Source organism: Aphelocoma coerulescens, chromosome 4 (assembly GCF_041296385.1).
Source record: "Aphelocoma coerulescens isolate FSJ_1873_10779 chromosome 4, UR_Acoe_1.0, whole genome shotgun sequence".
NCBI lineage: Eukaryota > Metazoa > Chordata > Aves > Passeriformes > Corvidae > Aphelocoma > Aphelocoma coerulescens.
Window position 1 is genome coordinate 74,070,362 of NC_091017.1, and position 138,934 is coordinate 74,209,295.

The 138,934-nt window shown below is 45.1% G+C and overlaps 4 protein-coding genes and 1 long non-coding RNA gene across 6 annotated transcripts in view; 4 read left to right on the forward strand and 1 right to left on the reverse strand.

The window, feature by feature from the left end:
• LOC138109181 (uncharacterized) overlaps positions 1–1,298 on the forward strand; it is a 4,726-nt gene extending 3,428 nt beyond the window's left edge. The window contains exon 3 of the long non-coding RNA XR_011150332.1: positions 83–1,298. This is a non-coding gene — a long non-coding RNA (uncharacterized lncRNA). The remainder of the gene's footprint in view (positions 1–82) is intronic.
• Positions 1,299–16,127: 14,829 nt separating this feature from the next.
• Positions 16,128–29,626, forward strand: LOC138109182 (histamine H2 receptor-like). 2 transcript variants are annotated; one of them, XM_069012264.1, is made up of 5 exons: positions 16,128–16,241; positions 16,932–17,194; positions 22,842–23,115; positions 26,285–26,461; positions 27,656–29,626. In XM_069012264.1, exons 3-5 carry the CDS (start codon positions 22,859–22,861, stop codon positions 28,326–28,328), a joined length of 1,107 nt encoding a protein of 368 aa, XP_068868365.1. In that variant the 5' UTR covers positions 16,128–16,241; positions 16,932–17,194; positions 22,842–22,858; the 3' UTR covers positions 28,329–29,626. The 2 variants fall into 2 exon arrangements, with proteins under 2 accessions (XP_068868365.1, XP_068868364.1); XM_069012263.1 differs by lacking the exons at positions 16,128–16,241; positions 16,932–17,194 and adding an exon at positions 22,672–22,725.
• A 1,869-nt stretch (positions 29,627–31,495) lies between these two features.
• EIF2AK3 (eukaryotic translation initiation factor 2 alpha kinase 3) lies at positions 31,496–73,303 on the reverse strand. Its single transcript, XM_069014744.1, has 17 exons — positions 72,928–73,303; positions 66,062–66,191; positions 51,388–51,582; positions 49,605–49,735; positions 47,668–47,902; positions 47,252–47,414; positions 46,237–46,374; positions 45,619–45,741; positions 44,843–45,063; positions 44,400–44,512; positions 43,291–43,413; positions 41,914–42,063; positions 40,124–40,892; positions 36,001–36,168; positions 35,370–35,471; positions 33,106–33,168; positions 31,496–32,030 (listed from the first exon to the last, which is right to left on the reverse strand). The coding sequence occupies exons 1-17, from the start codon at positions 73,188–73,190 to the stop codon at positions 31,854–31,856; spliced, it is 3,264 nt and encodes a 1,087-aa protein (XP_068870845.1). The 5' UTR covers positions 73,191–73,303; the 3' UTR covers positions 31,496–31,853.
• Positions 73,304–79,983: 6,680 nt separating this feature from the next.
• Positions 79,984–98,055, forward strand: RPIA (ribose 5-phosphate isomerase A). Its single transcript, XM_069014745.1, has 9 exons — positions 79,984–80,251; positions 86,319–86,379; positions 88,476–88,531; positions 92,334–92,393; positions 93,263–93,327; positions 93,660–93,728; positions 94,228–94,369; positions 94,863–94,962; positions 96,866–98,055. The coding sequence occupies exons 1-9, from the start codon at positions 80,069–80,071 to the stop codon at positions 96,961–96,963; spliced, it is 834 nt and encodes a 277-aa protein (XP_068870846.1). The 5' UTR covers positions 79,984–80,068; the 3' UTR covers positions 96,964–98,055.
• Positions 98,056–116,655: 18,600 nt separating this feature from the next.
• SUCLG1 (succinate-CoA ligase GDP/ADP-forming subunit alpha) lies at positions 116,656–132,997 on the forward strand. Its single transcript, XM_069014747.1, has 9 exons — positions 116,656–116,763; positions 125,227–125,330; positions 126,174–126,290; positions 126,799–127,011; positions 127,100–127,157; positions 129,450–129,533; positions 130,139–130,290; positions 130,802–130,990; positions 131,944–132,997. The coding sequence occupies exons 1-9, from the start codon at positions 116,712–116,714 to the stop codon at positions 131,968–131,970; spliced, it is 996 nt and encodes a 331-aa protein (XP_068870848.1). The 5' UTR covers positions 116,656–116,711; the 3' UTR covers positions 131,971–132,997.
• Positions 132,998–138,934: the final 5,937 nt, after the last annotated feature.

A 138,934-nucleotide genomic window follows, 5' to 3' on the forward strand; every position in this document is an offset into this window, starting at 1 on the left:
TGTTTTTTGGGGGGTTGATTTGTTTTGTGTTGTTTTTTGCTCGGTTTTTTTTTTTTTTAATTATCTTTATTTATTCGTTTAGTTGTTTCCACATTTAACCAGACTGTGGAGAAGGGGTTTAAAAGGAATCCTGAAGGCACTTCTGTGATGCTGAATGAGAGGGCCAAGGAAATCAGCTGAAGCACTGGAGCAGGGTGGCCCATGTAGCTCAATTCGTGGCTTAGCCCGTGACTCACTAAGACAAAGCTGCTGTAGAGGATTAGTGACAATTCGTGTGGATGAGAGCCAGATCTGGTTCCCAGCCTTGTGGCCAGCATTTGGCTTTGAGCATTTTTTAATTTAGCACTCTGTGGATGTACCTCTGTGTGTGTGTGTACACACCTGTGCATCTCAGCCTGATTACAGGCACAACTCTGTGCTTGCAGGAAAAACATCCTGTGCATCCCACATTCCAGAAACCCAGCATCCCAAGTGTCCAAGTGACAGCTCCTCCTAATCAATCCCTTCTGCATCATACCAGACCTCCTGCACCCAGTCACCATCTGCCATTCTTCTATGACAAATCATTCATCAATACAAGTTTTTTATCCCCTTGCTTAACAGCCAGCTCCTGGATGTGCTCTGCTTTGTGAGTTCAAGTTTTAATAGTTGGGACCTTCTGGCTGCACACCTTGCTCTGTACAGCACCTCTTACTGTGAGCCAAGCTCTGCTCTGCTTGTGATGTTCTCCAGACATTTATTCAGAGATACTCAACAACGATAAATGTTCATCTCCTCCAGCCTGCGTCAGGTGCTGTCATCGTGGAGTTCTTCTGGCAGCAGAGACTGCAGAGAGCTGAAAAGGGATGATCACATGCATGGCACAGCATGGGATGGAGCATATTTAACTGCTGGATTCCCAAATGAGGAGTGGTGATATCCATTAATTCCAGAAGCATCCTGGCAGCTCCTGCATGCCCTTCACCTCCAGGTCAGCAGGAGTTGCTTTGCCAGGCTTGGCCACGCAGCACAGCACATTGACAACAAGCAGCACTTTTCTTGTGAGGAAAGCTCAGAAGTTTAACCAGCTGAACATAAATCTCCACTGGCAACTCATGAAATCTGCATTTTCCCTTCCATTCTGTGTCCCACCAGAGACAGAGCACCCAGGTGCTGTGGAAGCCTCTTATGGGTCACTGGGCACTCTGCAGTTATAAAGCAGTTTCTTCAGCCAGTCCATTTATTGTGCCAAGGGCAAGGTGAAGCTTCAGCTTTCAAAGTTGTGAATAAAATATTAAACTCAGCGGGTTTTGGGTTGTTTTGTGAGGTTGACATATGTTGGTGGTTTCATCTAACACTGAGCTGGGAACTTCAGCTCAGACAACTTTATTCTCATGCTTTTTCTGACCTTCAGGCCAATTTTTTAGTGCAGAAGCACTTGCTCCCAGGTGTGGACCACTGATGGCCACAGGTGTGTTTCACTGCTGGAAGGGTTTTGCCTTCTCAGGATTGTGTTGTACAATTGATAGAATTTGGCACAGCAGCAGCAGGTGACCAACTGGAGTCTCACAGGGCAGAGTGTAAAAGCCAGCAGGGTCAGAGATCTCACTGGGGACTTTGGCTCCTCTCAGGAGTTTCAAGAATATTGTCAGGACAGGTGAGAGATGTGTAGGAAGGTTTAAATCCTTGATGCATCCCTACTCAGACTCATGATTTGTTTCCTCTGGGTATTTCTAAGCTGCAGTGGGTGCCTCAACCATTGCCTCTATAGCTGGAAAAAAAAATTAAAATATGTATATAAAATATATATATTAAAAATACATTTATATAAGGATGTGCCAATTACACAGGCAGACCCTAAATGCCACAGAAGAGAGGGGTCAGAGAGCTGTAGGTCAGTCCTGCTGTGCTGTTACCTGTTGTTTTTATGAACAGCTCTCCCAGTGCCCACAGGAGCCCTGCAGGCTCCAGCAGTTTCCTCCCCTGCCTTTGTTCATCCCTGGCTGACCACGTTTGGCAGGCACTGTCAGAGGCATTCGCTGAAGGATTCATGCAGGCAAAAAAACTCAAACAAACCGAAACTTTATATCTTTTTTTTTTTTTTTTTTTTTTTTTTAAATTGTCATGGAAAATGTGTTTTTTTGGATTAGGATCTCTTCCCAAAGTGTCCCAGTGATTTAGAAGATGATGGCTATGCCATAAAGGGATTTAAGTACACAAGTCCAAATTACAGCTTGGAAGTCCAGGTGTTCCCTGTGGTTTTGGTAGGAGGGGTTTTTAGGGAGTTGATCATCTGACAAAGAGGATTCTGGTTGTTCTTCAGGGCTGAATTAATTCCATCTATAATTCACATTTGGGACTGATGACCTTCCAAATAGGACCTGGCCTTGAACACCTGCTGAGGAGGCAGAGGCTGGGAGCCAGGCTGGGTTGGGGGATGCTCTCCAAACCTTCTGCTCCTCTTCACACTGAGTTCCCACCACAATCCAGGGCTGGTGGGGTCTGGTGGGGCCAGGAGCTTGCAAAGCACTGAAAAATTGCTGAGTGTGTCAGCAAGGTGCCCTTTGGGAAACGTGGCCAGAAATACCTGGAGCATCCATTTTCTAACACCTCTCTCAGGCACTCGTCTGCCTGGACCTGGTGCCCTCAGCCCCACCATAAGGCAAAGGGAGAATTGGGCAGGTTGGAAATGTGATTTAGAAACAGTGGGAAGAGGAAACAGCTGAACATCTCCATGGGGTGATGCTGAGCCCAGCTCTTCTCAAGGAAATCAGGCAGCTCCCCCCATTTTCATAGGCATGAAGAAATTTCTTCTTCTGTTCATGACCTTTCCATGTAGCTCAGCCAGGACTGACACCTGATGCTGGGATCTGGTGGTGAGGGCAATGTCTGGGAGGAGATGACACTTAGAGAGCTGTGGAAGAGCATCTAAAATGTTAACTCAGTTTGTTTGTTCACCCAAACCAAGTTTCTACCTGTTATCAGATTTAAAAAAAAAAAAAAAAATTAAAACATTAGTTTCTCAGTTTAGAAACAAAAATTTCTTTGGGTTTTCTGTTTCCCAGTGTTCTTGGCAACTGGAAAAAGGTACCAATGGGCCCCCATTTAAAGGGATAATGGATGGTGAACAACAGGAAATGAAACATTTTAAAAGCAAATAGGCTTTTTTTGCTTAAACACGGAGCTGGAAGGGCAAATTTAAAACCCCAGCACTAAGCTGAAACAGGCTATTTTTCACGTGTCAAAGTTTGAGATGAAAAATAGAGATTGCCTCTCCTCACAGATTTTTATTCCACATTTATCCCTGGTAGGGATGAGGGTGAATCACGGGAGAAGGATGTCACTTCAGAAGGAACAGCCAAGTGTGGCACTGTCACTGGTAACCTACAAATTATACACGGAGAACTGCTGCTTGTTCAATCCTAGACTCAAAGCCAATCAATACATTTTCTAGTTTGATGGAAGTTCACAGGCCCTCCTGGGCCCCTTGGGGTCATGTTTTGGGTGGGCATTGGCTCTGCTGATAATTCCCCACCTCTGAGGACCCGCTTCTGCCTCTGCAGTAACATATTTTCAGTATTTTGTGTTACACCACCAGCCAGTGAAGAGGTGCTGCCAGGTACATCCATCTGAGGAGTCTGGAAAGTGTTCAAATACAGACATTCTTCTCCTTTGAGAATATATGAGCCCTGAATTTTCCCTTTATTGTTATCCTTTTAGTTTTGGCCTTACAGAAAAGCAATTTCACCTGAGATTAATGGATCTTTATAAAATATTCCTGTCTTTACTTTGGAGAGGGTTGTTTATCACTGTACACAATTTGTTTTCCAACCAAACTAAAAGTATTTTTGTGTTTTAGTGGGATTTTTCATTTTCTATCAAAATACATCAGCACCCCTACATGCAATCAAGTTTACGAAGACTACAAATAAGTTTTTCTATCCCTGATAACAAGCACGATAAACTGGATTTCAGCCTCATCCTGCTAATGGCAATATTTTCTGTATCCTGCTGTCCCAATGGTATGGGATTGTGTGTGTTTTGGGCAAGCACAAAACAACAAGAACACTGAAGATTTGGCGTTTTTAAAATGAACATCATCAGTCACCTCTTCTAGACACCCCATACCTAAGTCCCCTACCACGGCATTGCAGAGAGGAGGCTCTGTAACAGTTTGCTTTATCATATCTTTCTTTACTGGCTCTCTCCAGGCATTTTTTGCTGGGCTCACTGTAGTTTTTCAGCCCAGTTTGTTTAAAACATGGATTTATCATTCAGGTGGCGGCGGGTGCTGGCGCAGATCAATTACTGCAGCCGCTCCTACATTAACAGAACTGCAGATATTGGCCTTGCAACCCACAGAAGCACGATGCCCACAGATGAAACGCTGCTTATTTTTAAAATGACAGCATTTCTGTCAGAGGAACCTGGGGAATATGGTCAATACATAAATCAGCACGTTGGGGAAAAAGAAATGGAGTTGCAAGGTTCTGCTCCGAGAGCTTCAATTTTGTGAGTCATGCAATTCACAAGTGAAGGTTAAAAATGTTCTTGGGCTTCAATTTGTTGTAATGCAGGGGCTGCCAAACTCTACTGATTACTGTGTCTGTTAAAAAAAAAAGAAAAAGGAGAAATTTAATATGCAAGATTCTCCTAATGCATTTTAATTAAAAACTTAATTGGTTTGAGCTAAGTATTTCTGAACTGTGGTAAAGTAAATGAATATTTATAACTCCCTTGGGGCCATCGTGACAAGCACAAGCCAGAAAAACAGGATTTCCTTTTACCAAAAAATAAAAGCTTTTAACAGAACACCAAGTAGCACCAACAGCCCAAAGTCTGAAGTGGGCAGCAGTGAGGAACCTGATATTACATGGGGGTTTTTTTCTCTTGCCAGAAACACTTTTGTTTTCTGTTCCCCAGCAATTGTTTTTTTTGCTTTGTTTGCAGTTTTTTGGGGGTGGGTGGGGTTCTATGTGATGTTTTTTGTTCTATTTAATAGAGTAGCATTTCCCAAGCAGTCACCTCACCGGAAAGCACTAAAATATCTCTAAGCAGAGCAGCCTTTTGGCACAGCGTGGGTGTTCATTAACAAAGGGACAGCAGACAGTACTCTCCATCAACGCTCTGTGCAACATGAACTATATATTAAAAAAAAAGAAAAAAAAGGAAAAAACCAAATTATCAGATAAAACCATCTTCATGTGCATCTTCATCTTCTGCAATAACCTCCATAAAATCTGATGAGTCTACATAAGATCTGATGACCCATCAAAGGGACCTGTTTCCCAGGATGGAGGTTTTTTGTTCAGAGTTGTGGCTGCCCCATCTCTGGAAGTGTCCAAGGCCAGGCTGGATGGGTCTTGGAGCAACCTGGTCTAGTGGAAGGTGTCCCTGCCTTCACACATCACCCATCACCTTGTCTGCCTCTGCAGACTCATCCCCAGGCTGCAGGAAGGTACTCATCCCTCAGAGTTAATGTAGCAGAGAATGTGAAATGCTTTAAATTCAGTCTCACACAAGCAGTGCCCAGATCCTCCCTGGGATGTACTCATCACTGAGAGCATCAGACCTGAAACTGGCTGCACCTGGTTATGCTGCTTGGGAAGTCTTTGCTGGCTGTGATGATGGCTTCAGCTTGGATTATTTTGCTCACTTTATTCCTGGAATAACGTGGCATTCAGTCTTCAGAGCCAAAGAACTCTGCTTCAGCCACAGTTTTAATAGATAAACACTAATTTTTGACTATGAGTTTCTGTAAAATGCAGCCACTTCCAGGTCATAGCCCAAAGACTCCCGGAGATGCTCTGCCAGCTGTGATTTCTTTGGGCTGGATCTCCTGATTTTGGAAGGGGAGAGCTGCACAACCTGAGTGATCTGAAGCAGAGAGTAAAGCTTTGCTCCAGGTGCTGCTCACAGTCAGGCCCAAACATGAAAGTGCCTCCCCACGGGGTCATGGTGAGCCTGAAGGTCACTCTGACCTTCATCTGTTTTTGTGGATGTCCCTGATTTGGGAAATGCCATGGATGGTGTCAGATCTAAAGGGAGTGTGTGGCAACTTCATCATAAAGGTCAGAAAAATACAGTTTTGCAAAGAGAAGAAAATATATGAAAGCAACTTACAACCAGTGTTCTTGTTTATACCTGGTTCCTTTCCTATATTCAGATTTTATTCCTTTACCTTGGTTAAAACTGACTCAGTCAAGCTGCTAACATAAAGAGCCTGGATAGCAATTCTTTGAGTGCAATCTATATTTAGCTGGCATAGGTCATATTTATCTAGCACAAGTCAGTGTCAAATAAACAAACACAGCCAGGCTTGTATGAGGCCAGACATGAAAAACAGAACAATGAAAAATGAGTTTTAGTTTTACAGAGTAGGCAGTGGAAAGCAGACTGATTATTATTGGGAAAGGAGGGTTTTGGGGGTCCTTAGGAGTCAGTCTGACACAGTTGTCAGCAGAAATATACTTTTGGATTTTGTCCTAAGCTATTGGCTAGGGACAGCACCTGGTCCACCTTTTTATGTGAATTCCTGGGAAAGAATTACTGAGCTGGGAGATCAGGGGGAAAGGGGAAAAAAGTAAATATGAGAAAGCAGTGAGATGATACAGAGATCTGCTGGGTGGGCATGGTTGCCTGGCAGAGCAATGTGCACACACTCTCACCCCCCACCCCAATTTCTGTTGTCCTCATCAATGATGAGGATTTTCATTCCCTTCCCCACTTGCTTTATAACAGTTCCTGGAAAAGATCAGGTTTTGGTGAGAAGGATTTTTGTCCTTCCCCTGGAGAGCTGTGTAATCCAGCTCAAAGTAGTTCATCATCTTAGCAGACAAGATGTATTTTCCTCTATTCAGCCTCTTCTATATCATAACCTACCAAATGAGCTTCCCTCTCTCCTGCTCCTTCTGAGACCCAGCAGATGCAATTTTGGGGTGGCAGAAGACACAGCTGGGCATCCCCAGCAGAGCTGCCAGCATGAACACGTGCCCTTAGCAAGCTGACAACATATGCAGTGATTTTTGCTGCCCCCCAAACAGTTCCAGTTATTCATCTGCCTTCCCCTGCCTTCCATTTATATTCCACCCCTTCTCTTGCCATCCAGATTTAATGACCAAGTAACAGCCACACATCATGCAAAAAGAAAAATCCTTGGAGAATAACACCTAATTTCCAACACATGCTTCTTTAATCTCCCTGGGGCTTACTTATCTTTGGAGCAAAGCACCATTTCCAGAGAGTGATTTCCCATCACAGAGGAGCAGCATGTTCCTCATCCTGCTGGTTCAAACACATCCTCGTTTCTACAAACACTTCCATAGACATTCAGATCAGGCGTGTACTCAGCACAACCATGGGCAATTATCCCACCATTCCCGGTGGAACAGCAAGGCTTTGGCTGCTCTGATCAACTTTCCACCCATGGAGTTCTGAGGTATTTTGCAGCTTTAGTTAAGCTTAAAAAGACAAGTGATGGGATGTTTTTTACGTGCAAATGCACATTGCTCATGTTAGTAAAAGTACAGTGGCAGGGGATGTTTTGTTATAGAGCTCTAAAATATTTTGTAACTGTAATCATTATTTTATATGTAAAATTTTTGATTGCTAAACTAATGGGAATGGAGAGGGGAAATCATGTTCTTAAAAAAAACAAAACATCTTCCACTAGACCAGGTTGCACAAAGCCCCATCCAACCTGGCCTTGAGCACTGCCAGGGATGGGGCAGCCACAGTTTGCTGCAAAAAACTTGGGTTTAGTTCAAACTTTAAGGCTTGTAAATAATTTTTGGATCCTCAAGTGAAAATCCATATTAAAACATGAAATATTAACCTTGCCATACAACATTTTATTCTTCAACTAATGAATCACATCAGTAAACAAGTCTCTCCTGGATTCAAGATGAGATGCCTGGGAAAAAGAAAAGATTATTAATTTTCTGCTGCTGTGCTCTTCAGCATAAGGCAGTCTATGTTGTATTTGTATTCATGCCACTCCACTTGCTCTGGGTGAGTAGTGATAAGATTTGAAAGGACACACTTAATTAAAGCTAAAAATAAACCACAGATATATTTGTCAAATGACAAAAACACAACACAGCTTTTTGTGGAGAAGAGCACAATTTTGCAGCACAACGTAGGATGGTCTCAGGTTTAAACAGCCGGAGCCTAGTTCTTTTCCTGTCCAAAATCTCCCTGTCCACACGAGTATTTCTTCATGATTTGTCATTTTCTACTGTGAAACTTCTCCAGAGAGCAGGCAGCACTGTCCTGATATCACCTAGTGAGAGAAAATCTGTGCTCCAGGCACATCTAGCTGGGACATGCACACAGTTCATTTCACACACTTCACACATTTCACACATTTCACATATTTCAAACACTTCACAGCTCAGGAGCCGTCCCTGGCCCAGCCACCCCAGAAAATGCCATGCAGGTGAGTGGGACTGAGTCCTGTGCTTCAGGGATTAAACAGCGAGGGGATGCATTTCCGAACGGGATTGTAAAATTGAAAAGCGACAGACTCTTGTTGGGACAGGTCCTGGCATTGCTGCCATGGAAGTTGAGGAAGAGCGTTTAAGAAACGCCAGTGTTGCAGAAATAGCCTGCCCATCTCACTGTGAAAGGATGAGCTTCTTCAGAGTTCTCCATGTCTGATGTTCTGAGACTGAGACTTACTCTTGTCATCCCACCTTCTGCTCAGCCCAGGGCACTCCTCGGTAGCTCTGGTCATGCTTAGAATCATAGAACCATAAAATGGTTTGGGTTGCAAGGGACCTTAAAGATCAGCCAGTGTCAACCCCCTGCCATGGGCAGGGACATCTTCCACTAAACCAGCTTGCTCAGAGCCCCACCCATCCTGGTCTTGAACACTTCCAGTGTTGGGGCAGCCACAGCTTCTCCAGTAAACCTGTGTCGTGGCCTCACTACCTTCACAATAAAGAATTTCTTCCTGATATCCAGTCTAACCTCGCCCTCTGTCAGTTTCAAGCCATTTCCCCTTGTCCTGTCACTCCGTGTCTTGTCAAAACTCCCTCTCCAGCTCTCTTGTAGCCCTTTAGGTACTGGAAGAGGTTCTAAGGTCTTCCTGGAGCCTTCTCCTCTCCAGGCTGAACATGCCCAGCTCTCCCAGCCTGACTCCATAGCAGAGGTGCTCCAGCCCTCTGAGCATCTTCATGGCCTCCTCTGTACTCGCTCCAACAGGTCCATGCCCTGCTGGATGTCCCAGAGCTGGACACAGCACTGCAGGCGGGGTCTCAAGACCTGGTGTAGCCCCAGGGCAGAGAGGAAGAGGTGCTGTAGTACCCAGAAGGACCCTGGTCTTCCAGTGAGGTTTGTGAGGAAGTAAAATACATTTGCTGTGCACCTTGGTGAAGGTGTCCAGGGTCTCACCATGGTGTAATAGAAACACTCCTCCCACCACCTGGTCCAGGGCTTTCAGGCACCAGCCTTGCTCCTGCACAGGAGGTGGCCATGAAGATGTATTCCAGAGAGGGATCCCCTTTCTTTCTCTAAAGCAGGAGGCCCAAGTGATAAATGAATACAGGGTTTCCCAGCTCTTTATTTAAAATGAAGGCTCTGTTTCTTCATCTCTTCTGGGCTGTACAAATGGTATCACCCTGCCACGGGGATTGCCACTGAAGGCACTGGATTGTCTTTTAGTGGTTTGTCTCCTGCGATGCTTCCAGCACACAACAATCCCAGATGTCCAGTGAAATCTTCCTCCCATCTTCTCTCAGCCTAATCCTTGCCAGCCTGTAATCAAGCCAAGCAGCCTTGTGAGACACTAATGTGTTCTGTGATTGTAGTTTGCTTGCCAGCATTTATGACATTTGGAAAGGCAGTGGTGAGTCATGCGAGACAAATGGTTGGTGCTGTCTATTTTTTTATGTATGTATATAATTAGATTTTGCAGCACAAGAGAAAACAGCCCCTGTCCAGCTTGTCAGGAGAACAATAAAAAGGGAAAAGAAAATTTTCTTTGGCAACTTTTTTCAGCCTGACAAGTGGTTTCAATGATAAGTTTATTTTTTTTTTCCTCAGAGTTATACAATTATTTTAGCGTTGCTAGAAATACACAACAGAGCCAAGGAACAGCATTGTTGGAAGCAATTAAAATATGGCAGCTATTCAAATAGATTCTGTGTCCTGATACAGTGTGTAGGATATCCTGAATTTTTCCTCCAGTGGTTTTGTCTGTGGGTGTTTAGTGCTCTCCTGACTGTCAGGACATTGTTTTGTGTATCATTGGTGTCTTTTCTTCCAAGATCAACAAAAGCCTTTGCAACTCCCCTTGGTGGTCTCTGAAACAGATCTCTGGTGTTTACTCAGTGGGATTTCAGACTTGATTTATAATTTTTTCCACCCCTCACATCCAACACATCTGATAGATAACACACAGAACCAGGGGTTTTGCTTCCGACCACGACGTTGAGTCATTGTGCAGCTTTTGGCAGGCAGTGAAGGATTAGAAAATGTCCACTCATGTCTGGTGACTCAGTTTGAGCGTCTTTGTACCTCTTGGGCTTGAATTTTCTGATGGCCTTTGAGAACTCAAAGCACACACCAAGCTGAGTTGTACAACCCTGCTGCAAACCCAGCCCAATCTGGATGCTTAGGAATGGAGGAGCCCCTAATTAGAGAACTGGGGAATGTTACTCACTGGGTTTCAGTTTAAGGGTAAAAATACCAAGGTTCCTTCTGGACAAAGGGCTTCTGTTTGCACAACACAGCGATCCTCGGGTGAAAGTGCCGCGGTGTAAACACGGGCAAGGAGCGTGCCCATCCTGAAACCCTGACCATCTGATAACTGGGACATGCCCTGTGCAGGGAAAAACATTTTGCTTAGAAGTGCCATAAAATTTCTGGGGAGATCTCCCACACAAATAAAAGTCATCTGCCCAACAGCTACAGGGAGATAAACAAGCCACTTCAGAGATGTGAGCAAGCAATTCCATGAGAACACGTAGCAGATGTGTGCATACTTCAGTGCAAGCTATCCCAAGTTCCCAGAGGGCTCCTGATGTCTAACAGCTGATCCTACTGTAAAAATCATTATTGCTTTCAAGTAAACTCAGGGACAGTTCCCTGCCAGCCTTGGATGCCTCTACCTGAATTACAGGGTTTCTCTCTGTTGGATTATCAGCCAGTGTCAGAGGATGGTGATCTGGCAGCATCAGATCTATTATCCCTCTGTGGGATGAAATGCCCAAGGTCTCCCCAAGCAGCAAGGAAGGTTCAGCTGGAATTGCTCTCTCCTGTCTGGAGTGACACCAGAGCGTGGCTGAAGTGAAGTCACAATGAACAACTCGAACATTCAGGAACCTTCAGGATCTGTTGCCATTGCAAGCCACAGGGTAGAGCTGGGCCATTTGTTTGTCTGAACGTGCTTTTACAGCTTTATGAGCCTCAAACTCTTCTCTAGCTTAAGGGAAAATCCATAAAAGAGAAGAATTTGCACCCAAAACTTCACATACTAATTAACTAATTAAGTTCAGTACCTACAGCCTTGCAATTGAGGGGTTGTGAGCACATTTCTGGGGACAGTGACCAGAGCTCCCTCTGGCAAACACACATGGCTGGTTTGTACCAACAGGAAACTCATGGAGAATGACAGAAAAAAGATTTTGAAACTCATTTCATCATCAAGCAGCTTCAAAGGAGTCACAGACTGTTCCTCAGCAGTGCCCTGCAGACCAGCCCTGTGCATGGCCCTGATCTCTGTCACATCTGGCCAGCCCTGCTCTGTGCCAGAGGTCACATCTGCATCCTGCACACCAGGAAAGTCTGGGCTGAATCCACACTTGGATGGGAGATGCCTACAGCATTTTATGGTTTGGGTTTGGAAGATTTAATGTGTGATTACTCTTCTTCCTCTCCAAGTGGGATTGATCCAATGACCCCAAATTGCCCTTAAGACCAGAACCATTGAGCATATCCATACAAAATTCCTGGTATTTGAAAACACTAGCTCTCATGGCCAGTTTAAAATTTGAGGATTGTTTTTCTTTTATTTTTTCTGTAATTCCATAACTGTATATCCACCTTACTACCTTGAATTAATGGGTGATGTGATAATAAATGTCTAATAAACTATTTCAGGCTCCAGTAATGCCCATGGATTTCACCAAGAATATTTTGGGTCTCTCTAGTTCTCTTGAAAATGGGGAGGATCCTGGTTTTTCAACAGTGACACAGGCTGCAGTTCAGCTGAGGCACACCCAGAGACATGGAGGTATTTGCAGGGTTAAAAGTGTATCAGCAGAAATATTGATGGAAGGTAGTGGGAACACCTGTATTATTTATTTCCAGAATATAAATTGCATACACTTAAGACAGAAAAAATTATCAGTGTACACCCCCTACATATCTGTTGGAAAGAAGGGAGACCACTTTTGGGGTCTGAGGGGCAAGTGAAAGCAGCACAGAACAGCTGAGTACCTGCCACGGGCAGCAGGAGCAATCCTCATTTTAGGAGGGATTATATCTAAGTAGAAAGATTACAAATCCCACCTGAAACAGAAAATATAAACATACAGGGCCTGATGAGGGAAAATTGAGAGAGAAATTATCAGGTAGGATTCATCAAGCACAAGAAATGCCTCAGATGCCCCAGCACATGAGATATTGAAAAAGCACTATCAGGGATCACAGCAGGGATCGTGTGTCACAGGAACTCCACTGCCTGGGCTGGTGACTAAAGCACTTCCACAGGGATCAAGTGCAGCGTGCCAGTGCAGCCTGGCACAGAGCACAGCTCGCAGGCAGCTGCCACGGGGCCGTGGGGCTGCCACAAACGGGGTTAGCAAGCACCTCCAGAGGCTTCTTCTCAGAAACCCTGTCAATCAGCAGGGCTAGTAAAGAGTTGTTTAACAGCCCAGACAGCTGTTTGTACAGTTCCACACCTGGGTAAATCAACACAGACAGGAAAGCAAGTGCTCCTTTCTTCCTTCTACTTCTCATGCTGCTGCCTCAAGAAGGGGCTGGAGAAGAGGCAGTGCTATCAGGACAGGCTCTCTGTCAAGAGGCAAACTCCAAAACAAACCTGCCACTCCTACAGGCCTGTTTGCCCCATGCCATGTGATTTACAGGCCTTTTTTATTCATTTTTCTCTGTGCATTTTGTAAATCTCCGGGTGTGGTGGGGTTATCATTTGCCACAGCAACGTCCCCACTGCTGAACCATGAGGTCTAAAACCCACCAAGTTTCCTTGTATCTTGCACTTGGCAATACAACACATTGGTCTGAGCTCCTTCCCTCCTTCCCAAGGGATTTAACAATGCTTTCCAAGTGGCTGCCAAGTGTAAATGAGGCCTCAAACCATTCCTGAGTATTCCAGCCCCTGCACCATCTTATTTGCCAGTTTAAGGAGCTGTACCTCGGTGTCCACATAAGCAGCTCTACTACATCTCAAATTTTTTAAGATCAAGCTGCTTCTGATATGCAAAAGGCTCTGAAATGTACATTTCCTATTGCTCTCCTTGCCGTAAAGATCAGAAAGCTAAATAAACTCTATTTTCCCTCATTCCTCCCTTTCCAGGTAGCTCTGAAAATTTGAGGTAAAACCAGAACCCCAGCAACCCACGAGACAACATCCCAGGAATTCCTGCTTGAATTTCCAGTAAATTTTAAATTGTGTCATGGTTTTTTGGATGGTTTGTGACTTGCTGACAGGTGGATTGATCACAGATGACATTAATATGAGTGGCTGACACAGCATTTGCAGCACACTGTCCAGACTACTTCTTCTTGCTGTTATCTCTCTCCTTTGTCATTTCTTTGAGATTGGTGCTTTGGAAGAGCTGCAGACCTTTGCTATTATTCTCTACTCCATAAAAACCCAATTACTGGAGTCTGACAGCCTGCCTGGAATCCAGGACAGCAAAGAAGGGCCCAGCAAAAGGAAAGCCAGGACCCAGCTGTGCGACCCTCTGGTACCGCAGACAGTGGCACAGGCCCCTCCCACCCCCCAGGACGGGGCAATTAACGCTAATTAGGTAAAGAGGTAGCTTCCTTTTTACTATTTTTGCACTATGAATTCAAGGGAAATCGAGGAGGAGAAGGGGGTTTGGCAAGGCTGAGTGCTGGTGCTGAACCTGGGTGGGTGCAACCCCATTATCAGCCCGGGCTGGGGGATGAACAGACCGAGAGCAGCCCTGACGAGAAGGATTTGGGGGCCCCTGTCCATGGCAGGGGGATTGGAACTGCATGACCTTGAAAGGTGCCTTCCAACCCAATCCATTCTGTGATTCTAGGAGTCTATGAAGAAGTAAGTTTTAGGAAGGTTCTGCCAAAACAAACAAACAAACAAACCACCATAAACTAGCCATTGTTTAAAATTACAAGGTTTTTCTTGTTTCTGCAATGGAATACATTTATTATGCTTTTAATATATTAACATGTTACTAAATATAATTAATATGGTATATGTAAATTATATATATAATTTAATTCTATTTATTGGTGTTCGTTTGTCAGCAAATGGAGAAAGAAAAGAGCTCGGTACAAGCTTTAAAAAAAAAACTTCTACCCTTTTGTTTATTCTCCCTGGTCAAATGCTCCTGTTTGGTTCTGTGGCATTAATGGAGTGATGAAAGAGATCAGAAGGAGGCTTCAAGAGCTCAGCTAGCAAAGAGGCTGGTGAACCTTTCCTTCAGGTTTGAAAATTGTTCTTTTTGATCAGAAATAAAATATTTTGCTCAAATTTCAAGTTTTATAAAAACTTTAAAATATTAAATGTAAATTAGAAGATAACATTGAAGTTATCAAAGCTGATTTTTTCAGAAACACACAGAAGTTTATGTTGACTAAATTAATGGAACCAATCTGATCCACACATTACTTATTTCTCCAGCTTTATAGAAAACATTTTATTCTTATCAAAGGAAAATACAGAGATGAGGTTGTGTTTGGGTGTGATGTCATTCTCTTTCTCTCTTTCTCTCTTTCTCTCTTTCTCTCTTTCTCTCTTTCTCTCTTTCTCTCTTTCTCTCTTTCTCTCTTTCTCTCTTTCTCTCTTTCTCTCTTTCTCTCTTTCTCTCTTTCTCTCTTTCTCTCTTTCTCTCTTTCTTTCTCTCTTTCTCTCTTTCTCTCTTTCTCTCTCTCCTTCTCTCCTTCTCTCCTTCTCTCCTTCTCTCCTTCTCTCTTTCTTTCTCTCTCCCTTCCTTCCCTGCAGTGAAAATCCATAATTTAAAGTAGATTATATTGTGTTCAAAGGGCAATCTATTTCTGAAGCAACAAATATGATATAAAATGATCCAAACATGATCTTCCATCACAGTTTGGTTGTTAATGTCAAAGACAAACCCGGGGGCCAATGAGCTGGGCTATTCCAGTGAGAGATCAGTAAATTTGGGTTCTTTACTTCCCACCAGCCCTGGTCAAGAGATTTCCTCTACGGACTCACTGAGAAAATTCTCCAGGGTCATTTTTGGAGATGGGTGAATCCACAGTTCAAAACCTCTGCAGCAGCCTTTGGAAAACAAGTGGGAAAGGAGACTGACATGCCGATGAAAGCAATTCAGTGTGAAAAGCTGACGCATTTGAGTGTGATTTGGGGTTTGTTTTAGGACAGGAGCTATGGACGAAGATTACACACGCCCATCTTCGTGTGTGACCGTCACCCAAGCATTCAAAGAACCAGATTTTTATACCTTTTCTTGCCTTGCTCATTTTGTGCCAGCTGAGTCAGCTCCCCGGGGAGCCCGAGAGGTGCCAGGCACCCCCTGAAGCCCGGACCTGCAGCTGGGAAGAGGAGTTGTCCTTTCCAGGCAGCCAATGTAGCCAGGCTTCCCCGGGGACACGCCTAAAGAACCCGCTGCCCAGTTTCCAAAATCCGTCACCCACCATCCCATCCCATCCCATCCCATCCCACCCCATCCCTCCCAGCCCACCCACACTCGGGGACAAGGCAGAGAGGGGCTGGGCAGGTGGCATCCCACCAACCTCATGCCACAGGTTCCTCTTCCAGCCCGGGATTTTTCGGCGTTTCCGTTTAGTTATTGAACAAAACACCCTGTTTGGCAACACGGGAGCCAAACCCACGGCACGCCTCTTATTTTTTATTGTTGTTTTCACGCGTCAGGTCGCCGTGTCCCTGTAGTTGCCGAGGGGGAGTGGGAAGGGCTGGTTCGAAAGCAGAAAAAATAAAGAGCTCCGTTTCCACGGGGAGCCCCGTTTCCCGGAGGGGAGGAAGGTTTCCCGGCTGGAGCGGGGAGGAGCGGGGCGGAGGAGCGAGCCGGGCGGCTCCCCCGCCTGCCTCGGTAAGTGCCCCCAGTGGAATCCCCATCCCCATCCCCATCCCCGGGCAGATCCCGACACCCCTTCCCGGGCAGGGCTCCCCGCGGGCGCGGCTGCCGCTGCTGTTCCCCGCTCCGGGTGGGAGCCCCTCTATCGCAGGCTCCCCCGAGGCACGTCCTGTACCCTCTGCCCAAAGGATACCCCCTTCAAACACTGTCTGCCCCCCGGGAAGGGCTCCCCCCGCTCCTCCCCACCTCCAAGACAGATCCCCTCGGCGGGCAGGACCCCCAGCCCCTCCCCGGGCTGATGCAGGGGCAGATGTGCTCCACTGCATCCTCGGCTTTTTGCCCTGCCTGGGGTGGCGGTTCTGCTGCTCTGGGGGTTGGCGCTTTTGCCCCAAGAGGTCTGGCGGGTTTGACCCCAGGAAGGGTGGATTTGGCACCCCGAGGCTGTGGATTCGCACCCCAGGGCTAGTGTCTTTGTACTCGAGGGTTTGGTGCTTTTGCATCCCAGGAGCTGGGGTTTTTGCTCTCCAGGTTTTTGGGGGTTTTGCTCCCCAGAGGGTGAGGGTTTTGCCTCCCCAGGGTTTGGTTGGCACCCCGGCTCAGCTCCTAATGCCAACGAGCACCCCAGCGCTCGCAGCGCGGGTGTAACTTTGCCTTGAGTTTCACTGCTGGGATGTCTCTCCGCTCTCTCCTCTCTTCCCGGAGCAGGCAGTGGCTGCCAGACACTTGCTCTGGCTGCGGAGGAGCCTCTTCGTCTGCCGAGAGGCGATCCCAAAGCGCTGTGCCCGCTGTGGATGAGGATTGCGTGTCCTGAACCATCAGCTTCACTCAGCCAGGCTGGGAGCAGCTCCGTGGGGAGGGATCCAGGATCCCTGCGAGCTGGCCCGAGTCCCTGGCACCCTGCAGGTGGGAAAGCACCGCGCTCCGGGCTCAGGGACGCTGCTGAGCTGCTTCAGCCGTCACTTTCGAAGGTAAGGATGTTGTGTTTTGCTGTGTTTCCAGCCCCGGGGCTGTCAGAGAGGCTGTAGGAATTCTTCTGTTCTGATTTGGGGGTGGAAAGAAATCGTGCCCTGAGAAATGCTGCCCTTCCAATGGGACAGTTGGATAGAGGAAGAGAGAGAGAGAGAGAAGGATAGTCAGTGCAGGGGCTCACTCGCTGCATGGCCTCCTTGGGTGCCTGCTGTGCCGGTGGGAGCATCCCTAGGGATTCTCCCCCTCCTTTATCACCACCCACAGCCTTGCACGGTTCAACAGATTGCCTGCACTGTTCAACAATTACTGATCTGTTGCAGTTTTCTCATGGGGATGAGGAGGGAAAGGTGTGTGAGGTCCTGGGGCAGGTGTTGTTCTCTGCTGCCATGTGCTGGTTTGTACCTGATTCAGCAGAGGAGCAGAGCCTGGCAGCAAATGTATTCCCAGGAATATATTTCCAGTTTTCATCATTCCTCTAAGATTTTAAAGTGCAGTCAGCCTTGAGATTGCAGAGCTTGTTTTTTCCTCCCTTGCCATCAAAATATGCCTTTTACCGATGAAATTAACCTTTAGCTTGAGATTTGTCTGATGAATAAATTAGGTCAAACTTTCTGGATATTAAAGGGGAACTGAAATGGTGGAGTTGCCTTGCTCAGAGAGCCCCAAAACAGAATCCAACCCATCAGTTTCTTGAAGAGAAGCAAAACTATAATGTCCAAATAAGAACAATGCAAACCTTAAGGCATCTGTGATCCCCAGGAAACTTGGGAAGATCCCACATCATGGTACAATGGGGCATTTTTCCCTTTGATTTTACAGGAAAGACTGAGAGACTGATGCTGTAGAAAGACTCTGAGCTATCCCAGCAGCATAACCACGTGGGCTGCTGTGGGTCACGGGGGAATTTAAAAGCTCCAATATTTTAAGCTGAGGAAGTGCATCCCTGGGAAGGATGGCATAGCCTGCTTTGTCCCAATAATTTCCACAGAGAAGTTAAAATGGCATCATCCCCTTGCTTTTCTGTGTCAGCAATTCTCCAGGTGGTTTGAGAGCAGCACTCCTTAGTTAAGTTAACTTACGTAATTTAGCACACTTAGGGTAAGGATTGGCTTCTCAGCCAAAGGCATAAAGGCATCCAGACATCCACCCTGACCTGCTTGGCTGTGGCAGGGACTGTGGATGAGCTTCCAGGGTCTCTGCCTGGGGATCCTTAAAAGGGATCAAGAGCAGCAGGATCCTGTAGTCTGCACCCTGAATTAGAGTTCAAGGTTCAAACCTGAAGTTTCAAACATCCATCATCCCTTGTTCTTGTTGTTGGAGTAATGGATGTCAAATAAAGACAGCCTTATTTCCAGTCCCTCAGCCTTTGTGTTGATTAAAAAAAACAAAGAGACAAAAGAGTGCTTCTCTAGCGTTTTGTGAGTGTGGGCACATCTGTCTGCTGTTTTTGTGTGCTGCCATACTCCTGGATGTATCCTGCATTAAGGAGCCTGCTGTGAGCTTTTCAGTTGAGACCTTTTAACCCAGGCTGGTAGCTGAGATGGTACTTGAGGAGCACAGACAGCTTGCAAAGAGGAATTCTAATAACCGTGTCCTAATTCTGCTCAAAGTTTGAGTGTGTGTTCACAGAGCAGTGAAAGTAATGATCTGCTTTAATTAGAGTTGTTCTAACACTGACACAAACTTAATGGCTGTGTGGGAACAGTCATTGTTTGCAGGAAGGTGTGACTTCAAAACCTTCTTGTCTCAGTGTTACATCTAAAAAACCAAATAATTAATTCAGAATTTTCCTCTATCATTCTCATCTACCCATGAAAAGAAATTTGACAGTGATTTTTTAAAACCTTAAGACCTGATGTTTTAAACTTTAAAATTTGGTGTTGGGTTTTTTTTTAACCCATCGATTTTTCATCAAACCTGATTTTTTGCTGTTCATGTCTTAGGAGACTTTCCCAATGCTGTGTGCTCTCCCAGGAGAACCTGGGGCTCACTGGGTGATGCTCAAGTGTTTAAACTGGTTAGGGGTCAGCTTGAGGTGTGGATCAGAGAGCAGCTTTCAGATCTTGTAGAGGTGATGCCATGAAGATTTTTGCCTTTTCTTTTATACCCCTGTTATACCTTTTTTACAACTTCTGTATTCCTAGTGCTTTTTCCCTACATTCTTGGACTTGTGTGTTAAGCTGAGAGACTCAACATTTTAGAAGCTTTGTAGCTAGAGATCAGTGTGCCCCAGAGCCCAAGGTCCTCTCCAGAACACATTCTGTAAACCAAGATAGAACCATCCAGGGGAAGGTTCCTTGGGGAGGGGGGCTCACTTGAGCCTCTCATTGGGGAATCTTTGATAGATATGCTAATTAGTAAAACCTATAATGTTATACCCAACGTTGGGAGACTCTTAGATAGACTCGGCGGGGTGCATCTCGATGCATATGACCTGGACGTGTGCACCTAAGGATCCTTAAAATAAATACCAAGGTAAAATCCCTTTTCCCCTTCTAACCGTGTATGACTCTTGATTTTAAGACCAGGAAAAGGCATCAGAGGTACCAGAGGTGTGAGGACACCAGCAGGTGTGGGAGATGAGCTGGGAGATGGCTGTGGAGCCTGGAATGGCCCTTGCAGAGGGGGTTCTGAGCCTGGCTCCCATGTGGCCGTGTGCTGTGTCCATGTGGTTTCCCCAGCCGGCTGTCCCTGAGCGGTCTGTGTGGAATATGCAGGGAGGAGAACAGGCTGAACAATTTTTTTCTGCTAGGAAATGTGGCTGCATTGAAATCCAACTGTTCCACAGGAGCTCATCCAGTCTGATGACATCCTCAGTGGAGCTGTTAGAAAGAATGGCACAGATTATCCTCTTTTCTGACAAGTATGGGAGAGCTGGAGACTGTATTTTTTTATTTTATTTTTATGGGGTGTTACTAGGATTTGGAATGGTGTCCAAGGAATATTTTCATTAGGACTGAGGTACTTAAGACACCCTGCAGACTTTTAGCAGTGCTGGCTTGGGGGCTGCCTGAGATGATGCCCAAAAAACCTGCTTGTTCTCAGTGCTGGAAGAGTAGGAGAGCTTCAGGTCTCAGTCAGTGACTCCCAGCTCCAGTGAGGAAGAGCTTTCCTTCTTTATTTTTTTCCCTAGACAGCTTGAGCTATTTCTTGATTTTGTTTTTCACTTCTAATTTTTAACTTGAAAGAAAGGAAACCACTAAATCCAGCAAATAAACAGAACTCAGGGGACGGAGCTGAGGATCTTGAAGGATGAGTAGGTGCATGAATACACAATTACACCTAAGGACAAGGTCACTACTTCTTTTAGAAAAAAGCAGCTTCAGAGTTGTATTGAAATGCTTGGAAGAAGTCAGCAGGTGGCAAAGAAGCAGCTAGGTGGTGTAGGCTGCTTGGAATTCTGAGAGGTTTTCGTGGTGGGGGCTTTTAAGGAAATGAAGTAGCCCTGAGTTAAGAAGGAAGTTCCTTGTGTGAATAAACACTTGTCTGGAACGTGAAATGCAGGGGGGAAGTGGATGGAGAGTTACAGAGAGGTCAGTGATACCCTTTACAGGGATAGGGGCTGAGATATGAGGGATTCTATCAATCTCCAACTGGAAAAATTGTGAATCATGAAGTGGTGAAATTTGCAGGCGAAAGAAAGTTTAATCAGGGCATGAAGGATAATGTCTGACTTAATGAACTGAAAAAAAAGGTTTTGTGAGGCTTGCTGAGCATTAAAATAGAAGAAAGAATTCAGCTGTGAAGTGATGGAGTTTGGAGATGGAGAGAACTTAATTTCCTAATTTCATCCTATTTTCTCATCTAAAGCATCAGGCTCTGAGCTCTTGTTGCTGCCCAGGAACAAGGCCTTTGGATGGCCACAGCCCAGTGGAAAGGCCAGCTCAGTGCTCAGTGCCACTCAAATCTGCAAACTGTGTCAGGGATGGTTGTGAAAGGGGAGCAGGACAAAAGAGAGATCACGCCCTTAGGTAAATCCACAGAGCTTTTACCTCTAGGAAATTGTTTGGAGGTTTGGTCCTTCTCAGAGGCTCAGAAGAGCAGAAGGGATGGCCAGGAATCCTCCATTGCTTTCCTGTGAGGAATGAGCAGATGAGGAGGGGGCTGGGGGGTGTGAGAGAGGTTAAAGAGCCCACCTGTGGCACTGAGGGAGTGGATGGGGATGGGTTTTGTGACTTCCCTTCCAATGCAAGGACCGGAGGGCAGCGAATGAAGCTGGCTGGTGACAGGAGCAGAACAAGCAAAAAGAGGTGCAGAGCTGAGCTGTGGAAGTTATATAGGAGGTCATGAGTGCTAAAAGTGTTCTGGGCCAGAGGGGGAGCAGGACAACTTCATGATTCACAAGTCATTGAAGCCATCTTTCGATGTAATTGTGGATCATAGGCTGCAGGAAGGACAAAGAGATGTTGGGAACATTTTGCTGCTTTGTTCTTACACTCCTCCTAAGGCAAAGTTTGGTCCCTGTGAGATGAAGCATGTTGGGCTACAGGGCTGTTATCCAGGCCCATCCTCATGCTGCGCTCAGTAGGATGCCCTGGAGATGTGGGATTGACCTGAAGGCACTGTGGAAGCAGATCCTGGTCACAGTAGAAATGCTGATATTTAAATACAACCATTCACATCTGGAAATATTTCTATAATTCTCTTTTCCCCACAAGTTTTGTCTTCGTGTTCCCTCAGCTACACCAGTGAGCTTTGAACTGCTGGAGTTTATCCAGGGCATCATTCTCACCTTCCCAGGTACCTGTGACACCACTTGGCCAAAGTCTGGGAACTGAGCTGGGGACACAAGCACATGGATTTCCTCAACGGAAAAATCCCCCATTACAGAGTTGGGAGCATCGTCTCCCATCTGGGCACAGAGGGAACATGGGTCTGGGGTCACAGCTGCCCATAAGACACCTCAATCTGATGATCTTTAAGGTCCCTTCCAGCCCAAATCTCTCTGTGGTTCCATGGTTCCATGATTCTGCTCCCTGTGTAGCTGCTGGCAGCCCTGCTTGGCCATTCAGACTGGAGGATGGAGCTGCCCACCGTGGTAGTAAAAAAACTCTCGACTTCAGAGCTTGAAAAAGCAGCAGGACAACCCAGGGCAGAGCACGGACTGAGCAGTGGGGTTATGGAAGCAGCCAGCCTGGGCAAGCAGCCTCAGCTGCTCTGGGGGTGGCAAAGACAATAATGAGAATATAGAACCACAGAATGGTTTAGGTTGGAAGGGACCTTAAAGATCATCTACTTCCAGCCCCCACATTTTGTGGACTTGGCATGCTGTTCAGTGGGATTTAGCCCAGCTGCTTTAATTTTTGATTTCAGCTGTTTTCTTGTCCTCTCTCTGCTCTCAGTACATTTCTATTTTTTTTTTTTTTTCTGGTTTCATGCTTCATCTGATGATGCATTTTCATTCACAGGAGGTCTTTTAATTGCTGTGAAGGACTTCAGTCAATGCTGCACATTTATCCTCACCCGCAGGATTTCAGGCACTTCTAATGGGCTGCTAACCCCAGGACAGCGATGGCACAGGCACAGCAGGGTGTGTGGATTTTTCCTGGAATAAATGAAACAAAAAGACTACTTCTGTCCTTCCTTTCACACACCTGCAAGTCGTGCATTAAAGTAATTCTGGTTCTCCCCTTTTGTCTCGTTCAGATTTTAACGGTGGGAAGATGCTGATGGACAGGAATGAAACTTGGCTCTCCAATTTCTCCTCTGCTGCCTCCTCCTTTGCTAGGGGAGGGGTCGGGCTCCAGGAGGCGCTCGTTGGGCTCATCCTCACCCTCATTGACGTGGTCACACTCCTGGGAAACACCACCGTGTTCCTCTGCCCGGTGGTGGAGAGGAGGCTGCGCACTGTCACCTACATGTTCATCATGTCCTTGGCCATGGCAGACTTCCTCGTGGCCTGTCTGGTGATGCCCTTCAGGTGAGGAGCGTCCGTGGGGCAGGAGCAGAGAAGACAAGTGTCCTTTCTCCTGGCTCTGCATCTGCTCTTGGAGCAGGGCTGGGATTCACCTGCTGGGCTCAGGGCTGGGCTGAACCGTGGGTTGGTGGCTGTATGTGCTTCCCTGGCTCTGCTCTGTGTTATGGATCCCCTTATAATGCAAGGAGACACAATTCCCAAGGATATTTTTCCTGTTGGCCACATAGGGCCCCTGGCTACTGATCTGAATTTGATTTCCAGCTTTGCATGTGGGGCTCCAGTTGTTGAGCCCCCTCTTCCAGGACTAGTCCTGAGTATGGAATGTAAGGAATTTATTCAGTATAAGCAGAGTAGTTTAGGCTTCCCCTATATTTCTTGGTGGAAGGGGCGCTGTAGAGGGCAGATATCCTTGCATGAGGTTTATATTTAGGAGAGCTTCACCTGGCTAAAACAGTGAAACAAACACAGAAAGCAGCTGACTTGTTCTGGCTGTCTTGTCTTGCAAAGCAGCCCTAGGTTTGGGTAAATCAGGGAGCTGCACCCTATTTTGAGTTCCTGGGGCAATATGAGGAAGCTGAACTCTTTTCAGGTTCTATGCTTCGGTTCTCATGGGGCTGCCTATTCCTTTGAATTTGGCACTGAAAAATATTGTCCCAACAAGAAATTACAAACTGAGTTAAAAGTTCATGGTATCAGGTAAAAAAAAGCAGCTAATGATACTCTTTAAAAAAATATTACTGCTAATTTCAACATTAATCTCAGTGAATTTTAAATTCAGGTTCTGAAATTATCGTAGAACCATAGACTGGTTTGGGGTGGCAGGGACCTTTAGGGGTTATCTAGTCCAACCTCTGCAGTGAGCAGGGACACAGGCACCTGGGCCAGGTTGTTCAGAGCCCCATCCAACCTGGCTTTGGACACTTCAGGGATGGGGCAGCCACAGCTTCCCTGGGCAACCTCACTTCTCTCACAACCTCAAAAAATTTCTTCCTCCTCTCTATTTTGAATCTGCTTTTAGTGATGTTTTACTTAAACAACAAAAATTATAAAGGGGAGCAAAGATCAGAGCATGGATGGTCCTTTGTGCCCCTCCTGGTGTTGCCTGGTGGGGAGACCTACCAGCTCTTGGTGGGCCATGTGGTGGGGAATGGACCCTGTTGGCTCCATCAGCATTGTCCAGCCCTGCCAACACAGTGGCTGTTGTTTCACACTTTCCCACTGTTCTGGCTTCACATCTCTGCTGCTCTTTTGGATTTCAGTTTGCTACTCACTTGGCAGGTTATTATGTGCCAAAGGGAAAGAAAAGAAATGATCTTAGGAGGCAGTTTGGCTCAAGAAAATGTGACAGAAAGGAATGACAAATTTGTCACTTAGTGTCTTAATTTCATAAGAGTAAGACTTGTGTTTTGTCCCTGGCTTGGCTGGTTTGCAGGAGCGGTTCAGCTGAGCTTAGCTCGTTGTCTGAGTACTCCAGCCAGTCTGTCATTTCCAGGCTGAATAGCTCCAGCTATTCTTTTCCTCTGCTAGCAAAAGAGCATGGCAGAGGTGACTTCATCGTGTGTTTCTTTGGGCTTCTACTATGCCTTCTTATCAGCATCATTGCCAAGCTGCAGAGACCTTTTATCTCAGAGAAGAGGGGTCAGGTGTCTGCTACCCACATCTGCAGGTCAGGTATCTGCATCCCACCAGATATGTGCAGGTGAGAGCTGGGCACCTGCTCAGCTGGCAGCTGTGTGCAAGGGTGTCCTGACAGCAGCATGACTCCTTCTGGGAGACCAGGGCACACCACAGGCTCTGCAGCGTCTCTGGGGATAAGGAGGACTCTGAGGAAAGGCAAAACGGCACCCAAGTCCAGTACTGAAGCTGTGCTTCGATTCTAATGCCTCATTTCCCCTCTGTAAAAGAGCCATGTAACTTTTCCATGTGTGTGCTGTGGGATCCTCCATGCTGCCCGTGTGGAGGCCACCACGGTGGAAGGACAGGCTCTGCTGTAGGTTAATGTTTGCTCGGGTTTTTGCATGGAATCCCACATAACAAAGAGCTGCCAAGGGCTGGGACCCTTCAGCAGCGCTGCACCCACCTACAGCAGTTGCTGTGCTCTGGAACAACCTTCATAAATTGTTTTAATGAATTGGTGCTAATGAGATGTAGATCAGGCATTGCTTTCTGACATCAAGTTGAATCTTTCTGCTCTTGCTGGACACCTGAGCACTGCAGCTCAGCAGCCCTGATCTCACTGTATTTAACCAGCAAGCTGGGCAGTTACAGGATAATTAAAGCTTTGCAGGGCTAGGGAGTTACTCATCAAATTCACTCACAATGGTGATTTCAGCAGCACCCCAGGAGCTGCAGAAAGCTGGTGAAAGGAAGGAGAAGCAAATGGCATCTCATTGAATGCTGTAAAAACATAGAAATATGCATCAGCCTTCCTACAGCTGCCATATGTTCCTTCCTTCACTGCTCACTTCTCACAGGGCCCTCTTGCTTTTGTTAGAAATATTTTTGGTACCATGTCTGCTTTTTGCTGGTGTGTTTACCTTGCTGAAGCATTTATGAGCTACGTAATGTACAAGCTGCATAGGCTTCCTCCTAGGATGTTGTTTTGTTTTTTTTTTTTTTAACCAAGAGTGGAAGTCCTTTCTGGTTTTGAAGCATAAGATCAGATGGGAAGTGAGTTTCTTGGAGATCTCCCATGCCCCAGGAACTGGGGAGAAATCATAAAAGTCTGTGCTGAGTAGGGCACTGGGAAAATGCTGTGATGAACGAAGCTGTGCAGATGTAAATCTGGGGAGCTTTGTGGGGCAAAGCAGCTCTCTCAAGGCATTTAGGCTGCGAGAAGCACAGGTTTACTGTTCTTCAGCCATGCTCCAGCTGTGGAGTGCTCCTTTCTTGGGTTGTGGTTTGAGAATGAATCCCTGCTGTCTGAGCTGTGTGCCCATCTTTAGTACCTGTGTGATAAAATATGGCATTACCTCAGCGCAGTCATAAAGAAATAGTCACAGAATGGTTTGGGTTGGAAGGCACCTTAAAGATCATCTTGTTCTTGAAGGGCAGGAACACCTTCCACTAGACCAGGTTGCTCAGAGCCTCCTCCAGCCTGGCCATAAACACCTCCAGGGACTGCACAAACTCAGCCCTTCCAGCTCTGACTTCCCCCTGTTTTTTCTGGCAGCATCATTTACGAGGTGACGGGGGTGTGGCTGTTTGGGAAGCTGTTCTGCAAAGTCTGGATCTCCTTCGATGTCATGTTCTGCACTGCATCCATTGTCACGCTGTGCTTCATCAGCCTGGACAGGTACTGCTCCGTGGTCACCCCCTACCACTACTCCAGAAGGATGTCCCGTGGCAGGTGAGTGCAGTTGCTCCTCACTTTGGGTCCCTCCAGGTTGTCACTTGGCCGTGGCCTACATTGACCCGGGGTTTAAAGAGCTGTTGACAGGTGCTGCCCAGAAGCAGGGTCATGTTGTGAAAGGAACTTTGCACCATTTAAAACTGCAGAAAATGGTTAAAGTGGTGCAGGAGAGGACAAGGAAGATGTAGCTGAGGGGATGGATGGTACTCCTGGGAGAGTATTTTTTGAGCTACGGATGGGTTGCAAAGGGGGGTAGAAAGCAGTGATACGGGCTGAGTTGGACCTACAGCCTTTTCCCTCTGAAGTCATTTCATGGGCATTTCACAGAATCACAGAAAGGCTTGGGTTGGAAGGGACCTTAAAGATCATCTTGTTTATCCCCCTGCTGTGAGCAGGGACACCTTCCACTAGACCAGGTTGCTCAAGCCCTGGCCTTAACGCTTTCAGGGATGGGGAAGGACTTTGAAGAACTTTTAAGGACTAGGTGAAAGGGGACCCAGAAGGATGCATGTAGCAGTAGTCTTCCCTCTTAAACTCACCATCTTTTCTGAAGTGATATTCAGGGAAAATAGGGAGAGTTTCTAAGCTCCCATGAAGGTTTCATGCGAAAGGCTGAAATGAGGATTGCAGGGTGGGGAAAGTCATGAGGGTGGGCAGAGAGGACAGTGCAGCAGTGGGGTGCTTTAGAGGGTGGGTTCAGGCTCTTCTAGGCACGTTTTTCCCACTGTCACTCTTGCTGTGTCTGATTTGTGGATCACAGGCAAAGTGAGGAGGGGGCTCTGTGGCCCCCCTGGCACAGATTCTGTGATCTGGTGTCCCTCAGCTCCACCATCGCACCCCAGAGGGTGAGAGAATGGACAGCTAGTAAAGCTGAAACCAAAAAATCTAGATGCTGTAGTTTCAAATGCTAACAAACATCTTCTGCAAAACCTTTCCTCATCTTTTCTCACCCAGCTCTGAGCACTCCTTACAGTGACCCCAGTTCTGTCAACTACAAACCAATTACCTAATTGTTAGAGATATTCACATCTGGACTTGCTACACCCCAGCTTTTTCCCTTCTCCAAGCCCTGCTGGACTGCTCAGCAGCAGTATCCCACACAGGTTACCATGGGGATTGAATTGTACTGGATGTTCTCAACTCAAAATTACTCAGACCCTCTCTCCCCTCCGCATCTCTCTCCTTTTGCAGATGCATTGTGATGACCTGCATGGTCTGGGTATATTCTTCCCTCATTTCCTTCCTTCCAGTCATGCAAGGCTGGAATGAAATCCCTGGGGTGGACTTTGATGCGGGCAGAGAATGCATCTTTGTCACCAACTGGGTTTTTGCCATCGTGGCCTCCGCCCTGGCGTTTTTCCTTCCCTTCATGGTCATGTGCAGCATGTATTTCTTCATCTACCGCGCCTCCCGCCTCAAGGCCACCCGCATCATGTCCCAGACGCTGGAGATCCACTACCACCCCAACAGCAAGCGGCAGAACCACCTGCAGCTGGAGAACAAGGCCACGAGGACCATCAGCATCATCATCTCTGTGTTCGTGCTCTGCTGGCTGCCCTACTTCGTGCTGAACGTTTGGCTGGCGGCCAGAGGCACCGACTCCACCAGCACGGTGCTGGTCGGCACCTTCAAGATCATCACCTGGCTGGGGTACTGCAACTCCACCATCAACCCCCTGCTCTATGCCTTCCTCAACAGGGACTTCCAGCGTGCCCTGAAGAAGCTGATCATTTGCAGGCAGAGGTCTCAGGTGGACGTTGGGGAAGACATGGTTTCCATAGCCACGTTTTCCAAGACTGCTCCAGACCTGGAATACAGCGTGACCGTGCCCAATGGTGCCCTGAAGGGCAAACCCAAGTCATAGGGATTCAGGATCAGTCGTTGGAGGTGGTGATACAGAAAGTGCTGGAGCACATCTGAATGGAAAAACAAGGAGTAGGAAAATAGGGGAAGAAGGGGCTGGAATATTACAGCTGGGGACAATACAACAAAGGCGCATTTCTTCACCTTCCACAGTTTCAATAACGAGGAACTTGGAAATTTTAGGGGCAATTTGTTACATTAATGGAGCTACTTCATTCCTGGGTAACTATTTTTCTAACGAGCATTTCCTAAGACAAAGGTTGGATTTGCATTGGTTAAAAAAAAACCAAAACAGCATGACATAACGTGACCTTATCTTCGTGCATATTACTGGTGATCTGTGTCAGGTGGGACAGTGTTTCTTATCAATCAAGCCACTGTAGCTCTCATCTCCCAGCTTCATTACAGATTTGACCAGTTTTGTAACTCCACACGTGTCAGTCTGTGTATGGGAATTAGAGGAGGGATGTGGCCGAAGAGCAGAGCTCACTTCTTAAAGAGGCACCACTCTGCAGCCTGGGCTGTGCTTAGGGTTCAGCTCACTGGCTTCTGCAACATCTAGATATTCAGAGCTTTCCATGGCTTTCTGTGAATTATCTGTGAGTTTCCTTGTTAATTCTGGAAGGGGAATTCCCATGTGGCAGACCCCAGGAGATGAGAAAGACTTGCTGCAACAACAGGAGCACAGAGTGCCCAAGGGTTTCAAAGGGAGCTACAGGTGGCCAACACCATCTAAAGATGGGATGTGAATAGGAATTACTGTGTGTACACTGTGGTATCTACCAGAGAGACATAAAAAAAAAAAAGATAAATGGGAATGATTATTTTTACCAGTCCCAAGTGCTTGTCTGGATTTCCAACAACACTGGCTCCCTGCAGGAAAGACACAAGTGCCTCACTGAAGGGTTACTCTGAAAATGTACCAGGGGACTGTCCTCAGAGGTAGCAAAATGCAGTAGGACCTGCCTAGAGCAGCTCAGCCACTGAAGACACCAGCACAAAGGTCAGGAGTTCTCTCTCAAGAGCCTGGTAGAAAAACCAGCCCTGCCCTGGGGTTCAGCACTGGTTCTCCTGTCAAATGACTCTCCATGGAAAGGGTCAGGTGTCCCAGATCCTACGACTCCAGTAACAACATGGAAGTGGTAAGTACTACACCTTATTCTGGGGGAAGCATCCCATAGGCACAAAGGTGGACAGGGCAGGAATCCTGCTGCTGCCACCCAGGTGATTTTGATAAAACAGGACAAGGAATGGAGTTTCATTCCCAAGAGCTATGGGGAGGAAGGGAGCTGAGGGATAGACAACATCCTGTGCAAGAATGGGGCAGGACCCCAATACTGCACAGCACAGCAGAGCCCCAGGCCAAAGCCCCTTTTGCAGGGCTGTGAGCTCACAGCTATTCCACTTTGGGTGTTTTTCCACAAAACAGCTGGCAGGGAAGCACACACCATTCAGAGGAAAATCTCTCTGCTTAGAGAATGGCCTTTTTCAGTCAAACCTTGGAGGAGGAGCAAGGGGCAAAGACAGGGACAACACACTCCAGTGCTTAGAGAAGCAAAGACTGAACAGGCAGTTCAGAGCTGAACATGGCCAGATACTTCTGCAGCTGGGCAGGGACCTCCCACACAGGGGAGGATTTGTCCACGCCTTTGGGGGCAAGTGTGACATCCCAGAATATGCAGACACACGTGGTGTGAACACATATGCCAGTTTTGGTACTGACATGCTGCAGGGACCTTGGAATAGGTTGCTACCCACATGCAGATATACAGCAAGTTAAAAATACCTTTTTCCTCATTTCCTGTGCTCCACCTGCAATCACTGAGCTGGCAGGGAAGGCAAAGAGGCTCCATGTGTGGCCATTTCACTGTGCACTCGTAGCTGATGCAAACAGGGAAATCCAAGGGAAGAGGGCACACTTAATTCTCCTGCTCTAACCCAGCTAAACACAAATTCTGCTCCTGATCAGATATTCACTGCAGCACTCTGGCTTCACCTGGACAAGCCAGTATCTAGAAGAGTCATCCAAGAGCAAAAGAAAGACAATCATTGTAATCTACTTTTGCCTTATCATAAAGCTGCAGGGTGTCAGCTGGTTTAATTGCTGGTCACATTGTCACACCACAGTGCAGTGATCCCCAGAAGGATTTGAATCCAGTACTCTTTTAGGAAACTGATTTCAGAGACTGTAACAAATTTGAGTCTGTGAAAGAGAAAAATACAATTGTACAAGAACAGTTCTAACAACATAAGAATTATCCCTTCTCCGCTCTCTGGTGAGTGATTGGCCCCATAATCCACCCAGTTTAGAGCTCAATTCCTTTCTTTCTCCAGATCCTATCTCACTTCCAAGCAGCACGTTCAGTTTTGCGTCATCACACACGTGGGGGCCAGTGTGAGACAGGGAAGCTAAGGAAGTTTCAGGAATGCAGAGCCCATCCTGTTCCCACTGCACAGGGCTGCCATCTGCAGCACACACGGATGCAGGCTTCCAACAGAAGCAACTACTATTTTGTCTTATAAATAAAAAAAGTTTATTAAATCATTCAGACTTGAAAGAAGTCACAATAATCAATGCACTCAACAATTACAGCAAGTGCATCCTGTACACCACCAACCCAAATGGATTGATTCTGTATTTTATAAATAAAAATTAACATATTTACAGTGAGAAATAAAAGCATGGCATTAGGCAGTTAAAGTAGCAGATTACACAAATGCCTACCAGTTGATTTTTTTTAAAAAGTACAAATCTACAAGATTACATACGACATGTATGACTTCATTAGGTTTAAATTTTCAGAATCACAACATTTTTGTACATAATTTTGACTATGGCTCTTCCAACCACTGCCTATAAAACCCCCCATTTAATGGCAAAAAGCTCCTTTTCCTTCTCTACAGCTTCATCTGTATAAGATGCATTCCCTAAGATCTACAGTAGTGCAGAAGTATGAAATGATTTTCTCTAATGACAGGCTATGGACAGTGACAATATGTACAACTGTGGTACTTTTTTGCTTTAAAAATAGTGCAGATTCCCAGTTTACCCACCAGGGACAAAAATGGAGTCAAAGTTCATTTCAAAATCATCTTCATTTCACCAAAGAGCAAGTGATCCAGATAGACACTCACTAGGCTTAGAGACTGTAATTTGCTCTATAAAAATACAGTATTTTAATTCTATTTACATGTTACAGATCTCTCACTCACCCAGCAAGCTGACATTTACAAGCTTCAAAAAACCCAAGAAACCCCCCAAAAAAGGATAATGGAGCACAACATTGGCAAGCACAGCAGCTGGACCCGTCCACCTAGGAGAGCAAAGGTAAGAAAATGGAATGTGAAAGGTTTGGTTACTGGGCTTCAAAGTAAACAAAAATCTGTCCAACACGTCTTATACATTAAACATGGCAAAAAAAGCTGAAGTAAACTATTCCCAAGATAAACATTCTGCATCATAGGATCCTTCTGCTGAACAATCCCTGTGAAACCTGCTGAGTAGAAGAAGTGATCCTGAGGATAGTTATTTGCTTGGTTGTCTGGAATGTTTATTTCCTGATAGACTCATTGTCCGTGACCTCTGCCTGAGCACGGGTTTGGGTGGGAGCTCCAAGTCTTCAAAGACAGGATTTTCTATGATTGCTGCAGCCTCTGGTCGTTCAGTGGGACTTGGAGAGAGCATGTCCTTCACCATGGTGTACTGGAAGAAAACACAACGTGTATCACATGAACCAAGCCATCAATTCTTCCTTGTTTAACGTCCTGGCTTCAACTGTGGCTGTGTGAATAAGTGGAAAATACCCCCAGCTGCTTTCTGAGTTATTTGGGTACTAGTGCTTTGGCTCAGTAGGTAGAAGTGCATTAAATATTTTAAAATGTATCACTGTGCATCTGTTAAAGTGTCTTTACTGTCAAGAACTAAAAACAATTTGGCAAACCAACTCTGACTCAAGGTTTAATAGTTAAAAAACTTCACATTATTTGCAATCAAAATTAAATATATGATACATAATTTATAAGTAATTTTTAGCTTCATGCTTAAGCCATCACATATTAAGCCACACTGAATTTTCCTTGTGGCAAATTAGAATTTTTCTTTAAATATACAGGTAGTTTGAATATCTGGTTGAAATTTGATCAGAATTAGTGTCCTGCTCCAGCTGAGCACAGCACAGCCCCTTCTCCCAGGCAACCTTGAGCTGTAGAGCAGGAAAGGCTGGTCTCATTTAGCCACTGGTCTGAAGCTACCTTGAACACCTGAGAGCACCTCAGCTTTTTGCTGGGGAGGTTTTGTACATCACCTCCTCTTTACCTGCAGCCACGTCACTTTACACACCTGACTAATGAGAACACAGCACAATTTGCTCATGTGATTTCCCTCTTGGAGGTCCAGTTCTGGAGGGGATCCCATACAGTCATGGTGCTATCTAGAGCCTCCCCTTTACCTGCCAGGAGCTCTGCACTTTCTCTTTGGGAATATGGGTTTGTTGCAGAAAATCATGACAGGATGTATGTGAAATGGATGACTGCAAGTGATAAAGGGAAGCCAGGCAGAAATGTATTCCTGGAGGAAAACTGACAAAAGTGTCATCGTGCCCATTACTGCAGTGTTACAGCTTTCAAATGTAGAAAAGTATAGGGATAGAGAAATGCATCTTAATAACATGAAAGCAACCTGGTTTCTCCATTTTTACCTGCAAAGCAACTGAAAAACAAAGAAAAAAGCTACAATTATTAATGAAAAGGCTACAAGTAATAGCATCAGATGTACCTACCTCTTGTGCATATTTCTGAGTGAACAATGGTGGAAAGTTCAAATTTCTAACATCACTTAAGGTCTGCAAAAATATGAAGAACAACATGTAACTTTTCCAATTCTTCAGTAATATTACCCTATCCTTCAAAAATATGCAAATTATGCAAACAAATCAGCCTGCTGGAATAAACCCCTTTGTTTTAAAGTGTTGCTTTAGTGGTTAAAAATCACAACAGTTGAACAGGTAAGTTGCTGCTTCCCTAGGAATAGAGCCTGTAACAGGAATTGTGCTACAAGAACTGTGATCTCTGCAGTTTTGTATCAGCCAGATACATAAACTTGTACTTTCTCACTTTAGCTCAACAAAACCAACAAATCTGTGCACCACCCATAACCCCCACGATGGCCTACACCAGTATTAAGACCCATGAAATGCCTGTCTCTGCCTTAACAACGTAAGCACCAGTCTGTGTTTAACATTTAAGGAGGAACGAGCAGATTTATCAGCAGTTTGGAAAGCAGTTGTGTTGGGTATTTCTGTGTTTCTTCCATACAAAGGCCACTGGCTCCATCTAGTGACAGTATTTTTCCCATGTTCAGCCAGAAGCACAATATTTAGCACTTCCATTTCTTTGGAAGGATCTCCTCTTTTACAAAAGTTCGAGCACAAAATACAAGAGTTCTAAAGTTAAATCAAAATTAATTTCACTATTATTCCCCTGAAAGTATAAAGCGACCAGTTAATAATGATGGACAACAGTCAAACTCCTCTTCAAGAGAACTGGATTTGATGACATTAAAATGCTTCAGAAAACTTTTCTCCTTTTCTGCCAGTTCAGTCTGCATTTAGCGATCTGTTTTCCAGCATCTGATTTGGAAATAAATTGCACTGCTACTGACTAACTGCTCACAGCTTGAGACAGGAGCAGCTCTCATGCTCCACCTCTGGGGATTTTTCCAGCCAGTTGTCACAAATTCCTAGAATTTGCTGGGTTACTTGGTCAGCCAGAGCATGTTTTGCTTCAGCAAGCAGTGCTAATGCTTGGCTAATGCCAATGAAAACCTCAGTGTAACAACTCAGAAATAACAACTGAAGTAGCCAAACTCCAGAACTTGGCAATGAAAGGGCAGGGGTTTCTTTTTAGGAAAAAAAGAGTGAAATGCCAGTGAAAATCCTGGAAAGTCAGGGCACTCTTCTAACACTCTTCTGAAGTACAACACTAAAATCAGATGGAATTTAGGTTTCATTCTGATTACTTGCTTTGCTTCTATTCTTAGGAGAGAAACTGGAAGGGCAAAGCCTGTAGTCACTGCTGTGAGAGATCTGAGAATCCAGGATGGCTCTTTCCTGGGTATTTTGTTTCAGTAAATCTCATTCAGGGAAATTGAAATTGGTTTCAGTGCAAGGGGTTCAAATTAAACACTAGTTCCTCCTCTTGACTGCCATTCTGTGCCATTCAAAGCCAAAGTATTTTAATCAACAGAATGCAGCAGGTGAAGCACTTGGTCAGGCTCCTGTTCAAGTTGTTTCTTTGTCTCTGCTAAACCCACTCCATCTTCACCTGATAATATAACCACCCCAAGCACATTTAAATGATAAATACAAGCTTTAACGACTCTCTCTTTCCTGCACAGCTTGCCACAGAGGACAGACCTTTCTGGCTGCAGCCCCTGTTCTCCATGAACTTGTTCCTGAGCAAGATGGATCTCACACATTTTAACATCAAGCAAGAGCTGTAATGCACCATCAAACATCCCAAATTCCCATCTGGTGCAATGAAGGTCATCAGTTATAGGAAGATGGTGCTTGAAGCTGAGCAAGACTCCCAGCTAAGACTCACTATAAGAAAAGGAATGGCTATTTTTCACCAAGTGCTCTGGGTGAAAAAGTACTGCAGATGCAAACAAAGGAAGAAATAATAAAAATGCACAGCATGGTTCTAATTCTTGAATGAAAACCAAGCTGGTAGGCTTAAAGTCACAAGCTACATTTATTGCTTGAGTTCTTGGATATCGTAGTTCAATAGTTTCTCTTACTTGGCTTGGCAACAGAGAAGCTTTGTAAAGAAATTAAAGCCTCAATTCAGCTGCACACATTAGGAAGACTGCAGTTTATTTTCAGTGATTCAGGGGGTCTGTACAACGCTGATAAAGAAGTTGTGCTCCAAGCTGCAAAGCTTTTCTCCAAAGGAAACAGGACAGGAACCTATTGCCAGTGTTCACCAAGCAAATAGCTATTTTAAACGTATACTCAAACTGAGGATAACCCAACACCATACATACCTTGACCCTCTCCATCTGTGTGCTGAAAGGGTACAGCAGCTCAAAGAGAATCAGTCCCAAAGAAAAGATATCCACCTTGTGCGAATAGGTGTTGCCACAGATCTGAGAAGGCAAAATCAGGGTCAGGGCAATCAAGCTACTCACTGGATGCAATGATGTACAAAGTAAACAACCCTTGCAAATCCACCTGTGGAAGTGACCAGCCCTGTGCAGAGCTGAAAGCTACAGCACAGGCACCTTGGCAAATTTCAGTGAGCACCAGGGAGCGAGGTCCTGATCCTCAGCACCTCTGCGCTGCAAAGCAAAATGCTTCACCTTACTTAAATCTCATGCACAACAGTGTGTCCTTCCTCAGTTAAGTGGAATCTTTTACCCTCCTATACTGCATTAAAAGCAAGAAAAATTAATGCATCCAGTCTGAAAAATTAGCCACTTTTTTTTGCTATAACAAACATATATATTTAAATACTCATTTTGGAATTCAATTTAGCTCAAAACTCTATTTTGATGAGAAAGAATTTAAGTAACTTGATTGCAGCAGTTTACTAGGAGTGCCTGATCGTAGAGTTCCCAGGAATTCAGGGCTCTTCCAGGCACTGCCAAATACAGCTTTGGAGAAGAGAGCACAAACCTGTTCCGGGCTCATGTAGAGTTTGGTCCCTACTTGTCCTGTGTGCCTGGCGTAAGCCGGCATTGGGGTCAGTACTGATTCCTCCTCCTCATCTTGGTCCATAGCAGTCACCAGTCCAAAATCCCCAACCTTTACTATGTCATCCATTGTGAAAAATATATTGGAAGGCTGAGAAAACAAAGAGGTGAAAAGAAAAGAAAAAGTAAGTAACAAACAAGTTGTCTGTGTTTAGGCCGTTACAACACTCAGAAGCTGTCAGGGTTAAAAACACTCACTGCACTGCTGAAGGATAACAGTTAAGAATTGTAACTATTCAGAAAAAAGGAATTACTTCTGCATTAACCACTGTGTCTTTCTGAAACTCAGACTGCTCATTTCTTGTCATTCAGAAGAGGTTTACCAGCAGCACACAGGTTTGCTGAGGAACATACACAGAGTCAACACTGCTGGGAACAGCACAGATAAGTTATCCAGCTCCCCATCACATGGCATTTTCACACCACATGCTGCAGTTCCAACTCCTGGGCTTTTTTATTTTAACCTCTAAGTGCTGAAGTAGTTTGCTGTATTATTAACCAGCACATAGTGCATCATCTTAGTGTTAAATTATAGATACGATGGGAACAAGGTCTGCTTTTCGGTGTAACTGCACAGTTTAATGTGGGAACAGCTGTTTGCACAACAGAATTAAAAGTTTATTTTTGATAGAAGCTTAAGAACTTTGCAATTCATAAAGGCAGGGACAGTGATGATATGGCATAACTCTCCTTTAGCTTGTTTGCCACACACCACCATCCTTGCTTAGCCTATTGATAAAAGAGACTGGAACAGAGATGTGCCTTTGCTCATGGTGCACATCCCAGTTAGTTTTTCAAGAAATTTGCTTCCTGGCTGACAGAACAGCACCCACCAAATGGATGATTATTTCTTTGAAATATAACCACTCCAGCTGGGTCACAAATACAGACACAGAGTTTTGGGGGAAGAACAGCCTGATCCTGCAAGGGGAAGGAAGCAGCAGGATGCTGTACAGGGCAAAGCTGTGGTGAAGAGGCAGGTGGTGCTGGGTAAGCTCCTCTCAGAGCTCCTGGACCCCTGAGGCTGGGAGAACATGGTCTATGCTTTGCTGACATAAACCCTGCAACGAGTAGGCAGGCAGATAGAAGGAAATACTTTTCCACAAGATAAAGGACTACAAAGCTGACCTATTTCAAAGTCCATCTGACTTCCTCAGTTAAAGACAAACCCACTGCACCCACAAGAAGCAAGACAGAGAAAAGGCTTCTTTTTTTTTTTATTTTAGGCAATGTCCAGCTCTGAGATAAGCACTACAGAAACAGTTCCACAGTGCCCACATCCTGCCTCTGAAACTGCTTCCTGAGCCAGGTCTTAGCTCCCACTGTATTTCCCTGTAATGAATGTCCAAACCTTTGGAGTCACAGTGCATTCAGGGCACAAAAGCCACTGCCCTGTAAACCCACAGCATCTCCGGGCTCTTGCTGAAGGATTTACAGAGCACCCACCCCCTCAGTGCACACCCACATGTTCAAAAGTCTTGATGTCAGAATTTTAATGTTCAGGGAACAAACATCTCCACTAGGAGTTTGTATCCCATTGCCTTGATCTCCATTCTCCTGCTCCACCAAACATACAAGTCAAGATTTGCATTGCTTCCTGGGGAAAAACTCTTCGTAACAGAAAGTTTATTTCAATTCTTCTCTGGCCAGACACAGACTGTCTCTGAACAGGCTGGCACATAGTTTCTACAAATAAGAGGAATGGACTTTCTGTTATTGCAAAATACCAGCAAAAATAAACCATCAAGATCACATTAGGGAAGAAGCCTAAGGCAGATGCACACAGTTTTGATTTAAATCATCAGAAGAGTACAATCAAATATAACCACCCTCTAGTTTAGTTATCTTGCCACCTGCACAAAGAGATTGCTCTCCATACTCTTCAGTCACAGTAAGAATTCTCATTTTTTCACAGACATGAATAAGCTTCTCACACATATGAAAGACTCTGTTTAATTCAATTAATGCTGTAAAATGTATCCAAGACTGTTCTTGCAGTTCTGTGAAACTGATAATTTCTCTTGAGCTGCCAAGCATGACCGACAGCTTATCCTGGGAATAACAGTAAATTCACTTGACAGACAGACTTTTGTTTCTGCACTTCATTTTCTTCAAAAGAATGTGAACTCTGACCTCTTCACTTGCCCACATAAATTCCTGCCATCTTGTCATTACAGTATCTCTGATTAGCAGGAGCCTAATTAATGCATTTTAATGTGCACTGTTAATTTAAATATTTAGATTACTTCTTGGATCTTTTAATATGCCCACATACAAATTTATTTTGACACAGATCTACCAGCTTTTGTTGGTGCCAGTGGGAGCAAGAACTGGCCTCTGCTGTCACTGAGCTCTGCCTGTAGCTAAGCCAAAGCAGCTTTGCAGGTTTTTCACTTGTTAGTGCTGGCACCAGCTCAGGGCTGCATGACCAATCTCTTGGACAAATTAGAACAATAGATGAGATCTCTTCCTAGGAGCTTCTGAAAAGTATAGAAAATAACTAAATACACTGGCTGTTGTTTTGACCAAATTAACACATAACAGACAAATAAATAAACGTTGGGATCCAAGAATAACATCTATACAAGCATAGAAAGTTTCCTGAAGGAAGAAGTTGTTCATCCAAGGAGAATGTTTCCAAGCTGGTTATACCAAGTAAACAAAATTAAATCTCTTGTTCAAACCGCTGCCAGCATTGAACTTTTAAGATGTTCCAACAAAACACTCCACACCTGCTGATTAAGACTAATACAGTTTTAAGTGAAGATCTACATAAGGTTTACTGAACAGTGAGCTCAGTGAAGACTGCAGAGGGCTACAGCTGACAGTATTCTTAAGAAAGGTTATTAATTAACATGCCTAGCAACATATTAGTACAGGGATTTAATTACTTTTATGGTCAGTTTCTCAGACACTAAAGATTTGTCAGATAACTGGTTCAAGGTAATTGCCAGGGCTGATGGGAAAAGAAAATACTTGGAAGGGTTCATGAGTTTTTCTAACTCTGACATATCCTTTCAGGATTATTGAATTTGAACCTTTTACTGCCACATCTGAGATGACATTTTTTAGCTTTTCCTTCTGCGTATACCAAGTTACCATTACAGTCATTTCAGTAATTACACCACTGAAGGTAGGTATTAATGCCTCCTCAGATCAGCAGATAGAAAAAGAACTGCCTCTCCACATTTGGCAAAAGGGATCCATTTCTCAGAGCTTGGCCTAATAAAACTAACTTCAGTTGGGCTCTTCAATTAAATTTGTGTATTTAGTAACACATACTGACACTTCCAGTGCTTTGAATCACAGCAAAATTAGGCACTATCATAGGAGGATCATGAACAGAATGAAAGAAAAGGTACAAGTTACTCCTGACTTCAGTTACACTAAATACCAGAGGTTCAAACTACCTTTCCCAGTCCTCACTGTGTGGATGCTATCAGACATTAAAAGTACTGTGAATCCTTCAGAAAGCTGCACTGTGATAGCTGGCATTGACTCAGAATTCAGCTCCAGGACACTTTACATTTCAATCCCAGAGCAGTAACACTTAATTTTTACTTTCTCTGACCAAGAGTAACACTGCTCCTTTTAGGCTGTATTGCTTTAGAAAGAATGAAAATACCAGAATTAGAATCACAGAATTATTTAGGTTGGAAAAGACTTTTAAGATCAAGTCCAAGTGCAAGCTCCACACTGCCAATTATCTGCTTCACTTGAAATAGTAGAACAGGATCCAAAATAGCTTTGTCACACAGCTCAGCACTGAATAACCCTGTACAAAGAACATTAATTAAAAATACCATAGAACAAATGCCACTGATCTGTGCCAGGTACAAGAAGTCTTGCTGTAAGAAAGACTTTAATTGCAATAACAAGTGATGAATGTTTATTTCCTGGAGCACTGCATCTCCAGATTATTGTACAGACATTAATTCAGCTTTTCTAACACCCGTGCTTAGGTTACTGAGAGGAGTCAGCTATTTTAGCAGGCTTTGTCTCCAGTGCCACATTCCTCCCACACACAGCAACCTATGGATACAAACCTTGAGATCCCTGTGCATTAATCCTTTGCTATGCAGAAACTCAACAGCTTCAGCAATCTGCAGAAAGATCTGCAGGCACTCTGTCCTTTCCCTCTCCTCTATGGCACATCTTCTGCTCATCCAGTCTTTCAGGTTCTCTTTCCGGCAGAGCTGCATCTGGATGTACAGATACACCTTTGGAGAGGTGGGTTTGACTTTTTCTGCAGTGTTTTTAGAAAGGTCCAGGCTTAAACTTGTTGGCCTTGGAGGAGAAACCGAGAGGGGACTTCCTGAAGCAGATTTCTTGTTATCAGATTCCTTTGTACTCTTCCCTTTATCCTCAGAAGGACTCTCATTATGTGAAGCATCAACTTTATCTTCCTTACTAGAAGCATTTCCACAGCCAGAATCCTCAAACACAATAGAGGAGGAGGTCCCTTCCTTCAGATGTACAACAGGAACAGCTGAAGAACAAATTTCCAAGGAGTGTCCCAGCTCATTACTGTTGATAGTACTGTCTTCTACATCACAGCCTGTAAGGACACTGTCCTGAAGGTTTAACAGTGGATCTTCTGAATGCTGAAAGTCCCTGTTGTCTGTGCCAGAAAATTCCAGAGGAGAAAACTGACTTCCAGATGAATCTGACTGACCACAGGGTATCCCCACAGACCTCACCCTCTCTGATGAAGCTGCAGTAACTTCAATGTGTTCCTCTGTTGAAAATGGCTCTGTTCTGATCTTAAATGATGGGACATCCATCGGGCTGGGAGAACTGAGTGGCCAATCAGTGCTGGAAGACAAAGTTGAGAGATCAGAACTAGAGAAATTGTAGTAAATGCCAATCATTTCACTAGAAATGCACCCAGATTTTAATAACTGCTACCCCTAAAACCTGTGTCATACCACAATAGGGAATGACTATCCAAGTGTGGGAATCACTAATAACCAGCATTTAGCATCTGTGTCTTAGCAAGGATGTTTTCTCATTGAGACAAAAGCGTTGATAAAGGAATATTTAACAAGCTCTACTGCCTGGATTCCCAATGTGCAATCAGGCTCATCTTCAGTTTGAAAAAATGCAGCCCTTTGGAACATGCATTGCAAGGACTATTTAAAGTGCCTTGGAAGAATTACAGCTGTGCAATGTTAATTTGATGCCTGAAATATAAAGGTTGCTGTATTCTAAAAACTGTGAGGCATGTTAAGAGGTTATTATGAAACCACCCAACAGCCTTGTATTAGGCCTCATTCTATAAATGCCAACATACACCCACTTTTCCCTCTCTCTTCACATTCTCTAACTCCTTTACCTAATTTTCCCTTTTTAACCTATTTCTACCAAGCTTCACAAATTGTCACTCTGACTATCCCTCATGCATTTCTGCTGAAATAAATTCATTGAAGCCTTGGAGTACTGTATCAGGTCCATCTAACCCAAGACAAGGAAGAGGAAGAAAGCAGTAGAAAGGAACAAAGAAGGCAGAGATGCCCAAGTTTGAAACTGAATCACAGCAGCAATGCTCCAACTTTCTAACCATGGAAAGATTCACTTACACAAGTTCAACTAAGAACCACGTGATGTTTCCTAAGCTGAAAGAAGGACCTTAAAACAAGAGAGCCCACATAAACTGAGAGACACTGTGCAGAAGGGTGATTTATTTGTACTTTGTTCAATTGAAAATTTGACAGGCCAAGTTAACAACCATCTCTTTCCTACATAGTCTCTCCATCTTCCTGGATTCTCTATCAGTGTTCCAGCTCTCTTAACATACAGTCTCAAATTCAATTGTTAAAAAGACCCCACGAGTTACCTTTCATCTTTTAACCACTGCTCATCCATCTTCTCCTGCCATCTCTCAGGGGGAGCTTCCAGCCATGCGTTGAAATACCGAACAATTCCTGGATGCTCAAGCTTAGCCAAAGCCTTCACTTCCCTCATCACCTTTTCACGAGCCAGCTCTCTATGGTTTGGGGTGAGAACAAGAAACACAGTCACAAAAAGCAACAGCACAACACAAAAATTTCTGCAAAGGAATTTAATCAAAGCTGGCCCAGTATACACCAGGCCAGCAGCATTGCTTTTCACATAAAACCAAAAATATGTCTTAAATTCCCCAGAGTAACTCCTTTATCTCAGAAGTGTGGAGGAGCAGTATGTGCTCATAATGGGTCAATATTTAGTCTTCCCTTTTTCACATAATTATAGGCAGCAAAAACAAGAAGAAAAAGTTCATCTTCCTCTCAACTGTTCTCAAGGATAGAAAAAAAGATTACTAAACAGCAATATTCTACAGGGATGTAGAAGACACTGACACAAAAGACAGACAGCAACACCAGAGTATTTGTTTTTTAATTGCCAATAGGTAAGGAGATTGCATAAGGACTAGTTCTATTCTGTGGACAGGAAAGCAGGCCGCCTCCTGTCTTACTGAAGGAATTTATCTCTCTTTATAAGACTGTAACTGGATCAAATAAAGTCTGAAGGTTTTATTTATGGCTTTGAATATACTTGGAAAAAGAATTTAGGCTACCTTAAATTTCTGAACAAAACTTTTAATCTTAAATAGTCATGCTTATTTAACACATTCAAAAAAACAGTAATTCTAGATTTCATAGCTTTACCCCCTCCCTCTTGCTGTTCTAACTTGAGATTTCCAGAAGCAGTGTCTCCCATCTCCCACTAAAAGGAAGTGCTGCAAGCTCTGGGTAGGGCAATTCAGCAGCATGGCTTGACCACCTATGACTGAGAGAAAAGGTAGGGGTTGTGGGACCAGAAAATTAAACAAAGGGGCAAATGGAGTCAAGAAAGTAGGTGAAGGAGAGAGAAAGGAAAGAGGAGGTGGAGTAGGAAAGGCAAGGAAAGGAAGGAGAGAAGCACATTAACAGCACTACAATAACTGGTCCTGCTAGCAAAGGCTCTAATTCATCAAGGAAATCAAGGGAATCCCCACAGAGCAGCATCCTCACAAGATCTGCTATGCAAGTGTTTTAGCCAAGCAGGTCACCTCTGCTGGGATTGCATATGCCAAATTCTCTGTGCCAAAACTCAGACAGCCCCCCAATTAAAAAGTATGTCATTCATCCTAATGAAATATCTGTGAAATCAGTTCAGGAGCAGATGGTTCCGTGTAGGATGGGATCCCATCATTCATTCATTACTTCTGTGTCCCAGCAAACCCATTCATCACCTGTTGGGCAGTCGGATCCTTTTGATGGCATAGTTGCAGTCATCTACTTTATTTCTGGCTTCAAACACCACTCCAAAACCTCCTCGACCCAGACACTGAATTGGTTCAAAATCTGTCAGATATCTGGGAACAGAGGGATGTAAGGGAGGGATAGAAGAAGGGATGGAGGATGGAGTGGGAAAATGAATTAGTATAGATAGAAAAATAAAGCCATTTATGACCATGACTGAAGTAGTTCTGTGCAGGCAAAACATGCTGAAGGACTTGAAGAATTTCTTATTTTTCCCTCTCACCCACTGTGGCAGTCAGATGGTTCCCTGTCTATGAAATGGCCAGTTGCTGATTCCGTATTTATGCAGAGTCTATCACAGGCCAGCAGGATTCATTCTGCATGCACTGGACAACTGAAGAGGTTTTTCAGAATACCAGGTTGCTTGCCTACTGGATCATGAGGATATAGCCCATGTTTCTATAGCTGAGTACTTCTGAAATCATGATTTGCCTTTAACTGTTTCTGCAACCAATCCTTCTAAACATCCCATCCAAAACATCACTGTTCCTGAATATCATTGCTTTTCTTACTCCTCATTTTACAAATGTACAGGAAATGGTCACATTTACTCTGGAGCATAATGACACACCCCTATTAAGCCTTCTGTCTTAACCAACTCCTCTATAAAACCAATAAAGGTTTTATTTTAAGTATAGATTGCTTATTCTGCAGAGTATATAAAATGTCATCTGTTTCCATCCACAACTGCCTTTTTCTGCCTTACACCATAAACACAGGAACAGATGGAGTAAACACTGATTAAGACCTACAAGGATCAATCTCCCATTTTGCATATCAGCAAGAAGTATGAGAACAATATTTTTGATCACATATAGTCTGTTGACTCTCTGGAATTTCTGAGACTAATCATAACTGCAATGACCCATGAGTAACGGGGTCACAGAGTCCTTTGTGCCAGTTACTGATTATCCTGCAAAGTCAGAGGACTGGGAGTTCCTAGGTAAGAACAGGTGAACACTACTCCTTCTATCTCCAGATACTATTAGTAGCCACACTGATTAAACACCCTGTTTATGTTGTGTTGAACAGACCTCACCTTGACACATATCCAGAGTTCTTGGCATCACTCCAGCTGTTGTCTTTAATGTCTCCACCAGTGGGCTCATACTTACAATCAGTCTGGCACTGTGTTTCAGACTCCTTCCGCAGCTAACAAGGGTTTCCAAAACAAGAACAAAACAAACAAATAAACAAAATCAGCTCCTTGAGTGTCTGAGACTGGTTTGTACCCTAGATATGGCATTAAATAAATATCTCCAGACACGTCAGAAGCAGTCTAATCTGCTTGCTGAAGCAGTTAAGCAAATTGTATGTGGCAGCTGGCAGCCTTCACATACAGATTAAACAATAAATTTAGGCTTTTGATTTTGTGATCTCATTAGTTATTAACTTATTAATATTACTCATTGCAGACTCCAGACTGAAAGAAACAGATAAAATAATGTATTCTGTATTTGGGATTCAGAAAAAAGTACTTACTCTGCTGTAAGGGTGGGGATGGAAGAGCTTGCGTACGATAAAAGTCGTGGCCACGATACAAAATACAATGGTGCCAACAATTTCTTTCCACCAGTGAAGCAGAAGAACAGGATCCTTTTTGCGAATGTTCTTGTAATTTGTGTCATCAAAAAATCGAACCGTGATCTGGTTGCTACGTTTATTTCTCTCCCTCTTGTAGTAGGGTAAGTAATAACCATTATCTGTGTATAAAACACACAAAAAGAACACAGATTTACTTGCAGGTATCTACAAAACAATTCTGGCTTCTCATTAATAGGTCTCCTCAACAGACATGGGCTGTTTTTATTTCCACACCCCATGACTTTAAATGGCACATAAGCAAATTCAGTTAATCAAGGTTGCAAACAGCAACTAGGTCTCCCTAGCTTTAAACGAGAATAGATTCCATATGGAAAACTTTTGATAACCATCCTGAGTCTCCAGCACTGTTAATAAATTCTGAAAAAAGTAATTCCCAAGATTTTTCCACTCCAAACAACTCTCAGTGGCAATGGCAGCACACACAACAGCTCTGCAGTAGCAGTTCCTGGCACTTTGTTGTGCTTTATGTGGCAATAATTGTACCTACATCGCAATCTGGAAATCCTAGTTTGGGCAATAATTTCCCATTTCATTAAATGTTAGAAAACTCCATATATTTAAGGTCAAACAAATGGTCATTTACTGAATTTCACAGGTAATAAATGGGTAAACCTGGCTATTTGAAACACTTCAAAGTTTGGAACTTCACCTACCATATGGGTACTGCAGCACTGACAGTGCTCCATTGCTGTATTCCTCATGAGAATACTTGTCATTGCTGAGACACTTATCAAACTCGTCAGAACCCACCAACACTGGAGTCCTGGAAGGGGAATCTAAGCATAGAAAAGACACAATTTTCCAAGCTCAGTTGTTTGTAAAATTCTGTTCTCATATTAATTTAAAGAGAACTCCAATTGCATAATCTTACAAAATGCCTCTTGGATCAGACCATGAGAAACAAACTTCGTAGAAGGAAACATTAAGAAAGGTACTTTAAGGTAACAGTTACTTAACAATTCCCCCCCTTGACAAGTCAATTCACTCATATTCACATCACTGCAAAAAACTTCCTCCTTTTGTTGAAAAATTTGATTGAGAAGATTCAACATTTCATTATGAAAAAAGACCCTGTCAAATCCATCAGAAAAGAAAACAGGCATTAAACATTTAATTAGAAAAAAAATAAACACTTAATAAAGCACAGAGAGAGTTCCTGAAGTAGTTTACAGCTGGAGACACTAGACTAGTTTGAAACATACTGGAAATCAGAAAGATGTCCTGTCTTTTCTGAGCTAAGGTAATCAATGAAACTCTGAATTGTTACTTACGGATTAAAGGTTTCCATTTGATTTTGGGAAGAGGAATAATTGCATTATCGTTCCTGGATTCCAGAGCCTTTGGGTTGGTTGGGAATTTCTCAGAAATTCTGACTGATGATTGAAGATACAACTGGCCCCTGAACATACCTAAGTAATAAACAAGGAAGCATATTAGTCTTTAGATTTGGTTCTCTTCACCCCTGGAAAAAAACTGCTTAGTCAAAATACATGGTTGAAAGCATTTTTGAAAATATTCCTTCATATTCTGAGAACTTGAGATACTGACTCTGATTGCTAAGCTGGATGAATTCAAGTAATATCTTCCCTCTGTTCTAGGAAAGCAAGTGTTCAGGACATCTCATTTTTACTGCTGGAGTGCTGGTGCTACAGGAAAATGCCAGCAATTTTTAAGAGCTATAAAGCAGTTTGGGATTTGCATAGGTAAGACCTCTTTCAAGCTTCCTACCCTTGTTAATGCTGCACAAAATAGCCATTACCAGGAAGGCTGGAACAATCTGGCTTCTTCCTGATGTTATTCTGTGTTATTCTAACCACTAACTGGAAAGTTACAAGATGCAAAGACTTAGAGAAGAAGGCTAAGGCAAACCAAGTCTTAGAAAACCAAAGCACATTTGCCTCCCAGAGACAGACAGCTGAGGAGAAGGACCTTGAGCCACTCTATTTCAAATTGTCACAAACCACATCCAATGAATTCTGACAGCTGGATGGAAACTAAGCCATGAAAAATCTTATCTGAATTTTCTTCACAGTAAGTTACTGCAATCAGTGTACCAATTAATGGGCAATTAGACTGCCTTGTTAGCTGTAAACCTGTCCTTTACAGTTTCAAGACTTTCAGCCATCTCCACTGTACTGAAACTATAAAGCAGTGAACATTTCAGAACCAAAATGGAAAAGATTTATGGGTTTGAAATCTACCAGTACAAAAAGATCTGCTTTGGTACAACCTCAACAGAGGAATTAATAATGTGTACTGCAGAAAATGCTGCAGTTGGTGTCTCACCCAAATAGACACTGGATTCTGTGGCCCCTCTGGCAGCTTCCACAAGATCTTCTTCATCTTCCAGCACCTCGTTATTTGCTGTGTAACTCGTGTCATCAAACAGACTGATTGGAATTACTTTGCCATCCTTAAGTAGCCATGCAGAAGCAATTGGAGTGCAAAACTGAAGGGAGAGAGGCAATTGGAAAATTAATGTTGCATTAACGAGCTATTAAATGAGAAAAATGAAAAACAATGTGCTTAAATTCCTTGTTTAAATTTTTGTCACAGATGCAGCAGCTCAAAGTCAGAACTTTAGTTTAAAAATTACAAGCAGATGTGTGCTCCTTTACAAAGACAGTGCCTGAAACCAAAGATGAAAGACATCTTCAAAATTTCTACTTTTGTGGTATTTAATATTCTGTCTTTTTCCTTACCTGGTATTCCCATTCCAGATGTCCTCCTCGTCTGTTAAAAGCCATCACCTTCCAATCAGCCACCGAGACCTTTATCACTGTGTCTTTCATCATAGCTTCCTGCTCCTCCACATCTGAAATAATTTTTGTTTCTTCTTTGTTCATAGTTGATTTAAAATTGCTCTCAATGTATCCGGCTCTGGTTTCAATATCTGGGACATAGCGCAGCTCAAAGTGACCAACACTGAAATTCCACCTAAAAGAAAAAGAAAAAACCTTTGCAGAAACAGCTTTTATATTCCAAGGTAGTCCCAAGTCCTCTGTGCAGGAGATTTCTAAAGTGAATTACCTATATTTGGCTCATATTTTCACAGTAAACTCTCAGACTGTCAAATGAACAAAACTGTACCAGGAGGGGAGTGCTAATCCTGAAGACAAACCAAACAAGCTGAGAAATCTTGCCCAACATGATGGGTGAACTGAGAAAAAAGCTGGTGAAGTAGGGCCAATGGCACTAAAGGTTTAGTGTTTGAAGAGGGAAATTGAAATCATCAAGTACTACAGTTGAGTCTGCTTAACAGGAAAACATTCTGTAGCTCATGAAAGCAGTAAGTACAAAGCTTTTAGGAAGCAGCATTCTAAGATATATTTCTCTTCACTAATAAAGTGGATTTAATTGGAAACATGAGATTTTTCAAATTGAGAAAGGGAAAATGCTTCTTTTGTTTAATCCTGCATATAACGTAACACAGATCCCTTGACAGGTACTTCATGAAACCAGGACTGCTCATGTCCCATAGGTTAACACCAATAAAAGACAAGTGTATAATGAAGTGTGTAAGCAGCACAGCTTTCTTGCACAGAAAAAAATTCTTCAATTCTTGTAAACCACCAAAGATACAGACAGGAAAAGCATGGCAAGTTTGTGTATTGGACAGCATGAAAGGGTAAATATTTCTTCAACAGTATATTTGGGTACCCAAAGTTTCTTATCAGTCTGGCAACCACCAGGAGCCCAAACTGGCTCCTTAAAGAATTTACACCCTTATGGTAAAAGTTTGGCATATTTTATATACTCAGTCTATTTATTAAAAATGTTTCTTTCTCTGGATTAAAACCCCAGATGTATCCCATCCAATCCATGTCACCAGGATAGCATCTCTGTTTCTCACCACAAAGACACGAGGATTCTGGTACACAAGACTAAATACTATGGTTTTGACATACCTCTCCTGGCTAATATCTGTCTCCAAGAAACACAGAATCCAACATTTATCCTCTCAGACATCTGATCTGTTAATCTACTGAGTTCTCATTAGATTCTCTCTGATAGGCTACAAATTCACAACCTGTCACATCCTGCTGCAAACAGAAGAGGGAGCAGGGGAACAGGGAATAACTCGTTCTCCATTAAGTCGCTGGGCAGTTACTGTATCTATGTATAGAACCCAGCTTTTTAAGTCTGTATTTTATGAAGTGTGTTTGGGTTTTTTTTTCAAGTAGAATACATGTCTGTAATTTTACAAAAATCTTGATGTATTAAAACTTCAACGTGACAGCATTAGGAAAATCACAGATTGAATCAGTTTCTACAGCTTGGAAAGAACAGACTACCTACATTATGGAATGAACAACATAAATTTAGGAATAATTTAAAATATCAACTTAAAATGAAAGCTTAAGACATCAAGTATAAACCCCCTCTCTCCCAGTGACAGTTATCATTAGTAGGTAAAGAACTTAAAAGTGAGTAGGTTTTAAGAAGACTTTTGAACTATCTCCTCTTGTACAAAAGCAACAGCTCGAACAAACATTATAGTGCCATTTGCCTTGTGCAGTAGAGCAGTGACAAACTCTTGTGAGGTGAGCAAGGACAAGGGAAGCGACTGTCATTTGATTTCTGTCTTTTCTGTCTCACCATCTCTGTGGGACCATTCCTGAACGGTTCTCAGACTCACTTTTCATTGCCACTGCGTGGCCCCACAGCTCGGACAGTTTTCTGTGTCCGATGTAGCAGGAGGGTCTCCTCCTGCTCCGCCTCCTCGTCGTCCCAGCGGCGGCAGCCCACGGCTGAGCAGATGTACTTCACCTGCCGGACAAGGCAGACACTCACATGTGCAACTTCAAAACAAATGTCATCAACAGCAATATTCAAAGCTAACAATCCCCACAGCCTGTTCTTGGCTCAAAGGCAATTCGGAACTAAGTGACTTTAGATGTTTGACTGGAGGGATGTTGAAAAGTCTGGTTTAAGAGATAATGGCTTTTCAGAACTAAAACTTTCAAAGGATTCTAGAAAGTTTACACTCTGTGGTATTTAAACTACCATTTGACTATATTTTGCATGTACTTCTAACAGAAAGAAATCTGAGCTCTCTCTTTTCCCACTATTTCTATGGACATCAAAAGAACATTCCTACAAGACCCACAGCATAATTCTGCTTTCATGTCATATTTGCCTCAGCATAACTCTATCAGCTTCAAATGAAGTACTACTGATTTATATAAAATACCACAAAGCCTTCCCCCCTTTGCCTTGTCAGCTATTAAAAGGAAAAGAAAACCTTAATGAACTCTCACAGTCACACAGACTTGCCAACAGTCCTAGTCTCAAACAGAATTTGCATTATGTGGGCAATGCCAGAGAGATGAAACTGCCCAAACTTTTAAGAAGGAAGACTCAGGCACTACTTCCTCTAGAGGCTGCTTTGCTACTGTGAGTATAAGCCAGGAATCAAAACAGAAATGAAAATTTCCTCTTCTGAGCACTGGAGGAGGAGGAGCCTATTGGTGCACAGAGCCCTCTGCTCCCAGTCAGGAAATCAAAAGGAATTAATGAACTCTGTTTTGCTCTTTGTCATTAGCGATGTCTACACCAGACCACAGAAGTGTTCTGCATTAAAATGTATGGCGAAAATGAAAAAACACCCCACCCTGATTTTGTTGAAAACAAACACTGGGAACTTTAAAAATTTTTAACTGAATCTGTTTCTTAACTTGTTTTAAAATGCAACAACGTTTCTGAACCAGTAAATGTCTGTTCGTCACTACACAAAGTATCTACAAACACTTCAATGATATCTGACATTTAACTGAACTTTTACAAATGACTTTAAAATATAAGAACTTCTTCTGATAGTAACACACTGACAACAACTGAAAGTCTTTAACTTTTGCATATGTTGAACTTTTTCTTTTCTCATTAGTTTTGAAAAATCTGAAATTAGTTGTAAAAAAAGTGTCACCTAAAGCATTAATTGATACACAGTGAGCTGAACTGCAAAGTCTACTTCAAGAAGAGCCAGATAATAAAGCTGAACTCCTCTCCTACAGAAAGGGGTCATCCTTTCTGGTGACATCCTCAGCTCTGGTGACAAACCCCCTGCTGGTTCCTTGTGCTGGCTCTGGCACTCCCCAACCCCTTGCTACAGCTAACCCAGCACAAAACTAATCCAATAAAAAGTGAACAGTGCTCTGCTGGGTTAGCAAATGGTGAGACAAGGGTTAAAGCCAGCACAAGGGACAGAGCAGGAGCTCCTAGGCAGGAGGAGATTGCAGTGAGGGGCTCATCCATGCCACCCACTCCAGCCCACTGCATCTCCAGCCCAAGAAGCTCAGGTTCTGCCCCTTTGTGCCCTGCAGTTACACTTGAGCTGCAGCACAGTTTAAACCTCAGGAGCTACGTGTTTGCAAGACAGAGCTCAAAACACACAGACACAAAGCACCTTTTCAGGTTCTTACCTTCCCTGAATAGGAGCTCAGCCCATAGGTGGTCAAAGACTTTCCCCCAACTAAGACAACGTCCTCGCCGAATTTGTAGGATGACTCAAGAAGAGATTCAACTGTGAAAGGAACGGCTTCCATGCTCTCTCGATCCCGATCCCACTGGAAGAGGTCCCCATCCAAGGAAGGGATAATCATCTTATTTCCAAACACCTAAAATAATTGAATTGAATCATAGCTATGATTTAACCATAATTTTATCAAAACACACAGACCACAAATGGAAACAGAAATGCTGTACAAGCAAGTCCAGTGCATTATGCTCCAGTATCCTAACAGTTCTGTATTCCAGAGTCCTATTTTTCAAAGTTATACTGAAGACAGAAAACTTTCAGGCATTCAAATCAAATCCATATTTCACTATTCTTAGTTAAAAAACAGTTCAGTGTGTGACACTTCTTCAAAACATTTGAAAGCTCGATGAGTTGACAGGTTTCATCCAAAACTGCAGAAAATATGATGTGGGTTGAAGCATTCTTGAAGAGACAGGCACTGGTTAAAGTGCAAAGTTTTGCAGATTATTTGTGATAGTTTCAAGATAGTGGAATTTTAAAAGAACAACTGAGGCTGTTTTCACAATTAATGACTATTCCAGAATATCCAACTTTCTGTAAAGCAGAGGGAGCAATTATCACTGAGATCAGAGCTCACATTTCACCTTTGCCTCTCCAGACAGTTAAATCTGACTTCTCCTCAGAATTTCTTATCTTTAAGCACACTGTTCCTTTAAAAATTGCCTGGCTTTTCCCTAAACACACAAGTAAAAAAAAAAATCTTCACTGGATACAATATTTCATCCATTACACTGAGATTTTCACGGAGATCCTAGTTCAGAAGTATGAGTCATTGTCAACGGGTACTAAGGGACTTATTAAGAAACTCATTATCAGCATGATGGACCATAACTAATGCTGTGGAGCCACAGTGGCTGTGCCCATCAAGAACAGTGAGAAACTGTAATCCACATAATCTTAGCTTCTGAGGATATGGATTAACACGGGAGATTTTAGCGCTTTTTCAGAACCCCTATCCATTTGGGCAGTATCCTACAACATAATTACATTAAATTTGGATACTTGACCCATTAGGAATTAAAGACTGCTTCTGGTACATGTGTATTAGTCACTTTGAAAAAAATATTCCTGCTCAGACTCCAAGGCAAGGCACAGATGTGTATTACAAAGTAATACAAAACATGCAGAAGGTTTCTGGTTGTTTTTATTTCTGAAGCCACTGTGAGGATCTTCTGCATGATTCAAATTCCATATAACATGGGACTTTTTATTCCTCTAACTGGGTCACAGTCGAGCAAACAGCATTAAGCAAAGTTGGGATTCACCTAAACAGGGAGGGAAAGACATGTTGTAGGTGTGTGCATGTCATGACTAATATCTCCTCTTACACTGTTCGACAGACCTCATTCAAACAGAAAATTCAAGTGAGTTACCCAACAATGCTGGTATTTAAGATCCCTAAAGGATCCAATACCAATGCTTTCCAGCTTTGAAAAGCCTCATGATGACAGACAATTAAAATAAAAACTCCTCTCAGGAGCACAATGTGTAATTGAAGAGATGATAAAAATAAACCCCTGAGATTAGCTGTGAAGCTCTTTACAAAGCAAAACTAGGTGTGTTCTTTCCCTCTCAGATATTTACCTTATGGCAATAAAGGCCAAACATCCTGGAAAAGACATTGCATGTGATACACAAATGTTGCATTATGGCCTCCTACTGGGGAGGAAAAATAAACACACACAGAAAAATAAACCAACGAAAAAGAAAATATTCCAGTGTGGGGTGTCATTTGTAGAGATCACCTGATCGGTGGACAAATAAAGCAAATAAATAAGGTTTATATAAACATTCACATTCAAGAGCAACCTTGTGGTCTTGAGAAACAAAAGGCTGGGAAGATTTGGAAAAGAACTTTTTAAAACCAAAATGCCAGTGCCGAAGTTGCAGCTGTAACCATGGTGGAAGTACCTTGTAAAAAATTCAATACAGAGGAGTAATACCACAGAATATTTCTGTAATATATTCTTTCAGAAGCCCGTAATAATTCTGATGACAACTTTTCACCTGTGCAGCTGTTACTTTGCATTAACAAATCCTCTGAATGGATCTGCACATGATCCATATACATGCAAGTAGTCTGAAGGCCCATGCCAGTATGAGATGTTCTGCTACAAGGGTTAGAGACCACCCATGGTTTGTGAAGAAAGAGACACTGGTGTAAACTGCCCAGGAATTGTTGCTGAGCAAGGAAGACTCTCTGTGGGCAACTGCAAGCTCTGGGGACAGCATGACACACATCACCTTAAGTGCCTGCCCTGTCACAAAGCTCTTGCTCCAGGGCCTGAGTAGGAAATTTTCCACCAGCAAAACAACACACACACATTGGCCATTTCTAGGAACCACACCGAAATTTCCAAGATGCATGAAGCTGACTCAGCAACACAGACCTGTATAGTCCCAATATATGGATCAAATCAGGTCATGGCTTCGAAAACTCCCTGACAGTGGGTCACTGCCTGCTGGACTGTTAAAACCTCAGTCCCCATAAGCTGCAGAGGACAGATGCCACTTGGTCAGCTCTGCTGATCACCTGTCCATGCTCCCAACCTTGAGGGCATCCACAGGAACAGCATGTCCTAGGCAACACTGGGAGGAGAAAGCTGAGAAAAGACACAACTGCTGTCCATGAACACATCAGGAAAGGGAGCACAGGCAGCAGGAAGGGCTGTTGCAGTGAAGGACAATGCCAGAGTAGGAGTGCATAAGGTTAAACTGACCCTAAGTGCAAGTGAGACATTTGGGTTACTAACCATCACAAATGAGGTATTTCACTAGAGAAACAGAACAGGAAAAAAAAATCACCTTATTTTAAGATGACTCTATCTATAAGTGAATTACGTGACACGGTGCTGACAAGAGACAGCACCTGATTACCACGAAGGTCTTCTTTTAACAAAAGAGCTTTATTTGAAGAATGGGGCAGGTATGCAAATGTGCCACTTGCAGGTGCCCGCATACATGTGTAACAAAAGGCATTTGTGGCCACTTGTGGTGACATCTGTTTTCAAAAGAGCAGCTCACCCAGAGGCTTAGGAAGGACATTAATAACAACAACTGTCTGAATTATGCAGCTCATTCTCTAGTACATCAGAAGCAGAAAAGGGACTTTCCTTGAAAGTACTAGCAACTAGCATCGGCATGCAGCTCAGGTAAAGGAATGACATCACCCTGTATCTCAAAAGCATTACCTCATCTCCTAATCCAAGGAGTGAGTCACCCAGGCAGTCAGCTGCAAATCTCTTGGCACAGAAAATGTAGGTTACCACGATGCACTTACACATTCCTCTGATCTGTCAACGTAAATAGCTATTTGTTCGGCTTCACTGGTCAGCAATATGGCACATAATTGTTAAGTGGCTCGTCTTTCAGAAGTAACACTTAAAAAAAGCCCCCACATTAACTATGGAGCCCTAAACGAGCCGCTGCTCTTTTGCTCATTAAGAGTTTGCAGCCCAAGTTCTCCATTGGCTCTGCGCGGGGTGCTGCAGCCCTATCAGCGGCGCGGGCTGCGCAATCTCCAGGCCGACGGGTGAGGTAATGCAGTTTCTAAAAAGCCTCCACAAAAAAGCAAAAAGGCAAAAAGGCATAACGATCCGGAATGGCATACGCTTCCAGGGAATTTGCTGTCTAGACTCTTTACTGGAAAGGAGGGCACCGTACGGCAGGTGCCACGGCAGGTGCCACGGCAGGTTGATCGGCGCAGGAAGCGCTGATTTATAGCGGTGGAGAGAAGAGAAAAAGAAAGGGAAAAATTGTGTAAACAGAGATCAAAACAAGCTGAAGTACTAAAGCTTCCAGGAGCTGTTTAACAGCAAGCGTGACATTCTACCCCGTTTCTAACACTCTTTATCATCTGAAGCAAAAATCAAGCCTGCTCACGTGCAGACACATCTGAGCCAAGTCTGGTGCCAAAACAGTCAATATTATTGTTTACAGATGGGCTGGACTATCTACTAACTCCAAGGAAATAACCAAGCACAAGTGAAATATTTTTCTTAAAATAGGATTTTATGTCTTTATGTTTTTCTAACACTTCTGGTTGTAGTTTTCAAACCTTACTGTTACTATAAGATGCAAGAGCTTCATTCCAGTTACTAATTAACTAAGACCAACCTACATGATCTTAAATGATAAGGGTACCAGTTTTTTTCTCTCTATAATTATCCCTACAATAGGATCACTGTAACAAACAGGATCAAAGCCAACATCAAGCATGCTCTTATAAAGCTACTTCTCACTGAGAACTATGTCTTTTAAGCCTCTTTAAAATTAATCTAGGCAACATATTAAAAGTCACATATGGCAGCTTTATTCTGAAGGATAGAAACAAGAGTCTGCACAAAGAAATCTGGGAAAGAGAAAAGCAAGCTGGTATGCTCCACATTAAAAAAAAAACCGAACAAATTAAAAACACAAACCCACAGACAGAGAGTAACACAGGTATCTCCCTACTGTAAATGTTTACAGATTTTTCAGGTGATATAGATATATATATATAGATACATGCACACACAATTTTTGAGATGTCCCTAGTTTGGGCTGGTCTGGAGCTGATTTACTGTCTACTCTTTTTTGCTATGCATGCAGGAAGGTTATCTGCACAGATCCACGGGTTTATGACTACCTTCCAATAGAAGAGGTTATTTCTCCTCTTCACCTTAGATTTCAGGATGCTGATTCATCTGTTTTTCCTCCAGCTACCTGCAGAAATCCTGAAGCACAGGGCACTACAAGGATGACAGTGTACTGTTACTAACAGGCAAACCCTAATCAAACAGCAGCACACTGGGATGAAGGGGCCAACCAGTCTTCGAACTTCTGCAAGGCCTACAACATCCCGACTTCCTTAAGAGAGCAAAGACCCAGACATGAGTACAATCTTTTGAAAAACAAAGGCTGTTGAGCTATTCTACTGCCTAAAGCACTGCTAAAAGAGCAAAGTATTCTTCAAAACATACAGTGCTCTTCAACCAGCCAGGAAAAAGAAAACTGACTGCAAAAGGGGAGTCCATGATTTTCATCAGTAAAACAACCTGAGACATGTTCAAGGGCAATGAGGAAGCTGAGGCAGGAAATACCAACAGACAGGTTGTTGTCTAGAAAATTTTCCTTCCTGTGAGAACCATTACTTCTGATCTCAGCACCACACTTGTTTACAAAGTGCATACCTGTCCTGACCACCTCCTGTGCCTGTCGAGCACTGAACATGCCCAAACCATTTTCAAGACCAGGACCGTGGGAAAGGCTGCACCTGGACATCAATAAATCAGTATTTTATTGTGCTGTTTACAAAAGTGGGATTAGGTGGCCTTCCTCCTCTGCGGAGGTGAGAGCCAGCCTGTGCCAGGGCGGCACATCAGAGAAGCCATGGAAATAGGTTTTATCTCAGCTGGGGTGTGACAGCCTGAAAGAGCACACCAGGTCTGCACAGCAACAGTGAGTGGAGATGTTTCTCAAAGCTCAGGCTGATTTTTACCATCAGGCTGTACAGCTCACCCGGCAACAGTTCACAGCATCTATCAAGTGACCAAACCTGGTCCCTGACTCCTGCCTACATGAAGTACCTTATGACACAAGTTTATATCTGTTACAGTCTTCTCCTTCCACCATCCCCCATACTCCACAAGCTGGTAGTTTCTATTTCATTTTTCATGAATAAATGGAAAAAAGTAATACATTCAACTTCCGTGGGCCTGTATGAGGAGTGTGTGAAGTGATGCTATAACCCTGTGCCTGGATGAGTACTAGAGAACTCATTTCAAAATTCCTTTCTTCTCTCTCTTCAAAGCAACACCTGCAACATCCTCCTGACAACTTTTAATAAAAGACTAGAGCTGGTATCTCTCTCATGATTCTACACTTCAGATCTTAAAATCTGATCAGGTGTAAGTGCCAGGGTCCTAACAAAACTGTCTTTTACATAGTGTAAAAAGCAACAGATGACAGCAGCACAGCAGCTTCAGACTTAGACTCTCCAACATCAGGGGCACAGTACCTTGTTCAGCTTGAGTTTGCCCTTAGAATTATTCCTACTCTGCCCTCCCCTGAAGGGCATACAGGGAATCTGAGGAACTGCAGTGTGTTAACTAGACCACCCCAGCTTCAAAAGAGATCAGGAACCCAACCCAATACTGTTTGCTGTGCAATCAAACAGACCCTTCCTCCCAAGACAAGCAAACTGAAATACCACCATTACTTTAATCATAGTCAAACAAGACTTGGGGTTTTGAGATACAGAGATGCCAGCCTGCTCTGCTGCCATGGTAACAGACTTTTAAAAACTGTTCTCCTTAATAATAATAAAAAACCCCAACTGCACGGTGCTTTAAGAAAGACTTTATTTTGACATTATTCCATCCCCCTCTTTTACATGGTAAGTTTTATTAATAAGACTGCAAGTCTTCTGAAACTTAAGAGCAGTGCTTTCTGAGACAAACTGGTGCTGCTGCTACTGAGCCCATCACTGAGCTCCTTGAAACTAGCAGCACATAAGGGAGTGGATTAGTGGAAAAAAAAATTATCCAAAGCCTTGCCTCTCCAGAAACAGACCCTACACAGAAGCTCATCAGCCACCATGGCAAAATTTGTACTTGTAGAGGAAGAACCCCACACTGAAGCAGGGGAAGAGTGAGAGGAGTCCTCCCCTGAGGAGGAAGAAGTGACAATGTGTGATAAACTTACTGCAGTCCCTGCTCCCCATCCCCCAACGCCACTCTGGGGGTGGAGGGAGAGAAAATCAGGGTGAAGTTCAGCCTGGGAGGAAGGGAGGGGTGGGGGAAGGTGTTCTTCAGATTTGGTTTTATTTCTCCTTATCCTACTCTGGTTTGATTTGTAATAAAACTGGTTTCCCTGATTTGAGTTTGCTTTGCCTGTGATGGTGCCTCTCCCTGCCCTCATCTTGACCCACGAGCCTTTTCAATATATTTTCTCTGCCCTGCCCAGCTGAGGAGGGGAGTCACAGAGTGGCTCTGGTGGGCACCTGGCATCCATGCGTGGGCAGTAGCAGAAGCTCGTGGCACTTCAGGAGGCCAGGATTCCAACTGATCTCTGCTGGACCCTGTGTTTCTTCCCCTGGCCCTGCATGGACAGGATGCTTTTGCGGATAAGGACACAGAGTCCACATGAAAAATTAAAGTTACAGAGCAACTCCTATAGGAAAAGAGCCCAATACAGGAGGAGGACAGAACACAGCAAATCACCGTCTCCTCTTTCAAGGATGCAAAGAAAGAGTGCACAAAACATGCAGCGAGTCTGACAAAGATTAACAGTTACCTCCTTATGGAGCACACAGTCCAGAAGAAATTCGGAAATTAGATGACAGTGGCTGTGCTGCTAGAGGAATGATTTGCTAAACTGTCTAAAATGCTTAACCCTTGAAATGGGCCCTTCTTTATACAGATAAAGAGATAGGCTAGAAGTTAAAAAAGGCTCTAAGGCAGAATAAATTACTTTTTTGTGTATTGGGCAACTGAACTCCAATTACAAGTTATACATTACCTGAAACTGGTATTTGCCTAGGTACTAGAGGTGATCCAATTTAGTATCTGTAAATATCAGAACTGCTAAACAGCCAATACAAAACACGCAGTGGGCCATATGCAATTAGATTACAAGCTCTCTGCCTGCCCTTATCTCAACCCAGGAGGTGTAGGGTCCAGACAAAACCTGCAAGAAATGGCTGAGGGAGTGGGGTTATGTAGCCTGGAAAAAAAGGACCTCAGGGAAGACCTTATTGCTCTCTACAACTACCTGAATGGTTTTAACCAGGTGGGAAGAGTCAATCTCTTTACCCAAGAAGCAAACAATAGGACAAGAAGGAACGGCCTCAAGCTCCATCAGGAAAGGTTTAGATTGGCTACAAGGAAAACTTTCTTCACTGAAAAGGTGGTCAGGCATTGAAACAGGCTGCCCAGGGCAGTGGTGGAGTCACCATCCCTGGGGAGATGTAAAAGCCTTGTGGATGTGCCACTTAAGGATGTGGGTTAGTGGTGGCTTGGCAGTGCAGGGGTAACACTTGGGCTCTGTAATCTTAGACGTCTATCCCAACCTAAACCACTGTTATTCTACTATAAAGAGAATTAAAAAACAGAGACAATGGGGATGGTAAAAAGCATTTCCAATAGTTGGAGCACTTTGCTATGGCTGTGAGCATGAGATGAAAGCTGGTCATAAACAAAGCAACTCTGAGAAACTTTCCTGGCTTTGTTCAAGGCAGAGCATCACCTGAAGACTGGTGCTGAGAGCTTTGGTATCATACAAGCCACAATATCCTGTTCTATAGCTGCCCATGTGTCCCCTAACAGAAGTTGTCATCCCTGAAACATCCTTAAAGCACAGTGAAAGGACACCTGTCAGCACTTCCTCAGGGCTTTATCAGTGCTAACTACAAGTATCAGCAAGGCAGCCACCGAGCTGCAGCTACAGGAAGTCTTTAGGGTTTTTTAATTGAACAAGACACTGAACTAAGATGACTGAAGATGTGCAGTTTCGATAAATACGTAACACCACTCACCTAAGCAACAGCCCTACTTGTGATGATGGCATGATGGTGCTGCATCACACTAATACCAGCTCAGCTCAGGCATCCGTCAGCAATTCCCCTTGTCCTCAAGTTTACCACTTCCCACTAAAAGAACTGGTTGCGTTTCCTAGAAAAGCACAGCTTCCAGCTATCAGGGTACTTTAAAACAAATAGTCTTTTGCTGATGGCATTTTGTCCACTAAACAACATTAGAAGTTTATTTTCAGGAGAATTGTAAATTATATATTTTAGTTTCACCAAGAAAGCAGCAAAAATCTGTACTCAGAAATACACAGGTCTCTCTCTAGTGAAGTTTCCCAAGGCTGTCACCTCCTCATGCCCACATGTGTGTGTTTCCAGCAACAGAATTGAAAAAAACCACTTGTGCCATGAGGAATCCTAACACATCCATGTAGTTAAAGAGTAGTCACATCCATTCTCTTCCTACAAAACACAGGCTCCACTCCCCTTGAAAGCCCTAATAAGCCTTCTCTGCCTCAATTGCAATTAGAATTTATCTTCCTTTGAAGTACAATTCTGGACACTCACTTCTTATTCATTATGAGCTTTTCCAGGACCATTTAAGACATTAATCTATCTCTCTCTCTTTACCCGCAGGCAACACAGAATCACATTTCCTTCCCCTGCAGTGGAATGGAGATGGCAGCTGATAACCTGTCACGGGATCTCTTAGTACACAGTTTTCTCAGTTTTAAACTGGTAATCTCCAACCTTCAACAGCAAAACTACTGTTATCAATCCCCACATCTTGTATTTCATTTAGCACAGCTTAATTTTATGTCTATTATAGAAAACCTGTACAACTGAGAAACAGCTGATGCACCAGTCTTTCTCTACAGGAATGACACCTCCAACTATCTAAGCATCTGGTGGTTCTACATGTCTCAGTAGTACACAAAAATAAAGGTCACTGCAGGACAGTAGAAAACTCTTTCAGATAACTACAATTATACCAGTTTACCTACAAGGAAATATATTTTCCCCAGATTAGTCACCTCCATAACCAGACCACCAATTTACACTCTGCCTGCTTGAACAGAGTGGCAATTCAGTGCTTTACGTCTGCTCATAGCATATTACAGCTGGAAAGTAATTTTACAGTGTGAATAGATTTAAAAAAAAATTATTCTTTGTTGAGTTAAACGGTCCTTTAAAAAACTTTGGACACACTCAAACGCCTCAGAGAACCAACTTGCTATTCTCTGGATATGAAAGTCTGACCCTACTGTGAGCTGCCTGGATGGAGCACACAGACTCTTCCAAGTGCTAAGCAGGAAAGATTGTTTCTGTTGCTGGGATGTCCCATTCCAGATGTTTTAAGATGCACACAAGATTAAAATTACCAACAGTGAGCTAGACAGAGCCATTCATTTTTAAGCAGAATTCAGAACAAAGACATTTTCTCTGAATGTTTGTGTACTTTGAAACGAATCTCCTTTTTGTTTGGCCAGTGAGTGTTAGCAGAGTCAGAACAGTTTTATGCAGGATTAATATAAATTCCTAATATTCATCACTGCATTTAACCGCTGCTATAATAACCTTTTAAGTGAAAATACTCAAGTGTTTGATGGTCTTAAGTGTTCCCCACCCATATCCAAGACAAACACTATCAGCTTTCCCTTGGATGATATTTACAGACAGTGACTCACCTGAAAAACAACCATAGTAGAAAGCCATGAACCAAACAAACACCTAATTTTTATTCAAACTAATAAAATGCTGCTGCAAGGGTGCCCTAAGTGGTGGGTGAGACTTTCCTAATTCTTTCAAAGAGGCTGTTAAATTATTTATCCTCCCTGAACCTCTGGGAGGGCACATAACAGAATTCACAATTCAAGCCCCTCAAAGGGCATTTTGACCTCTTGCCTTCCCCTGACCCATTTCAGCGTGGATTTTGCATTTTCTTCTATTCCAGAGTGTAAGAGGTCAAAAGATGGGAATTGCTGAGTTCCTTCCTGTGTTCCCAAAGCAACTCAAGGCAGATTTTGGCTCTGCTCTGGCTTGTGTGGGTACAGAAGTTGCCTTATCCAAAGTGCAGGAAAGTGCAGGCAAGTCACTACCTCAAAGTGAGTCCCAGGTGTCTGGACACTTCACAGCAGAATTCTGTACGTCTTTTGGGAAAGCAAAGCACTGAAAATTTGGAAGGGTTTATGATGCAGATAAAAGGAAGGAAAAAGAAAGAAGATACATTCATACTGTGCATTAAATCCAGTCACCAGTAGAGTTTTCTGAGATTTCAAAATCCTTTCCCATCTCACTGCTCTAAGCAAAAAAGGAACAATCTGCTAAAAGTCTCTATGGGTTTGCTTCACCAACAATGCAGTGAGTTTTCAGGTGACTTCAGTATAAAACTTCTTCACCTCCCCATATTTCTCTGAGAAAAAAGGTAATACTAGGCTATTCCATAAAAATACTCCAGTTCTATGTCTATTAAAAAGATGACACAGGTATCTAAGTTTGTAGAAAAGTTAATTTTATGTGGCTATCATGTTAAAAGATTAAGATATATTTACATATATATATACATACACACAATACAAAAGTCATGAGAGTCTTTATTGGAATAAGGATGTTGACAGATTTGGTGACATGGCATAATCCAATTATTCCATTTTTCCAGGATACAGTGGTATGTTTACTCTGACTGCTATAAATGTCAGCCTTGTGGGCTGAAACTGATTTTGTCCCATGATCTTCAATGTCTCAAATAAGGAAATAAGATGCTTACTTAGGGATTAGTCTGTAACAGCCCAATCCCGAGCATACCAGGTACTTTTATCGAGTCCATCCCAGTGTAGCCTCTGCCCAGAGCACTGAAACAACTCTGACTGGTGCCCATTAAGTGATTTAGTATAAAGCTATGCAGGTAAAAGAATGCATCATCCTCATCAGTAAATGATGTGCTATGGACCATTCCCACTGCTTCAGAAGCAGTTCTCCACTTTCAGTATAATTAAGCATCATTATTTCAACAGGCTGATTCTCCCAAAAGTATTCTTTTCTAAGTAGGGACAACGCGTTAATTACAAACCCAAATTTTAAAGAGCAAAGTGTTATTATTAAAATTAAGCTCCATTTTAGAACAGTTGTGATTCAATGACTTTACTGTGAACTTCATCAGGCAATCTTTACATGCAGGTAACAAGAAAACTTGGAGCTGTAACCATATAGCTTTTATAGAGAAGGGTTTTCCATTTTAAAACAATGGATGGGGAAACAGAGTTTTTAAATTCCCATGCACAAGCCCAAACTGCAGAGCCAACTTTTCAGCATTGGCACCCTGACCATGATTTGTTTATGTTGGAGCTTAGAGCCAAGGAAAGAATTTTAGCATTTTAGTTACCCAGACACACAATTAGTACTTCAGCAGCCTTTCCATTCTAATTGATCTGTTCACATGACAAATGATGAACATCTCACTTGTCAGTGTCTTAAGCAGTAGTTTCAAGATCTGAAGTGTTTGACAGAGCTGCTGGAACATTTGAAATTTCACTGCCTCACTTTCCTAATTAACACACGAGCTCCAGACAGCCAGGTTGACATTTTACAGTTAGGCAAAGGAAGTTAACTACAGTTCTGTTAAACACTGAAAGTTTGAAGATCTAATGTCTATTCTTAAAAGGCACTTGGAAATTAAATTCATGCTTTTGCACCAGGACCTGGAACTACACTTCATTATACTCACACTTGAGAAAGTTAAAAAAAACAATTAAGACCCAGCAGCACACACTTGCCTTGCTCTGAAAGAACACAAATCTTTATCACTGCAAGTGTAACACAAAAAGTTTCTCATCTGCCATTTCTCACAAGATGTAATTTAACAGCTTACATAATGTTACTGTTTTATAATGAATATTGTGGTTGCTAGCACAGAAACCTTTGTTACCTCAAAATGTTGGAAGAGAAAGGAAAAGCCTCAAGACTTAGTTTGAGAAAATAAAACAGGTCACATGCCCACATCAGTATTTTGACCCAAACCAGAATTTTCCCAGCAATTTTAATGAGGTGAATTACTCACTTAAGTAATATCTAGATTCACTGCATGAAGTCTTTCAGCTGGTTACTGACAGCAGATTAAACATTTAAATATTTAAATGCAGTTTATTCAGAGTGTTCATCACTTTTCATCATGTTTCTTGTTAAATTCTGTCTTATCTTAACAGCATTTGTTTACATGACAGTAAGTCTAAAAAGGCCCATATTCATAACGCTTAACAGCTTCTAAAAGGCCAAAATGACGTTTTCCTTCCAAAATTAGTTATCTCATAGGCTCTGCATCTTAACTGCCAAAAACCCTCAGTGTCTTTGGCCACAGCTGTAGAAATGAAACCATTTGAAAGCCCATCTGAAAGTCCAACTTCCTCTATCCATAACAAACCTGGTTTTGTGACCACCACAACCTACTGACTTGTCACAGAAGGGAATTAAGTATCACATGGACAAACTACAATTTTTGTTGTCTAAACACCAACCTTTCATTTCTACAGTCATACCACATTGAAAAAATATCAAAACTCTGGACAGAGCAGTTGAGTGACAAAATCTTGATCTGCAAAAAAACAACTTCTGTAGTTGGAAATGCTTTAATTTCCAAAACCTTTAAAAATCTGGGCTTGTGACTAAACTTGTAATGAAGAAAAAAAAAAGTTTATATTCAAATGTGTGCTTTTCATAACTGGTGGTTCTATTTTCATTTAGCCATCAGAAACTATTTGCAGCAACAGGTACCAGACCAGTATTTTAAGTATCTAGTATTGAAACCTTTGTGAAGGATCACACTATCACTGACACCTTCCACCTAACAGAGCTCTTTACAGTTCTCTCCATAGCTTCTGTATTCTTTCCAATTCTGCTCTTAAATATATTTTGGGGGGGGAAATTTTTCTTTCCTACAGTGTTTCTTCTAAACCACAAAAATACACCTGAACAAATCTAAAAAAGCTGCATCCACAAATAAAATTCTCTCTCAGAAACAAAGGAACAGGAGTTAGCATTCACATTACTTCTGCAACCTGAGATGCTCATTAGCAGCTCTCACACTACCACAGCAACAAACCAACTCTTTCCTTAGAATTCTTTACACCAAAACAGAGGTTATGTCCATAGACAGCAACAACGAACCACAAGCAAGAAAGTCATGCAGTCTGAATAATTCTGAACTCAACTTTCATTCTCTGATGCTCATTGTGCAAAAGCATGATGCAGGGACTGGTCATCAAATCCAACCATCCCTGACAGGGAAGGACTGGGTACTTCTGTGGTGTGCTATCGCCACAAATGACCTCTGTCGGTGTTTTTATTCCTCCTAATCCTAGGAGAGAATGAGTTGGAGAACTCCCCAGTGCAGGAAAAGACAAAAAAGGAAAAAAAACTTCATTCTAATTTTTAGCCTAGGTTTATTGAAACTGATGGTGGCCAATAGCACCAAACAAGAACTTGAACTCTAGATTTTCTTCTTCTTACAGTTCATCAGCAAGAAGTGATGCAACCCTTTACCACTCAGTACTTCAGGGTGACCTTCAGCACTCTGTTTAATTGCTAACACATTCTGTTTCACAGGCAGCCTGCTTATCTAGTATAAAACACCCAAAACAATCCTTTGTTCATTTATTAAGTCACAAGGACTTTTGCTTTTCTTGAGGGAAAAAAAAAAGCCAGTACTTGCCAAGACATAGTCTAGTAATACAAAGCAGATGATCCTTTCATTTGCTTGAAATTACAAGTAACTTGTTTTCAATCAGCAAGTACATACAATTCCCCAACTCAGTTACATCATCTGGTTTGATAGTTATCAAATACATCAATCCCAAGGCTAAAATGCTGACACACTCCAGTTTGAAATGGCAACATGATGTAAGCACTCAAAAAAAAAAAGTTTGAGAATAGTACTGACAAAGTTTCATAGGTGTTTGCTCCATTATTGAACATCTACCAACACAGAGGAATCTGCATTCATTTTATTACAGACAACTCCATTTTTAAAGATTTAGTCAGGAAAAAAATTAAGTCTTACCTCTGGTTTACTGAGGCTGGATGACACAAGAGAACCTGATCCTACATCCAGATCCCACTGTTTTCTCCCACTGTTTTCTGGATCCAGAGCAGCAATTCGTCCATCCAAAGTGCTGATAATGACCAGAGATCTGCAAGTTGGAAACATTCACAGTCAAAAGTACAGCAGGATGGACTTCACCTATTAGCTGCCTTTTATATTTAGTAAAATCCAACTCCAACCCGTAAGTCTCCCTCTTATATTCTGCAGAACAGCAGTTCAACTGGGTAGCTCTACCCAGACCAACAACAGAGAGTAGAAGACCTGAAGTCTCTGGCTGGATGTCATAAACTAATTTCCATGTTGTAAGACACTTTCAGAGTTCAGATTCAAGGGAAGGCAATTGACTTTTTGCTCCCACATGCAGATGTTACCACTACAACACTGAATGAGATAACCTTTCTTGAGATATTTATACAAACAGTATGGATCCCACTTCTTCCAGTCCCCTCCAAACTGATCGCTACTAAATCCCTTCAAAACAACCTAAAACAGAAACTATTAACCAGCTAATTGGGACGTAAGAAATACTACGTTGCAACTACGTTTTCAATGATTTTGGATGAAACATCAAACTCCTGGGATATTTCGTAAGTCTCTGAATAAAACAAGTCCCTCCAAAGGCATACACAGGGCACTAGAAACAACCTCCAACACCTGCAGACCACAAAGCAAGGAAACTGGGTTTTGCAGCTTAGGCTTTAAGTAGCCTGATGTCTGGGGACACAGGGCCATGGCAGGCTGGCTGCTGATTTCTACAGAGCCTGAAGCTCCTCAATTTCAGTAAATCTTGTTTCTTACAGAGCTGTACAAGTAGAATAAACATTTCTGGTTGGGCTAGAGCTCCAGCATTAAAATAAACAAACAAATAAAATAAACAACACATCAGAGACAAAGCACTGACAAGGCATTTCTGAAGGGCTTTTTTTTTTCCTTGAAGATTGTTTCTCTCTGACCTGAAAAAGCTGGGATTGTGTTGTCAGTTTGGCTTGCAGCAGCTCACCAATCTTCAAAGGCAGAGGGAGTAGAACTTGAATCACTTTACAGGCTGCTTGCACTGAGGGGGGTTGAATCTAGTGACCCAGAAGGACCTTTATAGTGACTGGTTTCAATGAGAATAAGGAACTGTGCAAATAAACTGATGGGGAGATTAACCAGTTTCAGGTGAGGGTGAAAGGGCAGGGGGCTGGTAATGCACACACACACATATATTAATTTACTTTAAATAATAAGGGACAATAAATTATTGTGTAGAAGACAAGCCAAATATATTCACTTGTCCAAAGTTAATGGTGTAGTAACATGGAGGAAATTATGGGGTTATTAGTTTGCTTTAAGGAGGGAAAAACTGAAATCATGATCTAAAAACATGTCGAGGGAGGGTGGCTCATTACATCACCTCTAACAAAGGTCATGTAAAACATGGCAGTTTTACATGTGAAAGTAACCCACACAATTTATAGGATTTTATAATGCTTATAGCACTACACTACTAATAAAAAGAAAAATAAAGATATCTTTAACCTGTTCCAAAAATGCCATAGCAGCTCCTGCTTCTGAAGGTGGCCAAGCATCACATTCCCCCAAAAGCTAAGTTTAAGAAACTGTTGGAAAAATACCAATTGTGCAAATATTTGCACAGCAGAAGACATAAGTTTTTATAAGCTGAGTACAAACACTTTTTCCAACTGTACAGAAATGAAGACTGGGTTAATAATAAACCAGATTGCAGGAGATTGACTATTCTCAAGTACTGTAAACAAGTGCTCACACACTAAAGGCCTTGGACACATATTTAACACAATCTGTTTGCTTTATGGTAAAGCAATTTATCTGAAACCCTCTAGCATTGCATAACAAAATATTATTCCAAGTGGGTCTACTTAAATTTTATGTTGATCCTCCTGACAACTAGGTTATAAAAAGAGGTAGAAATGCAGCTAGAATGAAGGGAATTTTGGCAGCAATACTGCAGAGAAGACAAATCCTAAAACCGCACTGTGAAATGTTTTCTTCCCATGTACTCCCATTGTTTTCCTTTATCTAATTCTTCCTGTGTGACTTCTCCCTCAAGTAACAAACGTTTCATGCCTCTGTATCTTACATTTCTGTATTATCTTTCCCCAGCAGATGCAAACCTCAGTCTTCCTTAGGAGTTCCCTCATTATTTAAGCCTCTCCACCGCCACTCAAGACAGCGGTTTTGGAATCTGTACCTGCACCCTGACCTCCAGTCACCCAAATCGTGCTGTAACCGCACTTCAGGTTTAAGTACAGCTGCTTAGGAAAGAGGAGGGGAGTGTGGGGAACCTTTGTGCCAGCAGCACACACTTGGAGAAGCTGGTTTAACCAGCCACTTCTGCACACTGTAAAAATCCTGGCTTTTCCTGGGTGCAGTGGCACTCTGGGTTTGTCCCCTTGGTTCATCCACAGCTGTAGAATGGACTTTGTTTCACTCACTGAGCAAACACTTCCATGAGACAGAGGAACAGGACCAGCCCAGCTATATCTAAATCTTACGTGTGGCTACCTTTAGAACTGGAACCAGGTGTACAAAAAACATCCATTTCTCTCTGCTTTTTTAATAAGTGATTAATTTTCAACTAAATAGCCACATTTCTGGTTCAAACTTCATCTTGCTCTTCAGCAATAATACCACATATCATAAAAACAGAGTTAAAACTCCTTACTCTTCTGATAAAATCCTTCATTACCTACTCTATTTGTCTATGAATTAAAATCTTAATACCTGTTCTCCTCTTCTCTGATGGACTCCAGTAAGTTAAAACCCTGTCACTTGAACTCTAATTGGTGTAAAATCTGAAATTTGTGCCCAAGACCCTCAATAGTGCTATACTTTCCCACTATCAGATTTTCCACTCCCTTTCTCTGTGAGATTGCAGTGCTTGCAGCTTTGTGTACTGAGAGCATGAAGTGGTGACAAGAGATCTTTCCATTGCTCAGGTAGTCTAATCAAGCACTAACTTAATACATTAGGATAAAGGCAATTTAGGCAACTACTTCAAGAAAATATTTCAGAGCTTAAAAACAAACAGACAGGAGACTTGCTTTTTGTAAGCCCATAATGCCACTGTGGGTTTACTGCAGTGTATTATGCCATTCTTACATCAAATTCTTAGAAACACCAGCAGAATACAGCCATGGTTCTAGAAAAGAGAGAGTCCTTTCAGCCACCTGTTTGCCAGCCTTTCCTGGCTCAAGATGTCAGGGCTTCAATTCCTGTAATTCCATCACATTATACTGAAAAAACAATATTTTTGATGCATCTTTGGGCCAGCTGATTGACAAACCGAAACAAAATGGAATTCCTGACTCAGTTTCTGTTTTGGTTAGGCCTGACAAACTCTTTCATTCTCTGAAAAACAACACCTTTTCACTGGTTTTACCAACATCCCTTCCTGATTGGGGTAAAGCTGAAAGACTACGTCAACCAAAGAAGCCAGCCTCCAGGAACACACAAGTTTTCTGAGAACACTACCAAACCAGATTCCCTTCTGAGAAGGGAAAACACAAAATATTGCCCATCTCAAGGTCAAAAGTCACAACTACAAAACCAAGGAAGTGAGGAGTATAGAGACAAACAGCATAAAGGCTGTGTCAATACCTGTTGACAATAGACCACAGACTATACTAGGGAGTGAATGACATCACAGAGATACTAAAGAAGGAAAAAAACCCTCAATGATCAATACCACAAAATCATAATTCATTAGTCTCCACTAGCCTGGACCAGAACAAAAAAAAGATACAAAACCAAATTACTCAAAATTAGGCGGTCACTTAAATCCCAGGATCCATCACCCAGGCACCTGAGAAATGAACATTGGTAAAACAAAGACCTGCACTTCTCCTTGCCTAGAGCTGCTGGTCCACAATATATTGTGAACCAAAGGATGGAGGAGAAGAAAATCCCTTCTGGGCCCCTACAGATGGCCAACAGCAGGACTAAAGCAAGGGGCCAGTTCATGGAACACACAGAGACATCAGTAATTACAGCAGCTGGCAGAGAACAAGCTAATGTTGTATAGTCAGATTTTATTTGCACTTTGTCACCGCAAAAACACATCTGGACACACTTCCCTGACCCCAACCTCCTACAAACAGTCTCTATGGCTGAATGAAAATGTTTTCTTACCAATTCCTACCCTCTTTCGCTCACAGACAGGAACTTGTTATTCAAGGGCAGTGATAATGTTCCCCCTTGAAATTATGCAAAATATCTACTGCAAACTTCCACATGCATTGACAAAAGGCCAGTCCTGGGCCTTAAAACCTTTGTTAGTATCCCATAATGAACACAGCCCACTTTCTGAGATCAAGAGGCCTGAGCATAGCTCTGTTGCACCTTACAGAAGTGAAGGTATGATTTACCTACAAACAAAAGGGCTAAGACAGCAAGGGAAGTTGTAAACAGGACAGAGGAAGAACACTTCTTTAGTTCATCTACACCCTTTCACTGCACCAAAACTTTGCATTTATTCAAATAAGTTGTTTTTGTTAGAAAAACAAAGCAGAACTTATCATCATCTTTGAACATTTACCACCATTCCTGTTTTAGTTTAAAAGAACCACCAAAACTAATACCTTCAACCCTCAAAAGCCAACTGGGATATTGCAAATACAGCTGTTTGTTAAACTTGAACTCTAAGCAGCTATTCCAACAGCAAACCCTGCATGTTTATAGGCAAAGAGCACAGTAAATCACCAACCCTCCTATTTTCTTCCAGGAAAACAAAAAAAAAATCTTCAAACCAAGATGATTATATTCATTTGCCTACTGCAAAGACAGTTGGGGTTTTGGTTTTGTTCTTTTTTTTCCATATTATATTGACCTCTATATTGCATGGGTATTGCTGAAGAACAATTAGCTGCAATGAGTAGAGCTCTCAGAAACACAGATTAAAAAATAAAGAAATGCAGGCAAACACTATGGCCAGGCAGCCATTCTATTTTTATTTGATGACAGCAAATCTGTTCCTACATACTAATCAATTACAGAGCAGCTACATTTAATCTCAGGCTTAATTTACTACATTGAACATCTTTAGTGTATTCTACTTAGCTCTAGAAGGAAAACAGAAAATGTATTTTTAAAAATTTGGAAGGCTAAATAAATGAGGGTGCTATTAAAATTTGAATACAGTAGAATTGCAATAAACCAGGTGGTATTTTGATCACCTGATACACAAAGGAACGATCCTGTTGCTAACCGGTGAGACTGCCTTCAAAGAAAACAGGATGCCAAGTTATCGGCCAGTTTCTTGTTTCAAGTGAATGCTTGGGCATACTAATAACAAGCTTTGGGATATTCATTTTCATGTTTTCAAATACAGCAGGCATTTAGTCATGCTGTTTTTCCTTTAAACTCGCTGTGGTTTATCACCTCATCATTCTCAGCCAATTCAGAAACAGACTGGAATCAGCTCAGTAACATTTCTGCACTTGAGTCATTCATCTAAGTCTTCCTTTTGCCACACACAGTTATTAAGTATTTTATTTCCCCGTGTTATATTCTGAAACTTGTTCATCAATTTGTCTTGCATGTTTGGCTTCCCCTCAGGCACACCCCAGTGTCTGTGCTGAACAGACAGTTAAGTACACGGGGGAACTGCATTTTCTTTAAAACAAAAAGATGACAGAAAGGACAGAGTGCTCTGAACAACTGTGAACTGCAGGTGTTGGGAAGAATTTAGACTATAGATGCAGTGCTTTAGGGTCTCCTTCCCGCAGGCACAGAACTGCCACCTGGGACCAAGGCAGGGAAGGGAGCGAGACGTGGTATTACCAGGGTAAGGAGACGGGCCAGATGTCACATAGCGTGACATCCGGCAGCTTGTTTGTCTAAGAACTAAGACACCCTTTCTCCTCGCTAACAACCGCGTAAAGAACAAGCACCTCAGCGCTGGGGAGGTCCCGAAGTTCCCTTTCCTCATTGTCACTGCCTCCCCCTCCGTCCAGCCTGTCCATCCCTGTAGCGCTACTCCAGCCCCATCACAGGACTCATCACTTCCACCCCTTCTCCCTGCACCTCTGCTCCGGTCCTGGGACACTTCCCTGCGTGTCCCGCAGTCCAGCCCCACGCACCAGCCTGCGACACCCTTATTTCACCCCTTTCCCAAGCACCACTCTATCTACGATAACCCTACAGCGCAACTCTCCCTCCTCCCCTCTCCACTCTTCCCGCTCCAACACTCCCGACCCATCCCAGCGCTATTCCCGTCCAAGCCCACTCCCGCACGGTCCCTTCCCCACACACGACCCCGGGACCCTGCAGCCCTTTCCCCACGCACTTCCCCCCTCCCCAACACCCCCAGCTGCTGATTCCCAGCCTAGACACAGTGGTGTCCCCCCCAGCACCCCCAGACAGCGACCCTGGACACCGCACCCTTCTCCCCTGAGGCACTGACCCTCGCCCAGCACCCCCACACCGGACTCGAGCCCCCTCCCCAGCATCTCCACGCTCAGACCACCGACCCCCACCCCAGTCACGGACACCCTTCAACAGTCCCAGACACTGACCCCCATCCCAACCACTGATACTCCCCCCTAACCAGACCCAGACACTGATCCCCAACACCCCTCAGCCTCCCCAGGCGCTGACCCCACCTGAGCCGCCCCACACCGACATCCCAATCGGTCACTGACCCCCACCCAGCCACCGACCCCCCTGAGGAGCGCCAGTCCCCGACAGCCATCCCAGTCACCGACCCTCACCCCAGACACCGACCCCCCCTCTCACCCAGGCACTGAACCCCCCGTCAGCCCCAGGCACTGATCCCACCCCAGTCACCGCCTTCCCCCGCTCACCTGCTGCCGGTCCGGGCCTCTCCGCTGCCCTCAGCCTCCTGCTCTCCAGGAGCCGCGGGGGCCACACCGCCCTCATCGTCCTCCACTGTCACGTCCGCGGAACCAGCGGGCAAAGCGGCGGGAGCGGCGGCCGCCCCCAGCCCGAACGCGGCCTCCACAGCCGCGGCATCGCTCGGCGGCGGCTCCGGGCCGCCCGCCACCACCCCCAGCAGCACCAAAAACGCGAAGGCGGCCAGAGCGCTGCGGCCCCGCGGCCCCCGCATGGAGGGGCCCGGCTCGCCCGCCGCCGCCACCCGTTAGGACATGAACGCCGCTGTCGCTGTCGCCGCCGTCGCCGCCACAGAATGGGCGCCCGCCGCGCGCGCAGCCCTGCCCGCCGCGCCACGCCCGCCCGCCACGTACCGGCACCCCGCGCGCACCCGCCCCTGCGAGGCGGACACGCATCCCATTGGTTCGCCGCCACGCCGCTCAGCCCGCCGCTGCCTTCTGATTGGCGCGCCCGGCGGCGAGGGGCGGGGAGGAGCTGGGTGTTTGTCAACAGAGCCCGCCGGGCCAATCGGAGCCACGCCGCTCTCTCCCCCTCCTCTACCGCCGCGCCGGCCAATCGCCGCGCGCATGATTCACCGGGCCGCTCGCCGATTGGCTGTCGGCTGGCGCGCGGGTGGTGCGGCCCCGCCCCTTCCTCGGCCGGGCTGGAGACGTGGCTGTTCCTCGGCGCCGGCAGGGCGGGGCTAGGGGCGCGCACCACTGGGGAGGGGGGCGGGAAGTGGCTCCCCCCAGCCCGGAGCGGAATGGGCTCGTCGGGCGGGAACCGGGCGGTGAGGGAGCGGCCGCCCGGGGCATTGAGGGAAGAGTGGACACGGGATGAGTGTCCTGGCGGTGTTCGGACAGACAGCAGACTCAGCTCAGAGGTCTTGTCCAGCCGAATTGGTTCTGTCATTCGGTGGTGCCCCCCGGGCTGTTTTGGGCGGTACAGGTAACCCAGCCCCTGATACCAAAATCAGCCCTGTGCTTATCCCAAGTGACCTCACCCCAGGTGACCCCGCACCTGTGTCCACCCACCCCAGCACACACAGGCCCATGACCGGCAGCCCCAGCACTTCGGCCAGGTGTCGTGGCAGCCCCAGAAGCCGCCTGTGGTACATTAAACTCGTTCCCTCCATGTACTCGCGGATTTGTCCAGGGAAATTGCGAATGTCCCGTCCCTGGAAGTGTTCCAGGCCAGGTTGGATGGGGTCCTGCGCAACCTGGTCTAGTGGAAGGTGTCCCTGCCCATGGCAGCGGGTGGAACGAGATGGTCCTTAAGGTCCCTTCCAACCCGAGTCATTCTGTGAGTCTCTGTTTATACTTGATATAAATGGCACATATTATATAAATGATAAATATGATATATAATTGCTCCCTTCACGGTTAGTTTTCCCCCAGTTTTTTCCAGACCCAGTTTACCATATTTTGAACAACAGTCCTTGTCATCCTGATGGTACCACCCAACTGAGGAGGATGTCATCTGCAAATTGGATTAGGGCTGATTTTATATTTACTTCCAAATGACTAATGAAAATATTGATTATGTATGTGTGTAGTGCAGCACACATGATCCTGAAGGGTCCTATTAGAAGTAGCCTTATTCAATAGTGATTTATAACCACTTATAAAAAAATAAACTCTGTGACCAGTGTTTAATGTATTCTTCACTAATGCTTCATTATCCTGTTTAATTAAAATATTGTGCAGTTCTAAGTAAAAATGCTTTTAAAAGTTTATTACACCTTTTGGAAGAAATTGAATTATTTGTTGTCTTTTAGAAGCATAAAATGAGATTTCTATTAGACCTCTGACTGGCATTACTAATTCTTTAATGAATGACATAACACCCTTTTTTTATATTTATCCAGAACATTATCCATAGATCTAATGTTATTAAATCTACATTTACTACATATCATGCAGCTGCCTTTCCTGAAGACAGGCACCGACCTGGCACTATTTTAGCCTCCTAGAATTGCCCTGGTCTATCAAGGTTCACTAAAGACGAATGCCAACAGACAAGGGGTCTCTGCAGTCAGCTGTTTCCAACCTCCTGGGCCAAAAAGAGGAACAAAAGAGCTCCATCGGTCACTAATGCACTGAAATTAATCACATCACTGTTAAGTGACCTCCCCCCCACATATCTTCCTGCTTCTTTACAAACATAGATCATAAATGTTCAATGAACACTTCTGCATTGTTATTGACATTTTAATCATGTCTTTCTAGTAATGGGCCTGTACCATTCACTACTAGGGTTTTCTGGGATTTAGCCTTGCCAGCTATGGATTTCCTTTGATGTGCTTCACTTCCAATAACTACTCTGCTTCTCACAGCTTCTCATTTATACCAACATTTTCTTATTTCCTGCTTCATCCATTTTGGCTATTTCTTTTTTAATTTTACTCACACTTTCCAGTCCATTAATAAAACAAGAGTTGTCAATGTTTTTTCTCTCTTGATTTTGAAGTTGTGGCTCTTTGATCGCCCAATGAATTCTTTAAAAAGAGCTCATAATTGTAATTTTTAGACATCTACCTATATTTTTTTCTTCCTGCTTGCACTCTTTATTTTCTGATGAGTTGGAAATACAGCTCTCTTAGAGCAACAGATGTATGCAAACTCAGGTCATGAACTGCTCCCCAGCCAACCACTGAATTGCAATCCAGGGATCTTTGTTTGGGTTTTTTAACTTCCTTCATTATAACAAAGTCCAAAATAATTTACCTTGTGCCACATGCCAAATGGCGGATGTCGTTTTTAGTAACTTAAATGACATTTTATTACTGTACCCATATGGTCTTGTGCTACTATTTTCTTTATTTAGATAACTCCTCTCTCTTGAGTGTCTACCCATTCATATGTTTATAAAGAGTAATCAAATTCCTTGTTTCTCTAGGCAAACCAAGCCAAAGGCTTTTATTCTTCCCTTACACATTTGGCTGTCTGCTCTAACTTGCCCTCCCCTGCACCTGTCTCCATTAAAATTCATTTTTCTTGCATGGTGATGTTTTGAACAGTCACGTTGAAGGGTAAATTTAGTCAAATTATAAAACTCCGTTATATTTCTAGACTATGAAGAAAGGCTAATTCCTCACCACGCTTTTTACAGTAACTTGTCCCACCAGTTATTTGAGGGACTCGGAGACAGATACACAGTAACCACAGACCTCAGAAAGTTCCGCAACACCGAGAGGTGTCACGACTAGTCTTGCACTTTTACCTTTGTGCTGGTTTGTGAAGGTTTATTACCCTTAAGGCAAAACAGCAACCACCCCGTGCAAGTGTCCCTCTCACACCCATGAGCATGACCTCATTTTCTCGAGTTCCCTCCCAGCCCCCGCCCCAGATCATCAGCCTTCCAATTGCAGCCTTTTATTTCGGGGAGGATCTGGCAGTTTTCACCAGAGTACACGTTATCTTCTAGACTCCTCCTAGGTTCCGTGGTACTGAGGAATAATGAATAATAATCAGAACGTAAAAGCTCTTATTTCTCTTGTTTTGGAAACATTTCTCCAAGGGATGGACAACGTTATTCTCGAATCCTTATGACAAACATGGCAATACAGCTCTGTAATTTTCTCTCAGTATTAAGAATTTGTGCCAACAAAACCAAACTTCCTGCTTTTTGCAAAGCATGACTCACATCCTCCATTCTGTTTTGACTGACTGACATAAGAGATCTATTTCAGTCATATGACAATAACTTTGAATCTGACTAGCCACTTATGTGGAAATCAAAGCCTGTTCTTGCAGGATGGATGGATGCTAACAGGAATGGTGTTTTACATAACTCCACTGAAGATCTGCCTGCTTTTCCCGAATAACTTGCTCCTGGAAGAGGGAGGCGCGGCAGTGAAAGCTCAGCGTGCCACCTCGTGGCTGCCCCGTGCCCAGGGCCGTTCCTAGTGCCTCCCTTTTCCAGGAGAATCCAGACCTTCCAAAAGCTGCGTAGGTTGTAATCAGCATACCGGCACCCCTGCTGATGCCTTCTCACAAGCAGAACAAAACCGAGTAATTCTTTACCCGACAGATCAAACCAGAGACAAGCAGGGAGGCAGGTGTTATTCAGAGGAAATATCACCAAACTGGAGTTTGCAGGATAAAAATTTAGGTCGCAGGAATGTAAATTGCAGGGATGTGACAGCCTTGGAGTGCTGCTGCCAACCAGAAAGAGAGTTTGCTGGGAAATTCTCAGTCTTCCACTTGGTTTCTCCAGTGTGTTGGTGAAGTTTTACTTTCACGGGTCTTGGATTTTAGCTGTTTCATGCCTAATGAAATGAGAGAGGAGTACAGTTAATTGGATCAATACATCTGACACCCGGAGAGGCTGTGCCTTTGCCAGGATTTCACTCAGGTTGGAATGCACTTTTCCAGCTGGTTTAGGCTGAGTTAAGTCTGCCATGGAAGATGGTCCCACAGCCTTCCCTCTCTCAACTGACTGATCTTGCTGCCTTCCTCAGGGAAGGTCAAGGAAAACTGACCTTGATTTTTTTGGCTGCTTTACCTTTCCGAAAGAACAGCTCTCTGCCAACACATGGAAGTAGCAGGAAAACTTGGCAAGAGATGGATCATAAGATGGGAATGCTCTTTTTTTTTTTTTTTTTTTCTGTCTTAGACCAGGGCAGCTTAAGCCAGTTATGAAACTCTCTTTCAGAGAGATATATTAAGTTGGGCTGACCCAGTTCAACCTCACTCACCTGGCAAGAAGAAACTGCCTTTTCTTGCCTGTGTGGCAAGGTGAATCAGCACAGGGGCATGGGAATGCATAAACTCTGTACCCAGGCTGAGTGTGGATGGTGGCTGAAGGGAGTGAAAAGCAGGCTCTTCCCTTTTTGTCAAAAGCAAGCTGTTATCTCAGCTACCATGTAATTTTCCTACCATGTAATTTCAGCCTCAGATGCAGAATTCAGCACCCGAAGTCACTCAGTTGCCCTGACGGCCTGAAAGGGCTGAGCTGCTCTGTTCCTCAGCGTGGTTTTTGTTTGGGTTAACACATCACAGTTACCACGGTTTGACAGGCAGAATGTCTGTTCAAAGCAGGTTCAAACACCTCCTTGGACTGAAGCACGGAGGGTGAGAGCTGGCTTCTGGAGAAACTTTGACATGGGACAAAACCAGGCTTGTACAAAAGGACTTTGAGTTGGTTGCTGCTGAAATTCTCAGAAGATCAATTTCTAAAATGTCCAATACCAATTTTTTTGTGCACAGGCAAGGTTCAGCACACCAGAAATGAAAGATTTTCTGCTTTCGCTGGAGCTGTAACTCACCAACAGATCCAGGTAAATTGCTGACAGAAAGGTCATTATCTAGAAGTGGGAATGTTTGTGCTTCCCCAGGCACTGCAAGATGTGTTTTAAGCCAAAGCTATCAGCCGTTGCTGTAAGGGTACAACAGGTTTATCACCCCACACTTCTATGCTAACACTCCCCACTTTTGGGGGTGGGATTTGAGAGAAGCCCAGGGTGGGCTTCCTGAGTCAACATAAAACCCTAGTGACTGTTCTTCATTTCAGGTAGCAGTCAAATACTTAGGATACTGAGCAGAATAATCATAGAATCATAGAGTGGCCTGGGTTGGAAGAGACCTTAAAGATCATCTCGTTTCAACCCCCTGCCATGGGCAGGGACACTTTCCACTAGACCAGGTTGCCCGGAGCTTGTTCCAACTCTTCTAGGGATGGGGCAGCCACAGCTTCTCTGGGCAACCTGTTCCAGTTCACCATCCTTACATCAAATTATTTTTCCTAATATTTAATCTCGACCTACTCTCAGTTTGAAGCCATTCCCCCTTGTCCTGTCACTACAAGCTCTTGTAATATCTCCCCAAACTCAGTCAGCTGTTCCTTCAGTTTTACCCTTCTTGCATCACGGAGGAACACAGTGCTTTGGTCTGATTCCCTCTGAATATATATCCCACTAGACGTATGTATTTGCAGTTTAAAATGGGTAACTTGCAGGAAAAATCGTTGTCAGCTGGCAGAAAACACTGAACCACTGCATAGAGCCACGTGCTGCTCTAAACAGCGAGTCACCTGCGCTGTACAGAAAGGTAAGGCCTTACCGCGCTGAGATAAGCCCGGGCAATGATAATAGCGTCTTTGTTGAAATCCCACCCCATTGTTCAAGGACTGATGTGCCGGCCCAGGGAAAACAAAGGGAAATAGTTCTAGTCCTTGAAAATCACAGCAGAATCGCAGAGGTTGGCAGCAAACCAAGCCAGTCATAAACAGAATTTAAAAAGAGAAGTCAGCAGCAGCTTTTCTGTTGTGCAAATAAAAAGGTTATTCTCTACGAATTGTGGCCTGACCTTGGAGCAAGCACCTGCAGTTCTCATCCACCTTTGTGGGACTTCAGCCTGGAGAGAAGCTGAGGTACCTGTGAACGGTCCTAATGTGTCTCACAGGAGTGAAAATGCCCATGTAGGGGGGACTTCAAGGTTGCTCTGTCTCTCTAATTTGTTTCAGAAACAACTGAAGTCAACTCAAGGTAGAGGGAAAAACTATGGCAAATAGAAAAAGGCTCTATGTGCTTTAGGACGGGAGACCTCCATGGGGTTTTGTCCCGACCCTCCTGCAGGGTGGGGTAAGGCCTAAAGTGCTGGTTGATACGATGCGCTCAGAGGACCCGTGGCATATTTCATGTCCATGTTGCTACTTTCGAGGGAAATCGTGCTACAAAGTTTGAGTGAAAGTCCAAGAAAGGCTCTTCCTCAAAACCTGTGGAAGCCCGGCCAGAGTTACAGTAACTCCCCGAGCTCAGTGCATTGCCTGGCCTCCTGCAGGGGTTCCCCCCCGCCATCCTCCCTCTTCCCCCAGCACTTCCAGGCGGGACACCGCGCATCCCTCTGCTCTTTGCGGAAATGCCTCAACCCTTCCAGCCCTGGCAAACCCCATCTCTCGGTACTTATACATGTACATACATCGATGCAACAAGTTGCTCCGGGGACTGTCGGGCATTGTGGGAGCTGTAGTTCGCCGCTCGCAGCACTACAAGTCCCAGCCTTCCGGCGGAGGAGAAGGAGGAGGAGGCGGAGGCGGAGGAGGAGAGGGAGCCGGCACGGCCCAGGCCTGCAGCCCGTGAGGAAAAGCCCCCCGGGGGCGGGCCGCGCCGGCATGCGGCTCCCCGGCCGGCTCGCCCTGCTCCGCAGCACGCCCCTGGCTGCCCGGCCGCCGGGGAGGGTCCGAACGGGGCGGGCGGCGGCGCGGCGCGGCTTCTCCCGCGGGCGGCTCGGCGGCACCATGGCAGAGGAGGCCAAGAAACGGGCCGCCTTCGCCGCCGTGGACAAGCACGTCCAGGTGAGGCAGCCCCGGGTGCTGCGGGGCGCGGGGGGCTCTGAGCCCAGGTGCGCGGAGCGGCCGCGGGGTGCGCGGAGCCTCCGGGAGCACGGACGGACCCGGAGTGCGCGGAGGGGCTCCGAGGTGCAGGGACCACCCCAAAGCACAGAGAAGCTCCGGGGTGCAGGGACCTCCCAAAGCGTAGAGTGGCTGCAGGGTGCTGGGGTCCCCCAATGCATGCAGTGGCCATGGAGTTCACGGAGCATCCAAGTGCACGGAGCGGCTCCGGGGTGCCGGGACAGGCTCTGGGGTGCCGGGAAACCCCAGTGCACGGAGCGGCTCCGGGGTGCCGGGACAGGCTGTGGAGTGCCGGGACTCCCCAGTACACGGAGCGGCTCCGGGGTGCTGGGACAGGCTGTGAAGTGCCGGGATTCCCCAGTACGCGGAGCGGCTCCGGGGTGCCGGGACAGGCTGTGGAGTGCCGGGACTCCCCAGTACACGGAGCGGCTCCGGGGTGCTGGGACAGGCTCTGGGGTGCCGGGACTCCCCAGTACGCGGAGCGGCTCCGGGGTGCTGGGACAGGCTGTGAAGTGCCGGGACTCCCCAGTACACGGAGCGGCTCCGGGGTGCCGGGACAGGCTCTGGGGTGCCGGGACTCCCCAGTACGCGGAGCGGCTCCGGGGTGCCGGGACAGGCTGTGGGGTGCCGGGACTCCCCAGTACACGGAGCGGCTCCGGGGTGCACGGAGCTTCCCAGCGCATGGAGCGGCTCTGGAGTGCACGGAACCCCCAGTACCCAGAGAAATCCCGGAGTGCAAGGACAGGCTCGTGGGGTGCCGGGACCCCCCAGTGCACGAGGGGCCACGGGGTGCGTGGAATTCCCCGGTGTGCGGACGGAGCTCGGGGTGCACGGAGCGACTCCGAGGTGCAGAGACCCCCTAATCCCCGGACGGAACTTGGGGTGCACGGAGCAACTCTGGGGTGCAGAGACCCCCTAATGCACGGAGCGGCCACATGGTGCGCGGAGTCTCCAGAGGCACGGACGGGTCCCGGGCTGCGTGGAGCGGCTCCGGGCGCACGGACGGGCTCTGGGGTGCTGGGACTGAATGCACGAGGTAGCCGTGAGTCGCACGGAGTCTCCCGGAGCACGGACGGAGCTCGGGGTGCGCGTAGCGGCTCTGGGTGCAGGGACAAGTACTGGGGTGCCGGGACCCTCCCCAATGCACAGAGCGGCCACAGGGTGCACGGATTTTTCCAGTGCATGGAGCGGCTCTGGATTGCAGGGACAGGCTCTGGGGTGCCGGGACCCCCCAGTACACGGAGTGGCAGTGAAGTGCGCGGAGCTTCCCGGTGCATGGACAGGATCCGGGATGCACGGATCCTCCAGCACACAGAGTGGCTCTGGGGTGTCGGGACTCCCCAAAACACGAAGCAGCCACGGGGTGTGCAGAGTCCCCCGGTGCACGGACCGACGCTGGGATGCATGGAGCGATTTTGGGGTGCAGGGACACCCCAAAGTACGAAGCGGCCACAGGGTGTGCAGAGTCCCCCGGTGCACGGATGGACCCTGGGATGTATGGAGCGATTCTGGGGTGCAGGGACACCCTAAAGCACAGAGCGGCCACGGGCTCTCCCAGGGGCACGGATGGACCCTGCAGTTCATGGAGCAGCTCCGGGTGCAGGGACAGAATTTGGGGTGCTGGGACCCTGCAATGCACAGAGGGGCCATGGGATACACGGAATCCCCGGTGCATGGACGGACCCTGGGGTGCATGGAGCAACTCTAAAGTGCCAGGACCCCCCAAAACACAGCGGCCAAGGGGTGCACGGAGCCTTCCAGTGCACAGACAGACCCAGGGGTGTGTGAGGCAGCTCTAGGTGCAGGGACAGGCTGTGGGGTGCCAGGACTCCCAAGTGCATGGAATGGCCATGGGTTGTATGGAACTTTCCAGGGCGTTATGGGCTTCAGGTGGCACGGACTTCCACAGTGCATAGAGCAGCCCCGAGGTTCATGGTTGCAGTGGGGGGCACTGAGAATACACCCTCCACTTGGAGCACAGACAGTTCTGGGTGCAAAGAGGGACCCTGGGTGCACAGATGGGTCCTGCTGAGCCTCTTTCTCCTTCACTTTGGACTTCACTCCTTTAGCTGGGGAGAAGGAAGAAAACTGCTTTTCCTTCCCCAGTGTGTGCCTCCCTGGCAGCAGCTCCATGCCTCGTCCAGCTCAGCACTGTGTATGCCGAATCTGGGGTAATGTCTTGCACCTCCAAACTTCCACTGTGCACCCTGCTGTGAGCTGGGCTGTGGTGGGAGTTCAGGCTAATGCCATGTCCTCCTCCTTTCTCCAAGTCCGGATGTGCTGCTGCTGCACCCTATTTCTGACCACCCAAGCAAGGAACAACAGCCCCTGACTAGGGGGTTCTGTCTTGTCCTCTGCAGGGAGGGAAATGCAGCCAGGGGCTTGACTCAACCCTTTCAGTGTCAGATAGGGCTGGAGCTGCTTGAAGTTTGGCACAGCCTGATCACAGGCATTTGGAAGACCAACGGTTACAGTCACGCAGGGGTTTATCGCAGTGTTTGCTGTGCCAGCCCTTTCGCAACAGCAGTGGTGAAATCGGGGTGAGAAGTTGCTGTTAAGAAAGTAGATATTAGCAGTTAGGGGAGAAAAACAAAAATCCCTTTCCCTTCCTGCTCCCCCCTTGCTGGGTTAGCCTTTTGAGGTTTAGTTGCTGATGTCTTCCCTTATGGCCCATGAAAGTTTGTCTTGTTTTGCAGCCCCTTTCCTCGCAGCAGTCTGTACCTGCCTGAGAGAGCACAGCCACGTGCTGCCTGAGACCCACCACCTGGCCACCACGACCAAAAGTGATCAGTCTGTAAGATGGGGGAGCCTGGGAACTCTGGCAGTTCCATAAAAATCCCCTTTCTTACCCAAGGCAAGCCCAAAATTGTGCATTGAGGGTTAATGGGAGGAAGAATTAGTCTCACAAGATGTGGAGCCAAGACACCACTGTTGCTGTGAGTTACCATAACTGGCTGCTCCTTTGATTTGGGGTAAAATCAGTACTTTTGGACTTTTATAGTGAAATAGCTGGCCTTTGTGCTATTTTGTGGCCAGGCAAACTTAGGATAATGTTTCTGGCTGTGTCCCAGCTGATTAAAGTTCAATGTCCAGCTTGTGATGCTGATTAAGTAAATTAGGCAGTGTCTGGGGTATTATGCTCATGCAAGTTGGCTTCAAGGAGCAAGAAGCAGCTCAGAGTCACTGCCCAAGAGCTGGATGGTCTCAGCTGTCAGTTTGTACTGTCAGAGGGCAGCTGCTGTTTGTAATGGATACGTTCTTGTTTGCTCATTAGAGCTCTCAGGAGGGAGGAGGGTTATCTGTAAAAGCAAAGTGAAGGCTTCCCTTGCACAGCAGGGATGTGTGGGAGACACCACTGGCTTCAGGGGTTTGTTCTGCTGGACAAATCTCTTTTGCTTAACTCTGCCGTAAATCCATGGCACTGGGGGCTTGGGACTGGTACTGGGTGAGGCTCCTCGCTTGGTGTCCTCCTTCACACCCACCCCTGCCTGTGCCCCAGCACAGGAGCTCCTTGTGTGGCAGATGCACACCTACAGGTGGGAGGGGGGATTAGGAGAGGAGAACTTGTTTCTCCCTTTTTTTTTTCCTTTATTTTTTTTCATTTAAAGTTAGATTGGTGTGTTTACCCAGAGCACTTGTCCCCAGGCAGCTTCAGAAGCAGAGTTCCCCAGTCCTGGAGTGGACCCTGAGGTGACCAACCTCAGAGGCCGTGCACTGTGGGGCTGTGACAGCTTGGGGCAGCGGGGCTGGCACAGGGCTTGGGGTTTTAGAGCTGTAAGCTGCTTGGGGTGAGCTGGCTTTGCGTTTATACACCACCTCTGAAGGCGGGCCCTGTGAGTGTCTCTGTTAGCAATGAAAATACAGGTGGGAGCGCTATGTCCTGCTGCCCCAGAGAGGACTGAGCAAACTGGGCTTTGCTCTGTGTTTATCTACTACTTTTAGCTGGAGCTCTTTGCTCTGTAACCTTGTAAACTTAGGTTGGACTGGCCAGTCGCTGTGTGCTGCTGATACTGCTCCTGTGTGTTGCCATGTCAGCTTCTGTAATGCTGGGCAGTGTCTTTAGGCCCTTGGGTTGGCTGGGAAAGTGCTGTGGTCACTGCCCACTTCACCCATACGTGGGTCCTCAGCTGTGCTGTTGCTCAGTGCCTTGGTTTTGTTTGGTGGGCTTTTGGTAAACAACCTGAAACGTAATTTTTTTTGTATGAGGTGCTGCTCCTCAGTGCTCTGCTTCTTACCAGTGTTCGCCCTGCCCCTGTTTTTAAAAGTGGATGTTTTATGGTTGGTTTTGCCCCTGGTCTGGCTGGGGTTGGAGCTGAGGAGGGAGAGGTGGGAGCCACGGTAAGGCAGGGGCTGTGACAACATCAGTTTAGACTGACTTGAAGTGCTACTTCACCTCTAATCACTGATAAATGGATGGGCTGGGACCCTTGTGAGCTCTTCCTGCTTCATTATAGTGGAGTGGCTGATGCTGAGGCTTTCCCCATCCCTTTAGGGTACCCAGCTGCTCCAAGAAAGTGTTCCACCTACAGAAATGAGGGCAAAGAGAAGAAACTGCCTCTTCCCGGGTTGAAACAAGTCTTTTGGGAACACTGGTACTGCCCATGTCCTGCCAGCCTCTGCACAGCTTTGCTTGCCCCTTCCTTGGCTGGCCTTGCCTGGCTCTGCCTGCTGGGTGGGTGACACTGAGAAACCTCAGGAGCTGTTGGGTTTCTGCTGGCCATGTTGCAGGTGTGCAGCCACTGCTGCTCTCCCCAGCTTTTGCAGAGTCACCGTGGTTAGTGAGGGCTTTAATGTAAGCTGAGCCTCTGGTTTTGGAGAACTTCTGTTTTCTTTAAGCTTTTAACCTGCAGAAGCAAGAGAAATGACTAATGCCAGCGGAGTGTGACATGTCTTCAGCTGCACCTTTCCAGGTGAACTTGCGTGACAGCAAGATTTTTGCTGGTTGAAGTGCTGCAGGTGTGGCTTTTTCCACAGCTGCTGAACTCTGGATTTGCTGCACATGAGGAAAGAGCTCCAGATCTGTCTAATATCCAAGAGATAATGCACAAAAGCTCTGTGCCTGCATCTCTGGTTGTCTTCAAGTCTTCCTCATCTGAAGTCTCTGTGGTGATACTGGGCCTCTTTAAGTCAATTTAAGCTTTGGATCCTATCCAAAGAAAATGAAGTACACCGAAAATGGGGAGTGCAGAAGGCTGCAGGTCACTTACAGGGGGTGGGAAACTGAGTTGATGATAAACAGAGACTGACGTGGCAGAGAAGATGTCTTGCAGAAGTAACACAAGTGCACCCATCCACCCCCAGCCTGCAGCACCTTTTAGGAGTGTATCTGTGTTATGGATGACAGGGCAGTCAGCCTTCTTAAGCCAGACAATATGCAGAGAAGGGTCAGGATGGAGCTGTGGTTAAAATTTCATCCTCTTCAGCACATGCTGCCAGGCTCACCCACCTTCCAAGTTTTGCTGGACTCCTATAGGCAGTTTTACACTGTTTTGGAAAACATTTTTTATTATTCACAGGAACAGCTGCTGTGCTCTCTGCTTTGGCTGCTGGTGCATCTGTGCTGTTTACTAACGATATAGTTGGCAGCAAACCCAGCCTTTTACTGTGTGGCTTCCTTGGGAGATTTTATCTTGAGGTTGTTTCCCCTTCTTCCTCTGTGGTATTGTCTGAAATTCACAGCTTTCCGGCAGGAGAGCTTTCATGGAATGCCAGCAACCACCAGTGAGTGTGTTTGGAACACCCTGAGATCGGACCGTGCTGGTAATTAGCAAGCACATGTCCCTTAATGAGAGGGAGAGTTGATTAAAATCCCTTGGCCGCACACCATGGCCATGCCCTCGCTGGCACAGCGTGTTCCCTTCCTTGCCTGTGGAGTGCTGAGATGTTGTGTCCACGTGCATCCCTGGACAAGGCTCCTCTTGCATGTGTTTATAATACCAATTTTACTGGGGAAAGTGGACAATCTGGAGGCTCCAGTAACAGCATTCCTCTGTCTCTCTTTGATTTGCAGAACAATCAAGTTCTTGGGATTGGAAGTGGATCTACGATTGTACATGCGGTGCAACGATTAGGTACGGTCCTAATCCCCTTCCTGTCCCTCCCACCACAAAAAGTCCCCTTTTCCATCTGCCCCAACTACTTAAAAAGCACCCTAAATCACCTGCATGCTGACTTAAAGCTGATGCCTCAGGTCTGTTCACTGACTGCTATGTCCTGCTTGAAGCTGAAGGTTAAAACTGGGCCTTGGGCTCCAAATTTACTGCCTGAGAGTCCTGAGGAGGTAATGATTCGCCACCTGTTCTCCCCACACAGCCAGAAAAAGCACTCCACTGGCACCCACCACAAACTGGAGCTGAGCTCCTTGGTCTGGTTCCAGCTCTGCCCAGCTCTGCCCAGTGCTGACTTGCTGTGTGGCTCGGGGCCATGCAGCTGCTCTGCTTCCTTTAACCCGTTTGCCTGTGGCTCCTTTTGCTCCACACATCCACGTGATTCACACTGAGGGCTGCTGTCACATTACACCTGCTGAGGTGTAATGAAAATGAGGAATGTGAAATCCTGCTGTATTTTGTTTATGTACCCCACAGCCAGGTTTACCTGCTCGCTCCAGGTGCAGGGGTTTGCTCAGGGCGTGATTGAGAACATTTCAGCAAAATATTCAAGTGAGGCAAATGCGGTTTTGCAAAATGAGTGTGAGGGTAATTATTGTCACATCTCATTACAGAGGGTGCAGAAGTTTAAAGTTCCTTTGCAGGGCACTCTCAGCCCTAGATCTGTGTGTGGAGGTGCTGAACTTTGAATGTCCTTGCATGCAGAGCAGTTGTGGGGGCCATGGTAGGTTGGGAGTGCAGGATCAGCCCTGTTGTTCTTGGGGGCCTTGCTTGGATACAGAGGAGGAATCACAGAATCATTAAGGTTGGAAAAGACCTCCAGGATCCTCAAATCCGATGCAGCACCATCATGTTCGCCACCAAACCACACCCCAAGTGCTACATCTGCACTTCCAGGTATGAAGATTCCACCACTTCCCTGGGCAGCACAGTTCAGTGTGTCCTGCCTGGGTGGCTCTGCCTGTCTGGGGAGTCCCCTGGTGACCTCTAGCTCCCTCAGGCAAAGCTGTTCTGCAGCCCAGAGCAGGCTGAGTTCTGATCGCAGCCCAGAGCAGGCTGAGTTCTGATCACAGCCCAGCCCTTCACTGTGCAGGGACAGGGCAGGGCTGGGGCTGCCCCTTGGCACCCATCTGGCCCCACACTGTGTGTGTGATGCACTTCATTGTCTGGGAGCTGCTGTTCAGCCTTCTGGGCTTGGCTCAGTACTGCAACCACTCCCTCCTTGAGCACAGAATCAGTCTCTAAATAAATGGCTATTGTATTTGAAGAGGAGTGGCTGTTCCAGGCTGCAAATTCTGGCTTTTCATGTCTCCTGACTGCTTTAGAACTGGGATGTGGCTTGTAACAACATCCAGCCTCATGGATTGCATGTTCCATCCTTCCAGCAGCAGCGCTACCTTGGAGCATGTAGCTCGTGTGCTTGCTCTGGTGCAGGAGCTCTTGCTGACTCTTGGGCTGTTGGCTTGTGCCTGAGTATTGTAATTACTAAAATAACATTTTGTCCATAATGATACCTTAATAATAGATTTTAGTCATTTGAGGTTAGCCTGGGGGAGGAAATATTTCCTTCCATTTAATGGAATACTGTACTTTATTAGTCCTTTCCCTGCCATATATTTAAATGTTCTATAATAAATTAATGTGATGTCCCCAGGGCAACAAACCAGCAAACCTTTCAGACAGCTGCTGGAGCTCTGTGTTTACATGGAGAGCAGCAAAATCCTGTCTAATGGAGTGAGAGAGGGGATGGGGCCGATTTCCCAGGTGAGGATTTGCTGATGAGCTCCTCTGCTGCTGGAGTCATAAAGGTTAATGGCTCATGGTGGCTTGGGCTGGGCCAGAGTGGGTGTTTAAACACTTCTGACTGTTGAAACTGAGCCTCAGCCTATGGAGAGTGACACCTGTTTGCATTTTGAGCGTGACTGAGTTATTTGCAAGCCAAGCAAGTAATTGCAGTGAATCAGAGGGGCTGCTCTGAAATGAGGTTTTTTAAAGTGAAAGTTGCTGTGTTTTTACCTTGTGCAATGAACAAACCGAGGCTTCTTGCTTTTTTCCTGCAGCTGAGCGAGTTAAGGAGGAGAACCTGGCAATTGTCTGCATCCCTACATCCTTTCAGGTAAGTGCTTTCCTCCTTTGCTTCCTGCCAGTCCAGACACTCCTGCAGGGGATCTTCCCTGGGCTGTGGGAGGCCACCTTGCCTCTCTGTGGTTCACAGTGGTGTGAATTAACCAAAACCACCAGTGAAAGCAGACGTGGTGCAGCCCTGCAGATAAACCTCACAAAGAAGGTGATGGTGCTGTGTTAGCCTTACCTGAGCTCAGGGCTGGGAGGTACATTTTGAGCGAGTGTGGTAAGGCTGGTTGTGTCAGGGTCGGTGTGGGGCTTTCTCTGGATCCCAGTTGTGGGAAAATGCTGCTTAGTGGTGAACCAGACTCGTAGTGCAAAGCTCACTGGAGACACTTTGTCTCCTTGGAGTCTGTATCAGCCCTGACAGCTGTAAAGAATAAGAGCAAGCTCTTGTGTTTTCAGGGGGAACTTCAAGTGCATCAGCTGGATTTGATAAGAAATTGCAGAAGAGAAATTGGCTTAACCTCTTGTTTGCTGTGCAGCCTTTGAAGGAATTGGTTCATACCAAGCTAGATGCTGAGGGGGCTGGAGGGAGAGGGAGAACCTGGCTTGGTGGTGGAATACAGAGCTGCTGGGGAAGCTTCTGAGCATCTCCCATGCCTTTGGCAACTGGCTTTGGTCTCTTTGCCTCTGTTCCCTCCCTTTGGGCAGGGAGAGGTGATGTGATGGGGATCACCTGAGGGGTTTTCAAGGCTGGGTGGCAATACTGAATTGGGCATGTGTCCTTCTCATGGTCCTGGTGTGGACCTGGGGACTGTACTTTTGTCACAACCTTGTCACCATGAGGACAGTCAGGCAGCATGGCAGGAGGGGCAGAGCCTGTCCTGTGAGGTTTTCAGGGATTGGGTGGGTAAAGACCTGAGCAACTTTGGAGCTGACCCTGCTTTGACCTGGAGGTTGGATAGAGACCAACCTGAATTATCCTAAAATCTTAGGAAAACTTAACATCCTCTTGCCCTGCAGTTGTTTAAGTGTGGGGGTGACAGGGCTCTCTCTTCCTAGCTGTTGCAAACAGCCAGTGGCCAACTAGGGTATAATGCAAGGTGCTGCAAAGGCCAGAAAGTGAAAAAAGATAAAAATTTAACCTGTATCAGTACTTCCATTGCTTATATAGACTGTGGTGAGAGTCTGTCTTTGATCTTTCTAAAATTATTCCCATCCTGAAATGCCATGTCCCCTTTGAATCTAGGAGAAGTGCTCTGAGTTCAGTCATTAGTTCTTAAAGAAAATATTGATGAAGCTCTTGTAATGAGCATGGGCTGGAGCCTGTCCTGGCTTGAAATGTTGTCATAGTTCATTTAACATCACCGAGTTTCTTACCAGTAAAACAAAAAGGTTGCTGTTAAAGGGAAGAGAGAGATCATACACTTGCAGGAGCCAAAATTCCCAACACAGGGCTGCCTTGTATCTTTTGCAGTCTCTTAGACCTCAACCAATTCTGAGTGGTGTGTTCCCGGGCCAGCAAAACAGCATTTTATTTTCACTATGCACAGGTGTAGATGGCTGCCTGAGGTCACTGGCAAGGAAGAGTTGGTTTCAGTGGGCTTTTATACTCCTCCCTTCCCTGTTGTCAGGTCATTAATCCAACACCATGAGTAAAGCTAGATCAGGGTAAGTACCTGTCCCCTGGTGTTTGCGTTGTCTCTTTTCACCAGGCTGCGTGCCGAGAGTCCCACGGAGTGGGACTGTTCCTGCCAAGTGCTGTGCAGTTACCACCTCTTTTCCCTCAGTTATGGGAGATCTGCTTTTGGTTCCCACTGCTCCCATTGCCTTGCAAGCAGAGCCTGGAGAGAGCCAAGCCACCTCATTGCCACACCGCTGACTCTAAGCCTGTTCAGGGTCTGGCCTGCATGTGCAGCACAGTGTTTTTCAATGCTTTCCATTTCCCAGATCCCTGAAATCGCCTTGCGTGGGCACCATGTGATAAATGCCAACCCACTGATTTTTATTCCTTACATTTTGTGGGTCCTTAGGGCCCCACAGCCCATGGGTGTTAAAACTGCATGCTATGAAATGCCATGATAAAAAGTCATATCTCATTGCCAGGAGTGCCACCTGCTAATTCTAATGTTTCTGGGCTGCCAATACCTGTGACTGATGCACTGTGTTAGTGTTAGTGGGTAGAATTCAGGGGAATCAGCTGATCCAGGCTATTGCACTGGGGTTTCTTGGTCTAGCTGCAGCCTGGTAGCAAGTTTGGACGTGAGCAGAGTCTGTGCAAGGAGGGAATCTTGCTCGAATGATGATTTGTAACATAGAAAATTCAACCAGTTAGAGATTCTGCAGATGACACCAAGCTGGGTGGGAGTGTCAATCTGCTGGAGGGTGGGAAGGCTCTGCAGGGGATCTGGACAGGCTGGATAGATGGACCAAGGCCAGTGGTCTGAGGTTCAACAAGGACAAGTGCTGGGTCTGCACTTTGGCCACAACAGCCTCCTGCAGAACTCCAGGCTGTGGGCTGAGTGGCTGAAAAGTGGCCAAGGAGAAAAGGACCTGGGGGTGCTGGTCAATAGTGGCTGAACATGAGCCAAGATGTGCCCAGGTGGGCAAGGCCAATGGCCCCATGCCTGTATCAGCAGTAGTGTGGCTGCAGGACCAGGGCAGTGATTGTCCCTCTGTGCTGGGCACTGGTGAGGTCACACCTTGAGTCCTGTGTCCAGTTCTGGGCCCCTCAGGACAAGAAGGCCACTGAGGGGCTGGAGTGTGCCCAGAGAAGGGAGCAGAGCTGGGGAAGGGTCTGGGGCACAAGTGTGATGAGGAGCTGGGGGGGCTCAGCCTGGAGAAGAGGAGGCTCAGGGGGGACCTTATTGCTCTCTACAACTCCCTGACAGGAGGGTGCAACCAGGTGGTGGTTGGTCTCTTCTTCCAAGTAACAAATAACAGGACAAGAGGAAATGGCCCCAAGTTGTGCCAGGAGAGGTTTAGATTGGATATTAAGGAAAGTTTCTTCACTGAGAAGGTGGTCAAGCACTGAACAGGCTGCCCAGGGCAGTGGTGGAGTCACCATCCCTGCAGGGATGTAAAAGACATGTACATGTGGCACTTGGGGACCTGGTGGCCTGGGCAGTGCTGGGTTAATGGCTGGACTTCATGTTACTAAATCTGCCTAGACAATTCTGTGACTCCCTGTTTAAGCTGAGGGCCTGAGCCAAGGGCAGCTCTGGGTGCCCTGTGTTGTGTGGCCACTAGAGGGAAACACACGGCCACTGCAGGAAGTAGATCGGAGCCACCAAGTAGCTGTTGCAGCAGCTTCCCACACTTTTCCCACGAGTTATGCTTTTGTTTGTTTATTTTTTAGCTTATTTCCAATATGAAAAATATTTTCTTTGTTAGTTCCACATTGCTGTGGTGTAAATATTTAATTTTCGTGGTCCCATTTTTCAACTGAAGGAGATAAGAAGGGCTGGATGGGTGTGAGGGAGAATGATGTCCAAGCTGAAACAACGTAGGATTTAAAATTCCATATCTGCTTGATGCAAGTGATTCCACCGAGCTGATGAGGCCTCCTGCTATTTAGTATGGAGAAACCCAAACCCAGGAGTCCTGTTGCACCACTGAGCATTTTAGTTTAAATCAGCAGCAGGATTTCCTTTTGATTAAACTGCTCTGGTCTGAAAACATCAATTTCTCTTGCTGTGTGTTCCCACTGCAGCCTCTCCACCAGCTCAGAGTGGAGCAGTGGAGCTCTCCCAGGGAGGCTCCATCCTTGCTGCAGCTAGAGAGTGATGCCATGAGTCTGTTTTCCTTTCCTGCCACTGGTAAATGGTGTTTGTTGTCTTCTTGGTGCACAGGCCCGTCAGCTGATCCTGCAGAATGGCTTAACACTGAGTGACTTGGACCGAAATCCAGAGGTAAGTGGGACCATGGAGCTGAGACCTCACCTGACCTTCCTCTCAGCTGGTCATTCAGAACGTGTCCAGGCTCCTTTGTCCTCCCCTGAGGCTGAGTTTGGGCAGCCACGCTGCAGAACAGGAGTGAGAATTTGAGTTAGGGCAACAGGAAATGGCCTCAAGTTTTGCTACAGGAGGTTTAGATTGGATATTAGGAAAAATTTCTTCACTGAAAGGTTGGTCAAGCACTGGAACAGGCTGCCCAGGGCAGTGGTGGAATCAGCATCCCTGGAAGTGTTCAAAAAACATGTAGATGGGATGCTTAGGGACATGGTTTAGTGGGGACCTGGCAGGGTTTGTTGAGTGGTTGGACTCAATGATCTTAGAGGCCTTTTCTAACCTTAATGATTCTGTGATTTTATCAGGTTTAGTTTATTTTTCCCCCAAGTTCTCTCCTAGTTCTTGTCCTTTTAGATGGCAAGAAGGCTGCTGGGTTGTGTTGCCTCCAGGTGCTTGGCTTCTCTTCCAAGATGAGGCCTGAGGCAGGGATATTGCTGAACTGTCAAAGATTTTTCCTAGGAAAATCCTGCACGCTGGTCCTTAAATGACACCAGAGGATAAGGAGATGTGCCTTGCAGGCCAGCAGTTGGTTTGGGTTTCTCTTCCTCCTGCTTTCACATGCCTGTGGTTTTTAGAGGGGCTTGGGTGGTCTCAGGGTATCCTTGGGTGGCCCATCAGACACTCTGCTCAGGCTGGCACCAAGGTGCTCCCAGCTCTGGTGACATTTGTGACTGCTGCTTGGGACCCACCACCCCTGGAGCTGCACCAGGAGCAGGGCCTGGATGCTGCACAGGAGGGGTTTCCACACCAATTTTCTTCTCTTCCCACAGCTTGATGTTGCCATCGATGGAGCAGATGAGGTGGACTCTGACCTCAACCTTATCAAAGGTGGCGGGTGAGCCTTGCTGTCCATCTGTCCGTCTGTCCCAGTGCTGGTGGTGGGGGCTCTGAGCATCCCTGTGTGGCTGTGGGTGTCTCTGGGGTGGGCTGGAGAGGATCCTGTGCAGGGCTGTGTGTGCACCCACAAGGGGAGATGGCTCCTGGCCAAGGCTGCCAGGGACAAGGGGCACAAAGTGAGGGGTGAGGATAAGAAGGATAAGGTGTGGGGCAATGCCAGCACCAAAACCAGCAAGAAATGATGGAGGGGACTGGACTTCAAGGCCATTAGGCACAGTGGGGCTCAGTCTGATGTTTTCTGGTTTTGTTTTTATTTTTTCCCCCTTGCAGTGGCTGCTTGACACAGGAGAAGATAGTTGCAGGATTTGCAAAGTGCTTCATTGTTATTGCTGATTACAGGTGAAGATATTACTGTTCATTATACCTTTCTCCTCCATGGGAGGTTTGAGATGGTGCTGTGTTAGGCCATTATTGTCATTCCAATGGTTACAGGAGAGCAGGAATGGGTGGAAATGAGCCTGGCTCCCAGTACTCCAGCAATTCAATTTATCTTTTTTGCTTAATTTTTAACTCAGCAGGCCTGCTTGGGAGTCAGCAGAGCTTGTGGGGAAGTGGCAGTTCTGCTCTTTGAGCTCAGTGATTGTCAGCATGGGATAAATTTTCCAGCCATGGGCTGTGGAAAAAACAGCTCTTGTTCTGCTTGTCCAAAACATGTCAAAACAGGGCTTGTGACTGGATAGAGCATCATGTATGGCTCTTGCTGCAATGGGCACACAGGGACTGACCCTGTGTCCTCCTGAGCCTTGTGCCTGAGGGGTTTGCAAAGGGCCTGGGGTGACGTCACTGGTGTCAGCAGTGTAATGTCCAACACTAATTCCACCTCAAACTGTGCCCTCAGGAAAAAATCTGACAACCTTGGGGAGCAGTGGAAGAAGGGGGTTCCCATCGAGGTCATCCCCATGGCTTATGTCCCTGTCACCAGAGCCCTGACCAAAAAATTCGGCGGTGTCGTGGAGCTGCGGATGGCTGTTAACAAAGCAGTGAGTGTCCCTGGCAGCCCTGCTTCCCCTGAGGAACCGTCTGAGCGTGGGCAAAGGCAGCTCCAGAGGTCTGGCCCTTCATCTAGTGAAATCTGGGCTTTCACTCCCACGAGTGGCATCTTGTGTAACTCCTCCTTACTACAGTTATTCAGTTGGGTATTTAGGGGTTCAGGCTGCTCATTGAAAGCCTCTCTGGCCATGACCCCTAAAGAAACATCCCGGAGCAGGGAGCAGAGGGATTGCCAGCCTGAGTCTGACCTGCTGCTCTTGGGGCTGTTGGGGGGCTGCAGGGCAGTCTGTGCTGCCAAACAGGGCCTGAGGTAGGGGTGATGGTTTCACTGGCAGGTTTATTGTGGGGACTGCCCCAATTTACTTGAATGATGACTCTAAAACACTGCAGCAGGGACAGCTGGTCCCAGTGAGGGCTGTGACAATCCCTGGCTGGGATCAGGAGACATGGGGCTCATGTCATGACAACTGGGTTTGCTTCCAGGGCCCTGTGGTGACAGACAATGGGAACTTCATCCTGGACTGGAAGTTCGACAAGGTTCATGAGTGGCGTGAAGTGAACAGCGCTATAAAAATGATACCAGGTGATGTCTGTGATTTTTTAAAAACCACAAAAGCTGGCTAAGGCTTGGTGTGTGAGAAGTAACCTGGACTGTGGCAGCTCTCCCCTGGATATGAGGAAATGTGTGTGTGTGTATTTGCTGCCCTCCTGCAGGTCCCTACATCTGTTTCTACTCAAGAGATAAGTCAGCTCAACTGGTACAACTGTGCCCATGTGGCTTTTTCATATGGTGGTGAAAACCTGGAGTGATCCTGGTTGATGTTGACGCTGCTTCCCATTAGACACAACAGTCCTGTCCTCTTCCTTACTCTCCTTGTGCTCATTTAGAGAGTGACTTTTAGTGGAAACACTGGTGGAGGGAGGGTTTGCACTGTGCTGTGGTATTTTCCAGAAGCTGCTTACAGCCCTGCCATTCCATTCCCATTGGGAGGCCCTCCATGTTCGCCTTGCTGTGAGGATAAAGTGTACCCAAGCTCTTGCTGGGCTCGAGTAGGTAGCAGTGCTGAGTGCTCTGTTTACAAACAAAGCAGCCTCTCTGCAAGGACTCTGTTGAATGAGTCAGGACTCCTGCCTTGCATGAGACCTGCTGCCCAGGCCAGAGCTGCCTCTGGACCATCCAGGTCTGGCCAGGGGCACTGGCACTCTCTGAACTTCAGGGAAGCAGCATCTGGATGTCTCTCTGGTTGTCTTGGCAAAGCCTGCCCCTGGAGTCCATAACACAGCTGCCTTCACTGACTGCTCATGTGTTGCCAGAACATGCAGGAACAGGTTGGGATCTTGTTGCACAAACCCCAACGTCCCCACAAAGCAGCCATATGTTGTCCTGGCTCCACTACTGAAACACCAGACCAGGCAGAGGCTGTTTGGTGTAGACTGGGTGAAGAGTCACCAGTAACTTCTAGCTGTTTCTGGTCAGTGGTTTTGCTTCCCTCCGTAGTTCTTATCACAGAATCACAGAATTGCTGGGGTTGCAAGGGATCTCTGGTGACCACTGCTGGTCTGGGCTGCCCCTGGTGCAGTGCTCCATATCCTAATCCACTTGCTGCCCTTGGCTGTACAAATGTCTCTATTATTAGAGCTGCTTCTGTGCAAGAGGCAGACAGTGCCTGGTTACTCTGCACAGCAGGAACTTCTTCCCTGCATTGTTTTTGGTTGAGAAAGGAATGGTAAATGATGGGACCTGTTCCGTCCTGTGGGTGTGGTCCCAGTGCCATTTGCTGCTCAGAAATGGACCTGCTAAGGGAAGAAGAGCTTCTTCCCCACCCAGAAGTGGATGAGCCTAAATGTGAGGCTGTTAAAGCCTAAATGCAATGCCAGTAGAAAGGTTTTGGCCACCTTGTGCTTGTGGTAGCCCTTGTCCTCCATTTCTATCCCCCTTCCTGGCCTCTGGCTGTGTCTCAGTGATCACTGTGAAGTTAGGAGCACCCCATAATTGAATGCAACCAAAAGTACATTTGCAAGTGGGCTACAAATTGCAGAGGCAGTACCAGAGCTGCTGAATCTTAACATTTGAACAAGTCTTATCCAGATGATCTCTTACAGGATAGTCTTTTAGATGAGTTTAAAGGCAAAGGAAGTAGTCCCTAATCCTGTGGGTGTCTGTAGCTTCCTCCTGCTCCCATGGGCCATCAGATGGCAGAAAATGCTTTTCTCATGATTGTGTTGGTGCAACAGTGGTGGCTTGGGCAGCATGAACCTCGGGGGAGCTTTGGGAATTGTTTCTCAGTCTCTGGAGAGTTTTTGCTGGGAGTGGCTGCATGGCAAAGACTTCCCAGAAGCTCCCAGTGTGGCTGATACAGGTTGGACACTTCTCCAAACCTCTGATGGAGGCACTGGTGGTTTTTAACGAGCAAAACCACGGGCAGAGCAGAGGACACGAGCGCAGGGGTGGCTCTGGCAGTAACCGGTGACCTCTCATTCCGCAGGCGTGGTGGAGACGGGGCTGTTCGTCGACATGGCTGAGGTGGTGTATTTTGGGATGGAGGACGGCTCCGTCAGCGTGCGGGAGAAGCAGCCCTGCTGACAGGGCCCTGCCACGGGGACTCAGCTGTTGTGATGGTGCCAACCTGACGTTTTGCCTTAAGGAGCAGCGGCTGTCGCAGGAGACCCGCGGGAAAGCCCCATCCGAATCCGCTGACGTGATACTGAATGTCTTTTTTAAAAAAAAAAACAAAACAAAAACAAACAAACAAAAAATAGATTCTATTTCTATATATATATTTTTACTTTACAGGAATGTTGTCTTTTTTTAATGAGTCGTTTCAATGAATTGCTTTAACGTTTTTATTTTGTTTTCTAAGAAATACTTACCAAAAACAGTACTCCCTGGTTTTGTGTTTGGAAGGTTTTTTTTCTTTTTCTTGAAGAGAACTTGAACCCTTCTGGTTGCTCGTAGTGCTTAACGATGGAGGTCAGAAATACAATCCTAATGCATCTTCCTAACTGTCCTGGCTGGGAGGGTGATGTATGTAACAGGAGCACATCCAGTTGGGACCTGCTGATGCCTTATTTGGAACCTTTTTGGTTCAGTATTTTATGCCTTTTATTTTTCTATACCACTGTTTTTTAATAGTTCAGGATGTCTGGTTGTCCTCTGTGCACATGACAATTCTCTGAGCCTAGGGTGGTCTCTGCATCCCCCTCTCTGGGACACTAATAAGGGCCTTTTCTGGGCTTCTGTATGGAGGAGACATTAATCCTTTGAGCCAAACTCTGCTCTCAGTTAATTCAGTACCTCTGATTAAAGTCTATCCTGTAGCTGGAGATGTTTGGGACTTTGTCCTTGTAGACCAAGAGCAGAACTGGGTGCTTGATGAAGTTTACAGGAGTATATTTTAGCAGCTTAGGGCAGTATGGAATAGTGTTCAGGGGCAAATGATCTGATTTGGAGTGAAGGTTAATTATCGCCCCTCACAGCTGGTTGATTTGTGGAAGGATAGAGCAGAACGCAGAGGAAAACAGAGTCTTCCTGCCTAAATTTTTCATGTGTAGCAGGAGAGAGACACTTGTTTAACATCTCATTTTTGGTGTATAGGTGCTTTGCATGGTTCTGATGTCGAAATGCAAGCCCTCTCCTTGTGTTTTAGACACTGAAATAAAGAGCTGTTATACCAGACTTGGTGGTAATTTTGTTCTCAAAGTAACTTATTTTCTGGATAATGGGGCAGATCATGGTCAGAACAACTTCTGCTAATTTCCCTCTTGCAAAAATCCCTCACCCAGGCCAAATCCACCCTTCTGCATTTGATTTCTTTTTGCTTAAGGTAAATGTGCTATTTAAAATTAACCAGATTGTCTGGTCAACACTTATCTGCAGTGCTTTCCTCAACAGACACTGTCTTCAATTTGCACGTCTAAAACCTGTGCATCTAAGTCCAGCTCTTGTACTGAGCAAACCGCCAGCAGCTTGCTGGAAACACTGGGATTTCTTTTCCCGCAAGCCTGGTGTTGCAGAAGCCATTTGCAAAGCCCTAGCCCTGACCAGGGGCTGTTTTCAGATGCCCTTGGGCTCCTAATGTAATCCTGGATAAACAGAGAGCAATCGAGCACAGCTTTGTGCCCAAGTGCCTTCTCACTCAGCGTGCTGCTGGAAATGAGATTAGCGGGAGCGAGTGCTTCTGTTGACTCTCCTCTGTCTGAAATCAAACAGCTCCTTCTCAAAAAGCCAATAAACCCATTACTGCACCATTACTTTCTGGCCCTGGACCAGCTGTGATCTCATTCAGCTTTGTGTTTAGCAGGGGCTCCTTAGGTCTAAGCCTGAAGATGGGCAGGTCTGATTCTGGAGCTGCTCTGGGTACTTGGGGTGCAGGTTGATCTCATGGGGGCTTTTGCAGCAGATTCCCCTGCTGGGGTGGGACTTTGAGTGGGTCTTGGGCACAGTGTGCACTGTACCACACAGCTGGAATTAAAATGTCTGTGTGGAATTAAAATCCCTGAAATGTTGGAGAAAATGTGGTGTCTGAACCCTTGTGCAAGCTCCCCCAGCTCACATTTGCTGAGTCAGTAGATGGGGTTTGACTTAAGGGGCTCCTAGGAATGGTCATGTCCTTTCCCTTGGAGGCTGCCAGGCTCCCTCATCTGTCATGACCACCCTCATCTTCATCTGCCAGCACGTTCAGGTGTGGTGCAGGGAGTCCATCCCCTCCTGGGGTGGCTTTGTGCCCTGGCCCTGCCCGGCCACCAGCACTGCCCGCTTACACTGATGCTCAGCTGCCTTGTCACGAGCTTGTTTGAAGAAAGTGAAGTGTACAGGCAGCAGGGGTATTTCTAATCCCTGGTCCTTGCTTTTCTAGGCTATCACCATTATTACATGTGTTTTTGGAGAGGTAACAGTTTCTAGATGATCATGCCATGGTAGATCTCCAGCTGAGGGCAGGCATTGCAGCTCCCTGTCACTTCCTGGGGTAGAAGCAGCTCCCAAGAGCTCCTGGGCTCGTTTGTTGAACTTGATTTTACCACCTACAAAGAGCCTTTGGAAGCCTTTAGAGAGGGGGCTGCCAGTTCTATTCCATGCTTCTCCCTTCCACCTTGGGAAGAAAAGCAGGGATATGTTTTTAGAAATGGCATTGGGAAAAAAATGCTATCAAAAGCAGGTGGAAGGAGGTGTCCTTTTACACCCAAGGCAGGCTGGTTGTGGCTATTTAGGGTGCATTCCTGCAGTGGGTTCTGTTACCTGCTGTGGTCCAGCCCCACCACGTTGCCTTTCAGGTTGTGCAGAGTGGGTAATGCACAGAGATTTACCATTAGCACTGAATTATGGATTAACTTGGCCCTGGAGGAAACAAACCTTTCAAGAAAGAGCAACAGCAGCACTAAAATTAATGAGCAACAGAGGTAATGAAACACTGGTCCCACTCAGAGAAAAAAAAAAAGCAATATAAATATAGTAAGAGAGTGCATCAGATTCAATTTAATTAACCTGTGGTTAATAGGTTAAATAATTAAGATGAATTAATTAAACTAACTAGAAAGAAATTGTGTTTTGTTAAACCAACTCACCTTGTTCCATGTTATATAGAAAATATTACTATCTGTCAAGTTATTATAGTCAGTGTAGGATGGGATTTATGATCTGACATAATTACTGATCTGAGAAATGTGACATAAAAAGAGGTGAAAATAATTAAGCAGGCAGCATAGAAAATGTGTGCTCTGGGTATTAAACCAAACTATTACAGCTGAAGTGATGAGGAAAAAATCAGCATACCATAACCAGTGATAAAAGTTAGCTGTGAGGAATATGAGTAAGCTGTAATATGTATTAATATCTTTTAAACATAAAGCCAGATTCATTTTTTATCTATGTGGATTTAACAAAAAATTGTGTAATGACACTGTCTTTGGTCCAGCTGCACCAGGAATGGAGGAAAAGGAAAGATGTCCTAATTTTCAAAGTGATTTTTCAAATTTATCCAGCCTTTTGAATCCTCAAAAAATGTCTTTGCAGTTTTGTTTCACTCAGTACATCAGCAGAAAGGTGATGCATTTCAGACTGAAGATGAACTTAAAGACCTAAAACTGCCAGGTTTTTGTACTGAGAACTTGTGAAGTTTATTCATTTCCCCTTCCAGTAACTTTAACAGGAGTTTTATCAGCCCTGTAACTCCATAATTCTGGTAGCTGAGACCAGGGTTTTTTTTTTTTTTCAGAGCATGAGACTTTTCAGTTTGTATTTTTACACCTACCAACACAAACACCTCTTACACTTCCTTAATGACACTTCTAGTCTTGTGAAAATCATGTCAGATCATTGAGAGTAAATGTAGTGAGCAAAACAGTAAAGGAGCAGTGGCTTGGTTTGACTACAGGAAATTACATAAACTATTTTTTTAGTGAAAAGAGGAGACTTTGTACGAGAATGTGTGAGTGAAAGATAAAACCATCAATCATGCTGGAAAGCAAAATGCTTCTGCTGATTTATGTTGTTTCTGGAAGTCAGTAACAGAAAGATGAAATTCAGCAGAAGAACAAAAGTGGCTATTAAGCCAAATACCTCAGATCTGTAAACCTCCCAGGATTCAATATCCAAGTTCACTTGGGGATGTTGAATTAGAAATATTCTTTATCACACTAAATTCAAAGTTCATCTCATGCCATATTGTTAAAAATACATGCACGTGAATTTGATCATGCAAAAAAAGCCCCAAAGAAGCTGAAGTACTGCTAACTGGAATGGTCTTTTTTATTGTGCACCGAACTCTAAATTCCCTCGTGGTGGTCTTTCAGTGCAGGATTAATTAAAGAAAATACTACATCAAGTATCCTTTCTACTTATAAATGTCTCACAGGTTTGTGTAATCTCTTACTGAAGCTATTGCTAGAATGCCTTATAGATCAAAACCTCTAATTAAACATTAATTCCCTTAAAACATTTTCAAAGCCTTAATTTCAGTAACTTGCAAGTTATTTGCCTGCCACAGCACGCTGTCTTCTTGTAATCAGTATTTAATAACCTGTACAGTTTAATCCCAATGTAATGTATTTGGCAATGGCAAATGAAATTGAAAAACCCTGCTGTAAATCTAGATGGTACACTGGGATGCTTTTATTACTATCTTAGTTTATTGCTGGGAAGGAAAAGACAGTCCTGCCTTCCTGTAACCCTTAAAAGAGTATTAGAAGAGGAGATTATCATTCTTTCCTTTACTTTTATACATAACTTAGTGAGAGCTGGACCACATCAGTGAAGAGTCAAATCCGTAAGTACAGCTCATAAGTAATGTGCCAAAATCTTGTCTAATGGAAGAGCAAGCAGATAGTCACAGTTTCTGTTTACTGAGATGGCTTTCAGGGTCTGATCTGCTGTATATGAGCACCTGGGGAAAACTCAGCCTCTTTGCCACAGACCACCACTGTTTTGACAGAGTATTTGCAGGTTTCTCTGCAGGTCAGCTGTGAGCTGTGGTTTATCATTTATGAAATGTTTCTTTCATCCTTATTTGAGAGCTGAAGCAGCACCTGCTGACCCTGGCTGGGGCTTTGGGGCTGTGCTGAGTGTTTTTGCTCAGGCTCTATGTTTTTCCTGTGGATTTGCTGCCGTGACTAGCCCTGGCTATCAACCGCCTTTTCCAGCCTCCTTTCAGAGGCTGCCCAGCAGCCCAAGGCCATTATTGCTCCTTCATCTGATCTGTGGAAGCTGCTCAAGGAGTTGCTTTGCTGTAACTCACATCTCTGATGCCCACAAATACCCAATGAGCTTAATTCCCAGTACCTGGGATGCTCTGCCTCGCCAACACCATTGCCTCAGCACCAGCGAGTGATAAAAAGAGCTTTTTGTCACTTTCAAAGCAAGTCAGCAAGAAACTTTTAGCAGATTGAACACCCTCAGCAGTAGAATCATTAGAAAAATCTTTTCTGCTCACTGGGTTGTACAGCTGGAGGTAACAGCAAGGTTTTGCCACATGTGTCACTCACAATCACATCAAAACTACTCAGAGGTTCAGTATTTTTTTAATCCATCCTGCCTGGGCAATTTCTTGCCTTTTCTGCTTTTCAACTAAATCAGTTTTGGGTCCTGTATAAAAGATAAAAATGTAGGATATTTTTTTCCTGAAAATCAGATGGACATGTTTTTAAGCTCCCAGGCAGGCAGCCGCAGTTCCATGTTCCCTCTTCACAGCTGAGGCTGGCCTGTGTCGAGTTGAGAGGAGGAAAACCCATCTGGTTACATAGCTGGGGTTTTTTCCCCTGGAGTAAATCTAATACCTGAGCCTTAAAAATCATGGATGTTCTAGAGACAGTGAACAGAAAGTAAAGTTGGTAACCTCTCCCATGTGCCAGGTCAGCAGGGAATATTTAATCCAGGCTCCTTTTCTTTATCTGAAAGTGACATTTCTTCACTTCAAATGCTCAGAATTCTGGACACCAGTCAGAGGACATTGTTCATTGGCATCGTGGGATCCAGCCAGGACATGGCACATAGGAGTTATTCTTTAAGGACCCTCGGGACACCCATGACCCAACCTCCCTTATCCTTGTGGGACAATTCCACTGGCCAGATGTTGGGAACACCCCACAGCTGGAAAAGACAGGTCCAGGAGGTTCCCAAGACACCTGGCTGACAACTTCTTGGCAGAGGGCCTCGGGGAGCTGATGTGGACAGGTGCTCTCTGTGTTCTGCTGCTTGTTCCCAGAGAGGCTCTTGTAGGTAAGGTGGTGCTTGGTGGCTGTCTTGACCACAAGGGCATGAAACCATTGATTTTCAAATCTCTGGTGCTGCTGGCACCCATCTGGCTCCCGAGGTGGACCACTGAGCACTGCTGGAAAATCAGCATCTTTTATTGGCGTGTCCTCCCGCAGGAAAGCTGTTGGTTGCTTTGAGTCTCTGCGCAGTAACGAGGGACAATGACGATTCTCCAGAGCTCTTTGCAAGTATAAAAATATATATTGACAACAACTGAGCTGACCTGAATTAGAGTCTGGCAGCGGGTGCTAATCGTCCAGCTGCACCTCCATGCAGGAGCACCAGAGCAGGGTGCACAGAGCCCGCCTGGGGCTGGAGGGCTGCCTGTGGGCACCCTGCGAATCGCCGAGGGTCTGGGCTGCCAGCTGGGCCTGTGAGGAGCAGGGAGAGCAGCAGGGGCTGTCCCGGGCAGGGCTCTGTGCCCCTGCTGCTGGCACCTGCTCATCCGAGGCAGAAGGACTTGCTGCCTTTGCCTCCTCCTGGAGAGGGTCCTGAAGGAGCTCTGGGTACTGGGGGTTGACCCAGATAGTTCGGATGGTGATGCGCCCCCAGTTTTCATGCAACGATGCTTTGTCGCTGTTGTTTTCCCCTTGGGACAGCTTCAGGAGTCTGTTGATTTCACCTTGGGAAAGCTCTTGTTCCATGTAGTTTTGCCCTTGGCACAGGTGGTGGGGACTGCAGACTTTCCTCTTTTCCTCCTCCTTGGCCTGGGCCCCCTCCCTGGACTCTGGTGCTGCCAGCACTGACTGCTGAGGGTCTGGGCTGTCCCCTGGGGGGGTTAAGGGGCCTGGGGGAGAGCAGGGGCTCTGCAGGGGTGGGATGTGGCTCTCTGCCCCTGCTGAGGGCACCTGCTTGCCAGATGCTGCTGCCTTTGCCTCTTGTGCCTCAGGAGGAGCATCTGGGCAGGGCTTCTCGTTCTGTGACAGCCTGTGATCCCCCTGCAGCTGCTTGAGGTCCATCTGTGGGACAGAGGAGGCATGGGGTGGAGGGGGCTGTCTTGGCATAGGTGAAGCCCAGCCTTGTCCCATCACCAGCCTCTCTTTCTTGCCGCATCCCTCATCCTTTGCCTCCTCAGGCTCATCAGCCCCTGGGTGGGCAAGGATTTGGGATTCACCTTCTCCCCCTTGGGTGTCTCTGTCATGCTCTCCTGCAGAGGTTCTCAGGTAGCTGCTGCCTCCTGAGAGAAGTGCTCTTGGGCAGTGGCACCCTAGGCCTCTGTGCTCCAAAACCCCCCCCAGAGGTCACAGTGGCCTCTGGGCACAGCGCAGCCCCTGTGTCACAAGGAGCCCGGGAATGTGCCTCTGTCACAAAGGGACACCCCAGCACTCCCAACAACCATGGACCCACCTGGGACTGGCTGTGCCCAGCACAGGACAGCCCCTGGCTGGTCCAGTCCCACCCCTCCCACACAGCCCTGGTGCCCACAGCCCCACAGAGACCCTCTCTCTGGACTTCTGGATCCCTCTGGATCAGGAATGACTTGGCCTTGGGCCTTTATTTCTCTCCCAGCCTTGATGGGGGCATCTCACATGGGGGGGGATAATTTCTACAGGTGTTCTGTGTTTTAACTCAGCTCCTACACTTGGCTGCCTAAAACTGGTGCAGTCACTAAGTGCTTAATATGAGCTCTTGTAGCTTATTTCAATCATCCAGGTAGGGAACATCTTGGTTATAAAGGGAAAAATAAGCTTTGTTTGGTCAATGAATGCTTCGAAAACTCAAACATTTCTGGATTAAATAATACTCAGAATTCCAAACTGACTATTTACTAAAAGAATCCTGATGCCTTTCTAGTCTTCATTTGACTAATTTAAGAGAAATAGGTATGATAAAACCAATGTGAGAGAGAGATTCCACATGCTGCTGTGGTGGATGGCTGCCTTCCCCAAGAAAAATTCAGTGAGAAATTTGTGCCCTAAGGCCTGTATTTACTGCTTGAGGAGTAAGTGGGGTATTTCAGGGATATCATTATTTATAGGATCAATATTGTTACTTAGCCAGATGGCTGGCCAAGCACGGACAAATACTGTCTGCTATAATTAATTTATTTGTCTATCGATCCATCACTGCACCCATCTTGCTGATCAAACAGTTGGATAGAGCAGGATCAGGACCAACTTATTCCTAGTTTTCCCACATCAGTAGTAGGATTTGTCTCATGTAACTTCCCACTCAAAAGCTATGTGAGCTTGGACAAGCCTGGAGCCCTATGGAAACAGCCAAATGGATTCACCCCATCTATTTATTTTAGGCAGGACCCTTCACCTCCTGGGAGTGCCTACCCCAGACAAAGGCAACCCACATCCCCTCCTGCCTACAAGTCTCAACACCAGAGAACTATAACAACACTTTAGCATAAAGTGTTGCACTGCTTAGAGCAGAAAATGCAATTCTAGGAGGGATGTGTAGAAGTGGAAAGGGTGGCTACAAAATTTTCCTGAATTCAGAATACTCAATGGAGGATGCAGAGAGATTTTTTCAGATCTACTCCAGTACACAGAGTACCTCATGTTGGCTCAAGCTGTTGCTCACTTGCTAGGAAAATGTGATCTAGTAAAAGGCTTCCACTGATCAGAGGGTGCCAACCCACGGTGAGGGTTCCTCACCTCCACACCAAGCAGGAACAGCTCCCGTGAGCAGGATGGAGCTGATGAACCAGAAATCATTGTCAACTGCAGATGGATTCATAGATGGAGAGGAAAGATGTTCTGAAAGTTTGAGTGAATTGCAGTTTTAAAAATCAAGGTGTTTCACAGAAAGATCCCTGATGTGACACATTCACTGGGTTGTTCTACGCCGAGGTGTGATTGGGGGAGGATATGGAGATTCATGTGCTGAAAAATTCCATGGAACCTGTGTGGGAGCGGGAGATGCTTTCTGGGAACCAGCCAGGCCACTGCAGAAACACAACAGGTGATTTTTGAAGAGTGAGACGAAGCCAACACACTCAAATTTGTGTTGTTTGTGTTTGTCCCATCAGAGGGACGGTGAAAGTGGCTGTGCTGGGGATGGGGCTGCTTGCCAGACAGCCAGTCACCCCCTACATCCAGTATCAGCCCTGTCCTTGTCTTCATCACCCACAAAGCTCTGATTTAACACACTCAGGTGCCAGCAGCCAGGTTGCTACAGAGAATTTCTGGGTCATCACAAAACCTGACCAGCCATGGCGCCGTTTGTTTTGCAATACTGTTCCAAGAAGACAAAAGAGACGAGGGCTCTCAGTTTTCACCTGGCAATAGTAGTTTCACCCCTGCTGATGAACACATGGTTTGAAACCATCCTGTTTTTCTGGAAACAGGCAAGGACTCTCTGGACAAACATATGCAATGCCTGGGAAGGCCAGTCCAAGCAGTCAAGGCAAAACACACAAGGAACCTTTGGTGTCTTGAGGATGCTCATCTGGGGCATCTCTGATACAGCCCCAAGCCCTGAGGATGGGCTGGTCCAATTGGTACAGCTTGGGAAGTTCACTAAAGGGAGGAAGCCTCCCTGGGTCTCCCAGGGCGCTTCCCAGGCTGACATGGGGCAGAGGAGGGGCTGTATCTATAGCTACAATTATTAATGCTTTCATCTAGGATTTGTTAGATTCATTTCGAAAAAGCTGGGCTATGTAGTAAGGATAGGAGGGGGAAAAATATTTCCCTTCCCCCTTTCCTTCCCTCTTTTCTTCCCAGGCAAATTATGGGCCAGGTTTCCCTTCCCTCCAGTCATGAAGGGAGTTGGCACCAGGCTTGGGTGAGCTGTGATTTGGTATTATCTCGAAAGAAAGCACCACTGAGTCCAACAGAGATGCTCATTTAGCAAAGCCTGTCAGCTTGAGCAGACTCATTGGCCTCAGTTGGTTTTAGGCTGCATCTGAAGTCAGACAGACAAAGAAAGCATTGCTTTAAAGTGCAGAAGAGGAATTTGACTAAAGCCACTGTAATAAATAATCTTGTGATGGGCAAGTCATGCAAATTAGGTGAATGTAGACAGGGTGGGAACCCTCTGCCCAAGCTTGAGGCAGTTCAGACACCTTTGTGCCACTCTGGGTTCCTGTTTACAGTGGAGAGATGTGGGTCACCTACTCCCCCATGATCCATGGTGTCCTAAGCCATGGTCCACCCCCTCCTCTGGGGTCCACCCCCTCCTCTGCAGCCCACCCCAATGTGCAGGAAGCACAGCCAGAATCAGCCATTTAAAAATTCACCTTTCAAATATTTGTTGTCCTGCACAAGTAAATCCAATCAAAATCACATTTTGTCACACACAGGTGTACGACGTGTGCTGCTTCGCTGTGGCTTCCTTCAGGACCTGGGCTTGTCTCATTCTAAACCTCTGAATAATCCCAGTGAATTTAAACACTGCAAATATTTCAGTTTGAGGGTAAATGTGCCTGGGTGTTTCAGTGGAGTGTGAGAACAGACAGCTAACACTCCTCTGTGGTACCCACTGAAGTGGTGTAACCAAGCAGAAGCCCCACTGAGCTGAAAAATGCCCCTTGCTCAGGAAAAGCAGGCTCCTGCCTCTGCTTCCAATGCCCAACGATGGGACATCTCCCAGAGAGGTGGAAGCACCTCGAGTGGGTTTCCTCTGGTACCCACTGCAGGTCTGATTCAAAGCTCACTCAAGGTAAAAGTGCCATTTATTTTCTGTGGGATTTTAAATTTGTTTTCCCATTAAATGCACTCAACTTTTAGAAAAGGACAGTTGGGATAGGAATTAATTTAGCTGAAGTTCCTGGACTTTCCCATTTTGTGTCCATTTTAGGGATGAATTTAACCATGTTCTTCACAGAATCACAGACTATTCTGAGTTGGAAGGGACCCACAAGGATCATCGAGTCCAGCTCCTGGCCCTGCACAGCACCATCCCCCAGAGTCACACCCTGTGCCTGAGAGCATTGTCCAAACACCACCTGAGCTCTGTCAGGCTGGTGCTGTGACCACTGCCCTGGGGAGTTCCAGTGCCCAGCCACCCTCTGGGGAAGGACCCTTTTTCTAATATCCAACCTAAACCTTCCCTGACACAACATCAGGCCATTCCCTCGGGTCCTGTTCCAGGGCACAGAGTAGAGATCAGTGTCTGCCCTTTCTCTTCCCCTCACAAAGAAGTTGTTTCACAATTCAGCACAGTGAGAACACCCCCAGCAAGGTGTTCACTGCTTTTTGCAAGGTGCTGTTGTTCTGACAATCACTTTTGCTTTCTTTTTCTTTGTACATTTTTATTGGTTTTATTTTGTCTTTTTTTTTTTTAATTTTTTTTTTTTCATCTTCAGGGAATGCTTTAACAGCAATTTCACAGGAATTCAGTTTTGGTTTTGTTTGCAATAATTTTTGTCACTGGAGTGAAAAAGGAATCCACAGGAGCAATTACTGGTCATGAAAGAGTGAATAAATGAATGAATTATCTTCAGCTCTGCTATTATTTTCACACACATCATGATGACACAGGCTGGTGCACTGACTACAGTGTGTTTAGGGCAGGGAGAGAAACTCTCTAAAAGCCCATGGGAGATAATTAGTTTGAACCTCCCTCTGAAAATGGTGTATTTCTCTTTTGTGGTGACCTCAGTGCCAAGTCCTGAGGAGGAGCAGGTTCCTGTGGATGACACCAGCGGAGACAGAAATCAGATTGCCTTGGGAACAGAGGAAGAATATTCTTCCTTGACCTTCACATGGGCTGAAGCAACTGAAGCACCTTCCAATCATTTGCCTCTCTGCCACGAGCTGCTAAAATAGGGCAGAGATACAGCCAGCCTCTGTGGCAGTTTGGCATCTAAAATTAGCTCCTTCAACAGAAAACACCTCGAGTTTGGCCTAATTAAGTTCAGTTGATGTTATTGCTATTTCTTCACTGTTTCAGCAGGAGAAGGTGAGTGGGTGCTTGTGTGTTCTGGGACCACCAAGCATCAGTAACCACAGTGATAACACAAATTCCATATGCTATAACTAGGGAAAGTGCAAGAAAGTCACTTCCAGCACCAAATTATCAGAATAAAAGTGAAAATAAGATCCTGTAGTCACTTTGCTTTCCTGCCTTCAGCACGGTTGTTTGTGTCCCACATCAAACTTCTTCTCCACAGTTTTTTGCTGCAGTTTCAAAGGGTCAGGATGGTCCTGCACATGAATTTCCTTCGTATTGAGCAAACTGCAGAGTTTTTTTGTGCCCAGAACCTGGGGATTTGAGAAACACATGAATTTTTTTTCCCCAAGAAAGGTGTGTCCTAAAGCACCCTGCACTTCCTGAGGACAATATCTTGGTTTTGCTTAATTGTCTTTGTATTTTGCTCCTCAGTCAAACCTGCAAAAACCCTTCTTCAGCCAAGGCCGTTCAGGAACGAGCAGTCAAACAGTGAAGCGGTTGTGACATCTAGTGGTGTTTGTGGCTGTTACAGTGCACGGAAAAATCACGGAATCGTGGAATGGTTTGGATTGGAAGGGACCTTAGGGACCATCCTGTCCTAACCCCTGCCATGGGCAGCGACACCTTCCACTAGACCAGGCTGGTCAGAGCCTTGAACTTGAACGATTCCAAGGATGGGGCAGCCACAGTTTCTCTGGCCAATGAAAAATATATACTAAATAGTACTAAAAATGTAGGAATAAGAATACTTAGTCAAAGCTGACTGTGTGCTTTTAAGGATAAATAGCCAGAGGGCTCTCACAGAGCTGACAAGGTCTCAAGTGCTGCCGTTGCAGTGCCTTCACTGCTGCTGCTCCAACTTTACCTGCAAGGATGTGAAATGAGGATTAGCCCTCGTGGATTTAGTTTAGACATTTGTATGCATTTTGTAGACATTCACGAACTAGTCCTGAAGCAAAGGATTTCAGTAGAACATTAACTTGGTCCTGCAGAACTTTGCACACTGACATTGCTGTGTCAGCAAGATTTCTGCAAAATGAAAAACCCCAAATAAAACTCTTCACTTTAGAAAGAATCTGGGTACTTTTATTGTTGTCAGTTACTTTTGCAAGGACAAAGCTGGCTTCAGGGTAACAACAAATTTAAGCAAAATTCTTTTTTTCTTTAGGTGAAAGACAAATCCTGCCATGGCATAAACCTATATTCATATTTTATTCTGGGGTTGTTAAGCCTCCAGGGAAATGGTGGACTCCAGAGAACTTCTACTCTTCATCAATCCCACAGTGCCTGAAAAAAATTTTAGTGCAAATAATTCCAACAGATGTGTTTGTGAAGCTGCTGTGGCCAGCTCTGGGATTTCCAGTCTGCAGATGACCTGTCTGACCACTGAAAATTAGCTGATGGCATCCAATAAAAGGGAGTAAAAAGCTGTAATTTGTCAACTCAGCATTTCTTAAGGCTTTGACATATATTCCTACAGGACCAGGCTCTGAGAAACCTGGTCTAGGTTGTCCCTGCTCATGACAGGGAAGTTAGGCTAGAGGACCTTTAAATGTTCCAACCCAAAGCATTCTGTGGTTCTATGATGCAGAATTAAGTAAGAGTTGCAACAGAGCTTTGCTTTGTGCTTTTGTGATGTGTGTCCCCAGGCGAGGCGGGCGAACATCACTGGAACTAAGGGAATACCCCAGGAGACTGCTAGAGGGAGAAGTTTGTCACCTGGGGCTAAAAAGCCACCATTTCCTGCTCCAGGACCACAGAGCCCAGCCCTGCCCAGTGGTCCTGCAGTGGCCTGACCAATCTTCCCATGAAGTAGCTGATGACAAGGACGGGGGAGCAGAACAAAAGGGAAGTATCTGGATTTGCTGCTCTCCATGGTGAAGGTGCTTGTTCCATGTGTTTGTGACTTCTGGGGACACCAGACCAGACCTGATCTGTTGTAGGCTGTGCTAGATTTAGCCAGGTTGAGACCTTCCTCTTCGTGTGGCTTTTGGGTGCTCCCATTCCTTACCTCTCTCTTGTTTCCTGATGCTGATTTTCAGAATTATGGCTTTCTTAAACCCCAGAGGATTAAAAAAATATCATTGCTCCACGCCTAATTGTGCACAAACTCATGAACCAAAGCATTTCAGGGATGCTGAGGTCAAAAGGAAGGTGCCTATTTCCACTGCTGCAGTTCTGGCCCTTAGACATCAGGGTTTTATCAGCTTTCAGCTTAACTCCTGCTGAGATGTACCCCACAATCCTGAAACCTTAAAAACCAACCTGGCCTCCAGGGAAGGAGACTTGAGTTTATTTATCACACAGGGATTCATTGGCATTCAATGGAGCCTCTTTCAAGGCAAAGAATTAGGGTTGGTCTTTAAGGTCCCTTCAACCCAAACCATTCCATGATGCTGTGAAAGAATTATCAGCCCAACTCAATTCCTTACAGCAGAGGGCGAGCCACGACCAGAGGCTTTTCTGGCATATGCATTTCAAGGAACTTACATCCCATTTTGCTCCTGCTTCTTCCTGGACAGCAGAGGCTCAGCAGGATCCTGTATTCTGCTCCAACACCAGGAAAACCCCATACATGGTCTCTGAGGGCCGAATTTGTCCCAGTCTGCTGTTTCCCCTTTGTGAACCCTCCCATCTTCAGGTCTGCTCCACTCCTCGTGACCAGCAGTGCAACCCGATGATCTGGAAGAGCAGGTCTGCAGGACATGAGCTTTCCCAGCACGGTGGGGCAGCCCCAGGTCTGACACCTGTGTTTTTAATAAACCAGATCGCTGTGCTTGGCTGCCCTGCCTCCAGGAGGGAGAAAGGCAGTGGGAGGTGTATGGCTGCAGCCCAGTGAACTGCTACAAAAACTCATCAAATGTCAAGCTTTTCTCTAAGACCTGGAGCTGCTGAAGCATTTCTGGCAAAATTTACTGAATAAAATGAGTAAGCTCCGATAAGCCCCTGATATGTGACAGAGACAGACTTGCTTCAAATCCCACAGCAAAGGAAAAGCCCACACTGTTTAGGTGAAGATGACCACAGGTCTTCAGCAGCATCTTCCAGGAGAAATCCAAGCCATGAGGGACCTGAAAGGATCATTTTGGGACTGGCAGCCTGCGGGTACCATTTCAGTGTCCATCCTTGGGACTTCCAGCTAAACGGCTTCCGATGTTGATGCTGTGACCACAGTTGGTGCCAAGCTGAAATCTGATCCCCTGTTTGTGAAGCACCGCAGAAATGTCAGCCTCTTTAGAAATACCAAACCACAGCACAGCTTAGGGGACAAGGGGTAGTGTTCCTGTGCTTCTTTATTTTCGTTTGGCATTATTAATACTGAAAAAAACCCCTAAAATAACTATACTAATAGCAATGCCACAGGATTTTTCAGGAAGGAAGTTTGCAGGATTTTTCAGAAGCAAAATACAGAACTTCTTTGCTGAAAGCAGAATGGGGATTGCAGAGAAAAAGAGCAAGCTGGATGCTCCTTTTCTTGCTCCACCTACACCCTCCCTGCCATAACTCTCCAGTGGTTCTTATCTGCTCTCTGGAGTTACAAACTCCCAGCAAGTCCACTTCTAACTAATTCCTTAGCAGATGCTATCAGCCATAGCTCTGTTACTGGAAAACCACAGGCTGTAGGTTAAAAATAAAGCAGGTTAAAGCACAAGTGTGGCTAATCCCTCCAGAGGGAACCCTCAGCTCTGATTTTTTCTGTGCTCTTTACAAAGGAAAGGAGAGCAGTAGTCCAGATCCTCCTGGTGACTTTCCCCAGGGCTGAGATGCAGGGATTATTTTTACTTACAACCTATAAATTAAAGTACAGAAACCCACAAACTAGTCTGTTTTTAGAAGGGTCAGCTGGATAGAGGTGAGGCCAGGGTTTAGCTTCACGCTTGGGTCCCTGCTTTGATTCCAGGCAGGTGATGGGGAGTGACCAATTTGTTTACAATTCCTTAAGTTCCAGTAATAGGAGGTGATGATGCCACTACAACTAACAAGACTCATAAGGATTTCAAGCTGCTGGGTTGTTTTATTGAGGGTAAGATTGGGAGACAACGATCAAACATCAGCTGATGCCAGAAACATAGGTCCAGAGTCATCACTGAGGTGACTAAGGGCTAAACCAGCTCAAGAACTCATCCCTGGTTTAGCAATTTCCTAAATACAGGCTTTCCCTCCAAGGATGGCCTTCCTGCTAAACCCTCCCTATTGGAACCTGCATTTGCCACAGGGATGTCTTTTAGCTCTGGCCAGCACCAGGAGACAAACCTGTTTCAGGTTCTGAATGGGAAGTCTGGGGTATATTTTATGCTATTAAATACCTGCCCACAAAGTCCATTTTGTGGCTGTACCAACTGTGCAGTTTGTACAGCTGCCAGGCTGAACACAACCCCAAGTTTTTTAACATGTCTGAGTTTATTGTATGGATTGTGTGAATCCTGCCATAGAATCACAGAATGGTTGGGGTTGGAAGGGACATTAAAAACCATCAAGTTCCAGCCCCCTATATTACTGCAGGCCTGGTTCCTAGGGTATATCACTGTGTCCTGCAGCCATAGAGAGGAGGAGGAAAGACCCAGCAGGCAGGCATTGTGCAGCAAGATTGATTGATTTAATTATTTTACAAACTCTTTTATAGACTTTTTTCTTCATAGTCTAATTGGACAAAGGATCAGCCACCCCTTGGGATGATTGGCTAAAATCCTAAAACATCCATTGTCAAAATATTTTTCTACTATGCCACAAACAAGACTTTCCAAGGTTGCAGGTTGCTTGGTTGTTTACATTCCCTGCCACCTCTTCTGTGAGAGAGAAAAGTCTCTCACGGACTTAGAAAATAGCAAGAAAATCCTTGCTAGCAGCATTTTTGTATCCACACCCCTGCCACAGACAGGGACACCTCCCACTAGACCAGGCTACTCAGAGCCCCATCAAGTCTGGTCTCGAACACTTCCAGGGATGGGGAATTCAGTTTTTCCAGGCAACAAGATTATCCCGAAGGATTTCTAGCTGGTGGGAATCTCACCACAATGATTTGTGTTTCTCTTAAAATGAACCTTATAAAAATGCATTAGGGACTGACCCCACCTTTGGGCTTGCTAAAATGGTTGAACATTATTGTTCTTAGATTAAATCCCCAAATCTTTCTTAATCCTTTGGCTACCCCACTAAAACTGGGTCTGACCTGAGCTTTGTAAGGCAGCCCCTGTCACTGCTACCTGAGTGTTGCTAATTGCTGCATTGTTTCTCCCTGGGTTGAATGGTTTCTTTCTAGGCAGTTGATTCAATCAGCAAAATTAATGTTGGTGGGAGAGAGTGTTCTCTGACAGGAACCCAACCACTGTGTTAAAACAATTGAAAATAGGTGTATTTTTCCTCAATTCCATGTATGTCTGGCCAATTAGATATTGTCAGCTTGTTTCCATACCCTGAAACTTCAACAGTTAGTGATGATGCTTTGCATCAATGTTAGTTACAGAGTCAAAAGACTCTATACACAATAAGGTTTTTGACTGCAAAGGACTGAAGAGATGTTTCTGCTAATGGTGTTTAAAAAAAACCCAACCCTCATCTTACATGATCCTATTAAAAACACTAAAAAAGTGAAATGTTTCCATATACAGAATGACAATGCATTGGCATCTAACTCAAATTCTGTCATCCCCACAAGAGTCTTAGTAAAAGCCTCAAGGAAAAATTGATTTGGAAATGGATCCAGGTAAAAATCTTCCAGTAGTGAAGGGGTTCCTTATAAAATCAATGTGTGTGTGTCCTCCTAAGGGGATCATATATACCCCATAAGAAGCTGAACATTTGGATGCTTCATTTATTACAGCCTCAGTTTTAGGGACACAATTAATTAATCAGGAAGAAATCAGAGTATGACTTTGCATGTTTTGTTCTGAAGCAATATTTTGTCTCTTCTCGACCCACTTCCACAGTCCTCCCTCCCTCACCAATGCCCATAAACACACAAATATTTGTACTGGTTATATTTACAGGACATGTTTCTGGAGGCAGTTGATGGCACAGGTTGAACCAGATAATCCACTGTGGTCCCTCCCAACCTGACCCATCCTGTGATTCTGTGAGGTGATGGAGTCACAGAACCACAGAATAAGCTGAATTGGAAGAGACCCACAAGGGCCATTGAGTCCAGCTCCTGGCCCTGCACAGCACCATCCCCCAGAGTCACACCCTGTGCCTGAGAGCATTGTCCAAACACTCCTTCAGCTCTGTCAGGCTGGTGCTGTGACCACTGCCCTGGGGACCCTGCTCCAGAGCCCAACCACCCTCTGGGGAAGAACCTTCTTCTAATATCCAACCTAAACCTTCCCTGACAACTTCAGGCCATTCCCTTGGGTCCTGTCACTGTCATCACAGAGAAGGGATCAATGTCTGCCTCAGGGGAAGTTGTAACTGCAGTGAGGTCTCCCCTCAGTCTCCTCCTGGTTGAACAGACCAAGTGCCCTCAGCTGCTCCTCACACGGCTTCTCCTCAAGGCCCTTTGATGTGTGGAAAACTCAAAAGTTGCAAAGTAGGTATGTTTTAATCAGCTGAGGCGCATGGGGGATGTTTCCTCCAAAGGCATGCGCGCCTTCAGTGGTGCTTGGCTTAGCATTTATCCAGTTATAAACTACATATACATCAGATTACACAACACACTTATACATATCCATTGCCTGTCCCCGCTTTATATGACAATTAGCTCTAAAGTCATTAACATATTGGTGTGCTTGTGCAGTGCTGCCTGGTGGTCGCGGGCCGGGGCCCCAGGGATGAAGTAAAGGTCTTTCTCAGATGAAGTAAATAGTCTTCCTCGGGTTGGACTTTTTACCTCACCTTCTTGCGCAGACTCCTTGTGTTCCTGGCCCAAGTCCAAACCTCAAAGCTGGCCTAGGCTGGTTTCAGGGTCCGAAAACAGGATTTTTGGTCACGGTTTCTTCCCCTTATCAATGGTCCTGCATCCTCCCTTATACTCCCTTACATCCTTCCCTTTTGCCTGGCAAGCGCAATGAGTGTTGAGCAAGCTATACACATTGTCCAGCAAGCAGCTGCAAAATTTAGCAATGCTAGCAATACTGTGGTCAGTAGTTAACTCTTAAAATTCTAAGTCCCCTTTGTTGAGCAACCATCTTTGTTGCCCTCCTTTGGGCATTCTCTAATAGTTTAATGTCTTTCTTATATTGTGGTGCCCAAAGCTCCCCCAGCACTCGAGGTGAGGCCGCCCCAGCCCAGAGCAGAGCAGGACAATCCCTCCCTTGCCCGGCTGGCAATTCCTGATGTTCCCCAGGACAGGGATGTCCCTCCTGGCTGCCAGGGCGCTGCTGACTCAGATCCAACTTTCCATCGGCCAGGACCCCCAGGTCTCTTTCCATGGCCCTGCTCTCCAGCCTCTCATTCCCCAGTCTCTCTGTACACCCAGGGTTGCCCCATGCCAGGTGCAGAATCCGGCACTTTCCCCTGTTGAACTTCACATGGTTGGTGATTGCCCAGCCCTCTCATTTGTGGAGGTCTCTCTGCAGGGTCTCCCTGCCTTTGAGGGAGTCAACAGCTCCTCGCAGTCACCGTCCCTGGAGATGTCTGAGGACGGACTGGACGCGTCCGTGGCGGTGCCTCGGACTCGGTGATCTGGGAGCTCTTCCCCACCCTCATGGCTCCCGTGCCTACAACACCCAGAAGGCCCCGCGGAGCCGCTTCCGCCGCTGGGGCGGGCCGAGCTCGGGGCCGCCGCCGCCGTCATTGCGGACGGGACGATGTCTCGCTGCAGCCCCGCCGCCGCCCGCCTGCTCGGCCGCTTCCTCCGCCGTGAGTACCGGGATGAGCCCTCCCGGCCCCGCCGCGGGGGCCGCGGGCAGCGCCGGGGCCCGGCCGGGCCGGGCGGGGCAGGGGCCGGGCAAGGTCACGGCGGAGCGGGGCCGGGCGCGCTCGGCCCGCGGGCACCGGGGCGGGACGCGGGGTGTGCCCGGGGGTCCCCGCGCTGCTCCCGGCGCTGCTCCGGGCCCTCGCTGGGCGTTCGGAGCGGGCGGGATCGCCCCGCTCGGGGCAGGGGCACGCCTGGCTCCGAGGGAGGTGTTTGTAAACGGAATGGGAAGTTCTCCCGTGGAGGGTGGGCGGCCGCAGGTGTGGGGACACGGAAAGGTTGTTCGCGGCGCTGTAGCCCCGGAAAGACTCCAAAGGGCAAGGGCCGGAATGGGCCCCTAGAGTTGGGGCTGGTCACTGCGAGGGCTGGAGGCCTCTGGAGGCCCCTGAATTATCCTGTGGTTTCAGCACTGCGTGGTAAAGTTCTTTTTGTTACCAAGAATAAGGTTACAGGCCTCCCTTTGAGGACAACACAAGCGGTTCGAGACTAGTACTTCAGCTCGAAGCATTTAATATGTGTTGTTCTGAACATCACAATAAAAAATAAAGTGCTTTCCCTCTCCTCCCCCCCCTTTTTTTTTTTTTTTTCCGTTCCAGTGCGCTTTTTTTTGGTGCAGTTAGTGCTGCATCCTCTTGAAGAGGAGACTTGTAGATAGTAGAAGGGTAGTGGCTTCGAAGTGAAAGAGTGTAAGTTTAGATTGGATATTAAGAAGAAATTCTTTACCGTGAAGAAACTGGAACAGGTTTCCCAGAGAAGCTGTGGCTGCCCAGTCTCTGGAAGTGCTTAAGGCCAGGTTGATGTTCCAGGCTTGGAGCAACCTGGTCTGGCAGAAAGTGTCCCTGCCCATGGCAGGGGGTTGGAACAGGAAGGTCTGTAATGTCCTTTCCAACCCAAACGGTTCTGTGGTTGTGTGAGATCAGTGTGGCTATGCCAGGCACAAGAGCAGTTTCTTGGAATCTAAACAGAGGAGTTCGTGCATGAATTTGGTTCTTGCAGCTGAAAATGAATGAACAGACTTAAACCTACCTCATTTCCTTGCACACGAAGTGTTTTTGTCTCAGTGGGATGGTGACTTGCAGGTCTGGTAATGTGATCTCACAGCCATAGGCTGATCTGAGTAGTTCCTGTGGCACACCTGCTGTCCAGGTGGGTATCTGTTCCTGCCTCTTGTTCTCCATGAGCAGGACCAGAAAACTATTTATGCTGTTAATTTCTGCCACTTCAGCTTTTTGAATTGGCTCCCCTGGGCCAAATGAGAATTGGTTCTGATGGAGGGGAACAGATGGGAACGTAGCACCTTCCAATTTAGTTTAATTTATACTCCCAGCAAAGCTACTCTTGGGTGCAGTTTTAAGTGTTAAAACTCTGCATTGTTCTCTTTACAAATAGCAGCAAGAGATTTAGGGTATAGTTCTTAAAATTTTGAGTGGTAGAGGGGAGGAAAAAATCTAAGTGGCTCAAGATGTGTCTTTTTACAGCTGTTCATGAAATCTTTTACAGAAACTCCTGCAAGATGAATTAGTCCTTTACTGGAAGTCTTTGGTTTGATACTCTTGACTGCTGAAACCTTCAATTTGGACTTTGTACATACATTTTCACTACCAATTAACATCTGCTTCTCTTAGTGATTTGAAATCATGAGTTTTCAGTGTGTTCTGTTGCGAAAGAGATGCAAACTCTGTTTTTGTTGGTGCATTGCTGAAGGAGACATGCAGGGTGTGTGTCCCTAAGGTTGAGATCAGGAAGCTGTGGAAATGGAGTATGAAATATGTCAATGAATAGTAAGTGCTGCTCAGAGGTCAGCTCAGAGCACTGCTGGTGTGTGGACAGAGTCAGGAGAGACCTGTGCTTGTCCATACCTCGCCTTGAAGAGTTTTTGTAGGTGTCTAAACTGATTGGAGAGTCAGGATTAGGGATTCCATGTCCTGGGTGTGTTAGAAGGCTTTGGAGAGCTCTTAGATTAAAAGATTACAGTAATTATGTGAGTAACCCTGGCAAAGGATTGCTGCAGAAATAACAATCCAAACTGAAGAATTCCTTAATTGTTTTTATGTCAACAGTGTGGAGGGAGGGAAGTTCACAAACCTTTACCTGCTCACATTCTTGGTGGAGGATACCTAGGGGAAAGCAGCTTGTTTGCTTACAAGAAAGAGATGATTTATGCTGAGGAGACACTTTTTGATTAGGCAAAAAAGATGTGTTGAAAGGACTGAAAATTTCCTGAATGTCATTTCCTATTACTCCTAGATTTGTTTTAATGGGATGGATGTAGTGTAGGCACTGCATCTGCCCTTTGCAGCCTGATTCATGTACTTGATTCCTTAACCCCTATTTCATGGTCACAGGTTGGGAATTTGGCAAGGGAAGGGTGAGAGAAGAGAGCCTGGGGGCTGCTAAACAGGAATCCTTGGAGTGCATAATCCTCTTAAACAAATGAGTAAGGTGTTTTGAGCAATCCCTCAACAGCATGAAGACCTCTTTGTCAATAAGGAGCATCTTCTGCTAATGTAACTGATAACTTCAGGGGGGAATTCTGGGGGTGGGTTTATGCTCCTCTGCGCTATCAGGAGCTCCCCAGAACTGTTCCTGTTGTGTCCTCCTCAGGCCTTGCATTTGTTGGCAGAGGAAGGAGAAAGGAGATGGTCATAAAAATGTAAATTAAACATGTAGAAAATACTGAAAGGAATTCTCAGGAGCAAGCTGAAGGTCCATAACTGATGGAAGACAAATGGGGGCAGGGTTGGGATGTATGTGTGGAAAGAAAGGCACAGCATTTTAAATAGCACTCCTCGTACCTTGGTCCTTCCCTGAGTTTCCCCTGCAGTGGCCTCTGTTTTCCCCACTTATGTTGGAGCTCCTATGATTTCTAAGGCTTTCTTCTTTCCTTACATAGGTTATATAAAATAAAAGGAGGATCTTCCTTCATCTCCAAGTTCTGTGGCTATTTCAAGGAGCAATAGAGGAAGAATTTCAGTCTTCTGGCAATGTAGGTGTCAGCTCAGGTCCTTGTGGAGAGGAATCTGTTGTTTCACCTTGCTTTTATACTGGGCTTGTTTTATGAGCAGCCTCAGATGCTGCCTCAGCTTCCAAATGTCCTTTATTTTGGTTTGGGGTAAATATGGGTAAGAAGGAGACACTTTGACTGGATTTGTGTCCATAGGAAATCTTACAATAGGTCCTGAAAATAACAAGTTTTTGAGCTTTGTTATAGTTGGGATGAAGAAGAGATTCAGCCTTTAGTGTCTGTGCTGTCACCTGGTTTGCACAACCCAAATAAGGAAGGGCTTGGTCTAGATGACCTTTAAAGGTCCCTTCCAACCCAAACCATTCTATGATTCTATGAAATGTAGCTTTGAGTTGCATTGTTTTAAATGAGATTTGTGCCAGTGAGGTGTTGCTGCTCAAGGAGTGCCTGAAAGCTCAGTGTAAACAGTATTTAAATTCCATATGTGCTTTAACATACCTTGTAAATGGATCAGTTTTCTTTTTAACATGTAAATTCCTGTTTGGACTCCATGATAAATAACAGAGTACTTTTTTAGAAAGGCTTGTTAACTGTAATACACAGGTGAGCTGTAAGTCCTGCTTGAGCCTACAGATTGTGAGTTTTGTTCCTAAGAGGTAAATGTGGTGGATTTTCCAGTTATTTGTACTGGAGTGAGCTCTACTCTTGGCTGGGGCCTTGTTGCCTGGAAATGCCAGAGTAACCAGCAGCAGTGTGGTGTTGGAGTAACTCTGTCCCTTAGTTTCTAATAAGGTTTCTTGACTGTGAAACAGCTGGTGTTCCATATACAAGCTTTTACCCCATTGCTAAATTTAGATCTTGCTTTTCAAATCTCCCCTGAAACAACAGGGATTGGGTACTTGAGCACTTTTCATAACAGCTTGGTTGTCCTGAACGATGGACCAAAGTAGGCTCTTGCCCCATTACATGTCACTTTTCAGCTATACAGCAGTTAAAGTGCTGGAAAACCAAAACAAATACATCCTGTTATTTGTATAACTTTATTTTTAAGCCAAAACTGAGCAGGGGTGGGGCAGAAATGAATGGTCTGCCTGGGAAAGACTGTCCAGTCTCTTATTTTATTTTTAATACACTTTCCTAAAGGTCTATTACAGGCCTCTGTTGGACATGGTAATGTTACCTTAGAACTCCGACTTGACTCTTCCCCTATGCTTTTGGGAAGAGTTGGATTTGATAAGACTTGTCCTTATGCTCTAGGACTTCATCTGGAGCCTTCACCTTTGTAACTTGGCCTGTAATTTAGATGTGAGCATTAAAATAGCATCACCAGTGGGTTTGGCTTTTGCTGGTTCACAGCTGAAGAGCAAATTTTTCTTTAAATTTTTTTTTCCTCCAGTCTTCATGAAGCAGCATGCATTTACACCCAAGCACCCAAATTTGTTCTAGTAAAATCAATTATCTGAACGGGTTTGGAAGTTGTAAAGCATGTCCTGGGTGGAAGCTGAGACTTTGCTTCTATTTCTGACTCATACCTGCTGTGAACTTGGGCATGCCATTTCCACTTTCCACCTGTTTCCTTCTCATCTTGTATCTGTCCTAACTAAATTGCCAGCTGCTTGCACCCAGGACTTGCTGTTTGCGCCACGTGGAGCAGAACCTCATCCTGACCCATGCCCCTGCTGGTAACTGGGGCAAACCTTCCTGCAGCAGGTGGGGCCAGGAACAGAAGTACAGAACTGGATTGAGCCACTTTAAAAACCCCTGAAACTCAGACTCATCCAGCCCAGAGACTGAAAGGTGATTTTTAGGATTTTTTTTTCCCATAAATCACTTCAAAAATGTATTGCTCTCCAGACATTTGCCCATGCTAAGCTGCCTGTCTCTTGAGACAGCAAATGGCTCAAATCTATAGCCAGGCTTTTTGAACCAGCTGTATTTTCCCTGAAGTAGGGCCATACAATAATGTAAGCAGCACATATGGTTTTCAAGGGTAAATCCATACAAAGCTTAAATTCTAAGCTGCCTTTTAGATATCAGTGCCTAAATTTTTTTTTTTTTGATAATTTAGAAAATGCTCAAAAGCTTTTTATCCTTGAAAACTATATTTATACAGTCTCCTGAAAATGGAGAATTGACAAGCTTTCAAAAACACTTTTGTGCAATGTTACAAATATCTGAAAGTAGATCTGGAAGGAACAGTTGAACTGGGAGTGGAGAATTGCTGCAAGGTGTAGAGAAATGTGACTATTTGTCACTTTGTTAACAACAAAGAGACTGTGGAGTCTCCCTCACTGGAGATTCAGGAACCATCTGGACACAGTCCTGTGCAATGTGCTGGAGGATGACCCTGCTTGAGTAGGGAGGTTGGATCAGATGACCACTGTGATCCCTTCCAACTTGACCCATTCTGTGATTTTTTTAAAAATTTTTTTTCAAAGTGCTAAAATTGCAGAGTGACAGATACGTGGCTAGCAAGCATCTCTCTCTTACTTTGCAGGTGGATTTGTCAGTGGTTTGGCACAAACTCTGTAAAAACTTAGATCTGAATCAGTTTAGTGTTGCCTGTTTGTTCTTTCCCTTTGCAGGCCCATTTTCAGATAGTCATTCCCATACTCCTGGAAGCCTGGAGTGTTCTCCCCAAGGCATTGCTGGTGGTAAGGACTGTAACAACTCCTTCCCAAGGGGGATCATACTCTGCTGTGCTCAGGGTTGGGTTTCACCCAGGCACATCCCCTGACCATGAGGGATTGCTTGAGTGGCTGGGCTCAGGTATATCGGTTCCCTGCTCTCCTAACCACCATTCCAGCTGTTCTGTACTTGTTTTGCCTCTCCTTTGCTGGAAGCAGGCTGCTCTTCACCAGATGTGCCTTGCAGTTGATGCAGGTGCAGGGCCTTGCAGCCCTGCCTAGGAAGGCCAAGTCCTCAGCCAAGAGGAACAGAAAGAACATCCTGTGCTGTGTTCTGTAGCTGTGGCTCATCATTCTCCTCCCACAGCCAGCCTGGTAGCCCTGTTCATTAAATCTCAGACATATTTTCATAAAATGATTTGGGTTGGGTTGGAAGGTGACCTTAAAGATCATCTCATTCCACCCACCTAGTCTGGCATGGGCAGAGACACCTTCCACTAGACCAGGTTGCTCCAAGCCCTGTCCAGCCTGGGCTTGAACACTTCGAGGGATGGGGCATCCACAGCTTCTCTGGGCAGCCTGTGCCAGGGCCTCATCACCCTCACAGTAAAGGTTTTTTTCTAATATCTAATTCAAATGTGCTCTCTTTCACTTTGAAGCCATTCCCCCTTGTCCTGTCACTACATGCCCTTGTCAATAGTTTTGCCCCATCTTTCCTGTAAGTTCCCTTCAGGTACTGAAGGGAATTAGATCACCCCAAAGCCTTCTCTTTTCTAGGCTGAACAATGCCAATTCTCTCAGCCTTTCCTCAGAGCAGAGGTATTCCATCCTTCTCATCAACTTTGTGTCCTCCTCTGGACTCACTCCAGCAGCTCCAGGTCCTTCCTGTGCTGGGACCCAGAGCTGGACACAGCTCTGCAGGTGGGATCTCACCTCAGCAGGGCAGAGGGGCAGAATCCCCTTCCTCAACCTGCCCACCCTGCTTTGGATGCAGCCCAGGATACAATTGGCTTTTGTATGGCTTTTTCTAAGGATTTCACATGGATTTTCTCTGTTATTGGTTTGTATTTCCTGGTGTGATGAGTTCTGCAACAGTATTTGTTGTGGTTTAGGTTAAAACCCTGCAGGTCACTGAGCCAAAGTGCACTTTGGCTGCTTTCCTTACAAGTTCTCTTCATCCTAGTCTGTACCTTTCTCTACGGAGTTTTACTTTGTGTCCGTGTGAAGCTGAGGATTTGCTGCAGCTCCTTAGAGAGCAGCAGAAGGTGGCTGGAGTTAAATCCTGGGTTTGCCAGCACTTTCTAAGAACAGAGTAAGGACTTTAGATTTAGCAATAGCACTGATGTGTGTAGGCTGCTTCTGGCATGGTTTGGTTTTTCTGTTCACTCCTTTGAGTACAACTGAAGCATAAAAGCAGTGTATCACTAAACTTTAGTTGGCAAAAGAGAACCGTGTAGCCCTGTGATGGAAATGTGTAGTACGTGGATCTGTATGTACATGGATTTTTTGCACTCTCTTACTAAACCTAAGCAATTGTGTTATTATAAGAATTTAATAATGCATCTTAAATTCCGTGCATTATACTAAAAATATTTCTTTCCTTCTTTCTCCTTAAAAGCTTTAACTTCTTCCTAAAAAGAGAAAAAGATAAAATTATTCTTCTCTTGTTCAGACATGCCCAAGTATGTATATGGGACAGTCTGGGGACCATGATTCAGGATCTTTTATTTTGATTTCAGCTTCACTGTTTCCCTCCTTAAGTCTTAGCTGCTAAAGTTCTAAAAGAGCTAAAGGGGTGTGTAGTAACATATTGGTGTATATGTTGGGGATTCTGTATTAGGGTTGTGCCTTCCCAGGGTCACTCCATGTATAAATTAAGGTTTTTATGTCAAACACGTGCAGGGAGTAAATCGGTTCTGATCCCCTCAAAATTCTGGTGTTTAAAAAAACGTATGGCAATAAATGTAGGTGTGCACCCTATTTATACCAGAAGCCTTCTCCCTCTTCCTCCTCTCAAGCTTTCTTCTGTGGTAACATTCTGTGCATTTGCTGTCAGCATTCCTTTCCTTTCAGCACAGATGCAGTCATTCTCCTTGGCTTTTTGTTGCCAGTACTCACTGTGCTCTTTTTCTACAATTGTGTTGTGTTGTTTTCTCCTTTCCAGCACCCGAGTTGTGAGAACTAAATTGAAAATCACTCTAGTGGAGTATCTGGAGAGCTGGGTTTCCTCATGAGCCCAAATATGTGTCCAGCAGCGATGCCATAGCTAGGAATCTTTTGGAAAAAGATCTCTTGCTGTCTGTCTTACTTGACATTAGGTTTTTCTTGGGCTGAGGGACCCTCAAGCTCCTCAGTATCTCTCGTTGTCTGGTCTGGACTGTGCTCTGTTCACAGGAGGTATGACATAGTACCAGTGTTGTAACAGCCTCTGGATATTGGGATTTTAGTTCTGCTTTGTCACTTTGCAGAATTTCTGAGAAGATAAAAACGTGTTCGTTTGCAAATGAAAGTAGTGCTTAAGAAGTTGTTTCTGTCTTTGTCAGGAGGAATCCTGGTATCAAGTACTCAATATGAGAAACCTCCCCTAATTTCTAGTAAACTGAGTAATCACTGTAATAGGGTGAGCTACAGGTGTTTAATGTCTTAGAATGACAGGCACTGAATGAGGCTTCAGGGCTGCTTTTGAAAACATGAGCTGCTCATGATTGCTTGATATAAGCACTGATTGATATGCACTTACTTGGTAGGACATTTTTGATTCAGGTCTACCAAAGGAGGGGATTAATGGTTTGTGCTCTCTTCTCTTCTCTCTCCAGTTCAACAGAATGGAGTCCGACACTGCTCCTACACAGCATCCAGGAAAAACCTGTATGTTAACAAAAACACAAAGGTTATCTGTCAGGGTTTTACAGGCAAACAGGTATGTTTGTAAATAATTTCTTCTATCACCCTTTCAGTTCAGAAAGCTAACTGCCCAAAAACATAATAATACATAAAATGGATTATATACTGCCTTTGTCTGTGTTGATAGGAAGCTGGACTTCTTTCACCATCAGGAAGGTCCCTTCAGCAGTGTAGTTTACATTCTTTGGCCCAAATACTTGTGCACAAGCTTGAAAGTTGGTTTTGAGTCATCTCTGTTATTGTGCTTTTCATTTTTGTTTTTCATCTTGTATACAGCTGAAAGGGTTTCTTTGTGAAAGGCTATTTGCAAAAAAACTGCAAAAACTTGACCATTTTAGAAGTGCTTCTTTCACAAATGCATTTCAATATCAATGTCTGTGAATTAAATTTCTGTTTTTATTTCAGGATATTTAATGATTTTCTCAGATTCACTTTTACATGTTTGCAGGCAGAGCAGGCTGCTTTTGTAAAACTACCAGCTAGTCATGGATGAGCATGCTAATTTCTTCTGTTTCACTGTAGTGTTTGTCATCTGCCAGACTTGATGTGGAAAAGAAACTGTGTCTGCTGTGTCTGCAGGTGTATGAGCAGCACACAACAAAATATCCTTTCGCATGCAACCACAGTGCTCTGATTAAAAAAAAAAACAAAACAACAGAGCATATTAGCATATTCCAAATGCATTTAAAACATGTGGATGCACTCTTCAAAATATCTGATTATATATGTGTAGTGAAAACTTCTTATTGTTAATTTAAGTGACATAAATTGCCTTCAGAGTTGTAGATAACATCAAACTTTTTGGTTAATTTTATTTGCTATTACATGCTTTCTAACTTACGTATTTTCTCTCTCCTAGGGCACCTTCCACAGCCAGCAGGCATTGGACTATGGCACCAATCTAGTTGGAGGAATTTCTCCAGGGAAAGGGGGAAAAACTCATCTAGGTCTGCCTGTGTTTAATTCTGTGAAGGAGGTAATTTGCAGCAGTGACTGGAGGGCACAGAGTTTAAAGCTGCTGAAGGGCTCCTTATTTCATTGCTCACACTGGAGAGACAAATATTTGAGCTGTGTATGTCATTGGGCAAAGAGTGAAATAGAAGCCTTGTAAAAGAGGGAGCATTCACGATGGTCAGGCACAAGTTTGGCTTCCACTGTGAAGGTCACAGAATTTGGGTACACTTGCTTTATGAATGCAGCTGGTTTCTGATTGATTCTGGTGTGCATGATGAATTTTAGCAAACTGTTATGTAAGAGTATTTATGATGGTGATCATGGGGCAGAGCCTTTTCAGACAGTGGTCAGTTCTCAGTTCCCTGGTTGTGTCCCATCTTCAGGGAATTGAAGACTTCCTTAGGTAGTAGTAAATTAATCTATATCCTTCGTTCATGCCTGAGAGTGGATGTATTTTAAATGGCTTGTTGTCAAACATTCTCTTCAGCCCCACTAAACACACGATGCGTTTTTTGTTGTGTCCGTTGCAGGCCAAAGAACAAACGGGTGCTTCAGCCACTGTCATCTACGTCCCTCCCCCCTTTGCTGCTGCTGCTATCAACGAGGCCATCGATGCAGAGATGCCCCTGGTGGTGTGCATCACTGAGGGTATCCCCCAGCAGGACATGGTGCGGGTCAAACACAGGCTGCTGCGGCAGAGCAAGACCCGGCTGGTGGGCCCCAACTGCCCCGGAGTCATCAATGTAAGTGACTTTTGGCTTTGGTCCAAGGCTGAACTGTTCCTAGTGGTGGTTCGAATGTTCCATCTGACTTCTTCCACTCTTTCCTTAGCCTGGAGAATGTAAAATTGGTATCATGCCTGGTCACATTCACAAGAAGGGAAGAATTGGTGAGTTTTTTGCATATTTATGCGTCATCTAAAACACAATTTTGGTTCTCTAGTGTTCTTCCTCATGAGGCAAGGCACATCCTGCCCTGAACAGAGTTGATAGCACTGTGGGACAGCTTGTCTGTCCTCAGTTTATATGTGAATTTTGGCATTATCAATCCTGAAGGCCAAAATCAGGACATCTTCCATAGTGGGCACAGGGTACTGGTGGTAGAGGCAAAGGAGTTGGGAGTTTCATTGACGTGGTATCTTTAAAGGAGAGTTGGGAGGAAAACTCCATTTTTCTTGGGATTTGAGAGCACTAAGCTCTCCAACACTATTCCTTCCAACTGCTTGGCTGCTTAGGACTGGGATCCTACACTTACAGTGATCTCAGCATTACAGCAGAGAGGAGAGACTACAGGCAAGTTTATAACATGGTAATTTAGACAACTATGAAACTATCCCAAGTGGAAGTGACAAATATGCCCATTTCTCAGGCAGTGTGGTTAAGGGCAGGAAGACAGTGACTTGTTCATAATCAATGTCAGTCACACCCCCTGTGTGTAAAGAGTTACACACCCTGTTACATGCGAGTCTCTTGTCCTGACTTCTGTCAGCTCCTTGTTGTAAACTATAGAAATAATGCAGTTCAGGAGCTGTAGAGAAAATTCTTCCAAAATATGCATTTGTACTTAAGTAGAGCTTCAGAAATACTGTTGCAGACAGCACATGCTGCTGTTGCCTGTCTGCAAGGCAACCAGTTTCACTTGAGCACAGTAGTACCCTTTGCAACGTTACCATTTTTTTGGATGGAAAGTGTGTTTATTGTGGGAAAGGCTGTTCAATGCTGTTGAACTACAGGGACTCAGTGCAGATTTTCTAGCATGAGGAGCCATCTCTGCTATGTAACCACTTCTGACTTGAGAACAGACTGCACCTCGGGAATGCTGGAAGATGTGTTAACACTCATGTTCAGCCTCCAGCTTTCACAAGTACCTGTAAACCTGGAATTGAAAAATCCCATGGCTGCAATTATGCCCTTTATAAAAACCACTGAGACATTACTCTATGCCTGTAAAAGGTAACATCAACCAGTGTTGCCCTGAGCTCCCTTCTGAATCAAAGTTCTGTTCTGATTTTCTAAATATATACAAGAAATGTGTTGCAGTCACAAGTTATTAGAATCTGAGTGCAAGGCACATCGAGTGCAAAAGAAAATTTAAAATCTTGAATCCAGTAGCTCTGCTGTTGCTGGAAATGTTTTCAATGGTGATCCCAGGATCAAGGAATAAAAATGTAGCTTTGCTACCCTCCAGTTTCATCTAACACTGTGACCTTTGGTGATGTGCTCTCCAGCCTTCTATTACTGTGAGGAGTCCAAGAATCATCTGAATATACTGTGATGCAAGGTATAAAAATAGCCACAGTCTTTGGACTTTCATCTGTAGCTTCTCTGAGGCAATCTGATCTTAATGGTAAACAGGAAGGCCTTTTCAAGCATAGCAAGAAGAAAACTTGTGCTAGAACACATCTGAGCTGGCCAGCAGTATAAATAGTTGATAAAACTAAGGTTGTTAGTCTGGTGGTGTATTTTCTCCTGTGTTTATGCAATGTATGTACTATATTCATTGTTAGATGGCTTGAAGTAGGTGGAGGATAATGCCTGTTTCTCCTCAAAACTTTTCCTTTTGTAGTGTTAACAGAAGTCTTGACTTGAAAAAATGAGCAAAAAGCCATGCAAATATTTTGCCCCTGCTCTAAGCTCTGTGCTACCTTCCATCCTGAATTTAGAACTGGGATTGTGGTCTCTTGTGATATTGTAATGTAAATGCCAGATGTGTTCTGTAGAGCAGCAACAAATACCTTAATAGTGATAACTTGCATTTGTGCAGCATTTTTCTGTTTTGGAAGATCTCTCATGTGCCTGGCCATACTGGGGATGTGATTAATACAGAAGTCTTTGGTTAACTGTTGAGCTGCAAATCTGTTTCAAGTTCAGTGCATCAGCTACTCACATACAAGATAAGAAGTATGTTCTCCTATTTGCTTTTCAGTTTTCTTTCTTGGTAAGGCTTTAGCATGACAAAAATACTGAGTTCCTGGGCAGGTTTAGTCCATTGGCAGTTAAGTGTCAAAAGGTGACAACCAAGAAGTAGTACAGAAAGAATCTTACAGAGAGCTTTGGCGAGGACAGCTGGAAAACCTGGAATCTCATGTTGTTTATTGAGGTGATTTTCATTAGTATAAGAACAGCTGCCTCTAGTTATGTGCTGTGTTAGTGGTAAGTTTATCTTCTTTTCTTTCCTCAAGGTATTGTGTCAAGATCTGGAACGCTGACATACGAAGCTGTTCATCAGACAACACAAGTTGGGTTGGGACAGTCTTTTTGCATTGGTAGGTTCTCTCAGAAACAGACTAATGTGCTTTTTCTTTACAAGCATAAATCCAAAATAATTCCTTTTTGCAAGTGTAGAATTTGCTGAATGGCAGTTGTGTTGAGAAGTGGGATCCCTATGTGCTGTGAAGAGTATAGCCCTTCTCTGTTATAATTTCCACAAAAGGTTAATAAAAGCCTTAAAACCAGCTTTGAACAGAGAACTGCCAGCAAATACTATGTCAATTTGGAAACAGATTGTCCCAATAAGTTTAGTAGTATAAAGGATTAGGGCATTCTTAGGTGTTTAGTTGGGTGTGTTAAGCAAATTAAATTTCCTGACAGCACAATTCTAGAGCTGGGGTCTTGGTTCTGCTGTGTTCATAACATTTTGTTTATGGTTTGAAAGGTGAACATTCAGATGTCAAAGCTTTCTGTAAATTGTGGGCGAGGTATTTGGAGCAGGAATTTGACACACTGTGACTTGGGTAGAGCCTTCAGAGCTTCCTGTCTTATGAGCCTTTGGGAATATTCCTCATGCTGAAGTTTACTTTTAAACTTCTATTGTAAATGCAGTATCTTTATCTTGAGTAACTCTTTATTTGTGCTTTTAATTTTTTTTCAGGGATTGGAGGTGATCCCTTCAATGGAACTAATTTTATTGACTGCCTCGATGTCTTCCTGAAGGATCCTCATACTGAGGGGATCATATTGATTGGAGAGATTGGAGGAAATGCTGAAGAAGATGCGGCAGCATTTTTGAAAGAAAATAATTCCGTAAGTCTTAAAACACTTTGCTTCCAGACACCTTCATAGTTAGCCAGCTTCTTTTGCTGCATCAAGACTGAAAGCTCAGTTCAGTCTCTAATCACTATTCACAAAAACCCCAAACAGTCATGGTTTTTTTAAAGAAAAAGAGTTGAAATTAAGAGTGTTGTCGAGGTTGGACACAATGATCTTAGAGGTCTTTCCAACCATATTCTATGGTTCTGTGAACTGGAGAGCAGTGTCAACTTTAGAATTTCATTCCTGTAACAATATTTGTAGTGACTTTTTTTTTTTTTGTAGTATGCATGGGTCTGTAGAGAGATAGAAAATTTCTGTTTGCTTCTGGTTTATGATGATTATTGGGAGAGGAAGTATTCCACACTCCTTTGAGCTGTCTAAGCTGTTTAATAACTTTGCCTGGTGAGTTGATATTTAAATAAAAATACAAAATGAACAATCTGCCACCTGGAACTGCTTTTCCTCTCACCCTCCTCCACATAACACATTTCTCTCTTCCCAGGGCCCCAACGCCAAGCCAGTGGTGTCCTTCATAGCCGGCCTGACGGCTCCTCCGGGCCGGCGGATGGGCCACGCTGGAGCCATCATTGCTGGGGGCAAGGGGGGAGCCAAGGAGAAGATTGCAGCCCTCCAGAGTGCAGGGGTTGTGGTCAGCATGTCCCCTGCTCAGCTGGGCAGCACCATCTACAAGGTTGGTTCCTCAGGCATTGGCTCATCCAAAGCAAGAAGCCACTTCTGAGGGAATATGAGTTGGGAGTACTTCTCTTACCCAGATACTCTCTTGCTCTGAACTTGCTTAAACATAAGAACTCTCTTGGCTGGACAAGCTGAAATTAGTACATAAAAGATATGTGCATGCATTAATAGTGTTTTATAGAAAAGTAAATGTAACAAAATAGAGAAGAGATTACATTCTGCTTTCAAGCGTAGCAACTTGTTGAAATTGTTTTCTGGATGTGAAGAGCCTGAATTAATTTAAAATATGAGAACATTATTTCTAAGTAGGGTATTTGAGGAAGGAGAGCCTTGGCATATAATTCAGAGTTATGGTTGAATATATACAGCTGAAAAACTGAGGTGTGGAATGGGATTATTTGCATTTTACTTAATTCATATCCAAAAAAAGGGATTGCTTCGTAGCTGGAGGAGATGCATAATTCAGCTCTGTTAGGTATTTTTTGTTTCCTGTGGTGACTGTATAGTACAGCATCTCCACAGGTTGCTGTGGGATTCTTCCCTTCTCCTATTGTGCTTTTTCTTTACTGACATGAAAATCTTTATTTTGTTGCTCCCTTGGCTTGAGTTGTTTACTGTAAGGATTCTACTGCAGTTCTGATGCAGAATTGGTGTTTTTCAAGCCCATTATGTTGTGTCTGGGAGCAAATGGTTCCCTGACAGCACTGCAGTCTGGCAGTGACTGCAATCTGGCTTTCCAGAGCTGGCTTGTTAATGTGAGGTGGGAGAATGCTTATTTTCCCTTCCCCTAGCTTGCACACTTCACCCATTTTATATTTTAATTTTTAATACCAATTTTTAATTCTTAACATCAGATTTCCAAAGATAAATACAAAGTAATTTGAAATAGAAGAGTAATAGAAACATTTTCTGTTTTCCCCGCTGGTAACATCTGTGTGCTCTTTGCAGGAGTTTGAGAAAAGGAAATTGCTGTGAGAGAAGACACTTTGGAATACTGTCTCCAAAACACCAGTGCAGCACCCGGCCTCCGCTTACCTTTTGTCTGCTAATCTTCAGTTGCCCCAATGACTTGACGTTGGTCAATGAATTTGACTCGGAAGCCATAAACCTCCTGGCTAAACCTGTTTTGATGTCTCCTTGTTTCAGACGTTGTCACCCCGTTGTAAATCACAGCAAATTAATAAATCTGCTACTAAATCTGACCCATCTTTTGAATTCCTGAAGCAGAGGCGTTTCTTCGGTCATCATAAACAAAATCTTTTGTAACTTAAGCACTGCCCCCTTTTCAGGTAAAGTTGCTTGTAGAGCTGCTTTTAAGGATCAAGGCATTGACTTTATGCACATGCCACACTTTGCTTTATTTTTAAGAAGTCCGGTCCTGCTCGTTCGTTGCTGGCCAGTACCTTTGAACAACAGGCCAAAGCTTCCGTCCATTAAACCAAAGCTGCTGGATCTGAAGGGATTGGTGTTGATCCACGTAGCTGGATATGCCTGTGGTCCAGACTTTCTCTTCAAGGCTGTTGAGCCATGCACAGTGCAGTCCTCTACTGGCAAGGAATTCTGTTTGTTGTGTATAGAGATGGAACTGTTATTGAATAAAAATTAATATAATTTCACATGCAAACTATATATTCAAAATTGTCTGTAGCTATGAAGATGATTTGGTCTTTAGCTTATATTACCTTAATTTCCACTTTATCTTAACTAGTGTTGCACTGCTTGTGTTCTGAAATCCAAGTAACAATGGGACATAGTGGAGGAGAATTATTCTCTGGAAAAGAACATAATAAGATAACTTCCTTGTTAACCACTCCCAGCACTGTAATGGAAACCCCCTTTTTTTTTACTGTGGATATAGCCCAAGTATTGTGCCTATAAATGTTGCAAGTTTTATCAGGATGGACTAAACCCCAAATTGCTTTATATAGAGGACTGAAAGTTCATGTAACCTGGCACTTGTTTAAAGCTAACCTTGTGTTCCATAAAGGTGCTGTTACGAAAACTCGTGTCGTTATTTATTTAAAACTGTTCTTAATGTCCTCATCAAATAAATCCCTCTGGAATTTCTCTTCCTGAGGCAAGCAGGTGTGTCAGTACTGACATTTGCAGCTCCTAGAACTAAGCCCTGATGAAGTGCATAAGGGACAGGTCACATCTCTGCACACTGAAGGTGTATTAATGCACCTGATGTATGGTCTGGCATCAGCCAGGTGTTCCAGGCCTTGGGACACAGAGACCAGGTGCTGCATTGTTCACCTTGGAATGATTTACTGAAATGAACCTGACACCTTGTCACTGGACAGCTGAAGCAGGATTGAGCAGTGAATCATTTGATAAAGCCTGTGACAACAGATAAGAGCTTTTTTTACTAGATCTGCTCAGTTTGCTGGTGGTGCTTGTTTTAATCTGGAGCAAAAAGATTGACGGGTGCCCTTTAGAGAAATAGCAGTGCTCCATTGTCTCAGTCTGGCCAAGAGTGCAATTCCTCAGCAGTGAGTGTCACGAATTGCAGCCAGTCTTCTTATGGGCCTGATAAGACTCATGGTAGTGCTGTGCTGCTGCCCTTTGGGATGTGCAATGCTCTGTGATGAACTGCCTGCATTTCATCCCTCTAACAGATGCTCTTCCAGGACAGCTGAGGTGGAGGGAGTTTCCTGCTAGGGTTTGCTCCTTGGAAGCTCTTTTAGAGGCACCAGGTATTTCAGAAGACAGCTCTAAACTCCACTGATTGCTGCACCCTTAGAAAGTGTTTCCTTCTATCTTGAAATCTGAGGATGGGTTTAACAATTCACCCTGGTCTAAGGTTTGCAGCAGAGTCCAGTGCTGCTCCTCAGCAGCTGCCTGGATCTGCTCCAGCCTGGGCACCTGGAACTGATGTCACCTCAGGATGGGGAGGGGAGGGACCCTGACCTTGTCTGATCGAAAGGGTTGGACTGCACAATTTCACAGTTTTGCTGCTTAAAAATGTGCACTTGACAAGTACCAGCTAATTAATGACAGCGTCTCTTTGGAAAACATTCACATCTGTTTAGTACCATATGTTCTTGTGGATAAATATTTTGAGTAATCTGATCTGGAAAATTGTTTATTTACTTCTTTTAAAAGGCAAAACTTAAATTAGTGTTGAACTTTTAAGCTGTTGCTACTTTATAACCTACTAGTTAACCTAGATAACTATGACCTGATATAACCCAGGGAGTTTTTATGTGCAAGAGAAATGCTGCCAGTGTTGCTGTTCCCATAACATTTTATGAAATGTTCCTTTTTGTGTTTTTTGATCTACACTTGACAATGGCATCAATCCGTAAATCACTTTCACTTTTGAGACATGAATTCTGGAAGTTCATTTTGGTCAGGGAAATTTATTGCCACGCTGATTTTCTTCAACAAAGGGAGAAGGATGTAGACCCCCTTAGGTGTTTTTTTCTCTTAGTGAACAATATTTGGTTTTGGATGATCCCTAATACTTTCTCATGATTGGATCCCCTGGTAGCAGCCAGGTGTCAGTGTAAATTGGGCCAGAAAATGCTAGAAAGAGACACATTTCGAGGGGTTTCAATAAGAACCTCTGACTTCCGTGCTGTTGGGTTGAAAGCAGTGGCAACTTGTGATGCCCAGAGTCTTAATTTTGTTGAAACTGGAATTAAATCTTGTGCACTAACATAATAATTTGCTCAGTTTACCATCACCTTCACCTTACCTTTGCTGCTGCCTGGTCAGGATTAGATGACAGCTTTTCCTTAGAAAGGCTGTCTGATACCGTGGGCAGGAGCCTGCAGGGGATTTTGGAAGGTGGCAGAAGGAGCTGAAGGAGCTGTGCTGCTGTGGATATCTGGCAGCAGCACATCCTGGGTGTTTTGCACAGTGGGCTGTTTCTCCTGGAGCATCTCTGCAGGGCTGGGAGTGCTGACCCAGCCTCTAGCCAAATTTGGGACGACTACAAATAGCTGGTGAAGGGGGAAGAGTCCAGGTTTGATGTTTTCCACAGAAATTTTAACACCAAAAAAACCAAAGTCTTGGACATCAACTTGCAGCACTCCAGTAGCAAATAAATGGAGTTTGTGCTACTGGCCATATTGTTATATAACTGTTTTTTCCTGAGTTATTTAATAAGGGGTTAAAACTGTACTTCTCTATCAGAGATTTATATCCAAGCACAGGGTGGTGCAGTTGGTCTGTAATTAAGGCTACAGGCAAGAGCATACTTGAGAATTGCTGTTGGATTTGCATCCAACCTTGTGCAGCCCAAGGCTCTGAGGACCCTTCACAGAGGGCTGATAGAGGTGAATGGTGGGGATGAGGTGTTTCACAATGTAGGGTGAATAATGCACAACCCTGAAATTATCTGCCTCTTCCTCCTTTCCTGCCCAGGCTCTATGATGAAACACGGAGCCCTGTGACTGAATGTGTGATGGAGGTGATTCTATGATACAGGAATTAAAACCTGCTAGGTACCATTTTTCGCAAGAGGTTACTTCAGGATGTCCCCTCTCCTTGTAGCTCCGTGAGTTTGGTTTAGTGTTTAATTGACCTGAAATCAATTTTGGCAATTTTGGAAAATTTCATGACTCAGAAATGCTGAAACACTTCCAATTTTCAAAGGAATTTGTCAGCTTGTCCCATTTGAACTTGAGGTGCAAACAGGATATTTTCCTAGAAGTGGAAATTTGAGAGTTTTACTCAAGTTAAGAACCTCAGGGAACTTGCTCAGAATTGCACCAGGGTTGTGTTTTGTTTGATTGTTTCTCTGTTTGTTTCTTTGTTTGTTTTGTGTGTGTGGTGTGTTTGGTTTTTTTTGTTTTGTGGACTTTCTTCTTTGTTTTGGTTTGGGGTTTTTTGGTGGGGTTTTCTCTTGGTGGTTCCAGGTCCCCCCATACTTGTTGGACCTGCTGACCATCCATAGCTCACTCACAGGACTCAGACCCAGGCAATTCGCTGCCACTCAGAGCATCCAAAAACCTTCATTAAATCTGATTTGCTTTCTGCAGCAGTTATGTGATCTCAAAAGAAAAGGCAAGAGATGGCTCTCTGTTTACACAAACCACATAAATTTATAGGGCTGGGAGTAAACCCGTGTTTCTGTGCTATAATGGGTAACCACACAGAGCAGTGTTTGTGCTGGAAGTAGGAGCAGTATCCTGTAACGATGTCTGTGCTGTGCAGATACATAATTGAGGGTCTCTTAAAACCTGTTTTATTGCACAAAAAAGACAGCACAGCAAATTTATAGTTTCCAGCACATCTGTAACGTTATGAGATAGCTGCTTTAAAAAACCCCACCAGCTCCAAGCCTGTTCCTTTCCATTTGCTGCTCTGCTCTCTAGGTGGCAGGTTTTGACTCCAAAACATGGGTTTGGTTCCTGCTCTGAACTCGGGCTCAAAGTATGACAGAGAAAAAGAAGATGGAAACAAACCACTGCTACTTTATTCTCTCTGGGTGTTAGATGGATTTATGATCGTATCCTTTCATGTGAGTTGGAGAGAGGTGTTATAGAACCTGCCTGGTTTCCTCACGGTGTGCTCGTGATGTTGACATTTCTTCTTGTTTTTCATGGTGGAGTGTGTTGTCTGAACTGTGTGGGTTTGGCAGTCAAATGGGACCTGCCTTAGAGAAATGCCTGTCTTCATTTCGAAGCAGGCAAGAAATGGCTTAGACTGTTTCTTCAAGGGTTTAACAACTTTGCTCTTTTTTTCTTTTATCCAGTTGTTTGCTCCTTGGAAGAGAAGCATCCTCCATGCTGCTGTGCCCACCAGGCTCTGTAACCTGCAGAGCAATGGGTCAGCTGTGCCATCAGGGCTGGGGCCAGTCCTGCTCCTCTCAGTGCCAGTCGGGCACGAGACCAGTTTGGTTTAGTGGAACCCACCCAGTCTCATGGGAGGTGTCCCTGCCCATGGCAGGGGGGCTGGAACTGGATGATCTTCTGAGGTCCTTTCCAACCCAAACCATTCTGTGATTCCACGATTCAAGATCTTAAGTGCCAGCCCTTGCATGGAAGAGGCTGCCAGGGCTCTTGTGGGCCAGGAGCTGTGTCTGGGAACAGCTGCTCTGTGTGTGGAGCCAGATGTGTGCATACACCTGCAGGTAAAAGTATCTCTGAAGGATTTGTGCCCTGAGGGATGGTGCCTTGCTCAAGGTCACCCTCTCCTTCCTTGTTCTGCTTTCAGACTGCAAGTCTGATTACTGACTGGAGCCCTAGGTGCAAGGAGGAGAAGCAACAGGCCGGAGATTTAGCCTCCAATCATTCCAGTAATTTAACTGGATGTATTTTATTTATCTTTGTGTAGACAACTGTTATATTTGTTCAAGACAGGCACTAAATTTTTTTTCTTCCCCAGAGTATAGATGACTTGGATGTAAATCCAGCCAAAGCTCACAGATGCCAGCCTAGACTGGGGCTCAGCCCTATCCTGAAACATGGAACCTGGGCAAAGATCCATATCCATATCCCAACGTTTAGACACGTGGTGGAATCCAGTGTTTGGACAACCCATGAGAAACAAGGCAAGGGCAGCAGAACCTCTGAAATAGTCATATTTCAGTAGTCAATAGTTAGATCACTGACCTCTCCTGGTTAGAGCAGAAACTTAGACACCCACACCTGAATGGAGACAGCTACACCTGCAGGACATCTTGGCTGGCTCTACCTGGAGCTGCAAGTTCCCTCCTCTTGGCCAACTGACCAAAGTCATGTTGGAAGTCATTGCTACTCCCACATTTCAAAAAGTCACCTGAGCTTTCCTTTCAATTTTAAATTAGTGCCATTTTACTCAGTATGCGCCGTGTCATCCTCATTTCTGATGCATTGAAACACAGCAGCAAATCTGTATTTTTCAATTTGTCCTATTTATGGTACAGCCCATTTCTGTTGCAAAAACACAGTTAATAATTTATTTAATGTGTCTTTTATAAAGCACTTGAGAACGCCGAGATCTGATTTTGTACAGGGAATGAAATCATACAGCATTAATCCACTCTTTCGTGCAATGATGGAAAACAATATAATTAGAAGCCATTCTTTCAGCCTGGAAATTGTAATTGGATTGTGAATTTTATAGCACCAGCCTTCAAAGAATAAACAAGAATTAGTCAACTAAAGAAAATATGCTCAGCTTGTTTCGAGCAGGGGCTGTCTTCTGTGGTTAACTTTAGGGGTTATTGTTGTTTGTTCATTTTTTTATTCCTGCTGGCATATAAGGCATCCTTAGAGGTTTCTAACACAGATTTTTTTCCCTAGGGAAGCCTGCTGTGGGGTTAGTCACTCAGCCTGAAGTCCTCCTGTCCTCTTTTCTTTCCACCCTGAAGTTTGCTTGGAGCACCTCTGGGTGCTCCTATGGATCAGATTCTGAGATTTGGTGGGGAACGCAGTGTACCCTAAATGGGGGTGATACAGCAGTGGCAAAAATGAAAGAAAATCCTCAAACCCCATAAAATGGGGGTGTTGGTGAGTGCCAGAGGCAGAAGAGAGCTGGCAGCAGGGGAATGGTGGAGGGGTGGGGTCTTTTTTGTATTTACTGCTTAACCATTTAACCTGCATTGAAGCACAGAAAAGAAATTGCTTGTCAAGGTATTTATTAGCTCTGCTTATGATAAATGGTAGAAATTATCTTGTGTGAGGAACTTAATGAGGACTGGGTAGAAAACAGGCTTCTCCTCCAGTGGGAATCACAGAATCATTACGATTGGAAAAGGCCTCCAAGACCATCAATTCCATGTGTTAACCCAACCCTGCCAGGTCCCCACCAAACCGTGTCCCTAAGCATCACCTCTACATGGCTTTTGAACACTTCCAGGGATGGTGATTCCACCAGTGCCCTGCACAGCCTGTTTTAATACCTGACCGCCCTTTCTGTGAAGATGATTTTCCTAATTTCCAACCGATTTGGAGCTTCTATCTAGCCCTGCCAGCCCAAGAGTGAGGGTGGTGGCTGGGCCTGCAAA

Coding starts and splice junctions, on each gene's coding strand:
- SUCLG1 (XM_069014747.1), top strand. CDS start 116,712: ATGTCTCGCTGCAGCCCCGCCGCCGCCCGCCTGCTCGGCCGCTTCCTC. Junction 127,158..129,449: donor TCACAAGAAGGGAAGAATTG/GTGAGTTTTTTG, acceptor TCTTTCCTCAAG/GTATTGTGTCAAGATCTGGA. Junction 130,291..130,801: donor TTTTGAAAGAAAATAATTCC/GTAAGTCTTAAA, acceptor CTCTCTTCCCAG/GGCCCCAACGCCAAGCCAGT.
- RPIA (XM_069014745.1), top strand. CDS start 80,069: ATGCGGCTCCCCGGCCGGCTCGCCCTGCTCCGCAGCACGCCCCTGGCT. Junction 86,380..88,475: donor ACATGCGGTGCAACGATTAG/GTACGGTCCTAA, acceptor TTTTTCCTGCAG/CTGAGCGAGTTAAGGAGGAG. Junction 93,729..94,227: donor ATTGTTATTGCTGATTACAG/GTGAAGATATTA, acceptor CTGTGCCCTCAG/GAAAAAATCTGACAACCTTG.
- LOC138109182 (XM_069012263.1), top strand. Junction 23,116..26,284: donor TGTCTGGTGATGCCCTTCAG/GTGAGGAGCGTC, acceptor TTTTTCTGGCAG/CATCATTTACGAGGTGACGG. Junction 26,462..27,655: donor AGAAGGATGTCCCGTGGCAG/GTGAGTGCAGTT, acceptor CTCCTTTTGCAG/ATGCATTGTGATGACCTGCA.
- EIF2AK3 (XM_069014744.1), bottom strand. CDS start 73,190: ATGCGGGGGCCGCGGGGCCGCAGCGCTCTGGCCGCCTTCGCGTTTTTG. Junction 40,893..41,913: donor CAGTGGTTAAAAGATGAAAG/GTAACTCGTGGG, acceptor TTTGTCTTCCAG/CACTGATTGGCCACTCAGTT. Junction 36,169..40,123: donor TAATGCACAGGGATCTCAAG/GTTTGTATCCAT, acceptor TTGTTTTCTCAG/CCTTCCAATATATTTTTCAC.